The sequence below is a fragment of the Lytechinus pictus genome, chromosome 1 (genome assembly GCF_037042905.1).
Source record: "Lytechinus pictus isolate F3 Inbred chromosome 1, Lp3.0, whole genome shotgun sequence".
NCBI classification, from domain to species: domain Eukaryota; kingdom Metazoa; phylum Echinodermata; class Echinoidea; order Temnopleuroida; family Toxopneustidae; genus Lytechinus; species Lytechinus pictus.
In genome coordinates, this window is record NC_087245.1 from 3,420,292 (window position 1) to 3,564,470 (window position 144,179).

General features: G+C 35.2%; 3 protein-coding genes across 10 annotated transcripts; 2 read left to right on the forward strand and 1 right to left on the reverse strand.

The window, feature by feature from the left end:
• Positions 1-48,924: 48,924 nt before the first annotated feature.
• Positions 48,925-80,269, forward strand: LOC129254241 (dual specificity calcium/calmodulin-dependent 3',5'-cyclic nucleotide phosphodiesterase 1A-like). Its single transcript, XM_064106848.1, has 11 exons — positions 48,925-48,937; positions 52,695-52,846; positions 60,904-61,044; positions 64,790-64,890; positions 71,816-71,941; positions 75,964-76,065; positions 76,559-76,679; positions 76,877-76,958; positions 78,506-78,714; positions 79,115-79,247; positions 79,535-80,269. Exons 1-11 carry the CDS (start codon positions 48,925-48,927, stop codon positions 79,765-79,767), a joined length of 1,413 nt encoding a protein of 470 aa, XP_063962918.1. The 3' UTR covers positions 79,768-80,269.
• A 3,694-nt stretch (positions 80,270-83,963) lies between these two features.
• Positions 83,964-106,933, reverse strand: LOC129255864 (protein CASC3-like). Its single transcript, XM_054894192.2, has 13 exons — positions 106,787-106,933; positions 100,991-101,095; positions 99,064-99,445; positions 98,390-98,799; positions 97,652-97,779; positions 97,186-97,464; positions 95,288-96,546; positions 93,368-93,420; positions 91,808-91,904; positions 90,359-90,559; positions 88,287-88,561; positions 87,340-87,630; positions 83,964-86,938 (listed from the first exon to the last, which is right to left on the reverse strand). The coding sequence occupies exons 1-13, from the start codon at positions 106,871-106,873 to the stop codon at positions 86,906-86,908; spliced, it is 3,600 nt and encodes a 1,199-aa protein (XP_054750167.2). The 5' UTR covers positions 106,874-106,933; the 3' UTR covers positions 83,964-86,905.
• A 13,337-nt stretch (positions 106,934-120,270) lies between these two features.
• Positions 120,271-142,241, forward strand: LOC129255875 (transmembrane protein 163a-like). 8 transcript variants are annotated; one of them, XR_010295129.1, is made up of 12 exons: positions 120,292-120,462; positions 124,453-124,601; positions 125,781-126,002; positions 127,104-127,226; positions 127,575-127,618; positions 127,947-128,041; positions 135,903-135,999; positions 136,514-136,625; positions 137,487-137,628; positions 138,086-139,647; positions 139,712-140,078; positions 142,080-142,241. XR_010295129.1 is itself a non-coding variant. In XM_054894205.2 (10 exons), exons 3-10 carry the CDS (start codon positions 125,825-125,827, stop codon positions 138,156-138,158), a joined length of 864 nt encoding a protein of 287 aa, XP_054750180.2. In that variant the 5' UTR covers positions 120,271-120,462; positions 124,453-124,601; positions 125,781-125,824; the 3' UTR covers positions 138,159-141,907. The 8 variants fall into 8 exon arrangements, 3 of the variants coding, with proteins under 3 accessions (XP_054750180.2, XP_063962734.1, XP_063962629.1); XR_010295141.1 differs by lacking the exon at positions 120,292-120,462 and adding an exon at positions 123,324-123,439; XR_010295115.1 differs by lacking the exon at positions 142,080-142,241 and having other exon boundaries at positions 139,712-141,907.
• Positions 142,242-144,179: the final 1,938 nt, after the last annotated feature.

Consider the following 144,179-nt stretch of genomic DNA (forward strand, 5'->3'; position numbering starts at 1 on the left):
ACTGCTATCGTCGATGTAGGAAGCTGACGCGAGTTTATATCGAAATGCAAATCCTCATTGACATTTTCCCCGTATAATGCCCTTTTATTGTAAACCTAGGTTCTATGAAACAGCGATATAAAACAGACCTTTTCATATCATTTCTACAATCATCCCAGTTTATACCAGATTTCAGATTAAGCGTGGGTGTATGAACCACTTCATACAGTTGATAATATAAATATATATATTGTTTTCATGTTAAAGAAACCTTGATCACTGTGTATCGATCGATGGCAATGAAAGTTGTTTTGCAGGTAAACTAGAAGTAGGAAGATATAAACTGATTGGTGGATAACTGTGCAAGCATCAGTGTATTGGGACTGCTTTTACGTTCAGTAAGGCAGTGTCAAAAGGTTTTAGAAATGGTATCCCTGAAAGGAATCATTGAAAGTAGAACTCTAAAGGTACGAATGGTAATGTAACATGGAATTCCCAAATTGACAGTGTCAGAAATAAGTACAGACATTTGGTTCTTTAAAACTCAGTAGATTATCTGTACCAAGGTTCAATTCAACCAATATTTGACTAGAAATGTAGAAATACACTCCAACTAAATAATATTGTGGATTATAGAACACTGAAGTCTATTTTGGTGGTAGAGCCTTCTTAGAGCCTTTATATAAGGTAAGCTAAATGCTGTAAAATCAACAAAAGGTGAAATAAGCATCTTAGTTAACTTATAATCAAATTGGTTAACAATCTAGCCCCACCCCTGCTTTCCACGTAAATTGCGGGAATATTTATTACGAAACATAGATTGTCAAATTTAACTACCAAACGCTTATTCAAATTTCCACAGAAGCAAACAGCTTTGCTATGCTCCAAAACTCTTACCTGGATATCAAAAGCATTGTATTTGAGTGGAAAATCTCTTTGAAAGCAATGAATCTGCCTTTGAGAATAACGAGTTATCGCCGTTTCTTTTCGTACAAATCAGCTGTTTTAACATTGGTTTTGTGATAAGAGGCTAAGAACCCTTAAAACACAATGTGAGTCTACATTTACTTAAGTACACAAAATTTGCTTATATTTCAAACAAATAGACAACACAGCGCTGAACTAAAATACTAGCCATCTTAGAGCAATGTTCACATTGTTGCAAATACTATCTGTAGGTACGACGGAAGGTTAATATGGGTATATTATATGGATTTGTTCCTGTCCGAATTACGTCTACCCTTGCCATATACAACTTATAATTTTGGGGATCCCCTGCAGCTGCAGTTTGAGTTGATGAATTGTCACCGAAAGGAACGAATACCCATCCACCCACCACCCACCAACACTCACACACGCACATACTCTCCCTTCATATGCCATTGGTTACATTCGTCAGCCCAGCTTATTAAGATTGCGAAAAGACGGAGAAGTATTACGGGGGATGGTGGCAATTGAATCCCTAGGCCTTGCAGCCTAATGTTATCATTCGTGGAGCGTCAGAAGACCTCGATGGATACCCTTACAAATGCAACATTTAAAATGCTCCTGAATGTATGGCATACACCTCACAATGCTTTCCAGATAAGATGTCATCAAAGGTTCAGCGAGTAAATGCAGTCGCGATTGCAATTATTTTGTTACATCTTCCATCCTATTTTTCATTCTTCATTTTGTTTTATTATTATTTCTGTCTTAACATGCTTAATACTTCATGGATTTCATAGAGGATGAGGAGAATGAACGCACTTCACATTTAAAATCAAGCTCACTATTTCATGATGTATTTTTAGTGATTTGGCATGTCAATAAATTCACTAAGTTTATAATAGACGTAACTATTTATTCATCCATGATATTATGATATCATAAAGATATTGAAAAAGGAAGAAGAATGAAGAAGATAAACGTTCATTTGCACAACTAAAAATTATTGTAATGGCTAATTTTCATTGCCGGTATAGCCGCAAGGATATATTTTGATTTCTTCAGTCTTCAGGGAAGGAATATAAACTATATTGTAGGAATTATATGGTTAAAAATAAAACCGCTTTATATGGCTATGTTTAAGATGGGGATTGGTGAAGCGTCAATAGAAAGCTTGAGCTTAAAGCAGTATAGACTGATGGATGGTACCTATGGGAGTATTACGGCAAACCATCCATGATAGAATGTTTTATTAATTGCGAAGGAATGTTACCCAAAGGAAGATAAGAGGTTTGGTGATCTTGCACAATCGTATTACACTCCAGTCTGTGCCCCTTTAGCTTTACATTGACTCCTTGTCTGCCCATGCACGTTTTACCTTTCCTTCCCCTTCTTTGTGCTGGTAATTTATTGTAAACAAGTGTGTAACCCTACTCAGCCTCGATATCACTGAAATCATCTTCACTCCTCCCTCCTCTATTTCATTCCCTCTTTCTCTATTTCACACTTTTTCTCACACCGCGTTTACGTCATCACATAACTCAGCACTTTCGGTAAGCTCGTCCCTTTGAATTGATCTCAATTATGTCTTCGAATATTTGGTTCTGTGTAATAGGAAATATTCCTACATCCTGTACCTGTCAGTTTTAACGCTGAACGAAGTGAGGAAGAAGTAGTAGCAGCGCTAGTAGTATGTAGTAGTAGTAGTAGTCGTCGTCGTCGTAGTAGTAGTAGTAGTAATAGTAGTAGTAGTAGTAGTAGTAGTAGTAGTAGTAGTAGTAGTAGTAGTAGTGGAAGTAGTAGCAGCAGCAGTAGTAGTAGTAGTAGTAGTAGTAGTAGTGGAAGTAGTAATAGTAGTAGTAGTAGTGGAAGTAGTAATAGTAGTAGTCGGAGTAGTAGTAGTAGAAGTAGTAGTAGTAGTAGTAGTGGAAGTAGTAGTAGTAGTAGTAGTAGTAGTAGTAGTAGTAGTAGTAGTAGTAGTAGAAGTAGTAGTAGTAGTAGTAGTAGTAGTAGTAGTAGTAGTAGTAGTAGTAGTAGTAGTAGTAGTGGAAGTAGTAATGGTAGTAGTAGTAGGAGTAGTAGTAGTAGTAGTGGAAGTAGTAATGGTAGTAGTAGTAGTAGCAGCAGCAGCAGCAGCAGCAGTAGTAGTAGTTGTCGTAGTAGTAGTAGTAGTAGTAGTAGTAGTAGTAGTAGTAGTAGTAGTAGTAGTAGAAGTAGTAGTAGTAGTATAGCATTTAGTGGTGGCGGTGGTTGAAGAAGTAAGATTGATAAGAAAAGTACTGGTGGTATGGTTCTAAAGATATCCACGTGACTTAACTTAAAAAATGCGGGTGCTCGTTTCGTATTTTATCATTTCAAATACATCATACTATATTCACATTGGGAGAAATCGAAGAGACATTCAAAACTGAGTAAGGATATGCAGTCGTGTAATGTTACGCCGATGAGATATATAACATCGGTGCCTCGCCCTTTGTTATTGAATAATATACTGATATATTGAACAGTGAATCCATTTGGATGATGAGGGCAAAATAGTTCGTAAGTATTAATACATCCAATGGGGTTTTCAAGTGATAAACTTGCCATGGGAAGTCATGTTAGGGGAGCAGCATTTAGGAAAGGCTAATTCATGTTATCACTTGATCTGATGTTAAGAGTAACCACTATTTCATGAGGGTTATCCAGTAGTGAATTGAATTTTTGTTAATCAATTTATATTGATGCCCGTGGTTTGAATCATTACTCTGACGCAGTGTACAGATGCTAGGTCAGTCGTATTCTTAATTTATCGTACATTCTCCACTTAATTATTAACAATAATGAGCAAGACACCCTGTTATTTGGTCAGATGAATTTAGCGCTTAATTGTATCACTTATGTTAGAAAAAGAAGTGATTCCTTTTATGAATCTCTAGCAAACTACATGTTTACATCTGGAGTGATGCATTTAGACACATTAATGCTTTTTAGAGGGAAGCAAGGTATCATCCGACCAGCTGATTGATGAAAACATACAAGTTGTAAGCGCCCATGAATAATCAATGCGTTCATTATCTTACCTTACCTTACCCCAACGCACACTTTATATAGTACATGACCTTAGCCGTGTTCTCCAACCTCCATTGCCCTAGATTTCGAACCCAAACGTCTCGTTTTATTCGGTTTGCCCTCATTTATCCCTGGTGATAGCTCGAGAAACATGTATTATTCACATGTTGCCATCAAAGCGTATTGTACCCTTACAGAATGGAGCTTACAATGGAATGATTTTTTTCTTTCTTTTGGGACATGGATGTAACCTCATTCTCACATCAATTACTTTCATTGTATTTTCATTTTTATAAGTCATTCTTTGTTTCCTGATGTTCAGGCAGAATTTTCGATCGTAAGTAGTGGAATTCTCAAAAATATCCTCAAACGTAGCTCCTGTATTGTTGAGAACATGTCCTTTACCATTTGATTAATTATATGCATGTACCTGTATCATTCTTATAAAGGGTGCAGATGAACATATCGTGTTAGGTCGAATTTCTATCCTCCATCTCTACCCCTAACATGATTTACTTCGCGTAATTGAAAGTGGCAAATGTTTCTCTAGGTAATTGGAAAGTCATAACATAGCCTTAAGTTTAATTAGTACATAAAACTGAAGACTTGAAATACATTTGCTCTTTTTTTTTAACACGATAAATATTCATAGGATGACCAAATATGGTTGAATTGTTTTGTCCTCTTAGATTGTAGTATGATTACAGCAAGATCATATCCAACGACAGTTTAATGCACGGTGGCACCCCGTCGTTAATATTTTTTTATTTATTTATTAACTGGTATATAATGCCCAAAAGATAACCTTGATAATATAGTTATATATTCCAAATTTTATACATCTCTATGAAATCGTCTGAATCTTGTAACCTAACACAAACCTCAAAATTCGTTGATGTGCTAAATCGAGCCTTTAACAATTTATCAGTTCCCTTTAATGGCCTATAATTTTAATCATTCATTATCATCTCCATCGGAGTAACTGTATGGACATACTGCTCTATTACAATAATCATTCTGGAAATATATTCACATCTACCCAAGATTTAGGTAATGCTTCAGGGATACTATAGTGATAAAAGCAATACCTACCCACGCCAATATTAACATCCAAAATGCCTATTTCGATACTTATCCTAACTACTGTGAAAGTTCTTTTACAGATTGGTTAGTTGCCATGGTAATGAATGACCATACTGTAGTGTGCATCGGCGACAGACATATCAATCTCTCCATTAAGGTTCAATCTCCATATTCACTCTTCAATCTCTTTAATTGGTTGTATCTGGTATGTCAGGTGTGATGTCTCCATCTTATTTCCGATTGAATAAAGAGTGCAGTAGACCAGTACATCTATCTCATGGATCGCACACATTTGACATCGAGACAGGGCTTAATATGGCTTAATGTTCATTTCCTAATTCATTTTTTTTTTTGTAAACATGGTAAAGTTTTGTAAAATTGGGATCAGGTTGTATGAAGTAGTTTCGTCTCATGTAATAAACAACGAAAGACAAATCACACGACTCGTTAAGTATTATTACAGTATTATTGTTTATTATTAAACCTATTAACATGTGATATTAAAATTCTTCTTTGGCATACTCACATTAATGACGGGGTTTGAGATATTTTTGTGTTACATGCTTATTACATGGGCCCTAAGATCATCGAATTTTGACCTTCTATATGTTACACTTTCTAGGAGATCATGGGGGAATGAGATGTGGCCTTGCAACCCAATCCTGTAGAATTTGCTTTCACATGGTATAGGCAAAAATGCAATATCTGTAACTTTCTTTTTGAGCAACTTCTCCTGCATTTTTGTACTTGTGCTAGATGATCTGAGACACCTTCTCTCATTTCTCTAATTATGAAAGCTCTTTTTCCCCGGTGGCCTGAAAACGATGGTCAATGTTGATATATAGACTTTGTGACGTGATACCTTATTGCACAATTTCTAATTCATGCTGAAAAATCAAAGTAATGAAAAATGTTTATCGTTATAATATGATATGCTGATATCATTAAATGCTATAAAAGCTACATATATTTTATTAAGATTAAATGTATATGAAAACATGTTAGAAGAAACACTAATACATCTAGTGTTGAAGACCAAAGTATACATTTATAATAATTTACTATTTCTACAATGTTTGGAAAAGGCCTGATTTCATTTTCTTCCAAAGTATTGTATGGGCTTCTTTTAGTGGAGTGCGTGTATATCTAATTTAAAGGGAAGAACTATCGATCCTAAATATGTCATATTTATCACCATCGTCATCATCGTAGCCATATAACCCTTTTCCTCTTCCCTTCCTTCCCCTTATCCTTATTGAGAGATTTTTACATCTCATATCCGTTATTATTTCATATTTTTAAACAAAAAATACCAAACTATGAAATGGGTAAGCAGAATCTGTAAAGTACTTGTGATGGGTGTGTGAATAGGATACTAGTGCTAGAAGTGACTATCATAAATTGATCATTCACATGATGCTTCTTGGAATTTCTAGATTGGAGGATTTATTATTTGATCCCATGGTTCTGCTTGGTTGAACAGAAACCTCAAACATTAAAAATTGCGAGACTGTGAAAAATACTAATGATATTCGTTTGGTATTCGACGGTTACTATATAAAACTTCCCTTTCATCATGATCCAAGACTCTGATTTTGATTTGATAAATTCAATGTGGAAATTATGTGAAATAAATGATTCTCCTTCTTTAACTGAAACCAACAAAATAATGCCATTACCATTATTCCATTTCAGTTAGCATAGCGTCGATAATATAGTGCTGTTACAAATCATTATTCTAAGTCTTGATAGAATTCATGTAATGATCAAATTTTAGTATCAAGTTGATGGTGAATAACTGATGAGGTCTAATTTTCAGATGTCAGTCGACTTGTGTCCAAGATTTGCAAAGGAATGAAATTCAGTAATGGATTTGTTTTCCTTCATCTACCAGTGAAGTACGAGGGTTTCTGCGTGCTAATCCTGCCAAAAGAACCTCAATTAAATGAGGAGAACAAGTCTGTTTTATGATGAGGACGGAGCGACAAACAAAACACACTCTCCCCTCTGGAGAGACTCATGTTTTCAAATTGTGATTAATTTCCTGGTTATATCTCTACGGTCGATACCTGATATACAACTACAAATAAAGTCAGGCTTTGAAAGAAAATTCAACCTCAAAGTGAGAGGCAATTTTAAAATTACAAGAAAGAAATAAGCTGAAGTAGGAGTACCGTGCCAATATGTACTCTGGAATTAATTCAATGCCTTCTTTGTGACGTAAACTAAAACGAAGATAGAGGATTGGTTTGTATTTCAACTTTGCAGCATACGGCAGGGCAGAATCTATGAAATATTTCACAAGATGAATGTAAATGTTTCCACACTAACGATAGATGGTCAGGTTTTACTATTGGTTCCCATTTCAAGAGATAGAGTTTCTTTGATTATGAGTAGAAAGAACAGGTGCACAATACGATCTTAGACTGTCTATAAGGGAAGCGCATCTATCATGAAAATTTCTTTGAGCGGCTCATAATTTCCGGATGGTGCTGTCTTTGAGAAATAGTGACGGAAAAGTCTAGACTTGGCAGCCCTAAGGTTAGTTTGAAAAAAAAAGTCCTACGTAAAGGTCTGCACTAATCTGTAAGAGAATATTCACTAATATATATATATTTATATATATATATATATATATATATATATATATAAATATATAATTATAGTATCACTTGAATTAGGATCATGATAATATTATGATGAAATGTTATGTTTTATAAAGATCTTAATTACTATACATTATTTAGTTAATTAGGTTCTTTATGAAAAACTGATAACATCTGGAACATCGCAGACTACTTAATATCAGCAAATTGCGTAATACGATTGTGAAGGCCATATAAATTCTTGCTTTTTGCAGAAATATCGATTTTCAAATGACAAAGGTTTTTGTAAATACACCGAATGAAATAATATTCCGAATTTGATCGAAATTTAAGTATCGTATTTATTGGAGGGGATGTATTTTTTTATTCAACCTACTATGCATGAGATAGCATGAATGTAGAGGCAATATATCAGTACACTCTTTTCATTTTTTTTCATCTGCTAAGAATATATTCAATAATTAAGTAGAAATATGATAATCTAAAGCTAATGGCAAATATTTTCAAAAAATATGTAAAACTGTAAAACTTTTTTTGTTTAGAACTGTTTTAAAATATCGTACAAAAAACCATAATACTGTGAGCATTTAATGGATCATCCAAAGAAGAATATATCAATGATATGTAATATGTTAACCAGTCAGTAACGTAATGAGTCCAAAAGTGTTGAGGTTGTCAGACATGTCATATGAAGCAAAATCGCTACAAAGTTGCCAGCGAGTGAACCGAGCGAGCAAACAATTTGAATACTTTAATACAAATATCAAATTTAGAGATAAATTTTGACATATATTCCAGAGAATGACATTTTATTTCTTATTTTTTCATTTTCATTTCTTTTCTCCTTTTTCTCTTGGTCGAGAAATGTTTTGGATTCATGGCCCTCATGCCCCCTGGTCCATCTGCACACCGGTGCAACCAGTTGGTTGAGTGCACCACGAAATACAATCATTATTGCCATTGAATCAAGGTTTTAATCCTTAAGAAATTATAATTCTGTTTGAAAAAAAATTGTGAATTGGTGTATATATATATATGATGTAAACTTATTAACTTCTTATTTGGTGTGTTTACTGTATGATGCTGCTTTCGATTTCAGATGTTCCCGATCCAATTCATTACGCTCTTTATAGTTTGACTTTAAACTACTTTGAGTTGACCCTGTCACGTGGTGTGGCTAAGCGATGCCTTACAAACAGAAAGTGAATGTTCACTGTAGATCAGGTTGATAGGCCTAGGGCGTATAAACATTATATCACACCTGTTAATCAAGGATAAAAGCATAATAAAGCAATATATTGCACACAATCACCTCCAAGCAACTTCAGCCTTGACGAATATCCACTCACACATCACCATGCTGTTTGTTTATATTACATCTCTCTTATTTCTCTTTTCCAATTACTTTTTTGGCATCCCCTACGTACTGCCTTTTAAAAATATTTTTCCTAATCTATATGTCTTATCTAGAAAACACTAGTTATTGTCGCTTAAATGAACAGCTTCAGACTACTCCTAAGGTTGGTAAAAGTAGTAAATGTCCTTAACCCATAAAAACCTCTTAATCCTTATTTAATGGTTAATTTATCTATCATTTTTGTTATGCACGTTATTATACAAACTCAAATCTTCTATTAGATAGTATTAGCCAATTTGTTTGAATCATGAAAAAAAAAGAAATAAAGTGTATGTTGGAAAAACGAATCCGTCGTTCCAAATACAACTATTCTAAGGTACTTATTTTAGGTAGAAATACCCCGTAATCTCGCTAGAAAGTTACATTGCCTTTATGACTATATCTACATCTACCTTTGATAATCAGGAGTGCGCGAGTAAATAAAGCAAAAGGTTACGTTGAATCCGTGTCTGTAAATGAAACTTTAGGAAAATGTTAAAGTCTAATCATCCCAGTCGTTAAAACAATACATTATTTGATATGACTGTATAGTCTTGAAACATTTATACATATCAAATGCCGGTCAATTGAAACCCAATGTACTGTGGATTCCATCATGTGAATAATTCTTTCTTTCCCTATATATAGATATAAATATTAATTAACGTGATTAACTCACTAAAATTCACTCGATCTAATTAGATGGATAGCGGAATGAAAAACAGTATTCATGAATCTAAATATCAAAGGGAAGCGATCTCACTACCTTTGATTGTCTTACGAAATATCAAGTTATGGGGAATGGGCATAAGATGAGGAGCATGCAACATTCTTAATTTAAGTATTTCACTAACATAATATATTGATTTTCTTATCATTCTATGAAAACTTACAAATATATGATATACAAAGTACACGAAAATGACTTCAGAGTCAATATATGACAATGATGTTTTCGATGTGCTTGAAGCTACAATGTCCCAATGGATTAGAAATGATTCAAAACTTAGGTGAATACATGTCACTCTGGCCTGCCTCTCCAACCCACACACACCTGCCAAGGCAAGCACCACTTGAACTGCTCACGTCTTGGATCATGTTAGCTCTTCATGGCATGTCAACTTAAGACTCACGCCACCTGATTGAAATGACGTTCTTGTTCAGCTTCATTGTCAGTCACGCTAGCTCGCTAAGTGTGGATTCTTTTTTATAATAATGCGTGTTGGCTCTTGTGTCAATCCCCCAGTCATCAAGCAGTGATATATAAGGCATGGCCTGTAACCGTTTTGACTTAACAACTATGGAAGAATCCTTCAGTAATATAAATTATTATCACATCGCAAGGGGGGTATGTCTATTGTGTAAGCTTTCAGTCTTTCAAAGACAAATGTTTCTTATCATTATACGAATTTCAATTATTTCTCTGTTCTATGTAAAATATTATTTTCTAACAGATCCCAGTCAGGCAAACGAGTACAACTTTATATCATAGTTGTAGGTGAAGGATGATTAATCTTTAACAGACATTAATCAAGCCTGATCCGCAAGGAACATTGTATAGCTAAGAATTGTAACTGACATTGATTCATATTACTCAGCTCAATCCCAGAAGACATAATTCCTTCATTCCAAGGTACTTTCTAAAACAAAAATTAAAAAACGAATAAATAAATAGTAGCTGTGTCCCTGTTTTCGTGATTCCTCATTCTAATCATCGAGCTATTACATTCATGCTTTCATGATCATACTGTTTCAAGGGTTCATTATTTGTGCCTTGAATTACTTGGCCTAGATATTCTTTCACTTAGGTCTGATTAGCATAGGCTAGAATTATTGTTACCAAGGGGTATTCATAATACATGATTGAGCTAGGTCTTTTTAAATTCCTTCTCACACACCCAAAGCAAAAAGTCATGACTATAAGCATTATTTCAATTCTGTACATTCCGTGGCGAGGGGATTTTATTACATAAAATCAGTAACCTATTTTTTGTTCTATTTGTATGTTTGTTAAACAAATGAAAATAAACTTATTTTCTTTGCAGAACTACTTCAGTTTAACGTTCGTGTTACAATGTGACATGCGAATCAGCGTAACTAAGTTCCTGCAAATTTTTTTTGTTTTAAGGAATTTTAGAACCAATTATTGCCCTTTAATCTCTATCATTTACCTATCGAATGTTTTCCTTATTTCACTAAAACTATTTTTTCTAAGTCGACAAACTTCGTCTTTAAGAACATTTGTTGTAAAGCTTACCGATGTGTTCGAATTGAGAACAAGGGGGTATTACATTCACCATCCCAAAGTAGATACCGGTCACGCCCAGTATCCTAGCTACTTTCTCGATTGCATCAAGTGTGTAAAACCGCTCTTAACTTCACGATCGCATGCACGTTTCGAGTTCTGTACGTGAGAAAGTGGAGGTTCAATCAACTATTAAGGGTGAAAGATCGAAAGCGGGTCTGACCAGAATATCAAAGGACTTCCTTTGTCAAGATCAAAACCACTCATCCATCCAGTTTATGTAGAGTGTTTTCGAGTCGAATCTTTGTGACATGGAAAGATAAGTATTAGAAGTATTTGAGGAAAAATTGTTAACCAAAGCCGAAAAAAAAGATTTAATTAAAAAGAAGGGGAACCATACTAATAGTCTTAATATGTTGTAGAATGTAAAAAAACTCTTAATATCTTAATAGAATGAATATAATGCTAATTTCGTTCTGTAACTATTCAATAGAAATGTAAAATTACATGTTAACACACAGATGCAATCTTGAAGAAAAATCATTCCATATATATATATATATATATATATATATATATCGGTAATAGAAGTCTGGAAGATTGGGCAAATATCACTATAGTCTTAGAATGAACATGGATTATTTATATATAAACTTGAAAATAAACTTTGAAAAAAAGCGTATAATTTATTAGCCATAATATTTGCTAAAATTAGTATCTTTGAAGAAGGGCGAATTATTTCCCCTTATTGTATGTGTTTAGTTTATTTCAATACCGACCACTTAAAACTAATCGCCTTTCGGAGCAGGTGTTGAAAAGTATCCAGTGTTTTGAAAACCCTGTCCCAGATAATTTCATATTACCTTATCTTTATTTTTTGTAACCCATTGGTACCTCACTCGCAGGAATCTATGGGTCTCTAAAGAGTATAACTGTATCTCGTTTCGACATTCTATATAAAAGTATATACCCCTATGTAAACATGATCGTACGATGTAGGCCTAACGGACTACCGTTAATCAAGATTTGTGTACTTATCATATTAAAGCGTAATCAGAATAATCTTGGTAGGACAAGTACAACAGCTGTTACCTTTTATCTTAAAAGGTTACCTTACTTTACGTAATTAAGAAATATATTGGCCATGTGCTGATTTGCTGGCAATGACAAACATGTCTCATATCAGATAGATTCTAGAAGAAGGACTACCCTCGATATTTCATGGGGAACACAAAAGAGCTTGACTCTCTTACACTATTCAATGTCAAGCTTTCCCCATGTCTGATTATCAGACGATTTGCCGTGTAAATCATGGGTTGCTATTTTCATCTCTATGCGTGCTTCGGCAAGCTTCACTAAGCATTAGTGTTCTACGCTACATGTCGACATTACTCTTTTCTTAACACCGTATTTTTTCTACTTATGTATTAGGTCCACTGTATGCTTAATCTTCTCGTGTTTTTCATCACCTAGTTAATCAGCGAAATCTAAAACGATTTACGTGTGTTCCACCGCGGCACATGCCTGTGAGGTACTGCGAGGTCACGTGATGCCATTTCGATTGAAACATAAAGGCCAACAGGATGGCCTTTTTATTTCTCTGTAATTCGGCGTGCAAAAAACTTTTGAACAATCTTGGAGTGCATTTCAATTCATTATTTTGAAACATAGTATACTGTGTATCGGTGAAATGATTTTTTAGAGAATAATAGTGCGTAATTCATATCATATACAGCGCGTCCCCAAAAAATGTCCCTCTTATATGGGGCTAAATTACTTCAACAAATAAAAATTATTCTCAATGAAATGTATTTAACTAGGAAGCTATTCTCATGTTCTAACTTCTATAGAAATGTCATTGATCTCGCCTCAGTGGTTTTGAATACACAGTCTATTATGTAAAAGTGGTGCTTTTCAGCCCATTCCAAGTTTGCATGCATGCAGCATTACTGTGTGTTCTGCACTTTCTAGCATATCAACCCCCTTTGACCATTCTGACCAAGGAATTCCCTGATCTGACCCTTGAAATCTCCATGATATAACCAGACTCATCAAATCACAACCTTGAGATATTTGACAGCTCAGTTCATGTTTGAAAATGGGAGATGCACAATAATTAAGACAACGGGTCATGTCTGTTTCATGTCTAATACTGCATTTTTGTTTTTATTAATGTTTTTTTTAGTTAATAAGCTACTGTGGTCAAGTTAATTCAATGTAACTTTTTAAGAGAAAAAAGTCAATTTTTTCTCTGGTAAAGTTCCTTTTTCGCAAAGGGTGTTTAACTTGCGGATTCCCCTTTATTATTGAGCTTATTTTACTCATCCATCATTCACATTTTCTTTCAATTTGGTGCACTGATTCCCCTTATCAATCATCAAAAGACTTGATTTTTTATATTTCTTGCCCTTCTGAACATGCCCAAGTTTATAATTTGATGAGCCTGGATATGATTAGGGAAATGTCCCTGCTCAGATCCTGGATGTAAAAATTGGGGTTAACATGCCATAGACAATGCAGATATGCATCAATGCTGTAAACTTGGAATGGGCTAAAATGCACCACTGTTACGTAACAGGGTGTGTATTCAAAACTGCTGAAGCGAGACCAATGAAATTTTCATAGAAGTTAGATCATGAAATGAGCTTTCTACTCATGAACATTTATTTGAGAATACTACCACATTTTAGAATTAATTCAGTCCTATGTCAGAGGGACATTTTTGGGGGGACGCGCTGTATAAGAATTGTCAAATCTGTTGTACATGTATAATTCATCATACACACACACATATATAAACTCCTAAAAAAAAGGTTTGGAAATCTGACTTTGATCGATTATCCCTTATCAGTTTTAGTGAACATTAATGTGTGATTGATACTAATGAAAAGATCATTTAATTTTTTAAAATGATACCCTACATTACATGATTATGGTTCAAGTGGAGGTGCAGTGCCTTGAAATATGGGGCAAGGTCATAAATTCAAAAGTTGCAGAATGACACAATATTGAAAGTCACTGTTCTTTTCTTTCTGTGGTGATGAGTGAGTTTCTCAGCGGTTTCTTTTGTTTTCATGCACCTTAACATTAACATGGAATCAAACACACCTCGATCTGCACAAGCAAACACATAACAAACAAACATGCATGGGTATTCCAAACCAAGACTCAAACCATGTTATCTCATAGAACCATCACTACATAAACCACAACAAAACATAAAAAATGAAGAAGCAAGGGCTTGATTTGAATGGATTTTCATCTCTATTGACACAGACAAAAGACTCATGTTCTTTATTGACCCTTCGTGACTATTTGTCCTCGTTTTGCAGCTTTTCAATTCAGACCTCATCCAGCTTTTTGAATCCTGCTCTTTTCGTGATGGCATGATCGTAACAAGCATGGTATCATTTTAAAGAGAATTAAATGATCTCTTGAATGATATCAAGTATGCATTGTGTAAAATTGGAGGTTGGGAGATATTAATGGCCAAACTCAGATTTCCAAACTTTTTCGAGAGGTTAATATATATGTACATGTTTCCACACTTTTTACTTTACATATCATTGCCTATTGAATGTTTGATACCACGAAAACCGATGAAGCCTATTAAACAGAAAAGACTTTTACCGCTTTCCAGCATAGAGCTTACTCGAATTAACACTTCCAATTTGTCGGCGCTACCATCAGTAATGGTTTGAGAAGAAACCTGTTGCAATAGCAATTTGCGGTTGTTCCACTCCTTTTCATCCCGGTGTGTATACAGTCAGATCTGTGCAGAATTTATGACATTGCCGTCATGTTAATAAGATAGCCACACAATTCTACTCACGCACAGTAACAAGCTATTCTGATCACATACAAACCAAGGCAATGTCATGGTGAGCCTTATTTTTATTTTATCTTTTATAAGAGGAATTTTATGTAATCATGATCAGTTATGCTTAATGGAATATTTATCAAAACCCCGTCAATTTTTTTTCGCATTTTTTCCTATGGATTTCTTTGGGGGTCGGGGGTATTATATGCTCCACATGTCTTCTATTTAATGATGAAGATTCATACAACTACAACTCTACGTTATATTCTGAACAATATAATAGGCTCACAGGCTGAGTCAGAATCTCTTGTCGTGCCATATCTATTGGTAGATTTGTGTTGGACAAACGTGGGTATGTCCCTTCCTCTTTGACACTGAAATATTTTGTTGTTGTTGATGTACGTATTGTCTGTTGGATTCATTAGATATCAATGATAGAATTTTGATAAAAACCTAATTTGTAGTCCTCACAAATGCTCATCACGTTCCATACAATTGGAAAATTGGGACGAGAATGTCTGACGTCATGTCTTTATATCAACCCCTGCAGTAAAAGGTAGACAATATAAAGTTGGATAAAAGTGTTTTGTTCGTGTATATCGTTTGCGTAATATTTTGTCACACTGGAACTTCATTGTATTATGAAAGATTAACAAAAAACCTCATTACGGTTTCTGAAATTAGTTGCATGAAAAAAATGTTTTGAATAGCGTATAATCTATAAAAGAAAAGGGGGAGGTTAAGCAACAACTCACTATTTTTTTTTTTCGAAAGGGAGATGTATGTTTATTTTTCAAGTATCGGTTAAAAAATATGTTTCATGGGTTTGCACAAAACGTCGCATGGACTTCATCCAACATTTATTGTCATTTTACTAATAGACTAGTAAGCCATGGGCCAAATAAAGGTAAAAACATTTCCAAATGTTTAATTAATCATAATCTCACCATTAAGTCTATGAAGCCCCTATTCTATATGATGTGCTAATAATGCCCATAAAGTGTTACATTCACTTCAAATTTATAATTAATAATCAATAGTAAGTATTGTGCAAGGATATACCAAGCTCTTAGTCTATGTTTCTAGAATTACACTTCATTTTTAGATTTATATTCATATGCCCTTGCAGAAACAGCATTCTGAAAGAAGAGAGTTATTTTATATTCATTTTTTTTCGTTATGTATCAGAGAGTACCAGTCCACTATTACTATTCATTAATGTTGATTTGCCTCAAAAGCCATTGAAAATACCAGAAGATGAAGGGGGTCAGAAGGATGTGCAATTCACATGTCGCCGCGTGCCGTAAATAACATATTCAGTCGTCGATGGTACTTGCGAAAGCGCGGCCGCCTCGCGATGGAGTTTAAGTGTTTACATGAATTAGCATCAAACACACAATTTGGTGCTCCCACTTCAAAATGGGCAACCAAAGCGAGTGTACAGAAGTGATGACCTATACCTGCGGCTTGAGCTACTTTAAATCCTCTTTCATCCATTCCACTAGGGCATAGACTAGAATCTATTCAGAGCTAGTGATGATTTTGCATGGAATATGAATGCACAATAAACTCCGTATCTCCTGCTCTCAGGCGACGGTGGAAGCGGCGAACGTCCTAAGGAGAGGGTGATGCAGGAATCACTTTAAGGCGTAAAGCATAAAAACCAAATCTGATCTAGAAAAATCATCATAATTATGCATGTATTAAGGGAAAATATTTTAGCTTATATACATTTCTTGATATATTTAAATCGATATTGAGTGTAGTTTAAATGACTACTTTTGAAATCGATATTAAGTGTAGTTTAAATGACTACTTTTTTAGCTCACTTGTATTATCAGAGGAATCATTTATGTACCCCTATAATATATTTTTTAATTCCAACCAACCTTTAGTGTATGAGTTCCACATTCTCTCTGAAAATTAAGATAACCGTTACAAGTGAATAAAAGAACTTCACCAAAAAAATGATTAAAATGCATAATGTGTATGGTCTATGACATGTGTGTCCATGTTTTTTCCCAAAAATAACAAGTACATTGATTAATGAAAATTAAAATTTAAGTTAATGTTTTACAGATATGAAGCACAAATATTTCATTATTAAGAAAGATCATTTACATCAAACCGTCCTATATAATATGTCAAATTCCGGTTCACCGTAAACCCATAGTAGCAATTTTAAACGGAAATGCCATGGACTTATTTGCGAATAGTTTACCCTTTCTCGGTGAACCAGCAGTGATCCATCATGAACATGTCACTCTTTCCTCGTGTTTATGGGTTCATTTCTAAAAACAAGACTCATCATGGATGATGCATTCCAAATGCATTGAAATGCTATTCAATTTTCTCAAATACCTGGATTTAATAAACCGCGTCTTTTAGTCTCCCAAACCGCAGAAGTTGATTGAATTTTGACGGAGGGTAAATTGGCTAGTTTAATAATTATAGCCATATTGACACTGTATGTATTCCCTCTTTCATAGGTACGATAGGTTTTGACAAGAAATTATGAGTTGCATTGAGCGTTGAGCCCCTATCAAAGTCACATTTTAATATTTTCAGAAGCTTCAAAAGTAATATTATTTCATATTTATCTGCAGTATCAACCGCTTTGAATAATTAGGCATGATTATGTTTCAAAGACTTTACATTAGACACTCGACAATACATATTTATTTCGTATTTATTTGATGTACACCATCAAAATGTTTTTATTTTGAACCCGTTTTCAGTACCAACATCGGAAGATACCTTCAATGAGAAATATACTTTATTCTTAAAACCAGACCTTCGACACATCAGAAATGTATTAAACTATTCTCGTTCCCGTTTACTGTATCTATTCTCCTTCACCCCACCCCCCCTCTCTCTCTCTCTCTCTATATATATATATATTTATAAATAAATATATATATATATATATATATATATATACATGTATATATACATATATATAAATATACATATAAATCCCTCTAAATCTACATCCATGTAATATCCGTATTTGTTTATCATATTTCTTTTACACTTATTTCACATTTTATTGTCATTGATTTTGTTCACTTTGACATTGATAACCTGTTTTCATCTAATAAAGATTTTCATGTAACCTTTTCTTCAATGTACCCTTCTCTACCCCCCCCCCCCCCACACTTTTTGAAGCCGGTTGATGATCCCTTTCTGCTCTCTCCTTTAGATTCATTATTGAGATTTCGCTATATTTTCCCAACGTCTATCTTTATCTAACTCAACCGGCATCAACTCCTTAGAATTTTATGTTAGGCTCTGGGATTGAATACCCTTACGCTGTAATCCAACTTAATACACGCAAAATTGGATTTCAAAATTGAATACTAGGGTAATATAAACCGCTGAAAAGCCATCCAACCGAGTCCATTTATCATGGACGATATACACAAACTCTTGATAAAAGGCAAACATGAATGAATCCGTCGTTTTATTTTACGTGTGTGTGTGATAATGGGTTTGCTGGCGTGTGGGTTGATGGGGCCTGGAAGCATGTTCAAATGCTCCTTATGTTAAGCCATTTCCATTCCTTGATCTACCACGTATCTTGTGCAATTTCCCACGTCGAGTGATGTATTTCTTTAAAAGCAGATAAGTTATGAGAGAAAAAAGGGTATTTTCATATGCATGGATAATAATGAATCAAGCTATGCATAACAACGCTGTTTATGTCAAACAAGAGATGCACCCTCTTTGGCTACAATGCAACACACAAATTGTTTTACAGGGGCCTATTTGTATTTTTTGAAAATGTATCATCCTCAAAATTTCCATCCCTTCGCACTTTCCTTATATTGATAAAAAAGACAATTTTCTGAGACGCTAAAGGCGACAGTTATTGTGACGTTGACTTATGACAATTTACCCATCTAGGAATTAAAAACGCAAAATACAACCCACTTTCATTGCTATTTGGATCAAAGACAGAAAACAGAAAGTCCAAGCTATGACATAAAATTGATTTGAAGAAAAACCCCAGAGATGAATTTAAAAAAAGTTTTTTTCCCCCTTTAAGAATAGGGTAGGATCTGGTGTTTGGCATTGATCTGCCATGCTGTGTTGATTGTGTATGGTTCCTAGGGTGTACCGCGTTCAACTCGGGATTAATCTCGCTCTATCCGTGCTCGCGCATGTGTAATCGACCCACTCGTAGACAAACACGAGCAGCAGAGTAAATGGGTAAGAGGTGTGAGGAAATAGATAAAAGAGGAGGATATGAAGAACCCTTTGGGTCTCTATGGGGCCTTCATTTCCATTATATTATCCGAATGTTAGGAGATCTTAAAGGGTTCAAGTAGGTAACATATGGTATGACAAAAATCGTAAGTATATATTTTTAGACATTATACTGTACAGAGATCCCGTACTCCTCATGGTACTCAGATAATTTGATTTGTAAAGGATGGAGGAATTATTGAATCAATGTCATAAAATGGAGATGTACATGTAAAATGGTAAACAGAACGAAATAGGCAAAATCTAGACACAGAATGCGCATTTCAATTTTTGTTATCTTTAGTCAATTTTCACTTCATAGCAGGCGGGGTGACGAAACTTGTGTCAAATAAACATGTTACTTAAAATTGTACTGATGACATTGAAGGAGAGAGAATTAAACCCTCGGATCAAGTAACTTTGTATGAAAGTGAAAATTCAAAGAATGAAATCAATGAAATTTGAGAACAATCGGACAAACAATAAAAAAGTTGTGAGCATTTTAATGTCGAAACCAGTAATGCTATGGAGATCCTCCATTTGGCAATGCGGCCAAAATTTGTGATGTCACAGAAGTTCAACTCTCCCCGTTGTACACTGAAAAAATACCCCGAAACATATATTTTTATCAATCTTATGATAGTACAAACTCTTTGTTCATGATATATTTTATGGAACCCCTAATGAACGTCCGCCCATGGAAAAACAATTTTGATCTAGCTGTCGATAGATTCGATAAGAGTGGCATTGTATTAAAGTATGTCTTAAGTTAATTTGGGAGTTGTACAACACACACATGTTGGCCGTAATACCAATAAAAGGATACCCACATTATCAGTGATTTCAACTTCAAATGCCCATAAATATATTATTCGTCTGTTATTCGTCTATTTTTTCTCAAATTTTGATTAGTTCGTTTCTTGAATGTTCTTTTTTACACACAAGCTAACTTGTTCCTAGGTTTTTATTCTCTTTTGATAACATTTGAAATGAGCAATTTCTCATGAATATGAAATATGACGAAATAATTCATGCACAATAATTCAATTGCAACAGTTTGAATTTTACAACTCAACATACACTATATAAATTGTTAAAAACATACTGCGGGAAACATGTGTTTCACGTGTTGATACTCCATTTCCTATTCCATGTAAAATTCATGATAACTTGATAACTTATGAATCATACTATCTAGAGTAGATATGAACAGCGCGGTGATTCATAGGTTGAGAAGACATAGGATTATAATGTTCTGCTCTAGATGCAGAGGATAGAGTAAAGGTTATATACACATTCACTTTCCAAAGGCTATACCCTTAGGGCACAAGTGTCGGGGATATGGTTAAGCAGCCAAGGAGATTGAAAAAAATGAGGTCTGTTCTGGAGCAGACGTCGCTTTCTCTTCACTACGTCTCCAAGAACGCAAATGTGATTTACTGACAAATGGTCAATATCTGGTGCCCAATGCACTCTACTCGCAGTACACTTTGATGCTAAAATTATGTGTTCTATGTAAGGAGAAAAATTAAAAATTCTGTAACTCTTCTTTTAATTAAACGACCTTTAACTGAAATATGTATTAAATTATATGTGAATAGTAAAAAGAGTCACCTTGAGAGTCAACATTGACAAAAAAATATATATGGGAAGATTAGAAATTGTACAGCTTGTGCCGCAAATAATAACTGAAGTTTTACCAATTTTGTTACTTCTAGGGTTAGCAAAAATCATCCAGTAGCTGCGGCAGGTTTGTATTCCTATTCACAGATGTTTGCACCATGGGGTTGAATACATGCTTGAGAGAGAGGTCAGCATTTACTAACCCCGTAGGACTCTATGATATTATCCTAGTCATAAAATATACAACAGAATTTCAATGCTCGATAACGTTGTTTCCAACAGCATATCTTTGACTCAGTATGCCTAATTTACCCAAGGGTCAGCTCAGATTAACTTTACCACTGATGCCTTAGGCTTGTTGACCATGGTGGCTGTATGGAGCGACATTCACACTGTCACTCTCACACATATTGATAGCACGCACACAATTAGAACCATCTCAAAATTATGTTCGCATATACTTTATCTGGGAAAGAAATCGTATAGTTTTCCACACACGCTCTTAGCTGCCAAACTTTCAAAATTCCAGATTGCTAATGCATTTGAAGATAAAATGCAATCTGGAGGAGATTGGAAAGGCAATTATTGGATTCTTTTCATAGTCAAAGGGGAAACGCGTATACAAGGAAAATCAGTTGAAAACTGCAGTTAATAACTTTACTTCATTTTGTCAATATCCCCGTAATATCACGTATCATATAGGTCAATCGAAATTATTTTCTTTTGGTTTCTACAACGTCTTCTCGCTTTGGCAAGGATGAGAAAAAGCTATAATATTTAGAATAGACAAAGGAAAAGTATGTAATCCTGCATGTTTTTAAGATCATACTCATTGTTCTTTTAAAGTGAACGGAATTAATCTTATGTAATTAATCTATGTATGTAATACATGTATAAAACTATTTTTTGCCATTCTATGTGTGATAGTTATTCAAAGGGATTTGTATCATATTCATATTTCCGGGCAAATCGATTCATGAATAACGGGTCAAAATGAATTATGGTCTTTTCAATCCTTGTTCGATGCAGTGTATGTTCCAATGGGAAATCAAGCATAAAATCGCTCCATTTTAGATCATCTACGGTTATCAATAATGATCTATTAGGCAACTGTTTGAGAATCAAATATTCACTTTTACAAAAGTCATGTTTCTAAAATTATTTTGTTCATTCAAAATTACCCCCCCCCCCCCCACCGTAGCTTGTGGTTTTTTGCTTTACATACTCCTTTCATTTTACTATATTTTTGTAGTTCTCTGCAAAGTTTGTTGAGCGTATGCTGTTACCCTCATTCTGTACAGAAGACAATAGTTTCGTTTGTCATACCAGAGTATCACCTTATTATCTTATATCGGAAATATAATATGATTGCAATCCAAAGTGCAACAACAACATTACTTTGTTAAAAAGGTGGGATGGGGCATGGACGAAGCAATCGCAGAAGTATCCGTTGAGCGACCATCTGTGATATTATCTCGTTTGAAGAGCGTTAAAAGGAGACAAGAACCATTTCCTTCCGATCGAGTCAACAGCTCTCTCCAATTTCATCACATGAGCTGTTCTATGCTTCACGGTTGTCTTCGTCTTCTTCCAAGCTGAGTAGAGTTGGGATTATCAACTCATTCTAGCAAAAAATCCTTCATGATTACCCGATGATTACTCTTGTCATCAACTCGCACTCATCGCAGAGACTTGAGCACTCATTAAAGGGAGCAATCCCATCTATCTTTCACAACCCATATGCGACATGCCCACTCCAACTCTCCTTCCATACATGATTAATTCTTCATGAAGTACCAATGTTGATGTAATGACAAGCATATTTTGTATAATTATATCAAATGTTTTCAGTTTCATCTTTATCCATATAATATCATTTGCAATATGTTCTTTTTTAATTTCTTGCTATTTAGAATTAAAGATGCATTTACCATTGTATTTTCTAATTATGATTTATTTATAATAATCAGTGTTAATTATTTGTCTTAGCAGTAGTTTTAGTGAAATATATTGAACCGCTTTCTTCTAATCTTCAATGTGTTCTACACTTACATTTTCAATTCGAATGGTTAATTTCATTAAAATAAACACAGTAATAATTAACTCGATTCTTAATGTCTAAAATAAATCACAATTATCATCTTTTGTATGTATATCTTCATATTATCAGAGGAATAAAATGCAACTTTTTTAGCTTGAAGTTCTTATTGGTAGGGTTTGTTTACAAGCTCTTGTATTTTTATACCACACCAGCATTGTGTTCATATTGAGCAAATACTTGGGAAAGGTTTATTAATGTAAACTACCTGGTGAATTTAGGATTATAATTGTTGGCAATTATTGTTAGATCACTTTCTTATTAGCGCCCGTAGCATTCGGGCCATTTATGGTGTTCAAATTTTCAAAATCTTATTTTTATCTGAGAATTTAGTAATAAAATTAGATTTCGCCTATTGATAAATCCGTGTTTTAGCGGAAAAGCACCCGCTTATTTATTGATGTACAACATTCCCACATGATTACAAAAGGAAAAGAAAAATCCATATATACCTGAGGTAACACTTCTGTAGTTAGTATGATGATCATTGTATACATGGAAGGTCCAACTTCATCGTCTGTTATGTCATCAGGATTTGCACACACATATGTAAGCCAGATATCTGTAGAACGATCATTGTTTTTTCCAAGAACCATAATAATACTTTCAATCCCTGGAAGGATAAGAAAAAAAAGTCGTACCGAATAACCCGCGTATATATCATAATAAATGCGCCAAGAAACGAAACACGTGACAGACTGACGTCATTGACGTATACGCACAGGCCTCCGGGCTATTTGGCGGGGGCACATGGAGGGAGAGAAGATGCAGTTGCTGCAAGATTGAAATAATATGGCTCCTGGTATGTATTTTATCCAAAGATCGTAACACCGCTTGCGTCGGATATAAATCTACCGATATTCGCTATGCACAGTCTAAATCTTTCAAGCACGGTGTCTCACAAAGATTTTTCCACGCTTATAAGCTCGTAGAATTCCGAACCACACAGTTGAATACCATTGGAATATCATTCCATTGCGAGATATAAGTAACAGTGACTTTGTGTAAAGAGGCAATTCCAAGTGCCCTAAATGGCACATCAGTCCGAATAAGCTAGAAAAACGAAGCACGTATTCATAATGCCAGAGGCATAGATATCCAAAGCAGCATCGCCTATGTTGAGAAACTTTTTGTTATGGATTTTAATTTTTTGTATTATCATTTCCGATAATATCATAATGATGCTGTTACATTATTGTCTGTAAGCAAGACCTCTCTATACTTGTTATTCCCATGCAGGGAATATCTCAATAATCTCTATTCCAATGAAATAGCATCAGTCCACGTTACTACTGGTACAGAATGGGCGATGTTGTGCAAAACACATTTTACCGAAAACGGATAAATTTGTCACATATGATTTTGTAAAATGTAACGGAAATACTAAAATTCTGTTTACATCTGATATCTGCATTCTCATTATGCTAATGAGTATTGTTATAAACTTTTTAACAAACTTTTTCAATTGTGTCTTGTAAAAAGAACTTCATTATTCAATAATCACATAATCATATTAGAAAGAATAGAAAAAAACATTTCTTCTTCTCTCTCTTTCTCTTTGCCCTATTTATTTGCCTCTCTCGTCCCCAGACTCGTATGCCCCGGAGAGACTCATCAGTGACAAATACAAGCCAAATGGATCAATATGTGATATCTCTCCATGTCTTATACTGGCGGTGCGCGGTATCTTCGAACAGGTGTTTTTTTCGGGATACCTCCATTGTGGTTGCCGCGCTAAAATCAATGACACTAATGCGAGAAACACATACACAACTTATACACCAATACAAGTTGGCTATGACGCCGATTGTCCATCACTGGCAATCTATTCATTTATTTATTTACTTTTATACCGAATGCACGAGTTTAAGGCGTATGTCGAATTCTGGTACTGGTATTGAAAGAGGAGAGATAATCGAGAGGATCGTCTAATCACTTACTTTTCATTAAATTAATTTTCATGTAGACATTATTAATTTAAAGGAAGATATTCAGCATAATAATCTTAATGATGATTATATTAATAAAGATAATAATTATTATTCGTTTAATTATTAAAAATATCGGTAGTAGTAGCATTATTGTTCTTGTTGTTATAACTATTATTACTATAACGATGATAATAATCCATTTTTTCAAACGGAACGACGTCTCTAACCGCTTTATAGAATACCCAGACGTCAGAATCCTCGCTTGCCTGATCACAATGCATTCCCTTCTCAACTCCCTTGAGAGTATTCCAACCACAGTTTTCAAAATCAAACATCCGACCAGGTGCCGAATTTACGCCTGATGATGGTTCGGAAAATATGGGAATGACGCCTTGCCAAAGGACTCTTGACCGATAAGGGGATCGAACACTTGACCCTCTGATTACAAGCCCAGAGTCAGAATCAGTACACCACGACTCAGTAATCAATCATTATTGGTTATTTTTCCTTACCTATCTCTTATTAGGCTTTATATTGTAATTAAACAATGAATAAACATTTATTTATATATATAGGTGTGTGAGTCTTATTGCCGGTACTGGTCTTGTATTAATGGATTTCATTTTCTTTTGCATTATCTATAATCTCACTTAGCATTTTGGTAATGAATTGGCATTAGCCAATTTTTTTTATATTTAACGTTATTTTAAACTATTATTCTGTCTAACATTTATCATTAATTAATTGTTATATTGTGATTTATCACAATTTTATCTTCCTACTATTATGCACATTTAAACTGCCGGCTCTAATTCTCATGTTATTCTATGTTGCACATGAACTTTGATATGATTCGCCACTACAATAGTTTATCATTGCATTAACAGATTGTCACCCAAATCTCAGCATGATATACAATTATCATTGGCTGTATATTAGTGATTGCCATGTGAGGCAATTTGCCAACATCAAACACGAATTGTGATCATCGTCTTACAATTTTGTTTATTTTTTCCTCTTGCTCCCCACAGTTGCCAATCCACCGAACAATGCGAATAAAGAAAGCCCGGCCAGTCCCAGAGGAAGAGTAGATGGAAAAAGTGAGTATATTAGTTATAGTAATACGGCAGTATCGTAGTGGTAGTAGTAGTAGCAGCAGCAGCAGCAGAAGTAGTTGCAGCAGCAGCAGTAGTAGTAGTAGTAGTAGTAGTAGTAGTAGTAGTAGTAGTAGTAGTAGTAGTAGTAGTAGTAATGTTGGTGGTGCTAGTAAATTGATTTAATGCGCGGCGGTTTCCAGAGATTTCTGGCCCCTTTTAGGGGGCGAGACCACTCTCCCCCATAGGCTGATTTACATACAGAATTTAGAGGGGGACACCCCCTCACCTTCCCTCGGGTTTGCCGCCCAAACTAGGAATTAGTTACGAGTTGGTGTTACCGCCTGTTAGTGTTAGTTTATTTTGTCATTGATGTTTTTGTTAATCATTGCTTTCGAGATATTACAGACAGCAGGTTTCCACCCCTAGATATATTGTTAATTAATCTCTGGTTATATTCCCTTCTTTATGGGTATATATTTGAATCTTGTTTCCGAATAAGCTTTGTCACTCGCTATTTAAGCTCTTATTAATGCTTCTTTCTATACGGTTTCTGGATTCCTTACTCTGTCTTTCCAAATGTAGAAATGGAGTATAGGATAATAAAAAAGACAGACGGAAAACGGAGATTGAGGCGGCAGGATTCACAATCGATGGACGAAGAGTCCCTGGCTAGCATTGATCTTGAAGTCAGCGAGACCATGCCCCCTGCCACCTCGCCACAAGGGGCCGTCCTAGCTGCATTACGCCTGCGTAGTCTGGTATTACGGTTAGAAAGGGAAGAGGTATCGAAGAAGTACCTCAAAGAAAACTTGGAGTATGCTGCCTCAGTACTAGATACCCTTAAGCAGGATGAAACAAGGTAAGCAACTTTTGAAAACTAATAAAAGACTTTTCGGTTGTAAGCTAGACATTATGTTTAATGAAGGTCAACAGATAAATGCAGAAATATGTTTTTCTCAAGTTGTGATTATGATGTTTTATATCAGTTAAGCTATAAACCTGCCTAAGAGGCGTCTAACATTCATAGCTATTTTTATGGCACATTTTTATTAAAATGTAGTAAAGCATAATGACAAAGATTTATCTCATTCCAATGAACTCAATTTCTCTCCATGTCATAACCCTTCTCATTTACAGCTCCACTTGCTGCCAGATTATTTCTATTACTCATTTTCCACCCCTAATCTCGACGTCGATCGCCTCCCCATAGTCCATTTTATTCAAAATTAAAATCTTCCCGTCACTCCTATACACTGAAAAAACAAAACTTTTATCACATTATCCTCCCAAAATATTTTCATTACCCCCTCCTCCCTTCCATGACCTCTTCACATTATCCTCTACTTACAACCTACCTCTTCCCATTACACATCTACTCACCATCAACCTCTTCCCATTATACATCTACTCACTACCAAACTCTTCCCATTAAACATCAACTCACCAACCTATTCCCATTACCCCTCTACTCACTACCAAACACTTCCCATTACACATCAACTCACTACCGACCTGTTCCCGTTACCCTACTACTCACCACCGTCCTATTCCCATTAACGCTTTACACACCGTCGTCCTCTTTCCATATACCTACTATTCACTACCGTCCTATTTCCATTACCACTCTACTCACCAACAACCTCTTCGCATTACCCCCTCTACTCACCACCGACCTCTTCCCATTACCCCTCTACTCACCACCGACCTCTTCGCATTACCCCTCTACTCACCACCGACCTCTTCCCATTACCCCTAATCTCAACACTGACATCCTCCCATTACTCCTCTACTCACCACCGACATCTTCCCATTACCCCTCTACTCACCACCGACCTCTTCCCATTACCCCTCTACTCACCACCAACCTCTTCCCATTACCCCTCTACTCACCACCAACCTCTTCCCATTACCCCTCTACTCACCACCGTCCCCTTCCCATTATCCCTCTACTCACCACCGTTCCCTTCCCGTTACACATTCTACTCACTACCAAACATTTTCCAATATCCTCACTACCAAACTCTCCCCATTACACATTTACTCACTACCAAACTCTTCCCATTACACATGTACTCACTACCGACCTGTTCCCGTTACCTTACTACTCACCACCGTCCTATTCCCATTAACGCTTTACACACCACCGACCTCTTTCCATATACCTCCTATTCACTACCGTCCTATTTCCATTACCTCTCTACTCACCACCGACCTCTTCCCATTACACATCTACTCACCAACAACCTCTTCGCATTACCCCTCTACTCACCACCGACCTCTTCCCATTACACATATACTCACCAACCTATTCCCATTACCCCTCTACTCACTACCAAACACTTCCCATTACACATCAACTCACCAACCTATTCCCATTACCCCTCTACTCACTACCAAACACTTCCCATTACACATCGACTCACTACCGACCTGTTCCCGTTGACCTACTACTCACCACCGTCCTATTCCCATTAACGCTTTACACACCGTCGTCCTCTTTCCATATACCTACTATTCACTACCGTCCTATTTCCATTACCACTCTACTCACCACCGACCTCTTCCCATTACCGCTCTACTCACCAACAACCTCTTCGCATTACCCCCTCTACTCACCACCGACCTCTTCCCATTACCCCTCTACTCACCACCGACCTCTTCGCATTACCCCTCTACTCACCACCGACCTCTTCCCATTACCCCTAATCTCAACACTGACATCCTCCCATTACTCCTCTACTCACCACCGACATCTTCCCATTACCCCTCTACTCACCACCGACCTCTTCCCATTACCCCTCTACTCACCACCAACCTCTTCCCATTACCCCTCTACTCACCACCGTCCCCTTCCCATTACCCATCTACTCACCACCGTTCCCTTCCCGTTACACATTCTACTCACTTCCAAACTTTTTCCAATATCCTCACTACCAAACTCTCCCCATTACACATTTACTCACTACCAAACTCTTCCCATTACACATGTACTCACTACCGACCTGTTCCCGTTACCTTACTACTCACCACCGTCCTATTCCCATTAACGCTTTACACAACACCGACCTCTTTCCATATACCTCCTATTCACTACCGTCCTATTTCCATTACCTCTCTACTCACCACCGACCTCTTCCCATAACACATCTACTCACCAACAACCTCTTCGCATTACCCCTCTACTCACCACCGACCTCTTCCCATTACACATCTAATCACTACCAAACTTTTTCCAATATCCTCACTACCAAACTCTCCCAATTACACATCTACTCACGACCAAACTCTTCCCATTACACATGTACTCACTACCGACCTGTTCCCGTTACCTTACTACTCACCACCGTCCTATTCCCATTACCGCTTTATACACAACCAACCTCTTCCCATTGCACATCTACTCACCACCGACCTCTTCCCATTGCACATCTACTCACCACGAACCTCTTCCCATTACACCTCTACTCACCACCAACCTCTCCCCATTGCACATCTACTCACCACCGACCTCTTCCCATTGCACATCTACTCACCACCAACCTCTCCCCATTGCACATCTACTCACCACCGACATCTTCCCATTACACCTCTACTCACCACCAACCTCTCCCCATTGCACCTCTACTCACCACCGACCTTTTCCCATTGCACAGCTACTCACCACCGACCTCTTCCCATTGCACATCTACTCACCACCGACCTCTTCCCATTGCATATCTACTCACCACCAACCTCTTCTCATTATCCCTCTACTCAGCAACGACCTTTTTCCAATTACCCCTCTACTCACCACCAACCTCTTCTCATTACCCCTCTACTCACCACCAACCTCTTCCCATTACCCCTCTACTCACCACCAACCTCTTCTCATTACCCCTCTACTCACCACCAACCTCTTCCCATTACCCCTCTACTCACCACCAACCTCTTCCCATTACCCCTCTATTCACCACCAACCTCTTCCCATTACACCTCTACTCACCACCAACCTTCTCCCCATTGCACATCTACTCACCACCGACCTTTTCCCATTGCACATCTACTCACCACCGACCTCTTCCCATTGCACATCTACTCACCACCAACCTCTTCTCATTATCCCTCTACTCAGCAGCGACCTTTTTCCAATTACCCCTCTACTCACCACCAACCTCTTCTCATTATCCCTCTACTCAGCAGCGACCTTTTTCCAATTACCCCTCTACTCACCACCAACCTCTTCCCATTACCCCTCTACTCACCACCGACCTTTTCCCATTACCCCTCTTCTCACCACCAATCTCTTCCCATTACCCCTCTACTCACACCAACCTCTTCCCATTACCCCTCTACTCAGCACAAACCTCTTCGCATTACCCCTCTACTCACCACCGACATCTTCCCATTACCACTCTACTCACCACCAACCTCTTCCCATTACCGCTCTACTCACCACCAACCTCTTCCCATTACCCCTCTACTCACCACCAACATCTTCCCATTACCTTTCTACTGTAACCTGTAACTCACTATTAGCCTCTCTATTATTATATCTCTGCTCATCAGTGACCCGTTCTCATTACTCCTCTATTACAATACCAACCTCTTCCAATTACCAGCTTTGTACTAAATATATAATTAGCTAAAATCCATACATCTACATTATCAAATATATTCACTTTAACCTGCCCAATATAAACATATTCTGATTACCATGTTTTACTCCTTTACCTTACTTAGATTGCCCCCATTAACTTCTGATTACCCCAGTATCATTATCCTCCACCACTTGTCTGTATGATGCTCCCTGTTTAAGCTTCAAATTTCACCCCTCTCCTTTCCTCTGCCTTCCATAGCAACACACTCACAGTCGTCTTGGTTCACGTTACAGAAGCAATCATGGAAGGTGCCAACATATCCCTAATGAAAGATGGCGGTGATAATTTCAGATTTGTTGAAAAAACAAGTGTTCACAGCAATCTTCTCTTTGGCAGGCCAATCAGCGTAAAATTTATTTTTGCAAAAGAAAAGATAAAAGAACATTTACAAAAAAAGCATGGATAATATATTGTCATCGTCCGTTCAAAACCCATTAGATTGGATTTATGGGTAAACACATAAATTTCCCCTTGGAATTTGCTTTAGGGACGTGGATTGTTTGTTTTAGCCAAGCCAGACAAATTTGAAATGTATACTATACGATGTATAAATTGGGAAAAGGAGCTTACGTCATGGAAATGACACACCTGGTTAAATGTTCCCTTTCTGAGTGATAGAATATAAACACCATTCATCATTTTGCTCATGTAACAGCTTCAAATCTTCAAACATGTGTGATTGGGAAGCTCTTGATTATCTACATCTAAGTAATGTTTACTGTAATCAAAATGAACATGTATCTCGTAAATCTTGATCAAACTTTCATTAAATTATTCTTTTTATATTTCGTTGAGAACTAATGTGATCATAATTCGGGTTAAAAACTAAGTAACTAACATTATCAATATAAAGTAGTGTAAAGACATTCATGAAAAATAATAATATTTAATGATAATATAATAATATTCATAGAAGGCAAAAATTATTTCGATCTTAACATATTTTCCTGCGCTATATGCGACTCTTAATATGCTTTTTACTATTAAGTGTTTTGAGTTTTGAAAATGTGATACACATTCGTAATTTTCATTGCCAACAACCTTAACGAGGAAGTTTGTATATCAAATACTAAAATTATAATTCCATAAAAATAAAATCCGTTTTCATTTTTTGCTCGGGAGGAGAGCTTAAAACAAAAGGAAATTAATTTTCAAAGTCATTAAATTTGGCAGCAATTGATTGGAATGCTGAAATAGCGGGGTTTGTAGCAATCCCTTCCAAAATTACGTTTGTGTAAATACTTTACTTCACGTGAACCAGGGAGGTCCTCTTTACCTCCATTCTGAAATTGACAATTTTGTCCAATAGTTAGGTAATAATCCATTATTAGATTGTGTTCATTTAAAAAGTTACTAAATATTATATGCTGTGTAAAATTTGAGCGGCCAAGAACAGACATTTTGCTCAGCCATTTTCGTCTCGAATTCACCCAGCTGTGATGAATTATTCAGTAGCATCTTAAACGACGCAATTGTTAGCATAGCCCTCGGCAAGGCCTACTTATGGAAGGTTCTACACTTGGGACTGTGGGGGTGAACAAATAGGCATAGGCTAGGCGTGTATTCAATGCAAGCTGCTCAATTATTGAAAGGTGCACACACTAGAAGTTGGATACATGATTCCAATGATGCAGAATACAGAGTCGATTAAATATTCCAAGGGAGATCTGTTTCCTGGGATCTGTTGGTAAATATCACATTTTCATTGGGCGTAAATGAAAGCTAAATGATAATTCTAAACAAAATAAAATTCAAAAATTGTATTTTAACAATGTGACATTTTGAAAGTGATGCTGCAAACTTTTCAAACTCCTGAAAACGAGCTCGAGTATGAGCCTCTGTGTCTAACAAATGCAAAATCCTTGAATTTGATTGCCTTAACTGGATCAGTAAGGCTCTTGGTTTTAAAAGCATATGGAGGTAGTAGGCTAACATGATGAATAGAACCACCCCCACACACACACACACACACACACACACGCGCGCGCGCGCGCGCGCAAGCAGTTGTGTTTCCTCAGGGAAACTCCCTGGTTTCCTTTTGTGCTAATACTCCCGTCATATGGATGAGGTTCTTAACAATACTGTACTTTGGTATTCTTTATTGTATTATTCACCATATATATCGAAAATGCTTATGGAGAGATTTGAAAGACAGTAATGTAGCTCAACCTTTTTCCTTTCCTAAAACGAATCGACTGAACATGGTCGTCTGTACTTATTTTATCAGAATATGATACAACTCAAAAATGTAAAATTGTAATGAAATAAACAGGATGATAAAATATGTTTTTAAATAGCATTTTTAATAGTCATCATTATAATAAGTACTCCATTCCCTTAAGATGAGTACGTGGGTCCATGGTGCAATAGTGTAATGTTTTTAACGTGCATCGGTTGCGACCCTCCTATACAGGGGACCAACATTTGTATCCTTTCCGATGGACGGGACGTTTTTTAACTACATTCACACCTGCACTGAATACAATGATGAGGCACGCTATCACAAAACGCTATAACATCTTTTATTTTATTTGGGTATGTTTTCGATGTAGATGCCATGATTTCATTTTTAAAAGCTGCTGCTTTCTTATCTTACTCTATAACTTGAATAGGTTGGGTATTTCTTTATATTCTGAACTTTAATGTTATATATTTATCTCGTGAATCATATTTTGTGAAGTTTACGTGCATTGGATAATATGGAACGTTTGATAGGATTTTACGGGTTTACACTTGTTTTTTTATAACTCATCCTCTGAATTTTTTAATGATAGCTTTAAAATAAATAATAAATAAATGATATACAGCATTGAAAGGAACTCGAATGCGAAAAATCGCCAGATATAACGTGACTTCTATCTCAATACTGACATGTGCCATTAAAGTGTTTTTACAAATAAACGTTCAGGCGAAAAATTGTAAAGACGGTCCTTAAACGACCAGATTGAAGAACGGTCGTATTCTGTAGGAAATATAGTCTTTTATCACTAAAGTAAAACTTCTAGACCTTATTCTCTATAGACCTTCAATTGTGGACAACACGGGGTTCTATATTTCTTCCTGTATTAAACCGTCAATATTTCTTCAGGCTATGTCATGTCATCATCGCTCATTGAATGAGAAACAAAAGGTCGATGTGTACTTCTAATCCTATCAAAAACCCATCCGTTATCTTGATGACGTCACCAACATGCTTTCCAGCACAGAAATTGGATTATCGGATGTTGCAAGGTTTGTTGGTATTGGCGTAGGGGATGATGATTAGTAAACTGTACAGAGTTGGAAGGGATATCGGAGCAGCCAAGGACCTAACATTTCTGAATTCACAGGGATTTAAAGGGATTTTTTTTTCCATAGATGAATCTGACCTTTATAACAGTTTTTACCGTAGATAAATATTTGTTCGTCTTTTACCAATGATAGTCTGTAGAATGATACTTACTATATCAACCAATACATAGCAATCGCCTACGACGATGATCCAATCAGCCATAAGAATTTACACCAGCGTCATTGATTAATTGTTATTTAGGGACCATTATTGCACAAAAATTGCATAGTTACCTTTATAATTACCAATACGTTATAAAACAAACCAATAGACCCGAAGAACTGAACTGCACCATAAGATATATAATAATCAGAAAAGGAGTATTGAAACCCAAGACCCAACAAATAAGAGCTCTCATCTTACCTACTTTGTGTATCATAAATGTTATCTGACAATAACAGGAGTTGAAGTATACAGTTGAGGCCAATAGTTTACCTACACCCATGGAATTCAGTGAAATTTGTTCGCTTGCCAAACATCGTAAAATTTACTATATCTTCAAAAATATAAATACTACCATGCCGAATTTGGTATCAAATGAAAGAGTGTATTCAGCTCTTTTACAATCACGATTAGGATGCTGTTGGGATTGATTTCTTTGAAGAAAAAAAGTAATATTCGTGCCAAATATATTCTATTGTTTGTTAGTATATTTTCGAACATCATTTTATAGTAGACCGGCCAAACGTCAAAAAGGGCTTCTAGATAAGGATTCCACGGCAAAATTTGTTAATGCTTGGCATCCCAGCTAAAATTCTTGCAAAAATACCCAGGAATAGCGTACGGCCGGATGCCAAGCGCACTTTTGCGTGAAAGTGTCATTTTAGCGTAAAATGTGAAAGGATGTCAAAAATCACGCATTTTGGTATTTTTGACGGAATATGTAAACATTTTTGATTATCTTTGATATGCGATCCTTTTTATTTGGAGTTTCAAATTATAATACTCATAAATATACATTTCAAATTTTAATATTAAACACACATATATGGCACAGTAAAATATACAATCGCGATTTCCTCAAAATAAAAGTTTTTGAAAACTATCAATAGTTTGAAGTTTTTTACGCAAATTAAAATTCTTCGATTTAAATTCGTTATCCATCGAATGTATAGTAAATGTCCCAATGCCACAAATATTAAAAGAATTGAAGAACGGAAGAGCCGTGGTGTAGTGGTTCTGATTCTCGCCTTGTAAACAGAGGGTCGTGTGTTCGAATCTCACCGCGGTCTAGCGTCCTTTGGCAAGGCGTTAATCCACACTTTGCCACTCTCGACCCAGGTGCTAAATGGGTACCCGGTAGGATGCGAAAGATATTGTATGTTTGATTTTGCCAGCGCCATAATGAGGCTGCGATGAATGCAAGGAATGCTCCCCAGGGAGTGGAAATTGTGCACTTTTCGTGCGGGATTGAAATGAATCCAATGACCGGGGTAATAATATGCTGTTACGCGCTTTGAGCCGTTATCCGAAATGAAACAATGTGTATCTAACCATGTGCGCATTTTGAAAGAAAAATTGAAAATACCGTACATTATGTACATTATGTACATAATTACATGCATAAGTACATACAAATACGAGCAAAAATTGTCAATTCTTAGCATCCCAGCTTAAAATCTTGCGGAAATACTGAGGAATAACGTACGGGCGGCTGTCAAGTGCACTTTTGCGTGAAAGTATCAGTTTTAGCGTAAAATCTGAAAGAATGTCGAAAATAACGCATTTTGATATTTTGACGGAATTTGTATAAGATTTGATTTCCTTTGATACGCAATCCTTTTTATTTGGAGTTTTAAATTATAAGCCTTCTAAATATACATTTCAATTTGGAATATTACACAAACATATATGGCACTATGAAACATAAAACCGTGATTTACTCGAAATAAAAGTTTGTGAATACTATCAATATTTATACGTTTTCTAAATGGGTTTATCTATTGAATATCAATCGTTCTAATGTCACAAAATATTTAAAGAATTTTCAAGTAAGATGACAGGTATATTATCCGAAAGGGGACATGCATAATTTATCGGGGGGAATTTTCACAAACTTTTATTTTGAGGAAATCGCGATTTTATGTTTCACTGTGCCATATTTGTGTGTGTAATATTCAAATTTGAAATGCATATTTATGAGACTTATAATTTGAAACTTCAAATAAAAAGAATTGCATATCAAAGATAATCACAAACTTTAAAATAATCCGTCAAAAAAACAAAATGCGTGATTTTCGACATTCTTTCATATTTTACGCTAAAAATGACACTTTCACGTGCGCTTGGCATCCGGCCGTACGCTATTCCTGGGTATTTTTGCAAGACTTTTAGTTGGGATGCCAAGCATTAGCAAGCATTAACAAATTTTGCCGTCCAAAGTATAAAAAACGTTTTGGCCGGTCTACTATTATAGAAATTGCATAAAAAGTAACAAGCAAAAATATGAAATGTTTTTGTCAATTTTTTTTTTTTTTTGTCTAAAATATGAACATTTTAGGGGGAAATGACACCTAAATATTTTCAGCTCCTGATGACAAAGCAATGTGATGAAGAGGCATGACATACTCATTTGTTTGATATCAAATTCGTCATGATAGCACAAATATTTTACAAAATACAGTAAATTTTATGATGTTTGGCAAGTGTCAACTTTTCTTTGAATTTCCTTGGTGTATGTAAACTTCTGGCCTCAACTGTATTATGTACAATTTTATTACAGCCACTTTGAAGAGTAAGGTTGGAAAAAAATTGTTTTAATCTTTTCACCAAGTAATATCGCGATACATATTGTAGTAAATGAAAACTTGTCTTTTGGAGATTTAAAAAAAAAGTGAATTTCCAGCCCCTTTTCTTAGTCTTCAGATGGAAGTCGCGATTAGAAATGCATTGCTTCATTGTCATGCCTTATTGAGACCTCAATGATTCTTCCTAAGAATATTTTTGTTTACCTGTATTCTTTTTAGTCCTAATTCAGATGTCATTTTGCCTTCACCTAAGCTCATGAAGCACTAGTAATAATGTGCCCAAAATAAGATAAGGCGCAATGTGAAAACTATAAGGAGAATAAAAACCGTCCAATACCAATAAAGAAAAGTGGGAATTGAATATATAAATTCAAATAGCTCATGATGAATTGTGAGTAATTGTTTTGTTAATGGTAGAGGTAGTAGTGGTATTGATGATGATGATGATGATGTTGGTGGTGTTGGTGGTGGTGGTGGTAGTGGTGATGCTAGTAACTGACGTCATCGTGGTGGTAATTATATTTCTTCAGATTTATTTCTAATTACTTCATACACAATGATGTACAGAAATGGAAAACAGCAATCGAGTATTCTCTTAACAAAGGTCCGAAAATGCGATTTGTTGAGTGCATGTATGTCGTTTGATTCACGGGATGAAATGTGTGTGTGTGTGTGTGTGTGTATGTATATATATATATATATATATATATCTATATATATATATCTATATATATATATATATATATATATATATATAATATATATTATTTCTCTGTCTTTAGGTATCATTATCACGAAGAAGAGGATGACCTATCGGAGGTTACTTCAGATGAAGTACCAGAACAGGTTCGACATTGGTTAACATCGACGTTCAGTCGGCAATCAACCAAGTCAAGACTAGGGGATGAAAAACCTCGGTTTAGGAGTATCGTCCAGGCCTTAAGAACGGGACTATTCATAGATCGGTAAGATATCCAAAAACATAACCGGAATATGGTTATTTAATGTGTCCATTGTTACATTTCAGGACTACTGTACATGCAATAAGATCGGAACTAAACGATCAGATATCATATATTTAGTGTTACCTTAATGGTTAACAGTACATACAGTCAGTCATTTTGTTGAAGATTAGGATCCCGTTGTATAAAGTGCTATTATCATGGTAACTTTGGTATCCAATGGTGACTAATATGCAAACAATGCTCATCAGTCAATCACAATGAAGGACTCCATGGGAATTACAATAAAATAGGAAAGTTACCGTAATGATAATGTTTATGCAACTGGTCCCTGTGCTCTAGTATAGGGCTTAAGAGTAGAACTTTTCGTACACTGTATAACCTGAATGACGGTAGTACGAGGACATATGTATCAACTTTCATCTTATCGGATTTTCTTCTGCTCTTTTTTGCATAATAGTCAATAAAAGTACTCTCATAGGTACATATTCAAAGCACTTTAAATCACTAGAACAGCATTGTTTGAAATTATATTGTACTTTGTCGCCGAACTAAGAACCTAGTAAGATGACTCCGATGTCCTAATGAACATACATCCAGCACTTCTATTTTCCCCCCATTTCTTGACGATGCTAACGATGGATTAATTAGCTCTGTAAATTTCTTAAACTGAAAAATAGGGATAGGTACATATTCCTTAGTGTGTTTATGTACAGGCATGACAATGGCAGTACCAACAAACCTGAAACGACGTGTTTTCTAAAGGAATCATTACAAATTTACTAATGCACATGGCCATGATTCCTTAACGCCAAGATTATCTCTGACATTGTCTCTCAAACAAAGATAAGTCCGGAAGGCTTGGTAATTTAGTTTTTTCCGTAAAACTATCATTTTGACAATTCTTGCATATTGTTTTTCAATCAACCTCTGACATTCAAAACCTAATTCGGCATCGACCATTTTCTTCTGATTGCAGAATGTTCCGGAGAACATCTGCAACAGCAGGAACAGTCTTACCGGCAAAGGTCATTCAAATATTCAAGGTAGGTGTCAACTTTCCTCCTAACTTTGACTAACGGCATACCGGATATCTTGTGTAACCCTGAGATTCATCAAGCTGCCCTCAGCTCTTTTTTTTTCACATGTCCTACTTTTGCTTTCTCTTTCTTCCTGCTGACTTTTTTTTAAATACACCCTCTGTTATTCGCTGTCTCGCTGTCTATTTTGCCCACAGTCGATTTATCATTCCCCCCACCCCCCCCCTCATTTCTACCCGACTGTCCCTTGCACATACAATGAAATAAAAGTTCTACTCTCTCGCCTGGATTTTCATGCTTGTCATCAGTAGATCTGATCTCGATCTCTATCTCTCTTTCTCTCCCTCTCTTTGCATATCATTAAACTTCATTTTTCATCAAAATCATGCTCTCTTCACAGCATTATCTTGTGTTGATTACAAAATGATATCCATTATTATTTTATTCGAGCCTTTTTTTACGTTGTTGCTCACTCTAGTCTCCTGTAATCACTTTCTCCCCGAAAGACCATAATATTTCCAAGTTTCTTGATCATCAATTCCCATTTGATCTTCTGTGTGTGTGTATATTCACAATTCGCTTTCGCGACAGCGTCGTTATTATGTACCAGCGTGCATTATGCATTTCCATTCCAAACTATACACCCCTACAGCATTTGTTACCAAAATTAGCCACTAGTTTAACCACTCAGACCTTTTATAATGGATTCTTTGATCAACAAGCCACTTGTTCTTGAATTCATTTGCACATTTAAAGTATCGGGATCCGTCTTGTGATACGTTCGTATATCTGTCAGTTCTATTCATCACCTACGAATGATCACAAACGTAATTACAACTACTAGTATTACAACAATTATTGAAATTAAAAAAGTTATAGGTGATTTTTCCCTTGACAAACGTTACGGATTTTTATTCAAGTGAGAAGTAATCTGTTTGATAGACATTTATCATAAACAGGTATGTGATATTGAATATTTTGGTCTCGCAGTAGAAGATAATATATACTTATATATAGCTTGATTGGTGATGTGATCTTAAAGTTGCAAAACCTTACTGTTGCATCACTTCTCCATAATCTTTTGTGACCTAGAACAACGACCTGTTGAAAACAGTAAGGGTGTTAAGTACATGCACTAACACCGCTTTGGTTCTTGATAAACTGGTCATGAGTACCATTCCCTCTGAAACTGATTTGTGTTCATGTAAATTGACAGAAATGTCTGAAGATGAAGTCTAATGTCTCAACATGTTGCGAACGACCATCCCATGGAGATTACGCCATTGTAACGCAAGAGCATACTGCCATACTGAACATGTGGTGTGACGATCTAATAAAATTTCCATAACGATAGCCTAGCTGCTAAAATAGGGCTGATATTGAAAAGAACAATCGCTAACTCCCCTAGGATTGGACAGTGATTTATGTAATATTGGTATTCATAGGTTGCTGTAAGTAGGCCATTTTCTTCTGAACAAGCTGAGTTATGGGTCCTTAGTTAAAACCTTAATATCAGGAGGGTAATGAAAGGTACCAAACTAAAAAGAAAAGGGACTAGTGGATCACGATGTTGAAAGATCAAATCAAGCCTCTAGAAAACGAGAACATTATCTCTGAGATCTGAATTTTTGTCTCGTCCGTCACAAACATTATGACACATAACTCCGCAACCGTTTTTCACGCAAACTTGGGTTGTAGATGTAATTAGGAAACCTGCATGTCATGGTGCAGGCAGGGGTCACATGGTAAGGTCAAAGGTCATTTTCAGGTCAACGATAAAGTTTACGTGCAAGACTCTCTTATGACACATAACTCCGCAACAGTAATTCATTTTTCACCCGAACTTGGGTTGTAGATGTACTTAGGAGACCTCCATATCATGGTGCAGTCAGAGGTCACATGGTAAGCTCAAAGGTCATTTTCAGGCCATTGTTATGACATAAATCCGCGACCATTAGTCACTTTTCGCCCAATCTTGGGTTGGAGATGTACTTAGGAAACCTGTATGTCATGGTGCAGCCAGAGGTCACTAAGGTCCAGAATTCCAGAATTGAGCAATATCGTAAACAAGTACTTCTAGCGTTCTTACCCCCCCCCCCACACACACACACACACACCCATATGCTGACGTAGATTTGACCCATGAATCCTTTGACCGGTGTGTTAGTTCAGTTGGTAGATCGTCCGTCTGACAACTGGGTGGTCGGGTGTTCAAACCCCGGCCGCGTCAGACCAAAAGACGTTAAACGATGGGAGTTGTTGCTACCATATTTGGCGTTCAACGATTCCAGGGATAGAGCTACGTAGACCTGGTGTTGCACTGTGGCTGCCGGGCCCACGATTAATTGGGCAAAACTAATTTTCAGAGGATTTCTGTTTACGATGTCTGTTTCGAACAATGAAACGTGGATTTAAATTTTCGATTTCGATATTCGAATTACAGTCCATGAGCAGCACTGTAACCATTCTACATTAATACAGCTCCAATGGGGCCACAAAGATTAGGCTCAGTCCTACTGGTGAAACTGACTCAAGACCGATCGAAGTAACAACCTTATTTCAAATGACATATAATCGGTCTTTTTAGAATCGGTTTCGTTGGTAGGACTGTTACACTAGTACGTAGTACCAGGTTGATGCGATCTCGGGTCACCCAGTGGCTCTTCTGGTGAATGCTATAAGAGCCTTTCTTTAGTTTTGGTTCCCCGCCCCCCCCCCCTCCCCCCAAAAAAATGACTGTTAATGTTTCATTTCATCAGATCATTATGATCAAACTTGTCCAACTACTTCTGGTGTCGATAATGTTTGCCTTTTGGCGAATGCGTTTGGCGGTGTTCCAAGAAAATGTATATTTGTCGAGAAACTGATCGAAATAAAATGAAAGGTGTTGGATTTTTTTTATATAAAAAGAACACTTTTCAAGCACAAAAAGGATTATGAAAAATCAGGATCTTATACTTAAAGTTTACTGATATGCAATTACTTAATTGTAAGATAATAGAGTGATCAAACTTTAAACGTCCTTAAAAACATTACTGAGACAGGCCTCGAGATATTTCAAAAGGTAAAATGCAAATTTTAAGAAAGAATTTATAAAAACAGATTCAGCAGTCACTACATTTTTGTAAAAATTTAAACGGTCAAATTCACATTCTCAAACATTTACCAAAGCTAGGTTTTTATGATAACCATTTCCATTTATCTCGTTGACATAGTTAACATTTTGTAATATTTAAAATTCAGATGTTATCTCTCTCTTTACTTTCTTATTTAACGGATCGAATATTCTCTTTCTCTCTCTCTCTCTCTCTCTCTCCCTCTCTCTCTCTCTCTCTTCCTCCAAAATCATATTTGGCGAGGTGTCCACTTGACCGTGCCACAAGACCTACGATCACCAATGCTGGCCACGCGTAAAACAAGTGCTTGAATAAGCACGTGACTTGGAAGATAACCCATACATCATATGTGTCTTTTTGTGCGTTTTGTTGATTAGAGGGGAGAAGAAGGCGCGAAAAGCTGGAATTTAATCGGATGTTCCCAAGTACCCTTTTCCTTGAGGACGTCGGTCTGGGCCTACTTTTCTCTTGTCATTTATCAGTTTAAACACTTGAGTGTGTTATTGTCCTCCGATAGTGGATTTGCTCAAAAAAATTTATTTTGCTGTAATAGTGATCGGGACACATTTACGAAAAAAAAAATCCTGTGCCTAAACAATTCAAATGTTGGGCAACAGACTGTCCACTGTGTTGGGTAATGTATGTTGGTAAAAAATATATATTTTCTTGGCAATCATTATCCCCAATTATTAGTTATTATTACCCAATTTGGGGAGATTTTAACCATTAGTTGTGTGGACAGTATGATGCCCAGGGTTGGTTAAAAGTTGGGCATTTTTTGCCCAACTATTTTAAGAGTGTAGTCCATATCCATGACAAATAACTTAACAGGATTCATATTTTTGCCAGAAAGTTATTAATTTTGCATCATTTTAGAAGTTTAATTCTTTTGTTATAAAAAAGATGATACCTAGACTTATCTCAATACATTGTGATATCAAATAGGGTTCATAAAAACGGGTTCTTGATGTGTTGTTGGATAGCCGATGGCCTTGTTCGAAAGATATTTGTTCCTATATTTTCCGCCCTAAAAAATTATATTTGGGTTCAACCAAAATTGAGTATTTTACGAAATTTTACGAAATTCCCCCACCAATAATGCGAAAAATATTTGGTTGAATAAACAGGTAGGAGAAATGCAATACTTACAATTGTGTCAAATTTGAAATTCAATCTAAGTGTGACTTCCGTTATTATTTTAATCAGAGTATTAAAGTTTTATGCGATAAGGGTTGTCTCTCGCCTTCCCTTGGGGGTACCAACCATATTTATTTCGACACTTCCTTTGAACCTAAAAATAGTACTGCTAAATTGGCTTACTTAGGGGACGAGGAAGTCTTCGTTCAGAAAGATTTTGAGAGTTAATGATTCGAATTACCCATAGTCTAACGTCACAACTTCACAGCCCATATGATATTATAAGAAACTCTCGTGAAATTAAACGACCTTCTCTCAGTACATCTTTGAATCATTGCCGGTCGAAAAGAACCAAACGGTACTTTACATTTGTACTATTTTTCTAAGAAATCATATAGGATTGTTTTAGTATGTACTACAAACAAATTTCCGCATTTCATGCCCCGGAATTTATCAAACCCTTATTACAAGTATTAATTCATTGATATAACTGACAAGACAATGTTGAGAAGAAAAACTGCTAGATGCAAATGTATCTTACTTTTTTGGAACTTTGAAAAAAGAAGTTTTGTACACTTCCTAGTCTGATATTTCACCGTAATGTATACGCAACAACAAAAAATGATCCCCCCCCCTTTAAACAAACATCCATTATTTTTTAACCAGGGTGTGTTTTAAAAATATCTTAACATGAGCGTGTAGGTAATTTTATTAGCTACCCTCTGAGTGAATATTACGTTTTATGTCATGCTCCAGTGAGCACAGCTAAAAGAAAAATTGCCAATTTTTTATAAAAGAAAAAAATACGATTTTCAAATATCCTAGGCAAGTATTGTTTGATTTGGGGAACTGAAATCATCTCATCAACTGTTTTGTTTTCGTAATGCTCATGTCCAATCAACATGCTTTAATAATTCTAAGGCGTTATGAAGCATTCACACATGAATGAACATGATAGTGGAATGTGAATAGCTTTTTTTACGTTATTGCAAAAAATGCAATTGCTTACTATGGATATCTGTCACAAACCTTCTTGCATAGTTCAATTGATTTAATTTTTTATGAAAACTTTTATGTCTAATGCTTCAGTGAGCACACAATATTCGAAAACTATGCAAATGAGAAGAAAATTGAAGGCCTTGGCCCAACTTTGTGCCGTATCGAATGATTAATGTCACTCTAAAGCCATGTGCGAAGTTTCGTGACAAATGAAGGCAGAAGTTACAAAAGTCGTTCATGAAACAAACCCTCATTTCACTACTGTTTAAAGTTTGATTTCCTCTCAGACATTGCGTACAGTATATGGATGCATTGGCCCGTATTCTGATAGCAGGTTTAATTTAATCCTAGTCTAAAGTTATCCCTGGCTTAACTAAACCTCACTTGTGGTCGAGGTGTAGTTAAATCATTTTGGTATTCTGATAGTCAGGTTTAACTAAACCTGGGTTAAACCCGGGTTTGAAATTCTTTTTGGAAATAATTACCCTCATTTGACCAAGACTAGCACCTTTTTGGTAAATTATTGCCACAGGAGTGACTGCAACAAAATTGAAAAAATGTCACTAAAAATGTTTTTCTTAACAGTTTGGATTTTATGGAAACAAATAACAACTATTGTAGTAAAAGAAGAGCATTCATCACCCATATTTGCTAAGAATTTTTTATTCAGATTATCTATATTTTTGTTATTAACAAAACATTTCAATCCCAAACCGAGTGACCAAAAAAAAAATGATCAATCAACCATGAACATACGTTATCAATGATTAATAATAATAATAATACAGGTATATTTACCCAGGGAAGCCGCTTCAGTTCCGAAAACTGTTCTCCCAGCGGGCCCTGCTATTATTATTATTATTATTGTGAGGAGTGGATAGTAAAACAGCATAAGCACCATAAAATTCACACAAAAAAAACAAAAAAACAACCTTCTCCCAACTCTGTACATACATAATCTGAAAAACGACTCTTGGGACTTTCAAAAATTGTCATTTTTTATTTTATATTTGATTACTCATGCATGACCCAACCGATAAATCTCATGTTTTCACAGGTTTTAATGAGTGTAAAATTATTCCGCTCAAAAGTTACAGCATATTTATTTAGGGGGAACTAACTTATTTGTTGAGTATATACAGTATGTGATTGTTGCTTATGTATTCATTGTACTCATGTTTTAAACAATTATTTTAGTAAAAAAACTTTTTTTCTTCCAGATAGGGAAAATGGACGACTCCTGCGTTTACCATATCATATTTCGAATAGATAATATTCACTAAAAGGACTATCCCATTATACTACCAACTCATGTTTTCTGTTGAGGGTCAGAGCTGCCTATGATAGATCTCCGCTACCTGCCGACTGGTGGTAGATGAAATATCACAATTTTAATCAAACTTTCATTTAAAGTGATTGGTTAACATTGGTTTGACTTTAAAAAAATCTGAGCTAGAAGGTCACACTTGTCACCTGTGTCTGTGATATGTTACAAAAAATGAAGCCCAGAAAAAATTGCGTTCGAAAATAATTATTTAGTGCTTCAAAAATTGAAATATAAAGTGACCGAAAACACCATCTTAATTTCATCCCATACACTTATGTGTACTATTTAGGCGTCTATAAGACGCCTATTTACAAAATCGGGGTTTGCCTTGTAGTTTTAGCTTTTCATTCTCAATAATGGTTGTTTTCAGGGTTTATTAGTTCTTATACATGCACTTGTACACATGTTTCATCTTGGTTTGAGAATTGTTTTAATCGGCTGCTCACAAAGTTAAACAATACCTTTAATAGCTTTATTGTCTTTTTATTTCTTCAGTCTTAAAATACTTTGAAGGGATATTCAGTTAAAATTGTAACTTTAATAAAACAAGATCTCATATCTCTGTTCTTTGAATTTTTGATATTTTTCATGAAGTTAAAGAATTTCAGGAAGTGAATCACTTGTCAACTAATCTTATCTGTATAATACGGTGGCGTTGGATTGTCTTAAATTTTAAAAGAAGTCCGTTTTTCCAGAGGAAGTTGGCGATATCTAAAAACCAGGTGTTTAAATTGTTTGTATAGTGTTATCTGCGTAAATCATCACATTTACCTTTTTGTTTCAATATCCTACTACGCGGTCTATCAAACCCTAGTATGACAATATGCACCATCAAACATTCATTAGAGAGCCGACAAAGTGAGATTTATATACATGTACTTTCAAAACACTTTTATACCGCTCTCTATGAAAGAAAGCTACCATATATGATATAAGGAGTGGGAAAACAGGCGGCATAAAAAATGATAGTGTGATGTCGCTATGGCAACCAGAAATGCTACTACATTTTAACCAGCGAAACACCTGTATCTGGTAATACATCATCAAAGCTTCTGTCAGCTATTCAGGAAATGTGCATCTTTTGACAAATGAACTGATCGGAAAACCTCACACGCTGTTGCAATCTTTACACGTTTTTAATATGATATCACACGTTAGCCAAACAAGAGACGGTATCACAGAGGATTATAACGGTGGTATTCAAATTTAACATTGGTGTTAGGTAAGATGTCGTATTATAAATGTGACGAAATTCCATCATCTCCGGTAGATATTAACTCACTTCATCTTTTGAATCATCTAATTTACCACCTTATTTTCATGAAACAAACGATTAAAATTCCATGTTCAGAAGACTATTTGATAGCACAGTTTACGAGGGAGAAAGTTTTAAATGTTTATTCCTTGCGCGTGACTTTCGAACAGCTGAATTTAGAATGGTTTCCGAAGAACACCAAGGCATTCTAAGATACATATATTCGTTTGAAGAAACTTGGTAGTGTACTTCAATTTTTTTAAATACTGAATTATACTAAATAAGTATACATATATTATGGCTACCGTACAAAATGTTTTTTTTACGTCTTTAAGTAAGATTTTAAATGTCTAGGTAAACGGAGATAAAACCATGTGATAATTTCAAATAGTTTGAATTTAATGGATATTGATAAACGACCTTACACCATGACGAAGAAAATACTTTTAGAATATGAGATGTGCAATGCTGAACGTAGATTTCTCTTGTCCAATATCAAATAACCCCCAATGATATTTGCAATAAAGGAATTTATTTACGATATCATTTAAATGAAACCTTATCCAGAGTCGAGAAAAAAAATGGCATGCGCTATTATAATAATAACGAACCATGATGATATTTTTAATGAGATCATTTGATTTGCATTTATATATTTTGAATAACCAGATTCAAATTATATATCACAATCCTTCTTTAATCTCTTTTTTTAATATTATGTATAATCATGCAGGATATCAGGTAGTCACTATTACCCATGACGTTAAATATACTTCTAAAATCATTTTCAATAATACTTACCTGTGAAGCGTCCGTTTCGACCCAAACTCAAATCCGGGTCAGAAAATAATCTGAAAAAATGAAATATATGACAGAAACAACTCATTACCCGGAGCGGAGTATAGTGATACAGACACTTGTCACCCGAAGGTCTGACAATCCGTAGTGAATGAAGTAATGATAAGATTATACATATCGTCATACTGAAAAATACTTAATGCCGAAGAATATAGTTAATGGTGTGATTATTGGCACACAGATAAAGGTATCTGGTAATCATACTCCATCAAATTTGAAATCTTTTGATAAATAATATTATCAAAATTATATTGGAGAATTACATCGGATAGATCTGACTATTTTGGGTAGAATTAGAATGACAAAGGACGTCACTAACGAAAATTCTCATTTTCAAATTTTTCATTTGGAGAAATCTGAAGAAACGAAATGAAGGAGAGAAGTATAACCAATAAGAAATGCACAGAAGGCTAAATTTACATGATATTGAGAAAATTCAGTTGAATCTGCACGCCACTAATGTAGCTTGGTTCGATATGATGAGTGAATAGACCCCCTTGGTAGACTAGAGAACGAGCCTATAAACAGCTCGACGATCGATAATGAAGAAGACGATCGATATCTTGCACCAGGAGCAAAGTTTCTCTTTCTCGTACCATCGTGTCTATATAAGAGGGGTGAGCTAGGATAGGGTTGTTTGATTTTTGTAGCTCGTTCATCATTCCATAAGTCAATGTCTGGCTCAACATGTGTTTAAAACAGTATAAATTGTTTACTGTTTCGTTGTGTAACCGTTACAGACTTGTATTTTTCTCTGATAAGAAATTTCAAATGATTTATTTAAAGCTTTGTGGGGGTGTATAAAACTCAAACGGTCATTTTAGGAGAAGGTATATATTTTGTGAAAGAAATGGTTTTCTTGAAAGAAATGGATGAAGAGAACCATTTCTTTCACAAAATGTTTAAATAAAAGAGTTGCCAAAGCTGTTGTACATGTATAATTTATTACATATATATATATATATATACATATATATATATATATATATATATAATCCACACATGAAAAGTGCAAAACACCATGTTAAGAGGGCTCTACTATATAGGAGCAATAAACAAACAAGTAAAAATACTTGTTTATACATATATAATGAATATGTACATAAATATATATATATATGTATGTATGTATGTATGTATGTACATACACTCACCCATATATGCATGTATTATAATAGAAAGAAATTGTGTTTTTTTTTACATAATAACCTCTATGCAAATATTCTGTTTAGTATTTGATAATTAAATATTCACCGTATTATTCTTAAGACAACATTATGAATACACAAAAGAAAGAAAACACAAATTTCTGAAAGGAAATGTGTTTACAGAGCGTTGACGTAATCACTGTTTCATTATACATTTTGATTCAACATGTTTAATGCCAGAGTTTAATGAAAGGCTGAAAGACATGATTGCAAGAGGTAATTCATTGGGTCATGGACCGAGCTTATAACCTTGCCGTCTCGTTTTAAAGTAATTGCCTCCAGTCGCAGACAAAATTAATAATTGGGATCTCAGACGGTTCAATCAGGAAAACTATGAGCTTAGAATAAAAAATCGCAATTAATAGACTGCAAGTGATAATATTCATTTTGATAATACGATATGGAGGTGCGCCCTCTCCATTGCACAGTGGTATTCTGTAGGGTAATTAAAAATTATGTGGCTCATACACTGCTCGTATATTTTCCCCTATTTTCTTTTCATTATTTCTTGAATAGGATATCAAACGACAGTGCTTAAAAATGTTTTAAGCACCAAGGTTAAAGACTCTGCATGGTCTAAAAGTCATCTTGTTTTTCTCAGTCATTTATATCATTTAAATAACACGAATCTAAGCAAAAATCGGTTTGATTGACACAATTTTAATATCTGGATACCTATTCTCTCTCTCGCTCCCACACAGGGCCGGCGATCATGGGGGTGGGGGCACAGTACCCCCCCCCCTCCACACACACACACACACATTTTGAAGCACTGAAAAAGTGTCCTTTTTACACAAGAAAAATACCACCGTGTACTGTGTCCCTTTCACCTAAGGAGGGCCCGTTTTAGGTATTGCCTAGTGCCCTTTCTCTTATCAGTGTCATTTTTAACATAAAATACCCCCTATCGAAGGTGCTCTGTGCTCCTTTCACCTGAGAAAGAACTTTTTTGTGTTAACAGGTGCCCCTTTGCCTTTACTAAGGTGCCTGGTCTTTATATCAGATAAGTTTTCCTTCAAAACCGCTCTTTCCGTGCCCGATGAGCGTCCGTTTTCTTTATTTAGCGTTCTGCTTCATTCTGCAAGTGCATCCTTTAATTTCATAATCCCTTTTAAATTATGGTTTGCCCCTTTGTCTACTTTTTTTCTTTTGATAATGAAATTCATCCTTTTGACCTCTAATTAAATGCCCTATTTTCAAATGCCTTACTTTCTTCTGATTAATGCCCCTTCTCTTTCCCATTTTGTTCAAAATGTTCAGTCTGTTAATATTCTGATGGCGTCCCTTTTCTTTTGAAACAACTGATCCTGTCATATGATTCTGGATTCAGAGATACAACAACCTTCTAATCATGCATGTACACGAACTGAGTGTTGATGCCCTGGACTTCACTGTGGACAGGAACAGCCAGCAATTTCAATGCTTTGACAAATTCCTACAAAGAAACACCACCATTGATAAGAAACAAGAAAACAATATCATTTTATATGTTACTACTTATGAAGGAAAAAAAACTAGAATGATAATGTTGCATGCGTTTTATGAGTCATTCAAGTTTGGTATATGTGACATTTTTTCTTTGTTTTAAGAGAATGCCCTTTTCGAAAGAAAAGGTGCCATTTTCCCCCGTGCCCCCCCCCCCCCCACTTTCAAATTCGCTCCGCCACCCCTGCTCTCACATAAACTCTTTATTAGTCTGTTGTTTCTCTTTCTGTCTCTCTCCGTCATTTCTTGCATCCCTCCTAGTTTTATCACATACACACATGACAAATAAACTTAAACCCAATCTTAATGTCCTTCCCATTCAACCATTTCTAAGGGTCTTTCATTTTAATTCCCTGTCGGTTCTCTCCCTTTCGCTGTCTTTCTTCTTTCATTCTTTGTCTTTTCCCTCATCATTTCTCACCCTCGCCCACTCGGAAGCACTGCGCTTGCCGAGCACTTATGTTTTAGCAATTCGGCACAAGTGGCTATCGATAGATATCCTCAATATTTATCACATCTTTCCCGATTGCACCTGGTGCTGCTGTACTTGTATATCTCCCCCAACTACCCCATATTCTACCATTCACCCTTTATTCCCTTTTCTTTCCTCAAATATGTCTACTCCCCTACCTACAAACTCACATGAACCTGGCCTTCATTATTCACACACCCTCTGTCCGCTAACCAAGACTCTCACTATACGTCCTTCCCGACACTTATGTCCCTTCCAAGTACCTTCAATATCTCCGTAAATAACTTGAAATTAATGTTCTGGTTGATCATGTCATGTATGTTTTAATCAAATGTCCCCTCCCTAATCAAACACCCTTATCAATTATCGAACACACCCCGTACCCCTACTTTTCTCAACCGTTCAGCATTTAATTTTAATAAAAAATCTGCATAAGAAAATTCACACTTGTTATTATTCAAATGATATTTCTTGTTTCTGAATAATATAGGGAATATGGGGTCAAAAGGGTTTGCTGGAAGTAGAAGCCAAGTAGAAGACGCTTCATTCAATTCATTCATCTGACTATACATTTATATAATGTTCCCTCTCCAATAAATGTCCGTTGTGATTTTCACTATGGAAGCATTTGTTAAGATGCTTAGTTATATTCTTAAATGCCATCATTACACACATATTTCTCTTCAAGCTTGCAGCTTCTTAACAGGTTGTATAGTACACTCCAAAAGGAGTGAAACCTTCGGTAGATCATTTACAAAGTATATCTTCAGATATATCCTCATTTGTATGCAATATATTTTATCTTTATGAAGACAACATAAGAAACAAAGGATATTGTATCGATATTAGGGAGACCTATTAAATACAAGTTCAGTCACTACTCTAAATATTACATCCATTGTAGATCCTTTCTTCTAAATTGTTAAAGATCTGATCAGGGATGACCACCTGCGTCTGTGGCATACGTGTCAGACTATGCATCTCTAACAAGGCTTGTTTCCATTGCCTTTATCTTACATTTGCTATCCATATTAACCATCCATAGTAAAAATAAAAAAAAGAGACTGATCCAATGTCAAGCAGCATTTACAAAAGAAGTGCCACTTTGGACTTTTCAAAAATTGACTTCATGTGCGAACTTATAGGCTAGTGTGCGCAGGGCGTTTTGCTCGAGATGTGTTCATTAATTTTGAAGCATTTCTATTTCTTATCCGTTTCATGTTTTCTGATGGCTAGGAGTTTATATGTTTATGTAGCTGATAGGTAATTAGTCATTTCAACTATGCTTGGCTTACTCTTAAACATTTCATTAGGAAATGAATTATGAAACTGACATCATACTCGCACAATAAAGGAAATGTCAATATGACCTTCTATTACTCAAGAGAGATAAGATATACTAACACCAAATAGACTAACCTTGCAAATGATAGAGAGAAAACGTGTTCCAACCGGTAGGCCCGTATTGATGGAAAGTTCATGAACTATAATGAAATACTTACCGAATAGCCATAAAATATTTAATGTCTTGATCACCCACGATCCTGGAACAACGTACATGAAGGGAAATATAAGAACAATGTGCCCTATAGATAGCTTTAATAATTTATTGAATTGGGATCATATACAGACTGCACTGGAGACTAACTGCTCGTCATTACAATGAACTTTGTCTATCATGTCTCTGTAGCATTTATACAGATGTGATCGGATAACGATATTCATTCTTTGAAATGTATCTGTTTCTTTATTTCTAATATCAGAAATAGTTTTCTTTCTCATAAAACCAAAGAGAATCTATTTATAGTTCATATTATCAGACTTCATATTTAATTCTAACGTACTTTTGAAATGAATTTTTCATAGCAGATCTGGAACTCATTTTATTCATATTTATATTGTGTTTTTCGGTAAAGAGTATCATTTACATTTAAAGTATTGAAATGAACTGAGAATTTAAAAACCTTAGGTTCAGTGATTTGTCCTGTCCAGTAGCTTAGACATTGATCTAACCAGCGTTTATTGTGTTTACTTTCTTTTCTGAATTACAGACGATTGATGATTGGTCATTCGACATATTTTCCTTGGATACAGAGAGTGACGGCCACGCCCTCAAATGCCTAGCAACGGAGGTCTTATCACGCTACGATCTCCAAACAAAATTCAAGGTCGGTAAAACATTTAATTTACTTATTGGTGATATATGAAAGGAACGTGGGCAATAGTTACTACGTGTTTGTAGATTTTTTTAAGACTTCATTATATTCCATTCCAAACGAAAATGTTGCAATCACAATGAGCGCTGATATTGTTTTATCTAAATAATGATAATGATAATAATGCAAATTATATAGCAACTTTGCAATTTGGACTTCACAAACTCGATACCGAACTAGTTCAGGTGGCCCCAGTAACAGTGAAGCCAATCCCACGCGCTCAACTCGCACAATGATCTTGACCTGACACACTCAACAACAATAATTTTCCAAACCCCCACAAACATATCCTAGCACCTAATCTCACACACTCAACTAACACAATGATCCCAACCCAACGCACTCACGCAGCACATTGATCCCAATTCCACACTCTCACCTACCACAATTAACCTAAACCCAACACACCTACAGCTTAATGTTTTCGAAGCCCACACATTCAACTACCACTATGATCCCGACCCCACTCACACAACTAGAACAACTATCCTGACCCCACCCACTCACTTAGCACAACGATCCCGACCCCACCAACTCACCTCGCACAGTGATTCCAACCCCACGCATTCACCTAGCACAACGATTCCGACCCCACCCACTCACCTAGCTCGACGATCCGGACCCCACACACTCACCTCGCACAGTGATTCCAATCCCACACATTCACCTAGCATAGCAATCCCTATCCCACACACGCCCACCGACCATAATTATCCCGAGCCCCATACACTCTCCAAGAACAACGATCCGGACCCCACCCACTCACCTATCACAACGATCCCGACCCCACCCACTCAACTACTACAATGATCTTGACCCCAAAAAATCACCTACCACAATGATCCTGACCCCAAACACTCACCCATTACAACGATCTCGACCCCACACACACACACCTAGCACAACGATTCCAACCCCGTAACTTACCTAGAATAATGATCCTAACAGCACACACTCTCCCTTAACACGATGGTCCCAACCCCTTCATTTTATCGTTTTGGCAATACATTTGTTGAAAATGGATATTGTCATTTTCATACCTAGATTACATTTAGTTTTTTGTAAAGATGAAATACCTTAGATTTGCAACTTTTCCGCCACAAATGATCCTTAAAAATACGTCCAGGATTTTGGTTTCTGTTTTACGATCCCGTTGGAAGTTTCGTAACTCAATTTCCACCTTCTCCACCCCAAGCTCCTAACACATGATGATCCATAACCCATCACATCAAGTTCGATGATCCTCGACCCAACTTGCTGTATTGGTTGGTTTCTTTATTGTTTATTCTTCATCTTCATGGGATCTGTGACAGTTTTTAGAATCCGGGTATTAGCTTCGATGAGTCTGCCATCGGCTTCCCATGTGTGCAAATATTGATAGAAAAATACTGCGCACGCCGTTTGTCTTGCTCCGTCTTAGCCAAAAAGTCTGCGGCGATGTGTAATTTTAAACAAAGTTCAGACGTGATGTCTACTTTCTATTGGAGAAAGCTTATAACGCTTCTCCTGGGCAAAGAATCGATTGAGAATTTAATCGAAATAAACATTAAAAAATTGACCAATTGAGAAGAATATTCGTCCAAGGTTTTGGCTTACTGATTCAAATTGATTCAAGCCACGCATGAAAATGAGCACAGATTAACGAAGAACCCTTTTGGAAGTTAGAAATAGAAATTTAAATGATACAATAACAATGATTTGAGCATTTCTTGCCGTAAATTTCAAGGCGTATTCGCTCAACCATGATATTGAAATTAACGGCAAGAAATGCTCAAATTATTGTTATTGTATCATTCAAATTTCTATTTCAAACTTCCAAAAAGTGTTTTCGTTAATGAGTGCTCATTCACGCGTGGCTGGAATCAATTTTTCTTCGATCTATTGTACATAAAAAAGGCACTGCCCTTTGTGATAGCCAAAACATTTTTGTTAATAATGTGGGTGGATTTATCAATTGCAAATAGTGGAAGGTTCAACACAAGAAATATCCCCCAAATTGTGTTTGTTCATCGATGTGTGCAAGACATAATATGACTTTACGTGCGACTGAGTTTGACACTTTATTGTAAATATAGGGTATCATTTTAAAGAACATTAAATGATCTATTGGTATCAATTACATGTTAATATTCACTAAAACTAAGGAGTGATTATCGATCAAAGTCAGGTTTCCAAACTTTTTTTGAGGAGTTTATATATATATATATATATATATATATACAGTGCGTCCCACAAAAAACGAAACCGAGATTTATCGATGATTTATCATAACTTAATCACAAATACAATAGACAAATGACCTACCATTGTAAAGCTTAGAATCTCCTCTTTCATCTAAAATTACTTAGATTATTTCTCATTCACGCATGAGTGAGCAAAAACAATTTGAAGAGGGGATACCAAAAAGTCATTTGGCGGGCTGTATCTGGGTTTCAAATAGAAAACCCCATTTTTGAAAAGTTCAATATCTGCTCTTTAATTTGATACCTCAATTACAGAAAATGGTCAAGAAATAATAAAGTTCTGGTTATTTGAAATAAGGCTTGAATTTCAATAATTTCATAAAATTAAGAGGTTCTACAGGCTAGCGTTCAAACTCACTTGACGATCAGCCATGCATTAAGTATTTTGTTAACCATGCGATAGCTTCTGTGGGAAACCGGTGAAAACACGTTTATTTAATGAAATTATGGAAATACAAGCATTGTTTCGAGGGACCATAACTTTTTTACTTCTTGACCATTTTTTGTGATTAAGATATCAAAAAAAGAGCAGATATTGAACTTTTTAGGCATGTGATTTTCTTTTTTTAATTCAGATACCCCCCGCCAAATTAGTTTTTGGTATCCTTTATTCAAATTGCTTTTGCTCACTCATGCGTGAATGGGGAATAATCTAAGTAATATCGGATGAAAGAGGAGATTTTAAGCTTTACATTGGTAGGTCATTTGTCTATTGTATTTGTGATTAAATTATGATAAATCATCGCTTAATCTCGGTTTCGTTTTTTCTGGGACGCACTGTATATTGTGATGCCAAGAATACATGTAGGCACCCTACTGCCATAATAGTCTGTATTTACAGACCGCTTCTGGCGAAGTCTTGATAGACGAAAGCTAAAGCTAAGAATGGTTTCCTGACGTCATCTTTTGAGTCGTCCCTCATCTCATTATAAATATATATATACATGTATTTATCTGCATTGCATGCGTGACGTGCCAGAGAAGAAATTCTGTAATTTTAGATCACACGGTTTTTCTCCTCGCACGATCACGTTTGAAGTAAGATTCATTCTGTCTACAATGTATCCGAGATGGTCCTCATGTGCTCTTCTTGAAGGAGGCCAGATAATGGAAAGGAAATGGATTCGCACGGAGAATCTGTCAAAATGGCGAGTAAAAAAGTCAAAAACATGAAATACCACGTGACATTTTCTCCTAAAAAAAGAATAGATCTCATGTTCAACATTCTTTAGCGAGATGTCACATGATATATTCTGCTTCTGTTCCAGAACACACTCAATACTTGAGTCACATCACTTTTCCGAAGTTATTCATAACATCATTGTCTTCGTTTGCTCCTCTTTATCTGGGAATAATAGCAGGCTTAATTTTGTCACCTATTTCTCATCCTTCTCTTAAAGCCTGTCAGTTCTAATTTAACACAAGGTTGTCATATTTCAGACGATCTCACGTCGTGTTATTCGCACTAGCGCGATAAACATTAGCGGACGTCATCACTGCCAAATGTTCTCATCATAAAGCAATTTACCATTAAAAAATCCCTTCGGAACAAACTGCTTTGTGTCTTTTGCAATTAAGAATTATATTGATGTTATACATTTAAATTTTATGACACACTTTCGCAGAAATCGCACGTAAAAATGATTAGGATGGTAATATGGTGTTGACTTACCTGATGATTACTTGAACGGACTTTAAAAGTTCTATTGAAGTTGGTGGCAGTGTGAAGAGATCTCGTGAAATGTTGTGTATTCTTGTGTGATTGGTGGTGGCAGGCAGCACAGAGCGATATGACCCGGTTGTCAGGTTGATTTACTGTGCAAACGGCTGTTCAAACATCGTCTCTCCCCCAAACCAATCCCTCCAAGTACAGTTCATCCAACTATCACCATCCTTCAACCTTTCGAGGATTATATAGGCTGTTGTTTTCAAAATCATGCTTAAATATCCCTTTTTATCCTAATGCAAATATTCATAGGTTTGCTCATAACGCATCACCTCCGGGCAGAACTACCGTGAACATTTGCATTAAATCTTAAACTGTCAATCATCAGTCAAAATCGGTGTTGCATGTGCAATTAGTTCAGAAGTCTTGCATATAACCAATAAGGATTACTAGTTTAACTTTGCCACCAATTGCAGAACTTTTCATTGCAGTTTCACAATTTAGGGACAATTCAAGTGATTTTAATTTCGTATTTAGTGATGATGAAGTATGCAACAGTGTTTAATCATTTGAAATCAGTCAAGGATAAATTCTATTATCAGTTACACGAGAAATTGATCATTTTGTCTTTGACCCTCTTTCAATGTTATCGTCTTTCCTTGGATTTGATTACTCCACTCGAATACTTAATGATTTTTTTTTCCATTTTTTTTATTTGTAGTATGTTCAGATCTACTATAGATAGTTTGTTTTCATCTTGAAATGTTTCCCCTCCCTCTCTCCCCCTCTCTTCTTCTCTCGCTCTCTCTCTTTCTCTCTCTCTCTTTCTCCCTCACACATATAATCTCTCTCTCTCTCTCTCTCTCATGTTTCAGCAATCTGCCTATCATGCTGTCTATATAGTAACCTGTCTTCCTATTTGTATTTTAATCTATCCGTCTCTAAATCCCTCTTTTTTCATTTCATTCCCTCACTTACCCTAATTTTGGCCATCCCTTCCATGTATTTTTAAAGGTTCACAATGTAACAGTAGGCCATACTTCTGTGACACAATTATATGTCAAACGTATCGCTGTGTACTTGTCCAAAACAGTTACAGAGTTTCGAATTTAGTTACGAGATGTCCTTTTATAACTCTTATTTTGGTCCCTTGTATAACATTTATAAATGAATTGTACAGTCATATCGCAAGATTGTCTTCCGTCTTAAGTGTTTGCTCACTGTACTCTTTTTAGATTTGTCAATCTCTATTCATTGTAATTTTCTTACATTCTTCATTCAGTCTATGTCTCCATTTCTCATCCTCCTCACGTTCTCCACGTTCTTCCCATCTTCCTTTTCGTATCCCTTCATCAATCACCCTGCCATTGTCCTCACCTGAAGATTCAATTTCTCCCCCCGACAACTCTTCTAAACCAGCTACACAGGTAATAATCCAGATAGAGTTTCTTCATCATTGTCACTCGGGGCATATAACTGCTTTCTCGCTTACCTATAGGTCGTATCATGGGCTAATCATATACTCCGTGCCCCTTATTTGTCTCACGCATGCAAGGCTAAAAAGGGAAGTCATCATCAAAGAGGCACATCGGGGTTTCCAGTGCAGAACCTTGTTTTTGGTGTCGTACCATGGTTCAAGTATTATTACTCCTGCGAATGGATTAAAAAGATACTGTCATTATGTTATCTTGATCGTCGTGACTTTCAAAAAAGTGCATTCTTCTGGATTTCATGTTTGGTGTTGATTAATGATATTGCTGCTTAGTAGACAATGTAAATTACTCCAGCAGAATTAAGACGTGTACCCCTGTTATTGTATGAAGCCCTGAAAGATGATTATGTTATTTATAGAAAACAGAATAGATATCACGTCACAAATAGCACCTGTTAAAGCGAAATTTGTTTCCGTCTTTTCGTCCAGTGCGTCAATGGGAAGTAGTTTGTCGGTGCATGAAAGTACTCCCTGCTATTGAGGTGCACATTGTTTAATACATCAACTAACAGAGATTTTTAAATTGCCATCATGATCCACCAAAAAGTGTATAGGTCGAGGCATTGACGAAATGTTTAGCAGCATATAGGAGTTTCTGTCAAACCATATTTATTTATATTGTCGATTACTTATTTTAAACAAACTTTTATTTTTTATGATTATTGACATGAACAACATTGTCATTTATATTTTTTTGCATATTGAGCTCCTGACAAATATCACCATCACCGGTAATACTGTTACACACAAAGCGTTTTAATAACCCTTTCCCACCTTACCGAGATTTTCAGTGTTTTGTCATGGTTAAATATTGTACCTTCTAGTCGTTTTCCCCGAAGTCATCCACCAGGAAGTGTTACTCGGGGCATGCGATAGTGGTAGTATTATTTATGGTTTGGGGTTTTGAGAGGGCCTTTGTAGCTTGATTTTTACGGTTTCAGAGCTTTTCTTTTGTGAGATTGTTCCAATGCGTGATTGTTTCGGGGAAGAAGGGGTTCGCTAAGTGTGTCGTTGATATGAAGGTAGACTTTACGTTGAATTGTCCATCGTGAGGGCGTCTCAATCGTGTTTCTTTCTTTGAGGCGTATCTTTGTAGATCTAGGTAGAGTTTTCCACGTATCATCTTAAAAAAGCTAATGAGGCGTAGATTTTCCTTCTATCCTCTAAGGAGTTCCAGCCCAGTGTCTCCAACGTATCTGTAAAGCTGCATTCTCTACTGTTCTTCTCCATCACAAATAGAGCAGCCCGTAATGCAAGCATATTTGAGATGGGGTCTCACCAAGGTGTGATACTGACGCTCTTTTATCTCTTTGGAGCAATAATTGAACTTTCTTCTGATGAATTTTAAGACTTTTTACTCTTATATATTGCATATTGTGTCTGTATATCCCATTTCAGCTTATTTTCTATATAGATCCCCAAGTATTTGTGACTGTTGATCTCCCGAAGCTGATCGCCTAGAAGAGTGTACTTTGTATAGCCTGGATCTTTCTTCCAAGATATCCTAAAAATCGAGCACTTAGATGCATTAAATTTTGTCATCTTGTCGCGAATCATAGAGAAATCGTGGTGAAAATATGTTTAAAAAAAAAAATATCGATCATGGTGACTTTGAAATTTATTGAACAATCGTAGAACCTTTGGTTTGAGTTGCCTGTTGAGCCATGTGACGAAGGTACCATAATGCCCAAATTAACAAAGCTGTAAGTTCTATATAAAAAAGGACGTCAGATCTTTTATGATTAACATTAAGAGTATAATTTAACAAAATACACGCTTCAAACATTTTCAAAATAAAACAAAATAGTTGCCAGTCTTAATTATTGGCATCACGTAGTATCAAAGCTCACTTTATTTATTAAAATCTTGTTTATCGGGATATTCATTTTAAGAGACCAACTCATTTGGGTCTCTGTAATGGATAGAAGATAATATCCTTTGACATCCCACGATCTGTAACAATATGGGAATTATGAGGTAACTGTAGGCAAGAAGGAAAAGGGAAATGCATCCCTAGATAGGAAAAGTTCTGCGGTCAGCTGCGAATGGCTCAACTGTGGCGGGGTACTTGTCAAATCGCACATTTTGTGGGGAAACGATCATACCGTCATTTCCTTCATGTAGGTAAATAAATGTAAATTGTTACCATCAGCAGACTCATTTACCAATTCAAAAATAAAACTACATAGGCCTACATTGCGCAAACTTGATGTGATGAAAATAGTGACAATGTGGCCACTCATGGCAGCTGACAGTTTCTCAGAATTCTCTTTGAGGATTTTATTTTCATGCATGAAATCTGCAGATTTTGTACAATTAGCAAGTCTTGATACCTTCTTTGTTGTTGGGACTTTAGTGGTAGAAGTCCACTCATGTTCTTTACTAATCAATTGATTTCGATATTTCTACGTCAGCATACCTTCGATGGCAGAAGAGAATTTACTATTGACTTCTCGAGCTTTCGAGTAGATGCCTGCCACGATGTGTAAACCTGGTAAAAGACAATGTCTGCTGTCTTGTGTCGTCAAACGATGCTCTGTGTTACTGCTCCACATATCATTTGTGTTCCTTATTTTATAATTTTTTATTTCTCCTCTTGGTTCCGTAGATTCCTCATTCTGTACTCGGTGCTTTCTTGGACGCTATGGAACTTGGTTATAGCAAGTATGGCAATCCTTACCATAATCTGCTTCATGCGGCTGACGTCACACAGACAGTACATCACATGTTAGCACGAATGGGACTAGTGGTAAGTGAACGAAATCATTCCAGTAGGGATGAATATTAAAGCTGTCGTAGCCGCTTCTCAAATAACTCTAAATCATATGATTTGAAATTAATCCAAATCGGCAGATGTCTCCAGCTAAATAGGCCTAGTGGATTTAAGTACAATCTGTTGGGATTTTAATTTGAAGCCTAAAGATTTGAATTTAAATTCTTTGACTTTTAAATTAAATCTGTATGATTCGAACTGAATCCAGAATTATAATCGTCGTTATTCACACCTGATATAGAATCATATCAAATCCATGGAATTTAGAGTTTACTTCATAATTGCGCCACTTATCGAAACACGATACACATAAGGGGCCCTTTGCAGAAAGAGTATCGTTCAAACACAACTCTAAAATAACCGCTAATCCTGAATACATGGCTTTTATGTTAGAGTTGGGTTTTATTATAAATCTTTCTGTAACCGGGTTAGTTTTATGGAATTTGCTTGTGATACATTCAAAATTCCAAAGATTTCATAAAAATCTTGATAGGCTGTAAATATTGTCCAGCCGAATGTTAAATTTAAAATTAAACCTTGTGGATTAAAATATAGAGCATTCAGATTTGATCTAAAATCTTTTGAGATTTAAAAGTTAATCATTAAGATTGAAAATTAATGGTCACTAATCACAGCCGATCTGGATTGATTTTAAATCCTTGAAATGTAGATTGTACGAGCGTAATGTGATGTTTTATTTTTACATTACCTGCTATGGGGTAAGACGTTACCGCGTAAAATGACCAAACATTTTTTTTAGGTCATAGTTTGTTTTCAAGTGCTTCATTTTTGTTTATATCGCGCTGTCCGAATTATCTTTACTGGTAATTTTTTCATCCATTTTTTAACGCTAACTGTAAAATGTTCTCACCACTTTCCTAAAAAGGAAATTATTTTGAACCCCTGTCTTGAATTTAGATGACATCGATATACATCGATTCTGTTCCTCTAATAAGATTTAAGCACAATGCCATGTCTTCATGGCACATGAAATATTACTTTTGCACTGTGAAATAACGGAGTTAGCAGCATTGTTTTTATATGAGGTGTGGAATTTAAAATTGGATTTGGCACCCATTTGACCTCGAGGTGCGTGAACGGGGTATAGTTGCATCACATGATGTAACATGACGAAATTACATGGCACTTTCAAACCAATATGCTACGTATTTAGGATACCAAGATCGAAGTTTGATTTCAAAATATTTTCAAGTAATGATTAAGCTAGATGGGTTTTTGTGTCATTTCTTTGAATAAATATTTCCATTCTACGATCTAAGTACACTCTTAAAAATGTTGGGCAACATACGGTCCACACAACAATTGGTTAAAACTTTATCCAATTCTGGGTAGTTTTACACCAATAATATGTGCTTTGGGTGAAAACTACACAGTATTGGTTGAAAACTACCCAGAGTTGGATAAATTTTTTAACCAATTGTTGTGTGGACCGTATGTTGCCCAACATTTTTAAGAGTGTATTGTGCGTGGCTGTGTAGTTGTCCCATTGGCTTATACTTGACCCCAAAGAGCTTATATTTTCTTTGATTTATAATCTGGATATTAAATAATGTTGTAAGTGGTCTATAAGATACGACTGTATTACCTGTAAGACTGTATCAATTCGGTACACAGTCACAACCAGTCATGTAATATGGTTTACATTCACATTGATATAGATGAAACGCTTCGGTCGAATTTCACCATCCTTTCTTTTGAAGTGGGATGCGACTTTTGTAATGATGCTATTAAGTGTTGTGATGTAGAAGTGTCATATTACTAACTTTAATCGCGATTCTAACACGAACATTCATGTACTCCCTTCCAAAGCTTGGAAACTAATTGACAGAGATTTTGTAAAGTGATCAAATGTAATAAAACCATATTAGGATAGCTTCTCGTTTTAAGTTAGCGTCATGTTTAAAAAAGGGGGAAATGAGAACATGAATGGATTCATCATGTTTGGCTCCACATTTAATGTTTAGAATCTGACATTAAATGAATGACATGATCTCATGGAGACCTCATTTGGCAGGAAATCAGTGCAAATGATATCGATTGTATGCTATTTAGACGGATACATAATAAAAGAACCAACGTAAAACACGATGTCCTGGTTAGTAGATAGACACAAAAATTAGTGAACCGCTTGGGGCTCGAGTGAAGAAAAAAACATCTCTATAAAATGATCGACTAAAAAGAACAATAAAAGGAGCTTTGGGAATAAAGGGCAGAAAGTAGCGTTAAATTTATCATCCCCAATCAATTACTGCATTGATTACATTTAGTGCATATTGTTTCGCGTGTGCTGCTATGGCAACATCTTCTTTGGTTGCTTAGTGACGTATGCGTAAAGAAGTGTAATCTGAGGAGGTTCGTATGTGTGAATCGCAGATGATATACATGCGTGCGAGGGTATAGATGGAGTACTACTGTTGTGACACCAAACAGGGCTAGAAATTAGAAAATTGTTGTACCGACCATTTAAATATTATGCTATATAACTTATGAATGACTCACAAGTACAACAGGAACAAAGTCTGCCATTTGTCTTTGATATATCAAACAGTTATGTCAAACAATATCAAACCTTTGTCATTCTAGTCCAAATTTATTGTTTGCAATTGGTACGTGTTTTATCTTTCTCTCCTTTTTTCAGTACATGAGTTCATGTTTTTTTTTCTCAAATTTTATATATTTTGGTGTGAAATTCAATTTGGTTATCCAAAAATGATTGATTTCAAACCATGAATAATAGGTACCTGCTCTAACGTGCCTTTTGTGTTTTTCCCCTGGTGATCCACCTTGTCGCTTATTTCCGTGCACATGTTTTTGAAAGTGTGTCACTTGTTCACTTCGTAAAGACTTTTTATTAAGTTAGAAATAAACATTCACGAAACACATTGTGTGTTACTTTTAGATAAAATTCGATTTATCATACGAATGAAGACTTATTCGAAAAAAGGTGGTACGTGGATATATATATTTATATATGTATATACATATGAGTGCTGGGGCTGGATTCTGGAGACCTTTAATCTCTCTTTTTCTTATTTCCTTTTCTATTTTAATTTCCCCTATTTCCTTTTAATTTAACTGGTTCATGCTCTAGTTGTTATTTTGATTTTTATATGTTATGCAACTACAAGAATATTTATTAGGAGGCTGCACTCTACAAGCTCCGCTTTTTAGCAGCCTCCTCCATTTCCAACCTGATATGTAATAATCTTGAATATAATTTTTGTACAGAAATACTTGAAATATGTTTTGTTATTTATATGTTAAAATGTACAAAATAAACTGTAATTGTTGAAAATGGAAATAAACGAAATGAAATGAAATGAAATGAATATATATATATATAGAATAAACTAATCAAAGAAAAGTCGAATGAAATTTCAATTTTTCACGTTTTTTCACTTTTACTTTTACTAGTTTCAATTTATTCTCCAGATTTCATTATTTTATGTGTGTATAATATTTCATTTATATTTTTTTCTTTTATCCAAGAGCCAAGTAAAATAATTTAAATTAACATGATAAATACATCGCTATTTTGATAAATTTTGAAAAAGAATTATTGTATATCTTCATGTTCTTCCTCTCTATCTAATGTTTCTCTATAGTTATCATTCCTCTTCAACAATTATGAAGACTCTACACTCCTCCTTTTCTAAGATGTTTTTCTGTCTAATACCTAAGTTGTGTTATTGTTTTACAGCACTGGTTGTCTGACTTAGAGATCTTCGCTTCACTTCTAGCAGCAATAATTCACGACTTTGAACACACGGGTACTACAAATGCGTTCCATGTTAATACAAAGTAAGTAACATGAATTGACTTCATAGTGGCTTAAAGGGGTGTGGGGTAGTGCAAGAGAGATGGATGGATGGATAAATATTTTTTTTTAAGATATTGATGTAAAAAGCGACAGGAAAAATCGACTGATAAAAATACCTTCATAAACCAAGATGGATTAAATGTAGACATAAGTAGATTTAGATTTTAAAAAATTATGTGTACATTACATAGAACTTCATGCACGCATTCAACCATGTGTTTTATTCAGATGAGTAGAGAACCCAAATCTTTAATCTTCAAATTGACCATAAAAATGGAATTGAGATAAAAACAACAAGTTTAAAAGACAGATTAACAAACAAAATAACAAACGTTTGGATTCATAGACCGGGGGTCACGTTTTCAAAATGCAGGGGGGCTGAAAATTGTTCAATTTTGAGGGACTTTGTGGGGACAAGCTTATAGATCGATCACAATTTTTGTTCTCACAAATCAAAAAGTGTTTTTCACTCCAAAGAGGGATCTCTTAATCATTCCTTCCAAATAGGGGCACATGGTCGTACATACCGCAATGTACCGTTTTGGTAGAAAATCATATTTCATTACCCGTACTACCATCTCCGTAAAGCATCATCAGCGACAACAACATCATCATTATCATCGCGATATATTTGTTACCTTTGTAGCCGTTTAAATTACAAACGCCATCTTTATAAACTTAGTTTATTATTATGACCGTCTTTATCCCGTCAATGCAGTCAACAAAATGAACACCATCGCATAATGTCGGAATCATTACAACTGTCATTTCTAAGTTGCACAAATCAGTAAACAATGATCGCATGATTTGAAAATGCCCATAGAATTCCTAATCCATTAGCTAGCTCCGCAAATAGAGTGTAACGGAGTGAATATTCGACGCCGCCAAAATATCCGCACATTTGCGATTTAAAAATAGAAGAAGCTCAATTGAAATGGCCATGAAAATATACGGTCGCTTTGTGATCCAGTATGTTACCTCATGATACTAATTCTGTTTGATTCATAGAGGTAAAGAGATGATGGAGAACGGGTACAGAGAAAAGATACAAAGGATTAAAAAGAGCGAGTGAAATAGAGATGAGAGATTCCGATTGATTCTGATTAATTGATGTTTGTTTGTTTTTTTCATTTAAAAGTTGATAAATAAAGATTAAATGAGAGAGATTGAATGCTCTTCCTAGATCTTGATGGTGTTGAAAAGCTTATGAATGGTTTTTGATTTTGGTGGATTTTGGCTGAACGGTCATCTTGTGGAGGATCCGTGGTGTAGTAGTTCTAACTCTCGCCTTCTAATCAGAGGGTCGTGTGTTCGAATACCACCGCGGCCTAGCGTCTTTTGGCAAGGCATTATCACACTGTCATCACTCCACCCTGGTACTGAAAGGGTACCCGGTAGGATGTGACATAAAAGTAATTATAGCTTGCCCAGCACTGTGTGCACCTCAGAAGCGACTGACTAGAATACTTCCCAGGGAGTGGTGGATGTGCATACGTTGTTTGCGAGAATAACTGATTGAATCCAAAGACCGGGGTAATAATAAATCAGGAAGCGCTTAAATACGTACAATATATATGTCTTAAGCGCATTATAAATAACCATATAGTAGTATAGTAGTAGTAGTAGTAGTAGTAGAAGCAGCAGCAATAGTAGTAGTAGTAGTAGTAGTAGTAGTAGTAGTAGTAGTAGTAGTAGTAGTAGTAGTAGTAGTAGAAGAAGTAGTAGTAGTAGTAGTAGTAGTAGTAGTGGTAGAAGTAGTATAATTATTATTATTATTGTTATTATTATTATTGTTCATTATCTTGATCCATCAAAAATTTAGCCAGCCAAAATCTACCCGAAGTCTCACACAAAGCTTATATTCCGGTCGACCATCTATTAGCACCGCCGTAAAGACATCGATAGCAAAGGAAAATATTTTAGTCTACTCTAATGTGTCACATTATATGTGAATTTGAAGTTTTAAAACCCACCTTGTAAACGACGGATGGTTTGCGTTTTAATGATTTAAAACGAATTTTGCCCCCAAGTACCTGATAGAGTATTTTCCTCTATTAATACGAAACATTAATAATAGTATGCTTTAAGTTTTGTCCACCATGTCCACAGTCCACATCTTCATCATGTTCATAAGGCATTATAATCATGAACTAAATTGATATTTTGATAAAAATCAAGTGTATGATTTGTATGTGTGACGTTTCCTTAAATAAAACACATAATAATGTTCATGGCTTATTTCCTTTTTATATTTCTTTTACATGATCTATGTGAAGTCTTCCTATTATATCTTATTTCAGTAATGCGTACTTAGTGTTTCGTTTCTCATTAGATTCACCTATTATGTTACAGTGATAATGTATGATTGGACAAAGTAGACTCATGCCTTCTCATCTGAAGGAGACCGAGAAAATCCCCTGTCACCTTTCCCAATATCATCGTCTCCACCCCCTATTCATTAAGGACATGCACCCCCCCCCCTCCTCTTGTGTGTCCCGTTTCTATCATCAATATATTATGTGTGCTCATTGGGAATACTATTCATCCCTTGAACAAACTCAAACACTCTATCCCTTATCTACAGCAAATGATGTTCTCTATAAATAAACATAGTTTTATGTGTTTGAAGGAAGCAAATGGAAAATCACTTTATACCTTTACAAAAAACGAACAATTGGACGAGAGAATGTGCTGGGTGGAAAAGAGTAATGTAATTATCTTGAGTAAATGTATGCACATGGGTCATCTGATAGTATTGTCTTTTAGATAGGAACAGCTTACACGCGCGCATCAGTTGGATAGCATCGGGAACACTAAAAAAAAACATGACCAAGGAAAGCCAGTCTTGGTACTATAGAAAGTGATATTTCAGGACTTATATTAATGTGGAGACTCTCCTTTCATCATTAAGGAGTGACCATTTCCACTTATGTGCATGCTATAGACACATATCTTACTGTATCGCAATCCAGATTACATGTAAATAAGAAGGGCAATTAATTGGATATTCCCTTTAAGGGGTTTCAATAATAACTATATGATGTACAGGTTACTCTGCTGATTTTGTCTAATTGGTTCATTTCAAATGCGTTTGTTTCAATAAAATGTTATTATTCAATAAAATTATACATTATTTGGCTTGCTAGTACTACAGAACTAATGTCATTTTGTCCGGTGGATTTACATGTATTACAGAAAATGACTTGAGAAGCAGGTCAACGTTTATCAATATTTCGGTATACACTGGCGTTGTATCAGGTTTAATTTATCTTTTATGTCTCAGATCAGTCATTTATAATGAGACAGGCTTGGATTTGTACCATAAATGAATCTTATACCCAAACATGCAATCCCGTTTGTTTCATCTCAAACAGAATGACTCCCAAGCGGATATATAAAGCTCATTGCATTGAATGATGACCGTCGCCCCGGAAGCAAACGCATATAAATCTTTTCCCCCTTTTCAAGCCATAGTATGACGGACAACCGTTACACTGTCATCACCTGGGACATTCCGATAAATAACCCAGTCTCTTTTCCTCTACCGGCTAAGTTCATATCTACCGCTGATGACGTAGATAGTCATGTGATACATGAACCCAATTAGAGGCGGAATAAAAAGTTGCCTCTCTTATGATAGGCTAATGCAATTCCCTCGTTTGTGTATCTTTAGTCAGGGTGGTAAACCGAAGCTTCTCTAATTGAAAATGCTGCCAATTTGCGGCGTACATCCTTGGCCCCGTGTAATCCTCACGAGGGTCAAGACCTTGGCTACATTTTTTATGACAAAGTATTCTATTCAGTTCGCATTTGGGAGTAGGCCTACATTTTTGGATCGTCAAAATTATGTTTATGATTTTAATATTAGTTTCACGTATTAAACTGTATCATTAAACAATAATAGCCAATCATAACTCGATATTTTGTCTCAATTCTTCTTGCACATCGTGTTGTTCGGCTATGTGTCATAGTCTTTCGGGTGCATATTTCAAAGCCGCTATGCTATTGTGTTTCGTCTTGGATTGAAATATGTATAATCGAATGGTTGTTCACACTCTGTTTTAGCATCATTGTTATTAATATGATTATTATCACGTGTATTAATCGTCGGGTGGCAGAGAAGTCCTCACGGTGATTTTCAGGCTGAATAATAGGATACAATATTTGTGATCAGAGAGAGCCTAGGGTGTTCAAAAATATCATTTGGTCTCATCTTAATAAATATGTGCCTACAAGCAAAAAAAAATTCCTATCATTTTTTTTCCAACATAGTTGTTCTTGTTCACTGCTTTTTCTGCACGCTCGGTGGAAAGTGACTTGCACAACACCCTCTTAGTCATGTTCTATGTCGCACGAACCCCAAGGCGTTAGAGGAATCATTGAGACGGGAGGATTTTGATGAATTTTGTGAGAAAACAACTATTCGTGATTGTCTTTTGGCGTTATAGGTCCCCATATACTGTCGCAATGAGAGTGGCGATAAGCTAAATCATCGTCCCCAAACAGCTGGACCAACGAACCAGCACAAATCTGCTGGAATTCCAGATCCCAGGTTGGGGAAAGACTGGAGATGGATTCGTGAGACTCTCACCAAACCTTGAGGCCAGGATGAGGATGGAGGACAGATGACAGAGGGGATGGATGGATATGGATTGGGTGTAGAAGTAGCATGACAGATTACAAAGGGGTAGAATAAAAGAGAAAATGGCATGAAGGGGGTTAAACAGATGGCGTAATGGGTAAAAATGATATAATATGGGACTCGGAACTTGATTAACAGACATCGAATGTGCATGATGAAACGTGGTATCCCACACAATATATATTCTAGAAAAGCTATGTGATTAGTGATGGTGGTGATGTTTTACCTGATTGCTAAGAAAGCATGAATGCTTGTAAGCAAGCAACCAGAGGACCGATGGCTTAAGGTTCTCTCCGAGGTACCTGGTAACGAGGATTAATGCCTTAACAAAAGGCACTAGCGCCCAAGTAGGAATCGAACCCGGGTCACTTGAATCCGAAGCCCTCGCTCTAATGTACCGACTGAGCTATCGTTCATCATGGAGATATTCAGTATAAGAGTCGGCATTTTCATGTCACAGAATGATAACTAAAGAGATAATGAATAATTTCTGATTTATGGTGAGAATAAACAGAATGTTCAATAGACAATGTTGCTTGAAGATATCTGTCTGAAGGTCAATAGCACATGGTGAGGGGGAAGGAAGGAGGTTCAAGAGGAAGGAAAATAACGTGAAGTCAGTAGTTAGTGGATGGAAAGGTGAAGAGAAAGATGAGAGGAAGAAGAATAAATCCCTGAACTCCTTGGACCATGTCTACACGCTAATATGAAACGGATATGCTCGTAAAAGAACGAAATGAAGAAGCAAAACGAGAGTAGAAAGGGAGCGGTAATGAGGGATGGTGAGCATGGAATTCAGCTTGCATTCCAATTCGGGAATTTATTTGTCAAGATTAAGGTCAATCCAAAAAGACTCCAAGAGAATCTTGTTTCGAGTGCTGGTGAAGAACATGTCATCCACGGACTTAAGTTCAATGTTTACGTCGCTGGGCTCAACGATTGTCAAAACATACGTGACTATAGTTGGGTTGTAGAACATTAGAGTTAGAGCAAGCTCTTCTTTTATTTCCCATCCTTGGGTTTCTCTCCTATTTCATGTTGTAGAGTGACTTACTATTTCTTGTTAGGTTTATATTAGATTTAGAGAAGATAGTTTTTTCACACTTGAGAACAAAACATCACCAGCCTCTCATCAACTATCTTATTCCTCTGACTAACGAGACTCCTCCTATATGTTATGAAGGATTTGAATAGATCAACTTTCAATTTGCAATTGTGACGGTGTAATTATCATTCATGTCGACTAGTAGGGATAAACCTGCTTGTAACTTGTCACTTTAAAAATCTTCATCGTCATGGTTTCTATAGAAACGCTGACCCCATACAATCTCCTAGGGTAGTTTGTATTTCGTGTGCATTATCATGGTGATCTTGGTTACTATTGGATTTTGGAGAGAGTCAATCGGACCATATCCCTCGCTTCGCCACAAATCTTCATTTTTAGAATGTATTACTTAAATAACAATAAATTCTGCAGCAAAATTATTTTTTTCGAATCAATGTGCCTCCCTTTTATTTCAAATTTGCCCCACCATCATCCCTTCGAACCGCCATAATCTACTTTCAATCTTCTTTGCAAGAATCAGCAGAAGATATATATTCATAATTCTAAACAAAAGTATTTATTTATTCATTCATTTTGTTTTATTTACCCAGTGTGGTCTCTTCAGTACAAAACTGCTTTACAAGAGAGCCCTGTTAAAGAGAGTAAAACATTACATACAACATACAGAGAAAATGCAGTCAACCATGAAACAACAACAAATAACACCAGCATAAAAAATAGAAATACTTAAAAATAGGGTAATACATTAAAATCAGTGAAGGATGAAGACAAATCATACAAACAACTGCCAGTTAACGTCATTAAAAACATGATTATGAAGGTGTTATCCTTTATTTTTTTTAATTAAAACTTTTAAAATTATTTGCTAGCGTATTGAATTACGAATGATTTTCGTTGCATATCCGACAGAATTATGTTGATGAATCAAAATGTTTTATCGCAAGAGAACTTCTGCACTTGGTAAACGAAGAGGTATTAAAATATTCGTGAAAGAGATATTACTATATTTTTTTTCAAAAAACGGGACAAGTAGAGATTTACTATCTTTCTTCGTTTTTTTAATATAATCAATAATATATATATTTTTTTATAATCAATAATCAATGTATAGCAATCGAAAATAAAATGAAAAAGAGAAACTAATTTTTTAACAAATAATTATGCTCTCTTCTTTTCTTGACTTTTCTTAACCTTTCAGATCTGACATGGCAATGTTTTACAATGATAGGGCGGTATTGGAGAATCATCACATAAGCAGCTCATTTCGTCTCATGAGAGATGATGAAAGAAATATTCTTGCTAATCTCTCAAAAGAAGAATACACGTAAGTATATTCATTTATATCACTTTACGGGTGGTAATTTGTTTATTCTTCTACTTCCTGATAAATTGATTCTTTACAATATAGTCGGCTGAACCACCAAAATTACCAGAAAAAATCTTCACATCTGTTTTTATCCGGGTTTTTTCAATTGTTTGACTGTGATATTATTATTTACAGAAACATTTCGTAATTCACCAGCCTATCAAATAAAAACTATGAATAACCCACGTTCTAAATTGCTGCTCGGTTCCTGTAGGGTGTTACGTTCTGCGAAACTAGAATAGCTTTTGTTCACATATAACTTGAAAGAATCATTCTTACAGTCGTCGAAGGTGCTGTGCCAATTATATTTTTTGCCTTGGAGTATGGAGGAGAGACTAACAAGATATCTTGAAGTCTCAGTGGTACCCGTCTTTGAGTTTAACCGAGTTTTTTTTTTATCATATAAAGCTAAAACCTCTTTTTGTAAACAAATTAGAATGAGTGGTCGATTTAAACGTCAGTTACCAAATGCCCTAATGCTAATTTGAAAAATATTATGTCAAATTTGTGTGTCCTTAGTACATTAGTCTACTTCATAGGTGTATATTGTATCATCTAACATGAGCTTTTAAGGAACGCTTTATACTATACCCAACGGGCATCGTTCACCAATGCGAAAAGAATGCGAATGGTTACTTGTCCAGAAAAATACGAAACCCAAAATGATCATTTTTTTATTATAAGGCAATCATAATTACATTTGGCAATTTACACCTCACATGCCTCCAGCTAGATCTTCCTCTTTCTTTTGAATTGATATGTTCATGATCCATACTTCATGCATGAGTGAGTGGGTGAGTATCAAAAAGTAATATAGTGGTCAACGTGTTTTCATTACAAGGATGCCTGCCATAAATGAACAAACAAATTCAGAGACTTCATTTTGATCACACATTTATCTAGTACTTAATTAACTACGTTTATTGCAGGTAGTCAATGAAAATGACCCCCCCCCCCCTGAAATTGTAAGTCCTTGCACACATTTACACAAACAGAAATTCGTTATCCGTTTATTCTTTATGTATTGAGATGTCAGAATTATTTTTTCTTCAAAATGAAGATATCGCCCGCCAAACGACTTTTGGGTGAACTTTTTTTCAAATTACTTTGATAATTGGGCCCGAAGTTTGTCATAAGTTTTATCGAGAGAAAGAATATGAACCGAACCATGCAATCATTCATAAATTACTACTCAGATTCTGTTATGATAAAGCATTAATTTTATCCCTTTTCTGAGACATTATATCAGTACATGTCAACTCGACAGAAAGGTTAAGTTCTGAATAGAAATCACATATATACATATATATGTATAAACCACAATTGTCTTTAAAATAGAAAAGTGAGGTGCGAAAGTGTAACATGAAAGATGGATTAGAATCTACCACTGCGATTTCATTAATCGTCATTCCTGACAGAAATAAGTGACACCTCCACCACCACCACCAAACATCCTACCATACATAATGACCAGTTGTTGTCCCAATCAATCAGATATTCTCATCTTAAATCCGATAGCTAATTGAAATGAATACCATGTGTTTTCCCAATTAGTCTGCAATTGTGTTTGACTCATTTAATGATGAGGGTCGCCCCTTCGACGGAGCGGACCTCTGCAGAATAGTGCGAAAAGGAGTGGATTTATTATTTTTTAAGTGATTCATTAATCACGTTAATTTTGTGTCCTATTAGGAAAATATATATAAAAATAAGGTCTATTTCATTAGATTTTTTATGTTTTATTTTATTCATATCTTTTTTTTTCATTCTTATTTACATTATCAATTTACTTCAGAACCAAAACTCTATATGACTCAATTTAAACCACGTAGAACTAATGAAGTCAGACTTTAGGACATCATTTTTTTTCCTGATAGGCTTATTATTATTCTTTATGCAATCAAAGCATATTAGTACAAAAATGGTGACAATGAATTTAAAATTTAACCAATAATGAAAAGTATTACCCAATATAGGATTGTATAGTAGTTATATTCATATTTAAGCTTTAAGTTTTATTCATAAATTACGTATTTCAAGGATATGTACAAAACAAAATGCCTTTTGTTTGAAACGCCCTGTAGGCCTATACTTTGTTCAGAATTATATAATGTGTGTATGATATGATTTGTATTATGTCATTTATATCATTGTTAAAATGTTTATGCAAATATATGCCCTATCGGAGGGTAATAAAAAAATCATGAAAAAAAAATATGTACAAAAGAATGCTCATTGGAGTACTTGTCTACCTCGAGCCCTGCAAAGTGTGAACACAGTGTGCTCATGCCTTATTTAGGGGGTCAAGGGGGCTCGTGCCCCATGTTTCACTTTCATGGAGCGCAAAGAAAATACAATTAAAGGGAAACTGGGAGAATGGTAGAGAAAATTGGATGAAAGAGGAAGACAAAGGGAAAGGGAAATCCCTGAAAGTTTAATCCACTGAACATTCGAGAAAGCTTCCTCATCAAGATTTAAAATGGGTGGGGTTTTAACGCTTACCCCCATTCTGGAAGAGGTGCGATTTCGGCAATTGTCCCTGGTTACAAATAATGGAAGGGCCCCCAGACCGTGACACAGGCTCCCGGGCGCTATAAATACGCGACTGAACGTAATAGTTTAATCTGTGTAACAGTATGTCTTTGACAACATTTTTCTTCCACTCGAAAGTTCGTTTGTAGACCCCCTCCCCTCTACTTGAGCCCCCATTCCATCTTCATAGCTCATCTGGTGTTAACGACCGTGACATGAATTAAAGCAGACTCTCATTAGTAATGTGTGCATGTCATGTGGGGTAATTTCACAGTCGAATGCATGGACAGGTTTGTCTTGCTACGAAACATTCGCTCTTATAGAGTCGATCTGTTTCTGGTACATTTGGGTTGGGGTCACATCACTATTATCGAACGAAAGAACACGAACTTTTACTTATACACATGGAATACAATCCATGTTTACCATCATAATATCTTGTTTTGAATACGATTTGATTTTTATTTTATAATAATTTATTACTTTTGACTGAATAGTATGAACTTCAAGTTAAAAATCATCCTGAATTTAATTCACGACAGAGCAATACACTCTTTAGATTTAAACCATTTCATGCATGCATAATAGTCAGATCGTACGCATGAATATACGACAAAAGAACATTATTATGTCATACATGATGTATTTCGAAATTAGATTCAGTAATTCACGCATAACACATTAAATAAAAGGCATTTGAAGTTTAATATTAACCCCACATCATTTTGGGGGTCGTATTAATCACGTTTTTTTTTTAAGTAAAGGTATATCATCTATGTTCGTCATTAGCTGATTAATGATTATTGTGAAATGATGCCCACCAGTGGTTTATTCTTCTACTCATATCATGCATAGTGCAGGATGGGTTATGCACCTATATATTTTCATCTGTGTGCATTATTTCATATAGAATGTTATGGTGTAACATATGAGAGGAAGAGTTCAATTGTTAAAGTTCATATGAATTAATTTTAAAAAGGAAGAAAAAGACCAAAAAAATATCGCAAATGGAATTGTGATTCGATGGAATTTGTTTTCATATGTCATTAGTAACTTAACAAACATGCAACCTTAAACTATTAGGGACGTTCTGTTTTCAAACTAATTATTTAATATAGAGATAGCAATCCAGATAATTTTACTTCCCAAAACTATGGCGTGTTGGCGAAATGTCAAAAAGGTAAATCTGAGGTGAAAATATATCGTCTTTGTTTGTTACTTTCATGCTGTATTTGACATTAATCATTTTGTTTATTTCTTTCAATGTAACCAAAAGAATGCAAACTCGAGACGAAATATGTACTTCGTCTATGTTTCATGAGTACAGCCCATCACTTAAGTAATGAAAATCGCTTCGCATATTGTACTCCTTTTGATACGAAACAGGGCATCCGCTTGAATAACTACTTGATTATTCCTATTTTTATCGTTTTTTTTCTTTTCCCCAGGGAGCTTCGGAACCTGGTAATTGACATGGTACTAGCTACAGACATGTCCTTTCATTTCCAACAGATCAAGCAGATGAAAGCGATGATCTCCACCACAGAGGCGTAAGTCAGGAGATTATTGGGCTTTGTTTATCGTCAAACAATAATTTGTTTTATGCGTATACTCTATAGTGTCTTATTCTAAGAATGAATACCTGAATAATAATTAAGATGAATAATCACAGACAAAAATAAAAGAAACAACAGACAGAAATATAAATTATTACCTTCTAAAATATAATTTGACATGGCTTGTCTATATCCGCCCCCGTCGCCTAATGGAAAAATAAGAAAAATAGAAACTCCCTGAATCCATTTGCCATATTTTTTCAGTATCTAGCTAATTGAAAATCAATTGTTTGTATTCATTCTGCTGAATCCCTATTTCCAAACGAACTTTATTTCTTCATCGACTGGATCTGTTTTATCCAGACCCGTGCGGTATGCGTAATGCTGTTTTGACAAACAGGTTATATTACATGACTTTTTTGTGAAATTGCTGAGATCAAACATGATTAAATATTTGCACTCATCTTGTATTTATTTTGTTAATTAGATTGGACAAACCTAAAGTCATGGCTCTCACACTTCACTGTGCAGACATCAGCCATCCTAGTAAGGAATGGAAGTTCCATTATAAATGGACCACATTACTTATACGGGAATTCTTTAGGCAGGTGAGTAGAACCCTTTGATCTTCCCTATCGGTGAAGATCACCTGGACACCAGGTTGTCGTTGACACCACGAAAAATAGAAAGAAACGAACAGAGATACTGGAAAGTCGGGATTCGAGTAACAATAATTTTGGACTCGTTATATGAAAAATAAAACACGTAAAAACAACTAAACTAAACTTGTTGTCTTTGTGAACAGGGCGACAGAGAAAGAGAAATGGGCTTGCCAATATCACCTCTATGCGACAGGAATTCAACACTCCTAGCTGAGTCACAAATAGGTGAGGAACTTTACTTTGATCTCATCTTTTAAGCAACTGATGTTCAATATTCAAGCTAGAACAAGTGACAGTCGCAGAACTGTTATCACGTCAAAAGTTGGCAGATAGGTGTTTTCTTCTGAAGGAGTTACGAAATCATTATTCATACTTTAGTGCATCTTACCATGGACCTATTACGAATGGACATTCAACGAATCCCCTCCTTTGACACAGAGACCGTCGCCGCTAATCCTTTTATAAACAGAGCGCTGGCAGCTGACACCCATCAAGCCGGTCGTAAAACATGCTCTCACTGATTGACAGCGGAAATCAATTGTACGCTGCTCCTACCCATTGCGATGTTGTTCGTTCACTTTATCAAAAGCAACGCACAGCAGCGAACGTTAGCGCTATGAAAATGATAGCAGAAACAAGAAAACAGGCGTGCATAAACGTATTTTTTACGTACATCGCTAACAACCGGAAATGAAATGCATTGACATCACCTTGCAGATCCGTATATCTACGGCAAAAGAGCAGTTGAAATTCGACGAAAAAATCTGCGGAAAAACGTTAAAATCTCAGCTTTTTCGGACAGTATCGATGTCGATAGTAGCGCTTACCTTCGGTCAGAAGTTGATTTTCATTTGGGCATAAAATTCCACAGGATTGATGAAATTTAACGGGATTTTTTTTTATGGACAGACGACAATCGCACATTATAGAGAGCCTAAAATAATGTACTGAAAAACCGGATATGAATTGCGCATTGCATGCATTCTAGGTAATGTAAGGACTTTCCCTATTGGCAATCGGGGCTACAACATGACCGTCTTTGGTCGAAAGAGGGCCAGTGATCGATCGGTGACGATCATCGGGCGAAAGGAGCTTGTGTAAACAATCACCCCGGGCGGTCGTTGTAAAAACCGCGTAAAGAGAAAGTTAAGGGTTAGACAGCAATTTTGACAGCTGGAAACAGGTGGTGGTCATAAAATGCTCTCGTTGAATGTCCATTCGTAATAGGTCCATGGTATAAGTAAGGAAAGAAGGCTCCGACAAAGATAATCAGTGGTGCAAGTACAATGATTTAGAGGAGCGAACTGATTCAACCTGCAATCGTTTGAGAGTGTGTCTGATCAGGGGTCACGAAATGAGTTTTCTTTGTTTTATTCAGCAAAGTCTGTTAGATCCGACAGTGTGAATAGCAATAGTCCGACACCAGTGCTTCTCGACCTGTTTTAACCAAGGAAAGTTGTCAGATCCGACCACTTGTCAAGCGAAATTGTTGATTAAGTGCTCTCAAGAATGTTTCAGCACCTGTGGAGATGATAGAACGATAGGGACAAATAACATTATTGAAATATGAAACTAAATATTGATAGATAACAAAATATCCATTTCAAGATGCATTTGATAAATGCCTAACAAATGTCCCACCCTCGGTCTCCCCATTTCCCCATTTAATAAATCTGCGGAATATAGAAAAAAATAATGCATAGGCTTCTGAAAGTCTCTTATAGAGATAATTCTTTATTTACAATTATCTTTTCTCTTCTTTCCCCATCAAGGTTTCATCGATTTCATCGTTGATCCAAGCATGAATGTATGTGGGGATATGATAGATCGGATACTAAGAGAAGAGCTTCAATCGGCCTCCAATTCTCCATCTGCAGATAGTGTAGTACGGAATAAGAGGAACTCTATTCCCATGGCACGCCCATGCTCTGCACCCAGATCAGCTAGTGTTCCAGCACCAGCAAACAACAATTCAATGAACGTGAGGGCTCTTTCAAAAAATATTTTACTTTTCCGAGATGCATGGACAGGTGCCCCCCCCCCCCCGAAAAAAAAAAGAGAAAAGGAAGGCTCAATAATGATAAACTTTACCTTTAGGTCATCTTACTTGCCTTCTATCAGGGTACCCTGGTGATGTTTAATGGATGCATGTTATATGTCAAACTAGTATTCGCCATCAGTATTCCTTAGGAGTACAAAATGGAACACCTGTCTTGTCAACATCTTCATGTCCGAAATTTGATTTATTTGTTTTAATCGCATGGCACTTGAAATTAATGAACTAGCAATAAATTAATTGATACTTAACTCTTCAGCAATATTTCATTCTTGTAATGATATCAGATTTAAAAGTTAATCTTTTGTGTTGTTTTCTTTTTTAGGATCGTGATAGACCTAGTAGTCCAGGAAGGGTGAGTCTAGGTCGACGGAATTCAATCCCGGTAAGGTGTCTTCGTAGTTGGCATGAACACCTTCATAAAAACAAGGCCAAGTGGAGAGATCTTGGGCAACAAGGTGGGTACTGCCAGATATTTGAAAGTTTCTATTCACATGGTTTATGTTTCTTTCATCATGTGTATAAAGTTCCTGTATCGTTTTACAAGCTTATTTACTAAAAAATTCAGCAAAATTAATTTTTAAGACTTTTGGAATACAGTATAAACAAGGTCTTCTCAAGAGAGTTTTCTACAAGACCTTGTCCAAGAACTTTTCCAATAAATTACCATTGTTTGACTGAATCCTTGTTTAAAGTGAAATACGAAACAGTTGCACTTTCTCCGTTTCATCTCTCTCAAACACAGAGGTAAACACTGGAGTCAAGGTACTGGACATTGACGAGGACCCGACCGACCAGAAATCAAACAAAGATGTCTTCCATAAAAATGACTCCAATGACAACAACACAACCCGGAAAACCAGCAATGGCATCGAGGAAGAAGAAGTGTTGCATGATCAGGCTACTACTTCATCAGGGGCAGCCGAGTCATCAGGGTCTGCACAGACACCAGGTAGACAAGGATCCGGAGAAAGATGAGAGGGTCTTTGTCAGGTGAAGATCATACAAGCTATAAAGGTCAAAGAATGCATAGACATTGATAGAGAAATATCCATGCCGACCATGCAAGCAGTCAAGTGATGTGATCATGAGTTGAAAAGACGTCATCAACTATTGAGATTTAAACTGATGCAATTCTGATGCTGTGATATATATTCGGACGTGTTCTCCTGATGAAGGGAATAAGGTGAAAGTGTAACAAGGGTACATGCAATTCTAAATGATTATAAATTATGAGATCATTGCAACAAAGATAATTGACATTAAAATTTCATAAACAGCTCTCGTTGTGTTGTTTAATTGCATCTATATTATTATCTTTGCTTTAATCTTGGACAGAAATTAATATCAAATTTATTTAATATATTGTTTGCATTAAAGATCTTTCAGATATTTATTTATCTCATGGTCCGTTTCATGAACCATTTTGTTCTTTCTTTAGCCTTGAAAGGGCAAACAGACACAAAAATCACCCCCCCCCAAAAAAAAAAAAAAATATATATATATATATATGATTAACCAAAAACTTCAAATTGCTTTACAGCTTTTTGTTAAATATTGAGATGTGGATGATGAGTTATCAGGACGTCAATAATGACCTGCCATTGCAATGATATCTCTACAGAAATAAAGAACAGAAACACTCGCGATTAAAGATCAGCACAAAAGACAATGTGATAACATTACGTCACCAACAAACAGAGTTATTGCACACCATTATTGAATATGCTTCAAAGCCAATAAAAGTTTCTGATAAAAAAAGCAAAACCCCAAACAATCTATAGAAAGTGAACATTTACAGAGATACCTTTCAAAAACTCTCCCTTTTTGTTAATAAGATAAAACGTTTCAATGTTTTAGGTTTTGAAAAATGACTTGTGGGTTTTCATGATATGTACAGTGTAAATATGACATACCATAACCTCGATTTTATACTCACCTGTCAACGGGAAAATGTTTGAAGATTTAAACATGTTTCCCCGGTAAATAGAGGGGTATGTTGTTCCATTTTATAACCGTGTGTGCATTTTACCCTACTATATCATGATTATGATTATTTTTGTGAGGATATTTGCCATCTTGTTGTGTGCCTGTTTTCCAATGGCTCATTTTGTGAAGACAAAATGAACTTCATTGTTATGGGCGTCAAATATTTAAATTTTAATGAATTATAGACACACTGTTGTTTAGAAATTCATAAATATATTTAAATATTTTTGAAGAAATATTACCAAAGTAGTATGTAATATAAAAGAGAATGCATTTGTAAAAGGTCTTAGTCGATTCAAGCAAGCTATATTGGTTGGTTTGAGCCATATTATACTATAAATTGAATTATTTATTTGACTGTTTTATCTCAAGATACAGACTGAGTGATAGCAGCAATACATTCTGCAGCTTTGCTAAAAGATTTTGTCAAGTGATTGCAATTATATTCAAGTTTAATATCTAGATGAGAAGTTTTTAAACGCTGTGTGAAAATATATTTTATGGAATACATCAGTTTATCTTGTTAGATGGTTTACAGAATTTTGCAGTAATGGTTATATTGCAAGTTTAAAATAATTTGAAAGCTAGGTGATGTAGAAGCAAAAGGACAATCAGCTAACTTCAAATGGATACTACTTCATTTTAGAAGACAAAGAGGCTCATACAGCAGAAATAGAGAGAGAGAGAGAAAAGAAAGACTGCGTTTTGTTATTCCTATGCCCAGTTGTAATATACCTATAATAGTCAAGAAAACAGAATTCTCCAAAAACAGAGGATGAAATAATGAATAGATTAAAACATACTTTCTATGTTCCTATCATTATACCTCATTGATATGCGTTAGATAATTTTGTCAGTGGATTGATGTCCCAAAGATTCTTGTTATTTTGAATGGAATATCATATTCAGATTGAATGTAACCTTTCAATGTAACTGTATTGTAATGTTCTATCATTTTGATATTCCATTTTTACTTCCTACATTTTCAGAAATTAGATAGAAGATTGGGAAAATGAGTAATACATTTTATAACCCTCTGTGAAAAAAGTATCTACTAAAACACAAGTTATTACGCTTGTTTTTGTCACAATGAAGATGAAGTTATGTAGTGGTGGCACCATGGTATCAACATGAAGACACAAATTTACAAAAATGAAAAAGTATGGGCATTATGTAGTATAGAGACATAGCTTACCCAATTCATTTTTCACCTTCTTTGTCACATGGAAAATGATAGGACAGGCACCCTAGCTATACATGTATGTCGCTTCTTCCAATAATAATAATAATATAGGATTTGTATAGCGCACGTATCCACCTTACTAGGTGCTCAAGGCGCTCCTATAATACCCTGGCTAAGCTAGTCTACCGATTCTGGTGCGCACAGCTTTTTGAGGAATTACTTCCTGCCGGTACCCATTTACCTCACCTGGGTCAAGTGCAGCACAGTGTGGATAAATTTCTTGAAGGAAAACATGCCATGGCTAGGATTCGAACCCACGATCGTCTGTTTGAAAGGCGAGAGTCAGAACCACTAGACCACGGCGCACCCAGTATACAGTATATCTCAACATGAAAGATGAAATACAGCTGTAGCCTGTAAAAAGATGATGTCCTGTTATTCATATTACAGAATGGCTGGTGACATACCTTTATCACGTCATAAAAAACCAAGATCATTACTTTTCTTGTAATCTGCTTTCAATTTAATTTATTCAACTTTTTTATGTAGACTGTAACAATGTTGCCAAGTATTTGATAAGACCTTATAGTTTGAAACTATCATATGAGATATTTAATTCTTTTTCATTCAATAGATTTTAAATTTATTCAGCACTTAGTAATTATGCAAATTAAATCAAAAATGTAATCTATTTCATGTTACCATATAATTCATATTGGTATCCATAATAGATGTGTATATGACCTACATTTAAAAACTACTTAAACAACAAGGATAACTGTAAAATCATACAGAGGTCAGTTGATTTCTTTTCATTAAGCTAAATTAAAAAGTATGAATCCATGAATCATTATTTATAATGGAAATGAAAATGAGTTAAGTTTTATAAACAAAAGCAAAGACATGGATCATTTTGTGATGAATACTTACAAGAAATATTTTTAAAATGAAGATTAAAACAAATAAAAATTGCTTATGAATCATCAGATGAGCACTTATTCCAAATTTGTATTATTATCACTACCCTTTATACCTTTCATTACCTGTTTGTACTACATCAAAATTCATACAAACTATTCCAAATATTATATGAGATCACCATAGCAAAGACAATACCAATGCATGCACTATAACACATTGCCCGATATATCATCTGAATAGGTAATGATAACTTTATAAGTTGTTATGCGTTACTTGTGTTCATTTAAATATTCTATATTTATGCATATTATATTCAAATTTGCGTATTTAAGAGATGTGCCACATGAAATTGATGTGTATTACTCTGTCATACCATTTTCCCAGCTTTTACTCAGCAAAATACAGCCAAGACGTGTCTCTAGTATAGGTACAGATGTCATTTCATAGCATTATTAGCACATGTACTCTTGCTGACATAAAGGAGTATTTTGGTACCAGACAGTGACAGAGATATAGAAAGAGTTAAGAATAGAGAATGAGTCGTTCTTTCATCAACATTTGTCTAATTACCAACCTGTTTTTAATTGGGGAATAGTTTGCTAGGTGAGCGAATTAGACTTCTTTTGCATTCTCTGAAACACATCCCATTCAATGGCTACATCCTTGTCACCAGATATCACCAAATGTTGCTAGGACTTGTGTGTGGACAGTTATGAACTTTTGTGAGATTTTTTAAAATGTTGGACGAAATCTATATCATATTACTTCAAAAGTTTTAGAATTCACTTATATTACTGAAACATGCCTCTCTTCTTCAGATAATGTGCTCATTTCCTCTCCACTTTATCTCCTTCATTTTTTTCTCTGTCTCTCTCAAAGTGCCCTTTTCTTTTTCTTTCTTTCTTCCTTCCTTTTCTTTCTTGTTCTCACTCCTCCCAATTTGTGTTCATACCCTTCATCCTAATATACCATATTGTTTCTCTCATGTGTTTATACTCCACCTTAAATTCATCACAGCCATGATCATCAAGCTGTCACAATAATAAAAAAAAAAGACAAAACAAGACATGAATCAATAAGATTATGGTATAAATGATTCATATTCTTTTAACCTTTGAAATCATGTTGACTTCTAACATATTTCAAGATTTACAAAAAAGGTAACATTTTCAAAATTATGCACAGAATTATGTTAAGATTTAATGTTAAACAAATACCTTAAACATGGATGAATTAATGAGAGGGAAAAGAAAAAAATGTAAAATGATTTGGTATAAAAGTAAGCACACAACTATAATAACTAATATAAGACACAATAAAATACTTGAAAAAGATATTTCTTGCTATCTGTTTTATATCTTCTCTCATAGGCTGAAGATCACCATGTTAATATGACTGAATATACACTTCCTTTCTAATAATCTATTCTGAAACTCTGAACACTTAATAAGAAACATTTTTTTTAAAGAAATGTTTTGAACTATTCAAAAACTTCTTTTTTACACTATTGATAACACCTTCAAAATAATTATATCACTATTTTATTAGGTACTTCAGACCTTGCTATTGTTGATTTCTTAGGTATCATTGTCAATCTGAAATCCCTTAAATTAAATGTCATTTCCAAATGCTCATTACCTACCTTCTTTCCCTTTTAAAACAACTTTTCAGAATCCGTCCTAATAAATCTTGCTTGGGAAAAAACAGACCCACCAACAGAAAGGTAATTTCTTTCTATTTTTATTGTATTTGCCTTTCAGTTAGCAACTGTTTTCAAAGAAAACTACAAATCTCAGATATTAAAGATTTATCATAAAAACAAGTTTTTCTCTTGAAAACTATACTATCAAACATCAAACATGTTCTTCTTTTAACATCGGCCATTTTTTTTCTGGCACAAACTTTACTAGTATTTCCAATGTGATTGATTTAATGCAATGATATAACAATAACACAGTTTAACTACAGAATGTTCAACTATTAATATTCAGCATAAATACATTCTTATCATGGGAGATAATCATCATATAACAAGTTATGTCTAAAAAAATATTACTGGATTTTTTCACTTGCCAACAATATTTAACAGTTTGTACGTTTCATATTTCATTAATTTCTAACAGTAACAATTTACATGTCAAATATAAATGCATCCTTCAAACAATAGTTGTAAACAATTATTGTCCTAAAATTGTATACAGTCCTATCAATTTTCATAAGGACTGTATACAGTTAAGTGCATGCAGTCCTTAACCTTATCCTAAGATTGTATACAGTTTAGTGTATGCAGTCTTAATCAATTTCCTAAGGTTGTATACAGTTTAGTGTATGCAGTCTTAATCAATTTCCTAAGGTTGTATACAGTTCTGTGCTTCCATATCTCCTTATATATCATTATCCTGTATTGTGTCATGTGTACCCTCAATTTTGCATGATTCATGCAAAGCGTATGCATACTATCAGGCTGTGTTCCCATCGCTGTCTATAATGGTCATGCAATATGTGAACAGATAGACTCAGCACTGTGGATAATTGTTCATAGTGAATATTAATGGACCATTTGTAAGCAATGGGAACAGAGCTTATATTGTTCTTGAAATACTCTTGATATATATTCTAATCAGATACTTTGACAAGCTGTCTGTGTGTACATATACTTGTAAAATAGAAAGTGTATGAAGAGAAAAATGTGACATGGGTTGCATTTGGACCCAATAAAACGTGTTATAAATAAAGACTGGTTTTGTTTTCATTGTGCCTTCTTTTGTAGTATAAAAGAAACTGAAGTATCTGTCTTATGAATTGAAAAATTAGGGTGATTCAAGACTTTCGCTTCTCACATTTATTCCAAGCTGCAGTATCTTTTAGTGACAAACTAAAATACATCTCTAATTAGTCAACCATCCAAAATAAAAAATAAAAAAACATAATTTCCAAATTACAAATATATCTTACATAATAATTTGATTTAATATCCATGTTTCTTCTACAAATGAATGTGAGCTAGATTATAAGTGATGCTCACCCAGAAATTATTTTGACTCAAATTAAGGCTATGGAAATAAGTTCAATACACAGACCTTAGCTAATAAAGGTATTTTTTCTCTGAAGAATGATTTTAAAACTCATTGCCTCTGACACCTTTCATGGCAGAGTTCAATACAACACATTCAAGAACAACCTACAAAATTTTCAGGTTATATTTTCAAGCTTCTTAATTTCTAAGATTAACCACCAAGAAAATATCATTTCAGACTGTAACACTCTGGAATTAGCTATACCCTTTCATTATATTCATTATTTCCTTATGAACAATAACAGCAAAACATTAAATAAACTAAACTGAAGTATCAAGGAACATAAAAATAGCAAAAGAAGAATTTAATTTCAGTTTTACACATCACAAGAACATATAAAACAGTCGGGAATTAGATTATTTATTGCTCAAAAGTATATTTGTATGAAATTTTCAATAACTTTGTTTCAACGTATTGAATACGTCTACTAATTTTACCATAGTTCTTTAATAGTGCAAGATGATTATGCGTTTCTAACAAAAAATTACTTCACTCTACAACATACAGAGTATTCAGAAACAAATTATGATAAAGAGATGTGCCTATCACGATCCAACAATTTTTATTGCAGGCTTTTTTTTTAAACTGTGGATGTCTTCCAAGAGCGTTTATTTGTTGCTACTTAACAGAACTACCTCTGCGATCAAGAACTACGCATAAATATAAATCTTGTTGCAGAGCCCACACATACATGTCAACCTTTCCATCTTGTGCACGAACCACAGATAGCAAGCCAGTATGTAGATTGCCAAAAAGGTTATTAACTACTCATAGACTGCAATGTCAAAATGTACTAACCACTTTACAAATTATCAAAATTTGAAGGTGACTCCATACATAAGTTTACCATCTGATCATTAAATGTAGAACAGCAAAACAAGACTGTCATTCGATCACCCAGGAGGATCATCAAAAAGAACAATTGAAACTAAGCTCTTCTTCATAATCAACTACGGTCATCAGATCTTCGTCTGCTGCCCTGTAATAATAAATTTTAAAAAACATCAATTTACTTAAGACTTACATATATATTCCATTGGATTTATTACAAGCAATGATAATAATTTGATACATAATACATGTAATACATGATATACCAAAACAGTTATTACAGTTATTTTTCAACAAAGTAAACTCAGCTAAAAGAGGGGCAATAGGGTTTTGGGGTAAAAAAAAAGCATAATATTGTATGATTAGAACACATGCTTTACTTGAAGTAAATGGAAACAAACATCCCAAGAGTGACTAATGATTGCAAACAGAACATAGTCAATAAAACAATGAAAACCTTGCTAGAATACAAAGTTGCAGAACCCCAGAAATAAAGTGTCATGCAGATAGATGTATTAAATATGACAATATTAAAATATTTTCACTTACTCTATCTGGTGGCACTTCAATAGGAAGTGGGTTGGCCTGTCTTCTTGCGGGCGGTGCTCTCTTCATGCTCTGCTGTAACTCAGGTGAGTAGTAGGTGATTCCCCCTACCATCTGAGCCCCTGGGAGGGGTGGTCCCCCTTGAAGGTTAGGGGCATCATCTCCTCCCATCAGGGGTGGTGGACCTGGGCGTGATGAAGATGGCTGGCGTGGTGGTGGCTGGGATGGTGGAGGTGGTCCTTGGGGAAGAGGGGGACGTCGTTGGTTGTGTTGACGGTTTGGAGGAGGACCACCCTATCATCGAAGAGGGGGGAAAAAAGACTTTCAATACACCTTTGTCAAATTATTTATCAAAACATTTGAACAAAACGTAGTAACATATAATAAGTCTCCCTGTTTCCATTCCCTCGCCTTACACTTGCAAAATCCACTGCCAATGTCTTCAACAAACTTCCTTCCAGTCTTCCACACCTCTGATTACCAGATAGCTTTTCACTTGATTGGAAAGCTTAATGTACTATTTGGTAATTAACAAAAAGATACTCACTTGGCATATGACCTGCATTTGAGAAAACATCTCTGTATTAACACATGAAGGATGGGTATATGGAATTCATTTTAATTTACCCTGATGGTATGTGAATACATTATGAATTTGCATCTGTCCATCTTCTTTTCTATGTTACAGTTTAATAGATAAACTTGCTCTTCAAAGAACACTGTTCTGAATTTACAAAGCATACATATTTATTAGTTTGAATAATGCAACTCAAAAGAGAGAAAATCATACATTGCAAACACTTTTATATCAATATACCAATATCCTTTCTAGATTTTTTTCCCCTTTCCTACAGATGTATATTTTTTCTCAGCTTAGTAGTGGCACCCCTTACAAAATTAGGAAAAAAAAATTTATCCCAAACATCAACTCTAGGAAGCAAAGATCCTACCTGTGGAGGTACGGTTGAGTAATGCTGAACTGGGACCTGTTGAGGAGGCGGGACCGGTTGCTGGGGAGGCGGGACCTGCTGGGGAGGAGGAGGAGGCACCTGCTGTGATCCCATGACAGGGTAATGGTGTCCAACAAACATGACAGGTCCGCCTACAAACTGAGGAGGAGGTAGCTGGTTGGGATGGGGAGGTTGGGCCATCTGGGGTGGAGGGTGGTTAGGACTGAAGAAGGCTGCACTGGGGAGGTGACCGCCTGGTGCTGGAGGCCTCATACCTGGTTGACAGACAAAATACGAGTATTATCATTGCCATTCACCACAATATATGTGTATAATTTGTATTCAATTATACAAAGGTTGACTAGTACATGATTTCTAAACATTTCTGATTGCATTACTGCCAAATTGAAATACATTTATAAACTGTAAACCCTTTATCAGAAATAAATTCACTTCAAGCAAATAGCTAATCAAATACAATTCTTACCAATGCATATGCATTCAAATTAAACACAAAAGGCATTTGACCTTGACTGTGTGACCAAAGACTTGTGCAAGACAAGCAGTGATACTTGATTACCCTTATGTCCACATTTCATGAACTAGATCCATAAACTTTCTAAGTTATGATGGTAATTTAACAAATACCCCCAACACGGCAAAAGTTCATTGATCTTGGTCATGTGACCTGAAACTCATGCATGATGTTCGCTGATGCTTAATTACTCTTATGTCCAAGTTTCATGAACTAGATCCATATACTTTCAGTTGTGAAATTTAAAAAACTTATTCTTGGTTAAAATTTTGTTTGGATTTCCCCCAACATAATCAATTTCATTATGATGATGATGATGGGTTCTTGTATAGCGCCGATATCCGCCTCAGCTGGGCGCTCATTGCGCTTGCTCAAAAATAGGAAATATCTCACAAATTTCAATGTCTTCAAACAGTGCTTAGGATCACCATTCAGTTCAAGTACTGTCCTAGTAATGCTACAATTGAGTTATTCTTGCAATAATGTTGGAGTGGGGAACAGAAAAGTCTTCAGGTAAGACTCAAAAGTTTATTAGGGTCTCTGCTCTCCTGATGAATTGGGGAAGGCTATTCCACAGCTTTGGTCCAGAGATGTAGAAGGCTCTGTCACCCCAAGTTGTGTGGCTGAGAGATTCTGTCAGCAATGCTTGATCTGCTGATCTGAGACTGCGTGTTGGTCTATGCTGAGATAAGAGCTCTGATATGTAGGGTGGAGATTTATCGTTAAGCGCTTTAAATACGAGGACCCCAAGTTTATAGGCTATTCTCTGGTTGACAGGCAGCCAATGTAGGTCACGCAGAATTGGAGTAATGTGGACTCTCTTTCTTTGAAGGGACAAAAGACGTGCGGCCATGTTCTGAAGACGCTGAAGTCTGTGCAGTTGATGTTGAGTCAAACCAGTCAAAATCGAGTTGTAAATGTCCAGTTGAGTTGTAACAAAGGCATGAACAAGGAGTTCAGCAACTTTCTTAGTTACATGCTTGCAGATCCTTCCAAGATTACGGATAGAGATACATTGACCCTAAATGAACTTTGACCTTGGTCATGTGACCTGAAACTCTCAATGGATGTTCAGGGAAACTTGATTACTCTTATGTCGAAGTTTCATGAACCAGATCCATAAACTTTTAAAGTTATGATGGAAATCAACAAATACCCCCAACATGGCCAAAGTTCATTGATCTTCAATGATCTTTGACCTTAGTCATGTGACCTCAATCTCTGGCAGAATGTTCAGTAATACTTGGTAACCATTATGCCCAAGTTTCATGAACAAGGCCCATATATTTTCTATGTTGTGATGACATTTCAAAAAATTATCCTCCGTTAAGATTTAATGTTGACGACGACGCCGCCGCCGTCGGAAAGCAGTGCCTATAGCCTCACTCTGCTTTGCAGGCGAGACAAAAATACAATAAAGAAAATGAATGGAGAAAAAAAAAAGAATAAAACAAGACAGTACAAATATAGATAAATAAGAAATAGAGAAAGAGAGTAAATAAAATAGCAAGATGCAAAGAGAAAGTGTCTTTCTTACCAGCATGCATGTCAGGTGGTGGCATCATGACATCATGAGGGGGAGGGTGAGGGGGTGGAACCATCCTTGACTCTGGACTACCTGCTAATACATGGGGGTCTGCTCCACTCACTGGGGTGGGGTGGTGGACATGAGGTGATGTCATCGGTGGGGGCTGTGGGGGAGGGGTATGGGCGAGGTAGTCCCCTCTGCTCTGGTAGCCTGCTCAAGATTAGAAGGAAAGACAATAATGCAAAATATATTCGACAGGTACAACAATTCTAGAGTCTGATTAGCTTCACAAATACCACTTAACAAGAAAGATAGCACAAAATTGTGGCATAACTTAAACATAAAATGGGTAAATGGAGTTTTGACAGCCACAGTACTTATTCTTACAGGATGAAAAACTGTAAGATATTTCTTTTGAAAAATAAAGAGCTAAGAACCTGTACTGCAAACAACTAATCATTATTCAAAATAGTTCAAGTGGAACACCTGTAGCAGTCTCACCTGCATAACACAATTCAATAAAGCAGTAGAGCTGACTTTGAAAACAACTCTTGTATAATTATTCACAAAATACACAATTCATATGATAATAAAATACTATGTTCACCTAAATGACTTTTGACCTCAATCCTGCAAATCTACAACTCGTGCAAGACAATCACTGATACTTGATTAACCTGATGTCCATGTTTCATGAACTAGATCTATAAACTTTCAAAGTTAGGATGGCAATTCAACAAATACCCTAAAAATAGCCAAAGTTCATTGACCTTAAATGACCTTTGACCATGGTCATATGACCTGAAACTCACACAGAAAATTAACTGTTACTTGATTACTCTTATGTCCAAGTTTCATAAACAAATACCCCCAACCTGATCAAATTTCACAAAATTTGAATGACCTTTCACCTTATTTATGTGACCTCAAACTCACACAGGATGTTCAGTGATACTTGATTACCCGTATGTCCAAGTTGTAATAACATTTCCAAACTTTGACCTTGGTAAAGATTTTAATGTTGATTCCCCCAACATGGTCCAAATTAATTGACCCTAAACGACCTTTGACCTTGGTCATGTGACCTGAAACTCGGGCAGGATATTCAGTAATACTTCATTAACCTTATGTCAAAGTTTCATGAACTAGGTCCATATATAGATAAGTTACGACATTTCAAAAACTTAACCTTGTTTAGATTTCAATGTTGACAATGCCACCATTGCCGCCGTCGGAAAAGCGGCGCCTCTAGCCTCGCTCTGCTACGCAGGCAAGACAAAAATTCATCTCTTTGATATATTTTGATACTTTGATTTTTCTGTTCATTCACCACTTAATTTTCATTGATTCTAACCTTTTCTGTAAACAAAACTGCAGCAAATTGATGCAGCATCTCTGACAAAGTTGGCAAATTAACTTTAAATGGCAGCAAACAGCATTTTATCAATATTTTCCTACCTCTATCTCTTCCTCCTCTAGATGGCTGTTCAGCTGGACCAACTGGTCCATCTTGACTTCTCTGTCGCTGAGATGAATACCTTTTGGGGCGCCCTCTCTGTCAAGATCATGAAAGTAGACAAATTAAAAAAAGATTAATGCTGATTTATAAGAAAGGGCATACATGCAATTTCTAACTTAAATTTGGTCATAGAATTTATATATTTTCATGCCCAAATGGAAAAAAAAAACAATCATATTTTATTAATTATTTATTCAAGACCTTCCTAAATAGAATTACACACTTTTTTTTCCTGAAGGAACATAAAGTCCTAATTTTAGTTTTACATTTTACATGACGTGACATATGATTTTGAGATAATAATTATGTTCCTTTATTCTTGTTTAATGTATATGCATCACCTTGAGTGACAATTTATAATTAAAAAAAATAAGAGCAGGTATTCATTAATTATTATATAACAAGTTCAAGGATGTAGCCAATAGTGAGTACTTATGCAAGTCATATGTTCATTCTTTAATTCAGACCTGCCGACCTCTGGGAATGAAAAACTGTATTCTGTGATTAAAAAAACTGTATTTTCCCCCAAAAAAGTGTATTTCATAATAAAATGCGTGGTGCACTCGCTCATCACGGCGCTCAAGCTGCATGCAAGCTAAAATGCGCACTGCTCTTGCAGATGAAAAAAAAAACATTAAAACATGTGTATATCTCACCCTGGTTTTAACAAAATGATTGGAAAAAAAAACAAGTTACCTGAAATTACATTGATCTAATAACCATATTTGTGTAAGTTGTATGAAATAGAGACATATAGAGATGATTTTTCTCAATAAATTACGATTTTGTAAAAAAAAGAAGAAAAAAAAGAAATTTTTTGCAAAAACGTACTAAATACGGCTAAAACGTACTGGTTGGCAGGTCTGCTAATTCCACCCAACCTCCCAGCCATCCATTTTTTGTGCATTTTTAGTGCATCGTTTTACCCATAGCGCATAAAAATTGAGAAGCCATCTGAAATATCTGTTCTTTCAAAGGAAAATCCATTGGAACCGGCACTTACCTTGACACGCATACTAAATACGTATGTGATGTCATAATAGAAAGCAGGAACGGGTGTGACCTCTTCATCTTTTCGATCCCTCGACAATTTGGAGGGATTTGAACCTTTACACTACAAATTTATACTGCTGACCCGTTTTATAAAACAAACAATGCACATTTTTAAATTTGTGATGTTATTGAAGATGCAGGCATCTCGCATATTTGTAATATCAAGCAAAAGTATTCAGCACAAGTGCCTCATGCTTGTTGCATATTGCAAAACCCTTGAATAGGCTGCATTGCCACAACACACTCATAAATGTGCATATTTGTACATTACTTTTATCACAGTATTTCATCTGATACAAACACACACTAAAATAGAATGAAAATTATAACACAGTTTTTTGTATGCACATATCAAGTAATAATTTGTTCTATACACTTATTCAACCATACACACAGTTGCAATAATCAATTTGGTTTAGTTTAATAAATATGTATTACGATCTTACCTCTCTCCTGTCATATCTCTCCTGTCGTGATTCTTCTTGTCCATCAACCGCAACTAAGAATAACGACAATAAAATAAAGAGCAATTGAAAATTTGACCAATCAAGCAAATACAATCAATGAAATTACTACTGGCCTAATAAAATCTGTAAGATCAGTTGGAATTTCATGTAATGATCTACTGAGTTTTTAATATTTTATGTCTAGCTATCTCACACTTCTTAAGAACTAAGTTTTAGTAAATCCAACAAAAGTACATGTCACCATCCTCATTCATTACTAATTTATAACAAGTGGAATGCCTCTGGCAGTCTCACCTGCATTACGCAATCTGATATAGCAGCAGTGCAGCCTTTGAAAACAGCTAATGAATAATTATTCACAGAAGAAAACACTAATATGATAATAAAATATTATGTCCATTGACCCAAAATCTTGGCCATGTGCCTGAAACGCGCACAGGGTATTCAGGGATACATTGCTGCTCTTATGTCAAAGTTTATGAACTAGATCCATAAAATGTTGAAGTTACATGTATGATGACAATTCCACAAATACCCCCAACATTACCAAAGTTTGTTGACTCTAAATGACCTTTGACCTTAGTCATGTGACCTGAAACTCGCACAGGATGTTCAAGGATACTTGATTGCTCTTATGTCCACAATTCATGAACTAAATCCATAACATTTCAAAGTTATGATGACAATTCCTCAAATAACCCCAACATGGCCAAAGTTTGTTGACCGTAAGTGACCTTTGACCTTAATCCTGTGACCTGAAACTCAGGCAGGATCTTTTCCACTATTTCCCTTATGTCAAAGTTTTATGAACTAGGTCCATATACTTTCTAAGTTATGATGACATTTCAAAAACTTAACCTTATTAATTTAAGATTTCAATGTTGATGCCGTCGCTGTCAGAAAAGCGACGCCTATAGCATCGCTCTGCTATGCAGGCAAGACAAAAATAGCAATGTGTTAACAGAGATCATGAAATAAGAAGTTGATTTACTTATGATCGGGTGACTGATCCAAATAAAAAAGCAACATTTATTTTTTTCTTAATATATAACCACTTATCAAGCATGGAAAGAACAAATATAAAATCACATTATAATCATATTATAATGCAGTTTTCTTATATCAAATTACTAAGTTTACTTTTAAAGAAAAATCAAAACAAAGGGTGCTACACATTTTGAAAATCAAATTTCAAATTTTCAAAAGAATTGAAGGCTGAATAAATTGAAATCCATAATCCTTTTGTAAGATTGGAATGTAAGATGATAATGGAGTATAATTTGTATTATTGACCGTTTACCAAAACTTTAAACAGATTATGATGGTATACAACATTCATCTTGATTCCAAAGACATTCTCTCAAAATTATTCATTAACTGTAACTTACTCAATATAGTATTGAAATGATTCAACACTGACAAATTACAGCCAAGAGTGAAAAATATGAATAGTATGGCTGGGGAGTTCGGTGGATTCACAATACGGTGCGCTATCTATCGGTTGTAGCGGAAAGGACGAAATTCGCAATGCCTCATGGGAAAAAGTCGGGATCTGTTGAGCTCACTAAAACTAAAGTGCATGTATGCATGCGATTATTCAGCGCTGGCCGATACAGCTCGACCGGATATGCTATTTAATGGGGTCCGGGAGGTGGAACAGAAATTAGCCCGCATATTTCTTTGGGAAATTTAGACCATTAATAATAGTGCATTCATGCCATATGGTTTTCATTTTTGAAGCATCACAGTCTACTAGTACTGTGTGCTGCCTGCACCTGTGCGCAATGTTGACCCCGAAGTTAGATATTTGGCCTGTTCGCTGCAACCAATAGATGGTGCACCATATTGTGAATCCACCAAATTAGACATCCATGCAGACCAACTAAAAGACTACATTACCTTCTACTCCCACAGGTTCAATAATAGGCATTGTTTCTAGTTTGGACTGCACATCTTGATCACCATGACTCCAGGCAGTGTTATCTTGAATGGAAACCTTAAGTTCTTTCACTAGATTTCTCAGCCCTTCCATCTCCTGTTCTTCAATCTGCTCTATAGGGGCTTCCTTGCTCTCCTGCCTTGTACTTCTTTGACGACGATCCCTTGAATAAGCTTTGCTTTCTCGCTGCCTGCGTGGTTGGCTCTCTTCCCTTTCTACTTCTCTCACAGGTTCTCCACTTCGGCTTTCTTCAACATCCTCTGAGGATGGGGCCCGTCCACCTGCTCTATGTGATGTTTCATGCCGGCGGTTATCTCTATAGTCAGTACCTTGCCTCCTTTTATCTGAATATGTTTCCTGTGTATCATATCTGGCATCCTGACTTTCATATCTTCTGTCCCTATGATCATTTCGAGTATTCCGTTGTTCATACCTAGTCTCATATCTCTCATCCTGTTGATTATAATTATGTCTATAGCGTCCACCAGAACTTGCTGGTTCTGATCTATAATTGCTATTAACCCATTGTTGCTTGTGTCCTTTGTTGATATCTTGTTCTCTCCTGTCATAAAAATTATCTCTCCGAACATCATCCTGCTGATGGTCTCTCCTCTCAGACCCATAGTCCGGTTCACGCTTACTTTGTCGACCAGTGCGTTCATAATCATCACGATTAAATTCTGTTGTTGAAGTATCGTTTCTGTGGCGTTCGTTTCTACGATTCTGTCTCTCAAGGTAAGCATCATGTGCCCGCTCTTCGGCACTTCTGCTGTCTCCCCGACCACTGATTCTACCAGTTCTTCTGGATCCTTCCGGACCCTTGAATCCCCATTGTCTCTCGTAATCGTTGCTATCCCCTTCACCCCTATCTACACTCCGCTGCTCTTGTTGTTCATTACGCTCCTCTTGGTACCCTCGACGATTTCCACGGTAACCGCGTCCTCTACCTATCCTCCTATCACTCCGTCCCCTATCATCAGCATATCTTTCCTTTGAGTAGCTTTCATCATATCCTTGTTCCTCTTCCCTGTAAGATTCTCTAGAGTTTTGCCTGGCTTCTTCCTGCTCTGCTTCCATAGCCCAGGAACTGTTTTGTGTCTGAGAACGAATAGTCTTCTTTGGCACTGTTTTATTTTCTTCCTGTGGTAGACTTGGCCACTCCTCTTCTTTTTGCAGGTTATCTCTAGATGGAGGCTCCGGTTCTCTGTTGTAGACAGGCCTAAACATAAGGAAATAAAGTTCATTAAAACTACATAAAAAATGCAGTGGTGATATGTTCATGTAGCTTTACACAAGTCTATTAACACAACATTAAAATGGTTACTGAAAGGATTTATGGGATTACCAGTAGCACCCTTCCTACCAAAAATAAGTGCAACATCTCATCCAAAACAAACCATTATACCTGCTTCAGTTACCGATTTGCACCACATGATTCTATTAATTTTTCCATCTTTTCAACTCAATTTTCTCCTTCAGGCCTATCTTGACCCTAATAAGGCTGGGGGAGGGGCCTCCCAGGCCCCCTCCCCCTCCTCACGATGTCTCACTAAGTCCAAATCTCCACATTGTTCGAGACAAGTTTATTTTACCAAATTTTTTCTTTGTATCCATGATTCGACTGAGAGAAAGAATGCTTTGTTTGAAACATTGGGTGCATTGTAGTTCACATATTAAAAATTATAATGCTGCTTTCTATGACCTTGCTGTCTGTGACCATGTTCGTGTTTTGGGGCTAAAAATCCAGGAGAAAATATCTGACATTGCATAAATTTTACCATTATACTGGAAAAGTTGTCTTTTAAAGATTACTGGAATCTTCAATCTTGTCTGTAACACAAGTACAAAAGATTTCTACCTTCTAGGCCTTGACTCGGTCCACCCCTCACTATCCTCATCTTCCTCATCTCTCCTCCTAAATCCCCTTCCTCTCCCTCTACCCCGTCCTCTTCCTCTGCCGCGCCCCCTACCACGCCCCCTGGTAGGTATTGGTACATCTTCTAGCTTCTTCCTCCTTATGTCCATCCCATAAATGTCACGTAGCTCTTGACTGGACTTGGGGGCTTGATCTTCTTCAACAAATCGATCGTGTCTCCAGCGATCCTCATTCTGCCATAGCTTTTTCTTCTCCTTTGGCCTGAGGATTCAAAAGAAAGAAACAAAAAAAGACTAACCCTCCTTATCAACAATTCATTACATAACAGAATCTGAAGTACTCTTATCTGTTGACTAAAAAACAAGTTAAAGTGAGCTGCACATAAATGAATAGAAATTAGAATTAAATAATTTAATTTTGAATAGTCTTTATCAATATGCTCCCTTACTTGGTTTCTTGTTCCTTCTCTTCATCATCACTCATTGTCCTGCTATCATGCATATAATAGGGTCCTTTCCTTGGTACAAACTGAGGATTCTTTCTATCTTCATCATCATCCAGATCCTGAGGTGCTTCCTAGAAAATGAAATTAGTTTTCAAGGTAAATCATGATGATCTATAGTTCAACAAAGATAGTAAGTGAATATCTCATAGATATACCACTTCACCAAGTTAACATTTTCAACACTGTCATTTTCAAACAATGTTATTTAAATTTGCATGCAACAGCATTACTAGTATGTGCATTACATTATGATAATGCATGGTTGTTCACAGGCAAGACAGTGTAAGAGAAAGATATTAAAAGTAAATTGATACCCATGTTAACCACTCCTACCAGTCCTAGCCAAGTATACCACAGGGTCCTACCAATCATTATGAATTAAATACAGTAGCTCAGTGATGATCAAGTTGCATGTACATTTATGCCCCAAATACAAAATAAAATTGCTGAAAGCTAACCCCATCCCCTCAGACAGGATAAAGACATTTATAAATCAATATATTCAACATATATGTACATCAATTATCATTGAACAGGGCTCTCTCAAAAAGCAGATTTTATGTACTGAAGAGACCACCCTGTCTGAAGAAAAAAATAATAATTAATCACTCATAAATTTATGTGCTTTTCAAGTGTTCCTACCCTACTTTTCTTTAAGCTATGTATTCATTATCTGCATACCTCTCCATCTCCACTCTGTCTTTCTTCATCCGGAGCATCTTCCGCATCTTCATCCTCATCGCGAATCTCTCCCTCTTCAAGATCTTCTTCTTCTATCTCTCCTTCTTCCAGCTCTTCTTCCTTTTCTATCTCTCCTTCCTCCAATTTGTCTTCATTCTCATTTAATTCTCTACTGTCTTCCCCAGCTGATATCCTTTCGTTGCCAACATCACTCTCTTGTATCTCTGCCTCCTCTTCAGGTAAACGTTGATCCACCTCTACGTTTTCATCCTGGATGACGTCTTTGTTGCTTGGATAAGCCTCTTCTACTTTTTCTTCTAATTGTTCTACACCTTCATCTTTCTCTGGTTCTAATCTATTTTCTGAAATAGTGTTTTCCAACTGCTCTCCTTTATCTGGTTCTTGTTGTACTGTGAATAAAATGGTATACATACACATTCAGACACTTAACACAGTGATTCATAAATATACACAAATAAAGGCATACATGAAATTTCAAAATTTGACAACTATCAACTGTATTTTAAGACTTAGGTTGGGAAATTTAATAATAAAATTTACTTTGACAAAAAAAAAATCTAACTTCATAAAACACATGCATGTGAACTCAGCACCTCCTCTATTCTTGTACCTACAGGTATATCTCCTACTGAATAAACAAAGCTATAACTGACCATTTATGGAGGCATCATGACTAGTATCTTCCTGGGTTCCTTCAACTGCAGGAGTAGTAATAGATTCTCCAACAACTTCCGTTTGTAAGACTTCATTAGCCCCAGGTGCTTCTGGTTCTTCCGGCACTTGCTTTCCTAGGGTGGTTTCATGAAGAGCATCAGGTGTCGTCTTCGCAGGTTGTGGTTCAGGCACATCTTGAGCCTCCACAGTATCTGAAGGAGTATTGGTAGGAGCAGATGCAAGATTATCCTCCAAATTAGAAGAAATGGGAGGAGATTCTGTTTCATCTTTAGTGGAAGGATTCAGTGTGTCCCCTTTTCCTCCAGGCTGGTCTTCTGTCCTTGCTATATCATCAGGAGATATTGGCTCTGCCGCTACCTCCTAGTCAAGACGAAATAAAATAGAATAGGAACATATGAATTATCCTTAATTAAATGACAAATAATTTGTCTTACAAAAATAAAGTGTTACATGAAAGTATTAGCAAATGAATTCCAATCGTACTAATTACTCAGAAGTCGAATACAGGTGTATATTTCTTCATTCCAAATTATATCAATAGCAGGAATCATATCAAGTATACATACATGTACCTAATTACAAGTACAAGTACATGTAGTTGTTTGTCAAAGAATAGTAAAAACTACATGTAGGTGCTCATGTTTATTTCGAAAATGTTTAAACACTATTAATAAACAGGCATTTACATTTAACCGGCGGGGGTAGCAAAAACAAAAGAACAAAAAAAAAACATAAAAAACGCTTGGCTTCACCTTTGGTGTCCTTTTTCTTGACTTGAAAAAAAAAAAATTATCACTTAAACAAGTGGAGCGCCTCTGGCAGTCTCACGTGCATTACGCTATTCAATATAGCAGCAGTGTTGACTTTGAAAACTTACTATAAAATAATTATTCACAAAAAACACCATTCATATACATTGTAATGATACAATACTACCTCAACTGACTCTTAATGACATTTGACCTTGATCATGTGATCTAAGACTTGTCAGTGATAGTTGATTACCCCTATGTCCACAATTCATAAACTATATCCACAATTTTTGAAAGTTATGACAACAATTTAATTACCTCCAACATGGCCAAAGTTCATTGACCTTTAATGACCTTTGACCTTGTTCATGTGACCTGAAACTTGCACAGGATGTTAAGTCATACTTGATAACTCTTATGTCCAAGTTTTATGGACTAGACCTATACAATTTCAAAGTTATGAGGGTAATTCAACAAATACCCTTAACTTGGCCGAAGTTCATTGACCCTAAATGACCTTTGACCTTAATCATATAACTTGAAACTCAGGCAGGATCTTCAGTAATATTTGATTAACCTTATGACCAACTTTCATGAACTAGGTCCTTATACTTTTTAAGTTATGCTGTCATTTCAAAAACTTAATCTTTGGTTAAGATTTGAAGTTGACGCTGCCGCTGTCAGAAAAGTGGCGCCTATAGTCAAGATGGAAACACAATATGAGGCAAGTCAATAAACTTTTGCTTTTCAAGACAATGACTCCAAAGGCATAAATATGTTCGATATCAATGATTCAATGACTTATTCACTACATCATTCCTTCTTACACCCCCAACTTTTGGTCAAGGGCTCAAGCCTGAATAACAGCTGTAACATCTTGACCGGACTGAAGTTTATTTAGACTATTTGTTTCTTATGCTTGCTTAATTCTTTAATCATGCTATTTTGAAGAAAGTTTTATTAGTTACATGTATACTTCCAGAAAACATATCAAATGAGCTGATTAATTCAACTTGTACTATTTGTGTGTTACATGTACGTAGTTATCTACAACTTTGAACCAAAGTTTGAATTACTCTCCATGTCAGAATAAGGGCCATTATCTGCTATTAATTTGGACTTGTTTCTTCTGCCTTGAGATATGTCTACCTACCTTATCATTATCGTCTAATTGTTGATTAGTACTTAATGGAGCTTCCACTTCATCTGCACTGGCATAATCAGATTCCTCATCTTCATCCAAGATTGTATCACTCTCCTGTAGACAGTGTGACAAATGAAAACAAAACCCAGAGAAGAATAAAAATTAAGGCATCAAGATTCCATTATTACCAACCTTAATAATCATCATAAGGATGTACATTCGCCTAAGCCCCCATCCCACTTACACGTATTCTGAATCAAGTAGTATCGGCTGGAATGAAATGACCTATGTAGGACCACCAGCTGGTCAAGTTTTTATTCCCCGATATACATGTACAACTCTCTCATTGCGTTCAATATGTTTTGAATGCTCTGCTCGTCTGCTGGTATGTTTTAAGAATGCAGAGAGAATGGACTACAAACCCTGTTTGACATTCTTTCTTCTAGTTTGTTACAGAATTAATATATAAAGAATCTTATGGAATAAACAAAGACAATATTTAGGCCTACTTGGCAAATCAAATAATGCGAGCGCACAGCGAAAAAAGCTGCAAATGGTATTCACACCATAAAACGGACATTTTACAGAGCACTTAGAAAAACATTGGATATGAGAAAAAATGTATACAGTATTTCACTCTTTTGAACGTGTATTGTAAGCCATGCCTGTTTTGTTTCTCAGTTAGGTCTGAGTGTGCATTTAAGTCCTATTGTAGGCCCCTAATGCAAGGCTCGACATTAGCGGTGGCCCGGTGGCCCAGGGCCACCAAAAATTCACCTCGGGCAACCATTATTGATAAAATGTTAAGTTTTGGTGGCCCGAATCGGGCAACCAATAATTTTCAAAGTAGCGCAATTTTCCTCCCAATTTTGCACACATTTATCAACTTTCTACAGCTCAAATTGCAAGCCAGTTTGTCATGCGCCCTTTTTGTTGATTTACACACAAATACACACACACAAAGTTTGCATATTAGGCCTACAGCTATAGCATACAGCAGCTATTATCCAGCCAACCGCGCCGGCCGGCTGGCGTGAGCTTTGCATGAAGCCACTGCATACAGCTGTGCTCTAGATCTAGCTCAGCCTATTCAGACTCGGGGAGCTGCGATAAAAAATGTTGCTGCTGAGAAATCTTCCACAGAACTTTGAAAATCTAAGTCAAAGTCACCTTTTACACCAATGAAATGCCCTTCTACAGTCTATATTACGAAAATCTGGTGTACCCTGATTATTTGCAAGTATTAAGAAGAGGAATTATGACCTCTCTTTTGACTCAAAAAGACCGATTTCCACATGAATTAATACACATAAAAACACATAGGCAAGTACATCACAGTCCCACGTGTGCATTTGTATGTATGTTGATACTTGGTTTCTTTCGAAGCTGTGTATTTTCTAGCCTTAAACAAACAGACAGTTTCTTTCTTTCTTGTTTATAAATTACTTCTTAAACCACTCTTGAGAAAGTAAATACTTTGGGAAGGCATTTCATTGATATGAAATGTGATTTTTTTTTCCAACATTTTGGCAAATATAGGGAAGGACTTTTCTCACACTTTTTTTCCAGATATATTTTTTGCCGTTTTCTTTTTTTTTTCTTTCATTTTTTTTTGACAGTGGTTAAACCATTTATACCCCTTCCCATTGAATATGCCTGATTAAAAAATATGTTTCTACTGAAAATAAAATAATACAAACTAAAGGATATAAAAAATAGAAAGGTGAAAATTATTTGCTTGGCTTTTAATTATATTCCAGTCAGAATAGACTGTTGCCACAGCTGTTAAAAAATAATGTAATGGCTTCTTAATTTTCCCCTTTTCCCCAGTTTTACATTAACTTTGTTTTATTAATTTTTCTTTCATTTTCTTTTCTTTTTTCTCTCTAATTTTTTTCTTTTCTTTTTTCCCCTGTTCTTTGTTTTTTTCTTTTTTTAATTTTGTTTCTTTTGTTTTATTTCACTAATTTCTTTTATCATTTTTGTTTTCTTTTTGTTATATACTTTTTGAAAATTATTTTCGTTTATTTCCCCCTTTTATGCATTGTTCTAATTTTGCGGCATATTTTTCTGTGATTTTCTCCTTCTATACTATGCTGCAAAAGAGAAAACAGAAATAAACTGGATTTGGGGCATGCATAATCTAGGTTTTAGGATTCAAAGAGGAAGGAAGGAAAAACCATTGTTTTGTACATCTATCTGAGTTTGCTATGCACTATTTATTTACTTTACCATTATCTCTATACAGAGATTTAAAAAAAAGTCCACACAACCTGCGAACAATACAATTCATTTATTCACTTTCAATCATTTCATTTTTACAATGATAGAAACAATTATCAATTAGCAAAGTAAAATAACAGCAAACAAGGTTTACATACAAGATGTATAAAGTGAAAGTAACTTAGTGGTAGTGGCTGCAGAATTAATATTTCAGAAGTTTGTTTTATTGATTTTTAATGTTTTTTTAAAATATTTTTCGGGCCACCAAACTTTAATATTGGGCCACCAAAAAAAATAATTTGATGGTTTTGGTGGCCCAAACAGGCCACCACCAAAAAAAGTTAATGTGGAGCCTTGCCTAATGCAATATTAGCCCTTATCAAACTAGGGGGGGGGGTCAATTTGAGCCACCCCCCTCGACAAATTTTGTCACTACGCCATTGCACGAAATTTTTTTACCACACCGTTCGCTGAATTTTTACTTTCAAGTCTTGCGCATCATTTGAGACCAATTTGCGATGCCCGGGTGTGCGGTTTCAATATTCCGCAACATTTTGTAAATGCATGTCGGACCCAAAAAAAGTGATTCCATGTACAATGTCAATGCAAATTGTGTTTCAACCAAAAATCATAAATGTATGATTATTTTTACTTTTGTCGGTTCAAATAGATTTATTTTATGCTATTTATGATCGCAAAAGGGTCCCTGACAAAGTTCATTGGAAAAAACAATAAAAAACAGAAATACAAATTTAAGAAACAAAAAATACATAAGAAATTATATTTTTGCAATTTTTTCGTTGATATTTGTTATAAATGTAAAAATGGATACTCTCACAAAAATTAGTATTCCACTACCTAAATAAATAGAGTTAAAGGCAAAAACATACAAAAAACAAATTTAGGGCAAATTTCATATGCTTATTTGCATAATTACGGTACTTAATTAAAAAATATAAACAATTTATTTTTGTCATGTAAATTTGATGCAGTTACATGAAATTGCTGATACACTTAACTGCATGTAAAATCAAAAGCACACAAATACGCGGAATTCTACTACACAGTCGGCTTGCATGAGTGGCTGTATTTGTATAATAGAAAAAATAAAGTTCAACAAATCAGAATACACACCTTTAATATTTTCAACTTGAAAAAAATAAAGCAAATAGGCTAAAAACCATGTAATATAACAGTTGTAAGTAGTTTTGATATAATTCTTAATTGACAATTGTTCCAACTTACCCCATAGCCATACCATGCATGTTCAACTTACCCCGTTATGGGGTAAGTTGGAACGCTTGCGATGGTCTTGTTCAAGGTGGATTTTTTTTCAGTAACCATCAGAGTTAAAATATTTATGGGGTACATTTGAAGCCCTTAGATATATGCTTTAAGCTGATAATGATATATTGTTTCTCGAATAAAATCTATTTGGATTTTACAGCCATTTTTATCAAAAATGTTCCAACTAACCCCAATAAAGTGACATGAAATATATTTTTAAATCATTTTCCAAGTCTTCCCCTGACCTTATTTCATTCACTCATCTCCCTCCTCTTATTTTTCCTTTCCTGTTTCCCTCCTTTCTGTCCCCTTCTTTAATTTTATTTTTTACTTTCTTCCCCCTTTTTTCTTTTTTTTTTGCTCTGCCAATAGTACTAGGGTGTCTGGAGAAAAAATTTATTTTTCTTATTTCAAGAAAACATCACATTTTCTTTGTGAATTTGAAGAGAAATGACCTTCAGACTGACAGAAATGTAAAATTTTTGAAAAAAATCCAATTATTGGCTGCAAAAAAGAAGAATGAAATCGGGTAAATTTTCAGCATTTCTCTGCCATAGACTGTGTAGTTAAGAAATGGACACACACAAATCCAAATTTTTAGCTTCCGAGAGCTGTTATAAATTTATTATTAATGCCAAAAACTTGTCCATAAAGAGTCCAATAGGATTTTTTATGCTCTATCTGATGGTATGATTTTTATAAAGATTTGGAAACCAGATCACAATGAAAAATTGCGACAAAGTGAAAAATATTGTGCAAAACAGAAATTTCATTTTCCCATAGAAAACGCATGGAGAAATGGCAATTTCAACACACACAAAAATAAGGATTTGCAATTTATCTCTAAATCCTTATTTAAAATGATCATATAAACTTGTCCTTACTGTCAGAAGAAGCCCCTGAATTTTCTATTTCCATACTAGACCAAAAGCTTCAGTCTCTGTATTTTGGTTGTTCCGCTGAACTACGTTGGCTCCACTCACCATACATAGACTGAAGGGGATGGGGCCCCGTACCTACAGCCAACGTATAGTGAACTAGCGTTTTATAGATCGTGATTTAAAACTGTTTTTTAAGCAAAATTGAAAGTTTCATGGTTTCCATTATCATGGAAATATAAATAAATTAAGTAATTGCATACCTTGGGCCGGAGTTATTGAAAAAAATCCTCTGGATGATTGAGAAATCTGTCATCTAAGACATTTTCACCTGACCTGACGGTTTTTCTTGCAAGTTGCCATCTTGAATGACGTCATTATCGTATTAACTTAATGTCTCGAATCGATATATCGCGATTATAACTAGTACTCGTACTAGTATAACTAGTATCGTTTATCTTCGGTTTCGTTCGCATATGGAGCAGATCGTATAATATCGAAAGCAATATCGATATCACATTCGTGATTGTTGACGTTCGTTTGTAAATATTTTATAGTTTGGCTGCCATTTTGACCATTTTTATCGTGTTCAACCCAATTAAACATCGGTAAAGTATATTTTTCATGCCTTTTTCATCTATATCGTTTGAAGTATTTAAATGTTGGAATATCATCAATTAAAAGTTTGTTGTTTATACATCCTTAGATTGTAAATTCGATGTGTAAAATTACATCAAACTTTGGACTGTGAATTGACAAAAGGGAGGGAATGAGAACACATGCGAGCCCACACGTACACCCTACCGTCGGTAAATGGGGATTACAGTAAAATGTCAGAAATTGTTGAATAAATCCCCAGAAACGACGGTTATTCCTGTCTATTTCCATACATGCCAAACACAAGTTAATAATCAGTTCAGATCACATTTTTCTAGTAGCCTGAACTTCCCCGAAAAAATGTGCCATATTTCCCCTAAATTAGCCTGTTTTATGCTGACACTTTTCAGTGTGGCTTCAGACACCCTAATAGTACTAGCCCCCCCCCCCCCCCCCCCCCCCCCTGGATCCGCCTATGAAGTAGCTCACTGCACTATCTCCCGATCATGCCAGTTTACTTTGGTAAAGAAGTTAGACTTATTAATATGTCTTATGACGGTGTTGAGAAACGGACCCCTGCAATTTATATTTACCATATATGCAAAAAGGCAAGTCAATGGCATTGGCAATGCAATGGCTGCATGCACGCACCCTATCGGTGAGGCAACACTCCACATTCACTTCGTACGGATACACTGTCTGTAGCGATCGAACATACCGGCGCCGGAATCGTAGTCCGGACATGTCATGTACCAAAATGTGAAATTGACAACCAATTACTGACAAAAATAAATTCTTCAAGCGTTGCAACCACACTTACATCTCCTGAGCTATTTGCAATGTCATCCCCTTCCTTGGTTTCACTGTCATCAAGCCGAACTCTCCTCCGACGTCGTCTGTCCGCCATTTCACAACTAATCCCCGAGCTACAATTCTAGGGTCAAAGGTCAACAATCACCGCACCGGCACCACGTGCGCCGCGCCCGAAAAGTTTCTGTGGCAAACATTTTCCTATTCATTTATTTCAAATCTTTATCCTGAGTTGCGGCCTTGCTCAGCTTTATACAAACAAATATCTGAAATTACACCATGTATACAATTAAGAAGTTCATTAAAAAAATCACTGGTCTTCCACGTACAGGCTCTACATTATTATCTAAAAACACATAATTCATAACATAAAGAAAACTAAAACAAGTTCATTATAAGAGTCTTCACATCAAAACAAAAGAAAAGAAGAAATGCACGCACATCAAAATAAGACTCAGAACATAGAGATGTATAGTAAACATCTCTATGACTCAGAATGAGAAAGTAAAAGGAAATGTTAAGAGAGGGAGAGAAAGAGGGAGTGATAGATAGAGGCAGACAGAGGGGGGGGGGGTGGAGAGGCAGAGAGAGAGAAAAAACAAATGTGAGAGAATAAGGGGGGGAGTTCAGGAGCAAAGAAAATTATGTAATTATGTAATATTAACGATGCTTAATTTGACTACAGGAGGATCCAGCCTTCGCCAATAGAGGGGGGCGGATTTTTTTCAACCATATTTTCCCGATCGGCCGCTCGAAGTTGATTTTTGTTTGTTTCTTTGAAGGGGTAGTCCTAATTGTCAAGGCTTTGCTTTATTCTTATGAATCAACATCAATAGGTCCTAAGAGGCTAATCTCATTTATAAGCCTTATTTAAATATTGCGAGCACAAAGCGCGAGCTAATTTTTTTTACTTCATGTAGTTTGTTCTAAAAATTTAACATTCTGGGCAATGTGTGTGATCCTGAACAAGATGTGCATAACTGCGAGCGCGAAGCGCCAGCAGAAAATTTATATATATATATATATATATATATATATATATATATTGTAAAGAAATTTCTTTTAGTTCTTTACAATATTTAAAATAAAAAGATTTGCCAAAGCTGTTGTACATGTATAACTTCACACATTTTATATATATATATATATATATATATATATATATATATATATATATATATATATAATCTGTATTTTGTATACTGTTCTGTCATATTCATATGTGAATCTTTTTCCGTGTACAAACATTTGTAATTCAGCCATTGGCTGCCAAGAATGTTTTGATGCCTAATAAAGACAATTATTATTGTGTACTGACTTTACTTTACAGGCAATTCGAGCATTTTGCCCGGCCCTTTTCTTTTCATATCTTTCCTTCCTCTTTTAACGCCCCCTTTTTGCATACGGGGGGGGGCTGAGGGGCGGGCCACCCCCAGAGTACGCGAAGGATCATAATTATATTACAGAGGATGATAAAGGTATATTATCAATTAAATATTAGAAGAAAAGGAAAAGGAAATATAAAGAGCAAATGATTATTAAACAGTCCATATTAATTTAATTCGTTCAATGAAAACTCATTTGCTCACTGGTTAAAGATGAAATGAGAATGAAAATAAATGGGATCATGATTATCGGGAATAAGGATTCTTTTTATAGGCCATCACAGGCCACAATATATACTTCCAAAACTTGGAAATAGCATATCATGTAAATTAAATGGAAATAATATAGAGAAAGGAAATATTTTGAATAATCTTTAAGATTATACTGGGAGATGATGCAACGTTCAAAATTTTGAAGAAAAAAAAATGTATTTGACTAATTATCAGATTGTTATGGAATTAATAAAAGTCTCCTATAAACGGATGTTATTATTGTATGTGTGTGTGGGAAATGTTTAAGTGTGTGTGAAATGTCGCTGTGATAACCAGCCCCTGTGATTTGGCCAATGTCATCAGTAACTCATTTAATTATAGCAGTGGCGTAACTACGGGGGGGGGGATTGGGGGGGCACGTGCCCCCCCCCCCCCCAATCGGCTGGCCAAAAAAAAAAAAACGGGGAAAAGGAGAAAAAGAGGGAGAAAGGGAAAGAAACGTAGTGGGGAAAGAGGAAATTATTGTTAATTATAATGTTACATTATGTTATAATTATGTTATGTTATATGAAACATAATTTGCGCAGGGCCTATGTCTTCATTGTTCCTGGTGCTCGCAGTGTATGTTTAACAATATATATAATCCTGTTGTACTAAAACCTCCTGTTTTCAAGTCAATTTACACCCAATATATTTCCTCGCACTTTGAATTATTATTGTTTATGTAGTGACATATGCTTCTATTTCATGACTACTTAAAGTGATTGCCCCATTTTAAGGTCTTAATATAAACCATTTCCTGTCTGTGCTTACGTTCGCATTCGTGGATTGGTGAGATATGTCTGTTCTTCATGAATTCCCAAAATCAGTCGTTAAAATGTCCCTTTTTCTGATCTGAATATCAAAAATTTTCAGCTTGCGCTTCGCGCTCGCATCATTTGGTTAGTGAGATGCGTATATGATAATGACTACAAAAAGTGCTTCATGTGTCTTTTACATGTAATTCTAACAAGATCAGCATGCGTTTGGCACTCGCATTAGATGACTATGGTGAGATATGTACTCTTAATGGATTCCTTTAAAAAATAGTCCTTATATCCCTGTTTTGGGTCAATGATATGCAAAAATTTAAGCTTGCGCTTCGCGCTCACATATTTTTGTTAGTGAAATACGTATGATCTTCGTGAATTCCTACAAACAAGCATTAAAATGTCCCTCTTCAGGTCTGAATTTCCTAAATTTTCAGCTCGCGCTTCGCGCTCGCAATATTTGATTAGTGAGATGCGTATGTTAACCATGATTACAATGATTACAAAAAGTGCTTCATGTGTTTAGATGTATATTATTCTAACAAAATCAGCAAGAGATTGGCACTCACAATAGATGACTATGGTGAGATATGTATACCCTTAATGGATTCCTAAAATATAGTCCTTAAAATGTCCCTGTTTGGGTCAATATATACAAAAATTTCAGCTCGCGCTTCGCGCTCGCATGGTTTGTTTAGCGAGACAGGTATGTATTATTATTACAAGAATTTGCTTATAATGTCCTTTTTAGGTCTGAATTTCAAAAAAATTCAGCTCGCGCTTCGCGCTCGCATTATGTGATCAGTGAGATACATATCCGTTTAATGACACTGTCCTAAAAATGTCTCTATTATGTCAGTATACCTGGCAACTGAGCGCACTTCGCGCGCTCTTTAAGTGACTCAAAATTTTTGCTGGTGCCCCCCCCCCCCATGCCGTGACCCACGGTACGCCACTGAATTATAGGGTATATATATTTTGTGGACATTATCCCCCACTTCAACAAAGATGCTAGGATAATCATGACCCCCCCCCCCCCATAGCGCCAGTGTATATAGTCAATTGATGTTTTGCTTGGCTTATGATCAAAGTTATAACTATATTTAAAAGTCCTGGTATCATCTATTTCATAAATGGACGTATTCTTACCATAGTCTCATGATGCAGGGATATGTAACATGTGCAATAAGCTAAACATGCATGGGGATTTGTTATGGCTAAAATCTTTTAAGTTTAATTAAAGCGCAGGAGGATCGGAGCAACCGCGCGAGAAATTTTGCATATATTTAGAATGCAAAATTGGGCAAATTTAAGCATTTTGACCGCATTTAAAGATGAATCCACGCATAAACAATAGTAGATATAATTTGACTATTAAAAAAATAAAATATCGTTTCTTTCTTGAAAAGTTGGGGATAATTGTACAATGCAATCTCCCCCCCCCCCCTTCTTCTCCGGCGCCCCTGTTTTAGAAAGCATCCAAATTCAACATTCATAATTATGATTCAATAAGAGAGAGAGAAAAATAATGAAATATAAGATTTCTCTTCGTTGTTCCTACTTATACAGCAAGACGTCTTCTATAGAAATAAGATCCCCGAATGTGATATTTCATGGCGGGAGATCTTTGACAATCCTTGAATTTCAAACAAAGACCCTGGTGTAAATCCGATCCGAGCAGTGGGGGGGGGGGGGATGAAAGCAATACATTGACCTGAAAATTAAGAATTTTGGGAACACCCCCATACCTAAGGCTATGTATACAGGGGTATATATCCGTGTACATAATATTTTACCTTTTAGTTAAAGGCCTCTAAGGATTTGTTTTTCAATGGCTATAATAATGAATTTGTTGTGTTATAAATTACACTCTTAAAAACGTTGGGCAACATACGGTCCACACAACAATTGGTTAAAACTTTATCAAATTCTGAGTAGCTTTAAACCAATAATGTGTGCTTTTGGTGAAAACTACACAGTATTGGTTGAAAACTACCCAGAGTTGGATATGTTTTAACCAATTGTTGTGTGGACCGTATGTTGCCCAACGTTTTTAAGAGTGTACTGAACTACAGTTAATATCCAAATGCGAGCGAGCGAGCAAATTTCAGTAGTTGGAAGACATGATAACCTAAATCGTCTTTCATGAGGTATATGAATTTTGGGTAATGTGGCGAATGACCATAGCGAAAAACAAATCCTTAGAGCGAGCAAATTTTCAGTAGGTGGAAGAAAGAGTGTTGCCCCAAAACCTCTTCCAAGTGGTGTGTAATTATCATATCACTGGCTATTAATATGTACCATAATGTACAGGGGTATATAACTGCGTGCATAACACTACCACCTTGCACTTGTCGGACTATCACAATGATGGTTACATTGTAATGAATTTGTTGTGACGTAAACTACTTGATTACAGTATCCAAATGCGAGAAAGCGAAGCGAGTAAGCAAATTTTCAATAGTTGGAAGAAACAGAAACAGAATGATTATCAAATCGTCTTTCAAGGGAGTGTAATAAGAAAAATTGCGGCGGTGATCGTAGTTAGCAAGCCGTTTAAAATAATATGCATTAAATACAGAGGATGATAAGGGTATACTAAACGTAAACTTTATAATGATATGAATAAGAAATATATAAAAAGAGCAAACAGGAATTTAAATAGTCGAGTTTTGTTCAATGAAGACTCATTTGCTCACTGGTCAAAGGTGAAATGAGAATGAAAACAAATATAGCATCATGATTATCGGGAAAAAGGTGCCATATGAAATGATCATATAGGCCTTCATAGGCCACAATATAAACTTCCAAAAACGTGGAAATATCACAATGATGAATATGAAAATGAAAGATTTTGAATAATCTTTAAAATTATCCTCGGAGATGATGCAACATTCAAAATTTTGAGAAAAATCATTTATGAAACATTTATTACATTGTTGTGATACTTAATATGATTAAATGGATAATGGCAAAGATGAATGTTTCATTAACGGCATCGATTTGATTAATGTCATCAGTAACTCATCGCATATACTTTTGAAGAATATGGTAGGCCAAATATTTTTTGTACGAAATCCCCGCTCCCACAAAGAGATGACCTCCTCCCATATTCACGAAAGTGTATTTAAAGGATGTTTTAATTCGTTTGTGACAAAAGTTATAATCATATTTGAAAGTCATTGGAATCACATATTCATAAGTGGACTTATTATAACTAAACTCCCATGAAACCAGTGGACATCCTTTGCAAGCTAAACGAAGGGATTTGTCACGGCCAAATTCTTCTAAGAATAGCGACCGCGCGAGAAATTATATGCATTATTAGAATGCAAAATTGGGCCAATTTAACACTTTGACTGCATTTTAAAGATAAATCCACACATTAACAGGAGTTTTAACCATTTGATGATCTAACAAATATTTGTTCTATTTTGGAATGTGGGGGATGATTGTACATGCCATCCCCAGGGGCGGATCCAGCCTTCGCCAATAGGGGGGGGGGGGCGGCGGATTTTTTTTCTTCAGCCAGCCATATTTCCCCGATCGGGCGCTCGATGATGATTGTTTGGTTTCTTTGAAGGGGTAGTCCTAATAGTCACTTCTTAGCTTTATTATTATGAATTAACATGAATATATAATATCATAATTCTTATTTATATTATGCGAGCGCGAAGCGCGAGCTAATTTTTTTGATATATCGTGCATTTTTTCCTGAAATTTGAACATTCTGGGCAACGTTTGTTATCCTGAAAAAGATGTGTATGCAACTAAATAATTACTACGAACGCGAACAGCAGTGAACTGAGTGGAAAAGGTTCCTGTTATGCATGCAGTTAGCCATGAAGACGTTATATATTAAATCAAATAATGCAAGCGCGAAGCGCGAGCTGATTTTTTTTACATTTTTACCTTAAGAATGGAAATTCTAAGCACTTTTTGTAACTTAAACAAAATAGGTATATAACAAAACAATTGATGCGAGCGAGAAGCGCGAGCGAAAGATTTCGAGATTTAGACCTACTGAACGAGACACTATTCATGTTTTGTAAATCATGAAAAGGATGAGTAATTGGGGATCTTCCTTACATTAATAATGTGAGCGCAAAGCGCGAGCAGAAAATTTTGATATACGTTTTGAACTGATCGAAAACTAAAAGATACCTGTTAAGGACTGCTTGCACTTAGCCATGAAGACGTTACATATTTCAACAATCAAATAATGCGAGCGCGAAGCGCGAGCTTAAAAATTTTGATATTTCTACATATAAAATGGAAAATTTGATCAATTTTTATAATCGTGAACAGGATAGCTATATAACTAAGCAATTGATGCGAGTGCGAAGCGCGAGCGAAAAAATAATGATTTAGACCTAAAAACGATACACTTTATTCATGTTTTGTAAATCACGAAAAGAATGAGTAATACCCCTTTCATAAACCCAATACAACATATCCTCCAATTAGCCGCCTAAGAGTAATGCGGATAATTCAATAAAAATTGCGTTCATAAACTCCGAAAATTATTTTTACGAGCGCCCGTCCTGAAAAAGGCGGATAATCGTCATGACAACTGGACACGCCCCCTCCGATGCGGTTGTGTTGGAAAAGGGTGACCTTGTGACCGCACCAAAGACCTTATAATATATTACTAGACCGAAAGCTGCGTGCGCGTTCAGCACAAAACGAATGAGATTAGGCTCCGCCTACCGCGATCATTTGAAGACAAAAATAAGCCCTCATTGACATTCATGAGCATACAAATATTCATAATCCGGCCTTTTCATTGGCTAAGAGCGTCATTAATACGCGATTTTCCCGATTCTTTGTCATCGATACTAGTGGTATCGTGTTACAGAATTAATTATTCATTTGACCTCACTACGTCATCTAATTTATTCATTCTGAAACTTTTCTTTCCACACACAAAATGGACCTACGAACACTCCGGTGAGTACGTATGAATTGATATAACCACATGAATTCAGTGGACTATTTACACATTTCACACTGTATTTTGTGATCTTAGGTTATTTCTTTAACAAATTAGAGAGTTTGCTATCTTTCTTTTGAAAAGGAAAGCAGAATTTGGTCTTTGAAATTGAAGTAAGATTGTCATCGTCGCCCAGTGCAGCCTGTATGTTGCTTGCAGTGTTGTGGTTATGCCGTTATCCCGCTGTGTTAACCACATGTATTTTGTACGGATTCCTAGCCGGCTGGGAATCGAGAGATAATCGGGCTGGTTTGGTTCACCTCCAACAAGGACCAACCCACGATTGATTAAAACAAGAAGAATGAGGCTTCTTTTTGTACACTGTAACGTTAAGTTAGATCTAGAGGGAGATCTGCATCTATCTTCAGTAGATCGAGACTCAGTCAGGAATAAACTGCGGAGTGTGGATGAAGATACGCCTGTCATTGTGTCAATCCTCAGTCCTTACTTTGTTTCAGTCAGATATCAAATTTATTTTGCATAACTTCAGGCTTCTGCATTTAGCCCCACCCATTTTAACTCTTATTGTTATTTATAAATAAAGTTAGACTCGGTCTTAGAAATAACATGCTGCTCTGCATGTTTGTCTTATATCAATAGATCTAGGACCTAGATCTTCTTAATTCTAGGCCCAACTTACTTTATACTTAGAATTAGATCTAGGCTAGGCTACTTTACTTTAAGTTTTATTTATTCATCGATGCTATCAACAGCTAGGCCTACCTAATTCTAATCGACACTTACTGCCCCAGGGCTTATGATCTAGGCTACTCTAGGTCTGTAATTTAGGCCTAGATCTAGGTCTGGGCCGAAACGACTCCATTTACATGTACGAGTATGTCTGTCAGTGGACCAAGGACTAGATCTAGATCTAGTCTCGGTCAAATTAATGGCAATGAAGTCTTAGCCAGGAATACAAGTCAGAGTCAGACATCAAAAATTTCTAAACCGATATAGGGTCTTAGAGAACCGAAGCTTTACTTTCTAGGTCTAGATAGATCGAGAGTCCATCGTTAGTCTAGATCTAGACCTAATTTAGATAGGGCCTACATGAATGCTGTCGCACAGCACTGAGTCTCGTTGGACTAGATCTATACTTTCTTACAAATAGATCTAGACCTAGTGCATGAGATTATGGAATTATGTTAAAATCAAATGAAATAAGATTCGGAAATAAAAAGATCCAGATTTTTTTTTTTTTTTGGGGGGGGGGGGACGGCAGACATGTGAAAAAATTTAGAGAAACCTAAAATTCAGAAAGCGAGGGACAGATGCGACCAATATTACCTAGGGCCGTTTTGTGCATTCTCTAAAGTAAAACTGAAGGATGTCATGCAATTCTCTTTTTGATGAAGGTTTCACATTTCAGCTCTTACCCAAACCCCTCCCCCTATACATACGGCCATGAAAAATATCACTTCTTATTATTGTTCTCTCTTTTCTTTCACAAACAGGTTGAGTTTGAATAACAAGAAAAACAGTAGAGGTCTACCTATAATGGTTCAAGATGATGATCATAAGTGCATGCATCATTTTGCAGATTCTCATCCAGGTATAAAACTTAAACTAACCCATACAAAATTACAGATACATTACATGCATTGAATGTTAACCATGTTTACATTAAATAAAAATAATCCGAGCCACAAAGAGGTAGGATCTGTAATGAATATACACTTCTTAAATATACAGGCTCTCGAGTCTAAAATAGAACCAATGCCAAAAGTTATGTACCTTGGGCAAATTTATAAAATACCGGTAAGGTCATGTCCTTGATCTACTAGTAATTAAATGGCCTTTTTATTTCCTATTTGTCTATAAACAAAGCAATATTTATTTTTCATATTTTACAAAATTCATTTTATTTATTCAGTAGTGTGATATTCATATTTCTAGATTTACGATTTTTTTATAATCTTGTTATTTTACATTTTGTCCAATAGGATGATGCAGTTTTACAATTTCCATGGAGGTGATTGATGATGATAAATAATTGGTGAAGTAGGCCTAATAGAACAGCGACTAGACCACAAAGAGAAATACAACCTACATCAGTTATATGAGTGAGTTAATTAGTGAATATTTTTAATAATGGAGGTTGTTCACATTTTTTTTGGCAACAAATAAATCTGCCTTTGAAAAACCCATTTCAATTTTGTTTTTAGATTATAGTTGGTGTCGTTTTTAATCACAGATCAAAATATTCTGTGCAACAAAACATATCAACTTTAATTCTGACTATTTATATAATTTACATATATGTTGATTCACATATTAATATTCATGAGAAATCTCTGACATTTTTTCATAGAGTACATGTATTTATAATGGAGAGTGGTATGTAAACTGCATAGAACAGGTTTAAGTGATATGCTTTATAGAAGTACAAGTTTATAATTAGTAGAAGTAAGATTTCCTGTTATGTGTTGAAGAAACATATATATGTATAGTCTCACTTTTCTTAAAACATTTATGTTTTATAAATCACGACAATTTTAATTTAAATTCATTGATTTTCTTTCTCTATTTTTTCAATCTGCAGGACTGGTGTAACAGATGTTTTCATTCAAGAAATCCAACAAATCAAGAGTCTGACTTAGGAACCACTTGATGAAGATGGAAAAGTTTTTTTTTTTTCCAAGTCCAATTAAAAAAAAAAAAGTTTTCTTGTTGATTTTCATTAAAACTGGTTGCAAAAGGAGAAGCTATAAACATACAAATAGGAGCGGCGGAGTGAAGTTGAAAGTTGGGGGGGGGGGCATAGGGAAAATGCTGTATTACGTGAAATTTTTAAGAAGTTGCAAAATTTTGACATTTTTAAAAAGAAAATCTAAAATATTCAGAATGATATATTTCACTTTTTTTTTTTTTTTTTTTGGGGGGGGGGGGCAAGAGTCCTTCAAGCCCCCCCCCCCTCCATCTGTACGAAACTGCTTATATACCCCCACTCATGAATTATTAAACTTAATGCACAAAGGATTTCCTTCATAAGTATATTATCGAAATGAGAATATTGTTTTCTTGTTTCAAAGGGCAATCGTCATGGTGACCATAAAACGGGTCCTCAGGTGAAAGGGGCACAGAACAAGTTCTTTAGGAGCACTTTTCTTGGGTAAAAGGGGGCAGTGATTCGAGAAAGGGCACTTACAAGAAGGCGAGGGGGCACTCTTTAACATATGAAACGGGCCCTCGGATGAAAGGGCACAGAACACATTCCGGGGGGGGGGGGGCATTTTTGGGTAAAAAAAAATTGCATACAAGGAAGAGCACTTGGTAACACCTAAAACAGGTTCTCGTCAGGTGAAAGGGACACAGTACACGTTCGTGAGGGGGGATTTTTCTTGCATAAAAAGGCACTTTTCAGTGCTTCAAGAAGTAGGGGGAACTGTGTCCCCCTCCCCAGGATCGCTGCCCCAGCATACAAAAAATTCTTTTGGTTCAAAGTATTAACATATATGCTTAAGAAAAAGGTAAAGCGTAATCCTCTGATAATGTGATATTTTTTATGGCTAATTAATAAAATTCATCCCTAACCAGAGAGTTCCTTTATGTCTTTCATTTGTGTTCATATAGTATTTGTACAGAGCTAAAATGAAAGGGATTTGGAATTGGCAATTCAAAATTCAAAATGAGATGAAGATCGAGAGAGGGAAAGAGTGATGAGAAGTGGGTTGAAAAGAGATGAGAAAGAAATGGGAGGGGCACATATGAAGAGATAATTTAGAGGGGGGTGGTAAGAGAGCTAGAATGTGGGAAGTAGGAACAAAAGGGGTGGAAGAGAAATAAGACGAGATTTATGGAAACCAGGAGACAGATAACAAGTGGGAAAAGAAGAAGGAAATATATGAAGAGTTTAGTTGCAAAAGGGGTTAGGGCCACTTTGGACCATTCCGAGAAAAACCATGTTTTTATTCTCACTTATTGCAATATTCTTATGAGAAACTTAATTGTCATGATGTACTACTCTATCATGTGAACATAAAATTGGGTATAAAAGAAATCTACCTGTCTTCAATTTTGTTCTATATAGTATATATTACTTTAAAAAATATCATTGTGTACCTAAGCCCTTTTGCAAGTAAATTGAAGTGAATCCAATCGCTTTTGATTAAAAAAGTGATTTTTTTTTGCCACTTCCATTCACGTTTTCATTTGAATGTCAAATTTTCTTTGGTATCATCAGAGTGACTGAAAATTTAGAGGTTTAGAGACAGAAAACAATAAAATATATGAAAAATGGACCTAACCCCTTTTGACAAATGAGTTCTTCAGAAAAGTTTAGTTGCAAAATTCTCCCATATTGCAATATTCTTATGCGAAACTGAATTTTCATGGTACACTACCATGAGAACATAAAATTGGGTATAAAAGATATTTACTTGTCTTCATATTTGTTAAGATATTATTAAAAAAAAAAAAAACCCAACTAAACTGAAATGGACCTAACCCCTTTTGAAAAAAAAGGTGATTTTTCTTTGCCGTATTAGTTCACTTTTTAATAGGAATTTCAACTTTTCTATGGTATCATCTTATATAGCTACTAAAAATCTATACATTAAGACATAAAAATCAAGTTTGATGAAAAATGGACCTAACCCCTTTTGAAAATGAGCTCTACATGTGTAGGAGAAAGGCGGCACAAAAGAATTTTGAGTGGGAAAATGATTAAATGGGGAAAAAAAACAGAGTAAGAAATGCTGGAGAATAAAGGGGACAAGAAACGTATTAAACATGATAAATTGGGGCCCGTTTCATCATGAGTTACAAGTATGTTAACTACGATTTAGGGATGGCAAAAGCTGTAGAGACCTCTTTACCTAATCACGACTTGATCTACTCTTCACCTTCCCTTTTGGAATTAGCAAAGGCCTATAACACGCAATACAAACAATGCTTTGTTTTTAAGTAATATCGCTTGTGATATCGATACTTTATAGAGCGCAACGTATCGTCTCAGATTTGCGCTTGCTTGATTCGCTGAATCCTTCGCGTCACGAGCGCGTAACAAAATGAATACATTAACGAATTTGCCAAGTTGACCTTTGTCATTGCGCTGATGTGCGTATTGTCTAATACACGTACAAAACCACAGTTGACGAGGGAGCATCGTACGAAATTAATATTAATGAGGGCTTATTTTAGCTTCTAATGGATTAAACAAAATGGCGGTAGCTTCGGGGGCTTGGACCGCACCATGGCAATTATCCGCATTATTTGGAAATACGTTCATAAACTCAAAATCTTGTCCCGATGCCGCTATTATGCGGATAATAGCAGCATCAGAATAATGCGGATAACTCTTGTCCTCCTCTGATTTTACGACCAAATTATGCTGCTATTAGCCGCATAATTGGGTTTTATTGGGTTTATAAAAGGGGTATCATATGGGATCTTCCTACATTAATAATGTGAGCACAGAGCGCGAGCAGAACATATTTTATATTGTGATCTGAAACTGGATAATGATTTAATTAGAGAACAAGTTGAGTATCTGAATAAACATGCGCGCGCGTGTTTCATATTTAGACATAGAATCTATATAGGCATTCTAAATACATCTTTTATCATAAAAATCAAAGCGAGCGCGAAGTGCGAGCCAAAACTATTTGATATTCTGATCTGAGAAAAGAGTCAGTATATTTTAAGCACTTTGTAGGAAAATTGTGAGGTGGATATGGATCTTAATAAAGAGCTGATATTTTTCATTATGATTACTTTGAGTTTTGATATATAGGACCGGGACAAGACCTTAAGACATGTCATCATATGAAAATGATGACTGTCTTCCTATTCCTCTTGCTAAGCGCGAGATGAAACAAAAGGGACAATTTAATTATTAAATCAATATCTTAATGAGGGCGCAAAATCTGATAATATTGAGGCCTGAAAACTGGACATTTCAATCACTTTTGTAATTATAAATATGATGCATCAGTTAATATATTTTTAACCATTAATGCGAGCGCAAATTGCGAGCCTGTCGTAGCTCAAGCCAAAGGCAAGGGGATTTCCCCCATATGCATCCATTTATTTGGACCACAGGGACCACGCCCATGGCATGCAAGACTCAGAGCGCGCCAGCTGAGCGCTCGCTACGTACGCCTATATCAGGCCTATACTAGATCTAAGGCCAGCGAGGTTGTAAAATTAAAACTAAAAGTAGGGTGCCGTGCCGTGGTTATGCTGCATCGCCATATCGAAGATTAGGCCCGGCCTAAAGCCAAATGCTTGAAAAGTTGGTTTGAGAGCTGAGCTTAAGATTTGTATTCGATTGAAGCCCCATCAAGTAAGTAAACGGCCTAAGAAAGTAAGATAAATTTGTAAGGCCCAGACACTCGATCTACCAACTAGTGACGGTAGTGTTAAGTTAGGTCTCTTCTTCTTCCGTTGAGTACCGGTATTATATATAGTCGTACTTGACTGAGTAGGCCTACACAATCACAAAAACACATGACAGTAGGTCTAACGTTAGACCTACTCCTAGTTCCTAAGTCACAAGAAACTTGTGCTGGTGGACTTGACTTTATATATTAGACTCCAGGGGCCCGTTTCTCAACACCTGGACAAGTTAGTCATATCTTTATCCACCAACCACGGAGTTAGTTCCAATCTTACTAAACCCGTTTCACGAAGGGCTTCCTAACTAGAATCCCTTGATATCGATACTATCGGTAGAAAGAGCAGACGAGACGTAGCCTTAGTCACAAAATAGCATAATTTTTTAAAAGCAAAAATGTGATAAAACTGCAATTATTGTGATTAATTTGGAAATACATCTAATAAAAATAATAGCAGAGGCAAAATATGAACCATGCATACTTAAACCATGAAAACTTGAGCATCTAATTGCTGAGAAAATCAAATTATGAATATATCATTTCATGACTAAAAAATCACATGGGGACAATGAGATGGGTATCCCCGGGATAGTAAATTTTGATAGTTTACGAAAGTAAACCACAATTGTTATCTTTGTAAAATAAGATAATTATACGTTTATTTATGGTTCCAAACATCATCAAAATATAGTTTAAATTAATTTTTTTTTTTTTTTTTTACATACCGAAACACACGATTTGACAAATTCTTTGCATAAATTAGAGATAGAATTTATCAAAAATGTTGATAAGTGTTTGAAAACGACGAATACGAGTCCAGTTATGGATGACCTGCCGTGGTAGAATCTTTATCGATTCAATTACTTTACTATTTTAAAATGAGTGGTTTTGTTGCGTTTTACCAACAGTTTTGATAGTTTCTGTGCATAACAATTATTATTGAATGATCTATCACACCTGTTTTGCAATGTAATTTCAACTTCTATGAATGATTACGTAAGATTACAATTGTCAAATTTCGAGGCAATTTTGCATGTCATAGTCTACCCACGTGATGCCACTACGTCATTAAGAAAGAAGTTATGACAGGTTCGGAGGTGTCATAAATATTTAGTGAGGTTGTTGTACCCGATCTTGGTAAAGAGGGCTTCGTGAAACGGTTAGCGGACAAGTAGCTCACTATCTCCGATTTAGTCAAGAAGTTAGACTTATGACGGTGTTGAGAAACGGGCCCCTGGTCCACAACTTTTTGTGTAAATCTTGTTATTGTTATCTTGTTAGGCTAGCTTGATTCAATCATAGGATGGAGGGGTGGGAGGATCACTTTGACTGACACCTTTGTTTCGGAAGCAAACACCCGGGGGGAGTCAAATATATTGCTGTACACACGCGTGACCAAAAAAACATGTTTAACGGGGTGTTTTTCAGTTTTGGACGCGGGCCGCGCGTGCACTAAAAACACCAATTTTCAACAACAAAAAAATGATAGTTTTGCAAAACTGGTCAATGGTCAATCGCAGGGTCAAACGTATTTAGGGTATGTTTTTTTCCAAAGCTTTTGTTTTAAGACTAGCCAAACGTGTTTAGGGTTTTTTCCCCCAAGCTTTTTCCCTGGGTTCATAATCTGGCGACAACTTGTTTAGGGGCCAAAATGTGTGAATAAAGCCTGCGAAAAACTTCTTTAGGGGGTTATTTTATAGACAGAGAAAAACTCATTTGTATTTATGCTATCAAATATTAAGATCTATGTGAAATGTTTCTTAAATTGCTATTTCATCATTGATGTACATTTGTATGGCCTAGATTCTAGACCCAAATATTTTTATTTGTCAGATTTTTTTTCTTATTTTTTATAATACGATTAACAATTCATTTCTTGCAATTATTTGGAAAAAGGGGAATACGATCTAATGTTTCATCTGTAAATTGACCATTTGGTTTGTGTTAATTAGAATTAGGCCTAGTGAATGAAGCATTTTAGATTAATGAAAGGAAGAATGCCAGACAAGCTCCCGGGGGGGGGGGGGAGCACTTCCATTGACGAGTGGATGCCATGCGCGACCATGGGGTCTCGAAAAAGCACCCCAAACAAGTATTTTCCATATTCTGAAAATGCAACCCTTATCAAGTATTGGCATGCGAAACCCTACCCTTAAGCTGTATTGGAAACAAAACAATACTCTTGGCAAGTATTCCCTAAATTGAACCCCTATACAAGAACAGCGATATTTCAATTGTTATGTCATGGACGTCAGCCGTCGGTTTATCATCAATGGAAGTGCCCCTCCCCCCGGGCATTTATGTATCAATGTAGACTTCAATATGTGCCACAGGAAATTGCACTGGACCTGAATCAAATACAAATTACTACTCACAGTCACATTAATACAATTCTTTCATTTAATCATTCCTGGAGAAAGTAATGATTTTAGTGAACACTAAAGTGAGATCTACATTATCATTACATATTAATGCAAAATGAGCAATTGAAATTGAATACAAATATTATCTTTTAAGTCTGTTACTTAACAATAGCCTAGTCATAATCCCAACCTTATACAACATTCCTAATATTGAACCCTGAGTGTAAATGAATTGGCTATTAACTTGCCCTCCAGCCCAAATCAATTGGTTTTAAAGCCTGATATTTACCTGTGGGAGAAAGGAACATAAAATCTATAAATGGTACAATAGTGTAACATCTTGCCAAGCCTCTATTGAAGGATATCAATTGAGTGGGGGGCTAAAGAACAATGGGGTGTGGTCAGTATTGGTCTTCCTGGGTTCTCACGCACAGGGGTACCTGAATACACCCCTCCAGGTGACCTAGGGAGGAGGGGGTTCTGATATCAATCCCTTCGTAATGAAATGGAAGTGTGGTGATATTAATCTTTGTAGCTCTTTTAATTGGTCATCAGGTGACTGGTAAGTAAACAACATGTGATAGCTGATAAGAGAGAGAGAGAGAGATAGAAGAAAAAGGATGGAGAGAGAATGAATAGAGAATATTTGGCTAGACTTATGTAAAATGTTTATGATATGTAGTAATCATTGATTTTTGGACATCATATGTAAATAAATTCATCCGTTATTATTATTCAATCTAGGTAAATACTTTGATCGCATTTCCAAAATGTGATGCAAGCATTTATAAATATTATTTACATTTGAAGACAAGTTTTTTATCTGCATTTAAACCTAATAAGCCCCTCATTAACTTCATGTGAACATAGTATGTTGGTTAATATAATCTAAGTGATAAATCCTGCAACATTTTTATAAAAATAAGGTTGACAGATAGTTTGTAGACAGAATTATAAAATAAGTTTCAAATCCCCAGAACTTAAACCTTTTTTTGTGAATGTTTGATTGCCTCAAGGTTTGTAGTTTGTTTTATTATTGTCTTAGATAACTTAAGAATTACATATACCAGTAAAGGTTTTAAACAAGGGTGATAATAGTCAGTTTCAGTCAAAACTAAAAGAGAAGTAAGTACATGTAGTGCTTTGTCCCAAAATGTTATATTTACCTTAGTCATTGTGGACATTTTTTAAGGGTACCTGCTGATATTAGTTATTTCATTAAGCCTTAGATAATCATGTTGTGCTTATACCAGCAAATTAATGTGTAGTGCCATTTTAGGAAATTACATCATCAGTCTTCTATGCCCTTGAAAGTGCTGCATGATTGCAATTCTCCACAGTGAATAATTGACCTTTCTCTAAATGTTTTCTGGATCATTCAAACTTTACCCTTTTACTGTTGAGTAGTGCTTGAGACTTGGAAAGCATTTTGAATCTACTGTTTGGTTAAGCCTATCTCTTATAAACATGGATTTACTAATATTGGGTTATAATTCTGCATGAAAATATTTTTGGAACAACCGAGCCTATTTCAGATGGAAGAGTGATTTTCCTGTCTCTTTGTTACAATTGCAGAAGTTATTTCATCATTCTTGAATGGATACAGAAGTGTACACTATTCCTAGATGTATTGAAAGCTAATATCAGGATCATTCCTTCCATATTTCCTCTGAGAAACTGCACAGAATATTCAAATTGAGAGCATTGATGGCACACTTCCAATGGTAAGCTAAAGCTTTGTACATTACAGTTGTCATGGTAACTTATTAATATTAAAGAACTGACATTTTAGATTACATTATAATCAAGACCATTATAGAATGCTTGACTATTGATCTGGTAAAGTGGAAAGAAAGTCAGAAGAGAAGCAGGAAAGCTACATAAAAATAATCTTATAATTTTTCTCTAATTTTTTTTTTTTACTTGTTTCAAGAACCTTTTTAAAGCTATCATAAAGTTTTCTTTTTCGAAACAACCAAATCTTTAGGTAATGTAGTCATGTATCAAATATCATATTACAATTGTGAAATGCATTGATGCTGTGTCTCATAATGCATGTACTAGTAAATCTATACATTCAAAATTAATATCTTGTTTGAAAAGAGGATGTGTTTATTTCTTTATTAACACCTTTTTTTTTTTGGGGGGGGGTGTTTAGGTATTTGGTAGATTACTATCTGGTAAACAAAAATAATTTTCTTATATGTTTTTCTTGCAACTTGTAGGCCTATATACAAATCAATTGTATATTATATGGCATAGTATTAGACCGGTACATGATAATGGTATTGGTAATGAAAGTGATGGTGCTAATGATAATGATTTTAATAGTTACCGTAATTCAGTAGCAATACCAACTCATAATTGAAAAATTTATATGATAATATTGATATTAATGATAACAGTAGTGATAATTATGATTATGATAATAGTGATGACATTAAACTGTTCTTTCATTTAGGAGTTTCATCATCCTTATTCATCATAATTAATTCATATTCTGCCTCTCTGCAATTTTGTTTTCACTGATTTTAGATCTACAGTGTATTTATTTATATTTTTTATAAAAGTGCATTATGTATAATTCACCCTAGAAGCTGTGAAGGCATAGCTGTTGAATCAATGATTAATTTTGTGATATTTCCCACTTCAACCAAAACATCTGGTCATGCTTTGCTTTTGTTTGTATTTGCTACAGCTGTACTTCATTTTGTTTCCCTGTTTTGTCACAGCGAGCCCAGGACTGTCTTTATATTCTGTTCTGTATACTCATACTGCATATATTTTAGAAGTTGAGCAGCAAATATCTGCTAGTACATTTATCTGTTGGGATTACTTACATGGGAAGTAATATTTCTATATTGACTTAATTAAGTTTGAAGTTGTATTTGCTGTTTCCACAGATTCTGCCTACTTTCTGCTTTCCTAAAGGGACTTGATAAGCAAGATGGATAACAATGACATTGAGAAGTCAATATCACCAGAGACATTGCATCTAGAGCAGATGCCCTTTAATTCCAATAAATCAGCACAAAATTATACAGCATGTGAATGGGAAGGAGAAGGACAGAGAGATGGAGATGGAGAGAAGGATCAAGGTAGAAGGAAGACAACTATGAAGGAAAGTAAGTCCAAAATGAAATTACTTTTATAAATACTGTTTTTAACTAATGTTTATTTTTGTCTCACCTGCATATAGCATATTGAGACTAGAGGCATCGCCTTTTCTGACTGCTACAGCGGTGTCATCATGAAATCTTAACCAAGGTTAAGTTTTTGAAATGTTTTCAGAACATAGAAAAGTGAAGAAAAAAAATTGACAAAATTTCATGAAACTGGGACGCATCACACAAGGATACTCAGTAGGTTACATGATCAAGGTCAAAGGTCATTTAGGGTCAGTGAATTTATTATTTTATTATCATATGATTATGAATGATGTTTTTGTGAATAATAATTCATCTACCTTGTTTTTCAAGTCAGCACAGCTGGTATAATCACGTAATGCAGGGAAGACTACCAGAGGCATTCTATTTAAAGCACTTTGGACAAAATCTTTCTGATCAACTATCATTATAATGGCTGATTTTATTCAACATTTCACAGACCATATGCCTAATTATATTTTCAAAATGTTTTGTATCTCTAGCAAATATATTATGGGGTAGAGCCACTTTCTCTTTTAGAATGTTTACAAGCCACACACGGATGTATTTTGAGAATAATCTCAGAGAGCAGTGTTGTCTGCATATCTACAGCATCGAGTTCATGATGCAAGGGTTGAAATCATGTTAATACTTAGATTGAGTAAATATGCAAAGCCTGTACGTAATCAATGACTTGTCAATAGATGAGTCTCTGAAAGAATATTTATTGGCTGAATTATAAGTCTCTTGCTCTCAATGGGAAAAAAAATGAATCTCTTTGGTTTAAACTATGCAGGTACTAATTCTTAAAATACTTACTTGTTTTAATATTATATAATTTGTTGTCATTTTTTTTTATTTGGTGTGCAAATATCTGTCTTTTTTCCTCTTTCTCCATCTTGCTCTCTTCCTCTTTTTCTCTTCTTGTATGTATGCTCTACAGCTTTAGTCTCTCTGTAATTATGTCCTCTCTCTCACCCCTTCGTGCACCCTCTCTCTCTCTTTCTCTCCCTCTCTGTCTTTCTTTACATTTTATTTGTAGAATATTTGACAAAAAATCTTTCCTTTATCATCCTTTAGATCTGCTTGAGGAGGATAAAGAATCCATGTCAATGAAAGACACCTCTAGATGGCGCTCTGCAGCATTGGCCGTTTCTTGGGCTTCTGTAGTTGGTCTTCTCATTGTTGGTATTCTAAGCTTTGGTAAGCTACAAACTCTGACTTCCTTGGTCAACAAGGTTAAATTTTACTCACATGTATAAAAGAAAAAGAGTCTCCACTACTTTTTTTGTTATAACTTTATGTGTCCTTTATTTGTACGTCAGTTTCTATCTATGTTATGAATGTTACTGTCATTCAAGGCAAATATTATCACATGAGAACTTGAAAATATTGTATAATACTTTTACTCAATGAATGATCTTTGAAATCAAGAAAAGAAATGGATGGAATCCTAAAATTTTATTTAGATAATGCATTGTTTAAGTGATATGATTATGAAATAAGCATCTTTGTGATATCAAATTAATTTCCTGTCTCTTTTTCCAACAGTTGTAGCTGAAACAACACAAAGTTCAGCAGCATTTGGATTTGGTGTAAGTAATACCAATATTCTGCTCATAGCACTTAATACATTGGAAGGATGTCTTTCAGCACTTTATAGTATATTATTATTATTATTATTAATTATGTGCATCTATTGTCGATAGCCTAGCTAAGGGTAATATAGGAGCACCTTGGGCACCTAACAATGTGGATATGTGCACAATATAATACCCAATACAGGATTACTATTATACTGTATCACTCGGTGAAAGTCCCATCAGTTACTTTGAAATGGTTACAGAATATGAAGGAAGATGATGATGGGGGTGATGATCGCAATATATCTTTTTAAAGATAATCTGATTATTCTTTTTTCAGTTTGACTGTTTATTGGATGTTGGAACATCAGTAGTTGTTATCTGGAGATTCACTGGCTCTCTTGGATCAGTTTATTCAGAAAAGAAAGAAAGAATGTAAGTACTTCTTCCTAATTAAGCAGCTGTGAAGTGTGTTTGTCCATTTTTTTTAGCTTGTTTACCTAGTGTTTCATCTGTTATATGTTGTTTTATATCTTTGTGTGTATGTTCCAAGTTTTTCTAGCAAAAGTTTACTTAATTGTTTCCCCCCCTGAAGAAAAAAAAACAATAAGCTGGCGAAAATAAATGTTTAGTGTTCAGAGAGCATTGCCTTGCAACTTATTGTGCGTTTAGAACTTGATCACATTTGATAACAGTGTACTAATCCTTATCTTTTTAAAGGTCAAGTCCACCCCAGAAAAATACTGACTTGAATAAATAGAGAAAAATCAAACTACCATAGTGCTGAAAATTTCATCAAAATCGGATGTAAAATAAGAAATTTATTACATTTTAAAATTTCGCTTATTTTTCACAAAACAGTTATATGGACAAGTAGGTGACTCAGTCAATGATGTCCATCACTTACTATTTCTTTTGTTTTGTATTGTTTGAATTATACAATATTATATTTTTTAAAGATTTGACAATAAGGACCAACTTGACTGAACCAAATAGTATTAAACAATTCTAATTCCACATGTTCAGGGAGGAATTAATCCTTGTATCACTTGACAATGAGATGAAAATTAGAATATTTCATATTTCAGATAATAAAATACAAAAGAAATAGTGAGTGGATGACGTCATAGTCTCCTCATTTGCATACCAGCCAGGATATACATATAACTTTTTTGTGAAATTAAGCGAAACTTTAAAATGTCATAATTTTCTTATTTCACATTCGATTTTGATGAAATTTTCAGTGTTATGCTTGTTGGATTTTTCTCTTTTTATTCAAATCAACTTTTTGTTGGGGTGGACTTGTCCTTTAAGACAGCCTATTTGTCAGTTTAAACTAGTAGAAAGGTAATGGATGATTTATCAGGATTATTCTGGCCATTCATAATGACATATGCCAGTCTTTCCCCGCACCTAAAAATAATTTGTTCAAGCAATTCATATCTACTTCTAGGCATATAGCTTACTTCAGTTATAGAGATGTAGCAAGTAAAGAAGTGCAAAAGCCCAAATGGTATTAAAGTGATGGTCTTTCAATCTAGCAACCTTTCTTTGACAGCCGGTTGGCACTTTAGTGACCTATTTAAGGCATTTATCCTCTTTACCAGCCTTCAGAGAGTACCTTTTGTTGTCTCTTCTCATATTGCATAATAACAAGCATTTTTTTGGTAGTGCAAGTACATATACCTGTACAGAATGATATCTACCACTACCACCACTTTAATAATGTTAATAAACATTATCAGGGATTTAGCTGATATTTGTGTTTTCATATCTAATATATTACTGGTATTCATTATTTTATGTTCATTCATCATTTGTATTGATTTGTAAACTTATCCTACTGTTTATATGGGATTAAGATTGTATTTCTGTAAATGTCAGAAAATGAAAGTTTAAAAAGATACATGTATGTCTTTTCTTGGGTTTGTGCAAATTAACCAAAACAATCTTGACACAATGGCTGATGTAAAATAAAGTAACATATTACAAGACCAAATATCCATGAATGATTGAAATATATTTCCAATGGAAACTGCAGTAAAAATGATAAAAATGGAAGAGTCATTTCATATGAAACTATGACACAGGAAAAAAATTGGTAATTTGTCATATTTCAAAGAATTTGTTTAAATTGTCTTTATTTTGTGGTGAATCTCTTCTCATATTATAAAATATTTTGCAGTCTTGAATTAGCATTGCTATATTCAAATTATGAAAGGAACGATCTTTATATTATGTTTTGTTATAGAGAGAAAGACCAGCATATTTTGGGTACATTCTTTTTTAAGAAATTGTCCTTCACACAACATGTACATTTGTTTTCAAGTATAGTTATGATCTAATGTTATGCAATAATGTTAAAAATAAGACACATGATTCTTTTCCCAATATAATGTCAGATATCTTTATGTTTTAGTTTTATGTCTTTAATTGTTATCTTTTAACAGCATAGACCACTTCCTTTTATAGGGATCCATAAGACCCTAAAAGCAATCATAAAAGGGTAGATATTGACCAAGGGTCAAACTTCTCATTTGAATGAGATATAAAGAAATAGGTCCTGTTTAAATGAACATGAAAATAGGTTAAACTTAAAGAGCCTTGTATTAAATATGGTATTTTGCAATCAGTCTCAGTTCAATTCACATCAATCAGTAATCCATTTAATTATTATTGATTGTTAATAATTGATTATTAATATTTGTAGTAATTATTGTAAGGATTATTGTATTTGTAGTAAGAATAATTGATTTTTTGTTAATATTAAGTTGGAAGTTGGCTCTAAGCTGACATGGGAATGGTGGGGAGAGCTTTGTGAAAGACTAAAGCCTTCATAAAGGTCTAATATTATGTTTAAGGGACTATATAAATCTAACATTCCATTCTTACACAAGTATAATTTTCTTTTGAATATCTGTGAAATTTGAAATTGAAAGATGATATTAAAGTAATTTTGATGATTTTCAAAAAAGATTACATGTACCTCAAATGACTAATGGAATTATTGTATATCAGAAAGCAATAATGTATAAAAATTATATACAAAAATGTCATCCCATTCCATCCAGAAAGCTGACAACTGAAATTAACACATTAGAAATGTAAATAGTGCAAGGCAAACAAGTGGGTCATACCAGAAAGTTAAATTAAAAATACTTGTAAGGGAACTATTACAGTGCGTCCCACAAAAAACGAAACCAAGATTTATCGATGATTTATCATAACTTAATCACAAATACAATAGACAAATGACCTACCATTGTAAAGCTTAGAATCTCCTCTTTCATCTGAAATTACTTAGATTATTTTTCATTCACGCATGAGTGAGCAAAAACAATTTGAAGAGGGGATACCAAAAAGTCATTTGGCGGGCTTTATCTGAGTTTAAAAAAGAAAACCACATTTTTAAAAAGTTCAATATCTGCTCTTTAATTTGATACCTCAATTACAAAAATGATCAAGAAATTACAAAGTTCTGGTTATTTGAAATAAGGCTTGAATTTCAATAATTTCATAAAATGAAGAGGTTTTACAGGGTAGTGTTCAAACTCACTTGACACTCCGTTTTGTTGACGATCAGCCATGCATTAAGTCTTTTGTTAACCATGCGATAGCTTCTGTGGGAAACCGGTGAAAACACGTTTATTTAATGAAATTATGGAGATACAAGCATTGTTTTGAGGGAACATAACTTTTTTACTTCTTGACCATTTTTTGTGATTAAGATATCAAATAAATAGAGCAGATATTGAACTTTTTAGGCATGTAATTTCCTATTTGAAATTCAGATACCCCCCCCCCCCCGCCAAATGGGTTTTTGCTCACTCATGCATGAATGAGGAATAATCTAAGTAATATCAGATGAAAGAAGAGATTCTAAGCTTTACATTGGTAGGTCATTTGTCTATTGTATTTGTGATTAAGTTATGATAAATCATCGCTTAATCTCGGTTTTGTTTTTTCTGGGACGCACTGTATAATATCTTTCTGTTTTTTTTTTATTATTTTAATTTTTTCTGAGTATTAGATTTTAGATTACATCTGTCCCAGGAGTTGTGTTTATACTATTGAATTTTATGTGACCATGAAATCAAACTCTCATCTCAAATTTGTATTGCCCTATCCCTACAAGCAGGGTTGGCACGTTTTAAACGGTGTGTTTTAAAACATGTTTTAAAACGCGTTTTAAAACACCCGGTTTTTTTACAAAAAAAACGTGTTTTAAAACGCCTCATAGACTTGTGTGTTATAAATATGCATGGTCATGGATGTGATTTTAGATTAATATATTTTTTTTTTCTTTTATTTCTTAAGTGGTATATTATTTTCTTCTAACTAAATCTCTTTTTCAACACCACTCTTTCCTTCTTAATCCCCCTTTCTCCATCACTTTGTCATGTTCCTTGAAATCCTCTTGTTCAATTGTGCACATCAATCTATAGAATATTCTCATTATAACAAACATCTGAGTGTTGTGCTCACTTTTTAGACAGGGAAAGAAACACTATTTAAAATAAGCTCAAATGTGTAATTGTATTCTTGAGGTACATACAAAAGCAGGTGAAACTTTGCGCTACGTAAAGATGAAGAAAAGTAGTTTAATTCAGTATAAGATTGTAGGCTAGCAAACCTTAAAGGACAGTCCACCCCAAGAAAAATACATGTATATGCTGACATTTTTCTTTAAAATCGGATGTAAAATGATAAAGTTATGACATTTTAAAGTTTTGCTTAATTATGCAAAACAATTAGATATCTTGGTCGGTATGCAAATGAGGGGACTAATGACATCACTCACTCACTATTTATTTTGTATTTCGTTATTTTATCATTGTCATGTGAAATAAAGTTTTATTCCTCCCTGAACATGTGGAACTACCATTGTTTTTAACATTTTTGGGGTCAGTCAAGTAGGTCATTATTATCAAATCTGTAAAAATTGAAATTGTATTGTTCAAACAATAAAAAACAAAATAAATAGTGAGGAACATCATCGACTCTTTCATTTGCATATCACTGAGATGGTTGGTATTACTGTTTTGTGAAAAATAAGCGAAACTTTAAAGTGTCATACATGTAACTTATTTCACATTTGATTTTGATGAAATTTTCAGCATTATGCTTGTTTGAATTTTCTCTACTGATTGAAATCAACATTTTTCTGGGGTGGACCTGACCTTTAACCCTAACAATCCCAGGGGACCGTAATGGCCCCCTAAAAATTTTCTATGATGAATCCATGAGCACGACAGGGCCACGCCATATTGTTCAAGACTATTTTGGGGATGCATGCATCGGTATGTGATTATGATATTACACAAGTGCATGTCAGACCCCGAATTGCTCAATAACGTGATTTCATGTACATGTATAAAGCCAATGTGAATTTTTTGCCAACATTCGTACCTGTACCAATATTTGTACATGATTGGAAAATTATCGCCAATAATTTCCATTTAAAAAAAACCTAACCAAAAAAACTGTTCATAAGAAATATATAAAAAAAAGTTAAAACAAACACTAAAAAACATTTTTATTACAAATCTTCAATTAAAGAAATAAGGGCTTTATTTATAGATTTAAACCCAAACTTGTATTTCATGCACTAAAATTGGTTTAATTTATTAAAATGAAATGAAGAATATTGATTAAATGATATCAAGCTTTGAAAGCCCATAGTCTTTAGATTATGTCATTTTCTTACATTGTGCAAATTCTTCTCACCCCCTAGATTGACAAGACTCAAATGTATGTACATGTATGAGGAATAAACTTATAAAATGTCAATGTACTTTTTTGCATTCAATTTCAATGATTTAGTAATTTTTGGGAAAATATGAACTTTTCTTTTGGAAATTCAGTGAGAAAAATTGTAGTTATCTCTTACTTACTCAAAAAATGTATTTAAAACATCAAGAGCTTAAATAATACAGTATTAAATGTATAGTTTAATTGATTTACAGAAAATTTCATCGTTCGTTGGGGGAAAAAAACGTTTTAAAACGATTTAAAACGTTTTAAAACAATAAAAAACGTTTTATTTGTTTTTTTTAATAAAAAACGTTTTTTATTACAACCCTGCCTACAAGTACCATGACTCTAATGCATGCTCATCTCTTGAAGCATTTAATTATAGGGGCAGAATACGTGCTTTGAAAGGCATTTAGTGTTTTTAAATACTTTTCATATTTCTTTCTTGACCCTTCCTCATTGTCTGATAAATGTTGAACTATGTCCTGTAACAAATGATGTCATAGTCTGTCTTGTCGAATATCACAATAGTTTTTTTTTTGCATTTATTACTTACAAACAGTATACAAATTATAACACTCCTTATTAATCTTGTGTAATTATATGGTATTTATAAAGATTAAATGATCTGAAAGTGACTTTGCACAATTGACTGCTGGTATGTGCTCATTGGTACTACTTGAGACCTTACTGGTAGTGTCAGTTTCATGACACCCTCTCTACCAGCATGGTATGAGGAAAATTAAATAAAAGTAATTACCTAAAAATAATCAAAGGATTATAATTAGTGTTCATATTCCTAAAAGGGCAGCGCTTTTTATATAAAAAATTTGTTTAGTGCTTGCTTTTATTTTTTATTTTATTTATTTTTTGTTTGGTCATTTGAGAAAGTGTGCACACCATAAATGTTAAGGATTTGTTTCTTTAAATACTGAATTAGAACAAGGAGATTCCATAAATACCTTTATGACTCTGACTGCCTTTTGCATTATATTGCCCCCTTTATTTAATGAGATATTCAGTTTTGAGTGTGTCATTCAACTTTTCTTGGTAATTTTATTCTATTTTAAAAGTTATTTTTGTATTATTCAATGCCATTTAATGTTCTCTTTATTCACATAAATATGTTTGAAAGGAAAAGTTTATCTGGTCATCAAAGTGTTATTTCCTTTTTGTTTGTTTTTTGTTTTCTTTCATTCTGATATTGTATTTTGAATATATTATGATTATTTGCAATGAACTGAAATTTACTATTGTTATGAGTGTAATTGTGTTCCTGGAAATGAAATTGAATAAATAAATAAATAAATAAATGAATAAATAAATAAATAAATAAAATAGATAAAGGGCAACCAAGTTTGAATACCCATGTTGCTAAATGTAAATACAAAACCATATTAATGTTTTCCCCATATGATGTTTTAATTTGACTTCATAAACCAATTTAAAGCTAAGATTTAGCTCTAAAAAGTGAAATATGAGAGAAACCTCTAAAATTACTTTACGTTAATTTAATTTTAAGTTAAAATTACTTATGTTTATCATGAACTTATCAAAATTTTATTACTTCAGCTACCAAAACTGTAAAGGAATGTAAATAGTCTCTCTAACAATTAAAGCTCAGAGCCAAAAGTCTCTAAATATTGGTAATCATATTAGTGTTAACATTTCTCAGTAAATTTGGGCTACCAGTAGTTTCATTAATGAACAACACTTTATGTTGATTATTTAAAAGAAAATTGCTTAATCAATAGGAGGTGATATCACCAAACACTTTTCACAATATTACACAAAGTCCATTAACTATCGGCAGTATAAATACTGGTTATTTTTATCTGATCAATAGGGTATTCGTGTCTGAAAATAATCATATATAAATATAAAATTTACAAATTAAAGTGCTGAAAATCTGATAATGACAAAGTTATTCAATATGAAAGTACTGTAACATTTTATAAAAATGATATGTATGCATTCATTAATATGAAATACTAGCAGGTGAGCTGATGATGTCATACCCCCACTCAATAAATCATTATATATATGTGTGTATGATATGTCTCCTTGTTATAGTTGCAACAATTATTATCCTACATAATGAATCAGTATTCTTGAAGGACAAAATTTGTATAAATACAATTTGACATAACAAAATACAAAAAAAATAAGTAGGGATATGACATCATCAGCTTGCGCATTGCATATTCATGGAGATATACAATGAACTGTTCACCAATATCCATTCCCAATTTATAATATCATAACTTTGTTTTTCCTTATCCAGTTTTTGATGAAATATTCCATGTTTTATTTGTCTGATTTCAATTTATCTGTTCAAATAATATTATTTTCTGCCTGGTATACCTCAACCCTCTTTGATACCTGTTAATTCCTGGTTACATGGAGCCTTTATATAATTGCAGTTCTAAAATAAGATGTGCATTATTTTTCCCTTGTGGGTTGAGAACTTTGTATTGACGGATTGAGTTTGACATACAATGTTTGAAAGGCTAAGAATATATTTCTTTTCTTCTTCATACAGATCTCTTCTATTCCTAGGCTCTCTCTTCATTGTAGCAGCCGTTTCTATATTTGCCAGGGCAATTCCAGATCTGATAGCAAATACAGAGACCATAAGTGTGAGTAAATGTGTTTCATACATACTACCCCCAAATGAATAAATAAATTGAAAGTTATCAATGCTTTAAGAATAACCTTAAGTATATAACCTTAAGTATTCATTAATCTATGACACATGCGTGTTTTAGGGTTTTTTTTTAGCTGAGACCCCGCTTTCATCTGATTCAACTTAATATGACATGAATGCTGCACGTATGAGTGAGTAAAAAAGATTGGAGAGAGGGTACCAAAAAGATGTTTAGCGCTTGGTTTCTGTATTTCAAAGGAAAATAAAATTTCTAAAAATGTCATTATGTGCTCTTTGATAATCATATGACACCTTAGTAAAAAAAAATAAGCAAGAAATAACACAGTTCTGGTTTCTTTAGTGTAGGTCTTGCATACGTTCATTCGTTATTTAATGCCATGCTATTTCCAATTTGTCCATGCCATTTTGTTGATGTGTTATCAATCTTATTTGTTGAAAATTGAAGTAGCATTTCAAAATGTCTTCTTTCTTCTTTTTTTTTGCAGGGTATGTGGCTAATGATTCTTGCTGGAGTGAGTGTATTTATTTGTTCAACATTAGCTATTCTAAAATTCATCATTGCTAAGAAATTAGACAGTACAAGTATCCAGTCAGATGGTAAGTACATAATCAAAATTGAAATTTAGCATGCCAGAAGTTGTATACTTCACTTGGTAAAGGAATGACATCTTAGTTTATGAAATTGATGCTCAAGCACCCTATGCCAACATGCCACCCTTTTTTCATGATCTCAAGTTTTTTTTATTTTGTTCAATTATAAAAAAAAAAAGATGGTACAGGTAATCTCATGAAGTGCAAGTACTCAGTGAACAAAGTCCATGATATTGAAGTGTTTCATTTGTTTTACGAACATACTGTCTGTAATGTGCCATAAGGGTTTACTACACTCTCGACATGCAACAGTATCACATAAATACCATGGAGCTTCAACATTTCTGGTATATTATTAGAGTAAAACCTTTGTTTGTATCTACGGGAAATGCAGTGAGGTGACAATCTCTAAAGTAAAAAAGCATTTATCATTTGTTTTGCTTTCCTTTATCATTAGAAGATTCTTGAATAGTGACAGCGTTTCCTTTATCATAAACTTGCTGAACAGATATATCTTCAGCTGTCATTGACCTAAACTCTGAGTTTATCTTGGCCATATAGTCCATTATTAAATTTCTGGGCCCCGTCTTACAAAGAGTTACGATTGATCCGATCAACCCCAACTATATAGAAATCCACCATTGTCATAATTTTTTCTACAGGAAATTTATACCATTTCATTTGTAAACAAAGAGAATCACAATGAATCTTTAAGAGAATGATTAATGTATGAGTATACATCATATCTGGAAAATATTTTGAACAAACATGCAGTTTCGATGTTGACGTTGCTGGCCGTCCATAGTTGTGATTGATATTGGATCAAACGTAACTCTTTGTAAGTGGTCTTTCTTTTCTATCCTTTAGGCTACAGCTCGTTAGCTGGGGGGATCACAGCTCTCTCCATGCTCATCAGTACGACAATCATCCATTTTGATTACCATGTTTGGTATCTAGATGAGATCGTTGGTATCGTGGTTGGTCTTCTTCTTACAGCCTATGGAATCAAGTAAGTGTAGGGATCCATGAATGTTAATTCTACTTCATAGTCATATCGTCAGCCCTAACCCTTACCACTTTAAAACACAATTAAAACTTATTGCATTTGCTTTCTCTGGATCTCACTGTCATGAAGAGGTTAAAAGATGCAATACTTACATATAGGCATGTATAGTCCAAATATTACAAATTGTCTCCAACTTATTAAACCAACATTTCAAATGTGCTTTCATTCAGAATTTGATACAAGTTGTATTTGCTTGATTCATGATTCTATTTTCAATTTTTCCAGTCGGAATTTATTAGGATTGCTTTTACTTTAATTGGTTTGAGTAAATTGATTTTATGTTAGTTTAAAGCGGCTAAATTGGTAATGACGTATATTGTTGCAGATGCAATAGAAATACTAAGTTTTGAGGGGAAAAAAAGCATTTAAAACTTCTTTATGCTTTATATCAATTTTACAGATTACTGGTGGAAGTGACACAGAGCTCAGATTTGAAAATTTCCTTGAAATCTTGTCTTCCGCAACAAAAGTAATCAAGTCATCTAGAATGGAGTTCTCATCCAGTGCAACAGTGGGACAGCTTATATATAGACTACAGTAATGCATTTGAGAAGAGGAAGGCTTAAGAAAAGCACAATAATCCTGAAATGAATATTTTCTACTTCATGCCCTTGCCAAATTAAGAAATCAATTGACAATTGAGTTATTTTGACAACCGTAGTCCATTACTGTGCCTGCATGCAAGCATGGAATTATTTGCTGGAAGCAAATCATCCGAGAAGAAAGGGTTTCCTGAATAAATCCTGTACTGTACTCAGCTACAGAGGGCAGCATTGATGATTGTGATTTTTTTTTTAAACAAAGGTCCTTCCAGGTTTCTGCCATGGGCCTAAAACATTTCCCATAGACTCGTGTGTTAAAGTGGCATTTGAAAAAAAATCATAAAAATAAGGATGAAATATGGGGGTCAAATGTTTACTAACAGTGGATAGGATATATATCTGACAAGAAATATCTGACCAGAAAAGGTTCCCTCCACCGGCACATTTTAAAAAATAAATCAGCATTTATGAAGACATCTCCTGAGGGCTCAAATTCATCACCTGAAACAGTAACATGGCCCTAATCCTTACACCAGTCAAATGTAGTTTCCAAAGTTGGTGATATTTCTTCCCAATTGGAAAAAAGAAGTTCAGAATGGGTTGGCTCGAATAAATATCATTTGCCTTCCGGTTGTTAATAGGCCCGTGTGACCTCCATTCTCCGTGTATGTACAAATTTTTGTTAAAAAGTTTGATGCAGGGAATCATAAATAACACTGTAATGCATATTTCATGCAATACACCCCTGTTTATATTGCAGGGAAGGTTTAAGACGGTTGTGTTGTCACCCACAAAAGACTATTTCACTTTAAGAATACCACCATTCTGTTTCAGTGGTGACCACAATCATTTTTCATATGTGTATTCTGTTACACAGATTACCCTCAAACTCTGATCAATATTTTTTGATCAGGCATTTTCAACGTATTTCATTATGAGTTAAATAATATTGTCAGTACAAATGGGCCAGCATGCCCTCTATGTTAATGTTTATGAAACACAACGCATACTGAAGTCAGATATAATAGTGATGTATTTGACTTTCTGTAGAATTCTCAGATATTTATTTACTTTAACCAGTCAAAGCAATAATTTACCATAATATTTGAAGTGCCATACAATGCTAAAAGTGTGTTATTTTGCAAAATTTTGAATGCTTCCTGTAAAATATATAGAACTAGGTACAAATTAATGTTATAATATATTTAATACTAAGAAGATATTGTCTTAAACTGTTGACTAGTGCATGTATATCACAATTTTACATGAAAAATATGTAAATAGACTAATGTCAAAGGCCATCATACATTATATTGTATAAAAGTAATAGCAATTTCAGATGTGATATATCAGCCTTTGTCTTGCAATCCAGTGACTGGGTTTGATTCCCATTTGGTCATCTCTTGCAGAGGACATTAAGGCATTTGGTCATCTCTTGCAGAGGACATTAAGGCATTTGGTCATCTCTTGCAGAGGACATTAAGGCATTTGGTCATCTCTTGCAGAGGACATTAAGGCATTTGGTCATCTCTTGCAGAGGACATTAAGGCATTTGGTCATCTCTTGCAGAGGACATTAAGGCATTTGGTCATCTCTTGCAGAGGACATTAAGGCATTTGGTCATCTCTTGCATAGGACATTAAGGCATTTGGTCCTCTGGCTACTTGCTTGTAAACATTGATGCGTTTTTAGAAATCTGGTTTAAAAAAATGCCCCTCCCACCACCAGTGTATTTGTATTTCTAGTTTGCCGCTATAATATGTAAATATGTACCTATATTTTTCAAACATGAAATTTTCTCAAGGTAAAAGTTATGCCAAGAAACTCTTTGTGGATGCTTTATGGACTTTTGTAAATTGATAAATATTGATGTATTGAAGCATGGTATCATATCATATTCCCAATTTAATTTCTAATTTTATATAGATGTAGCAAGAAATAATGTTGGGGTCCAATATTTTGTTATTAAGTGATATCATGAATATTTAATACTTAAGCATGTGATTTGTAGAATGAAAGATTCTTGGGTTTAACAACTGGTGAATTGTCATTTGGTGTACAACCACTTTGTTTACTTTCCATTTGGTCTCAACCCATATGGTCTAATCCTTGTTAATCTACAACCAAACTGCTCTAACCATTTTGTCTAATTGTCATTTAACCCATTTACCATTTTGTCTAATATCCACTTTGTCTAACACCACTCAGTCTATATGGTTAGATGCATTGTTTATTAACCAAAATTTCATTTGACAAAATGCAAAATAAGGCAAAGTGGAAGTGGAAATAGAATATGTTGGCATAAGACTAAATGATCGGGGTAATAATAAATCTGTAAAGCGCTTAGGCACGTCGTTCTGATGTATTAAGCGCTATATAAAAGCTGATTATTATTATTACTATTATTGTAGAGTAGGTGATGGTTGAGCCAAACAGTTAAAACTAAATTGACAGTAAACCTAGTGGGTTTAGCCATGATAGTATTTAACGGTCTGAGAATTATCTGTTTACTAACCTAGTAAAAACCAAGTGGATACAAAGCTAGCAATTACATTTGTTGTAACAAAAACACAAATATCTATGATATGATAAATTAAAATTCTAAATTTATGAGTTAAGATATTTTCATTGACTTCCCTATTTTCTATGGATGTTTAATGCAGTAATGGGATTGCTTTACTTGTAGTAGATCCAGGCAGAGTTTCAGGTGTGTTTTCTTTCTATTGTTGTAGAATACAATCTAAAAGAAATTGACCAATGCCCCCCTGTCATTTTAGAATTAAGCTTATACAGTCTGTTTTATTCAAAGTTCTTCCCTTTGGAATGTAATATATATCATTATTCTCAGCAGATATATTTATGATGATGAAATAAAAAATTGTATGATAGTAGTATAGTTCAAATTCATAGATAACAAAATTGCCTTCAAGGTACACGTTTTATATTGTATTTGCAATACACTCTGGATAGACTTCATTAGTCATATTGACTCAAATGTAATTAAGACAAATATTTGTCCAGAATATTGGACAGGATCCCACCAAATTTTGCCTTCAAGTTCAAGAAAACTTAAGATAATAATGCATGAAGGAGTGCTGTATCAATCATTATGTTTGTATACAAACAAACTGTGCCATATTCTTTGAAATATTTTCACATATTTAAAATAATGGATATTTATTTATTACTGCCACGCAAACAAAGTAAGTGGCGATATTAGTTTTGTCTGTATGTTTGCCAGTACGCTAGCATTTGAATTGTTCCAATTTAGTTCACCGGACTTTCAGGGATCCCTCATGTAAATTATTGCAATATAAAGTGTTAAGAAACATAGTTTATTCAGGCAGCGCTATATGAATGTAATTATTATTATTAAGTAAAATACAATTCCGTATTGAATTTCACAGTCACAGATGTATTTGCTTTTTTATATTTAATTATTTTGTATATTTTTCACTTTTGGCGCATGTGCAGTGCCAAAACTCTTCTTGAACAAGACTTTACTATAATGGCTGTTTGCATTGCGCTTTAGCTGCAGCCACTGACAAAAATGTCCACCAAGACGATTGATTAATCAAGAATGGTATGTATTTCATTGTGTGGTGTACAAGTTAACATTCATTTGCTACCTATTAGAAGTTATTTGATAAAATCAAGTTTAAATATCTATATCAAAGTAATTCTCAATCAAGTCTTGGTGTTGTTGTTTGTTGTTTTTGGTCAGTATAGGTCATGGTACAGAAGAGGTTATTGCCATTACTGTCATATACAAATACTGGGTGCACACATCCAAAGGAAGTTGTAACTATCGTACCTAGTCTTTTCTGAATTTAAACACTTCATGAAACATAGATTACTTAATGAATGTCATAATTTCATAGAGAGATATAAATCTGAGGTGAGTGGATGCCATGTATCACGTTAGCAAGGTGGTTTACTGTTGCTAAACAGTAGGCAATCTATCATGTTGTAAATTATAAATCTATGAATAAAAAATGATTTATGAGGAATAGGCCTGATATATTCTATGGATTATTTGATGTGGTTTCTTGTTACCTTCTTCCCATTCCATATCCCTCTTTTTCACTACTTTATTTTCTTTCCCATTCCCTTCCCCTCCTCTATGTTGACTTTCCCCTTCCCTACCCACCCCCCCCCCCTCCATCTCTCCCCTCCCCTCTTGATTATTGATAGCAAAAGAATCCTATTAACATTTTAATCCCAGTTGTTGTTATGATGATGATGAGGATTATTATAAGTAATATTATTGTTAGTTATTTATTGATTTGTTTATGTTATTTTATTATTTTCTTTTTTTTTGGCAGAGTCAATTACAATGATAAAAATAATTGTTCATTAACACAATAATAATACACTGGATATCCACCTGGGTGAGCTGCCAGGCATTGGGCAAAGCTTACCAAATAATTATAGTCTGTCGACCGCCCATTTTCATGTGACGTAAACGTACCATACATTTGCATTTAAAATTACACATCAAAACAAAAAGTTCATTTGCTTAGAATCAAAACATAAAGTCAATGTAAACAAAGATCAATAAATACACAGCATCACACATGCTGCTTTGTCAGATGGGGCTTGATGATTAAATACATTGGTGCATAACTAGGATGAAACATTTTTCTACAAACTATTGTTATTTTGATTGTTATATCTTAAAGGAGAATGAAACCCTTGAAACCAGCTGAATCCATATCAAAGAGAAAAATCAAAGAAACATATTGTTGAAAGTTTGAGGAAGATTGAATGAAAAATAAGAAAGTTATGAGCATTTGAATATTGAGATCACTAATGCCATGTAGATCCTCCCATTGGCAATGCGTCCAAGATCTGTGATGTCACACACGTACAACTCCCTCATTACTAGTCTTTAGTACTTATTTCACTTATATTTTCACTTTTATAGAGTCTATCACAAGGTGAGGTGTTCTCTTTATGAGAGGACAAGTAAAGAGGTTTCACAACATTATATAATTGATGAATCGTTTGTCATATGATTAGAATGAGCAAAAAGAGATATTTTGGGGTATATTTTCAGTGTCCAAAAGGGGAGAGTTGTTCATCTGTGACATCATAGATCTTGGTCGCATTGCCAATGGGAGGATCTCCATAGCATTAGTGATCTCGACATTCAAATGCTCATAACTCTTCTATTGCTAGTCCTATTTTACTCAAACTTTTGTTGATCTTATTCTTTGATTTTTCTGCTTTCACAAAAGCTAACTTGCTCCAAGAGTTTCATTCTCCTTTAATAGCAGAAGTTAGACAATGGAAGGCAATGTATAACAAAATATATTAGTTTGGCAAAATACAGAACATGTTTGCATCAAGAGCATGGGGGAGGGTACATGTTGCAACCTCTTTTGCTAGCTCCATGTAAAAATGAATGATTTTCTTTATGGATTAAATTGACCAAAAAAGTGACTTCTTCAGACTGGGCATGCTTTCATGAAATGCCTGATGACTTATTTTGTAATAATGCTGGAACCAACCACAAATGTGGGCTCTGCTCCATTTTAATAACTGTTTTCATGACATTTCTTTGTAGGTGGTCCCCCACTACCAAATCCACATGGCTGCCATAAACGTGTTTACTGAAAATTTATGAACGAACCAAACTAAACTGATAGGCCTATATCCTAAGACTTTCCCTACAGATGTGTCACCCGTATGAGTCATCTAAAAGCAACATTGTTCCGACGGCTTGTCAACTCTGCTTTGTGATCAATGGTAATATTTTAGGAAGAGCGCCATTTACGGCAGACGATGTAGTCGCACTCTCTGAGCTCAGCGTCTTGGAATGCGAAAGTCTCCATATATCTTCAAAATACTCTCTCTTTCTGGTCCGTTGTAATGTCTTGTTGATGGATACAGTTTGAAATATATTATGATTTCGATCATCCTAGGGTTTCGATTCACTTTGATTTAAGT

What these genes read in the sequence shown, in the direction of transcription:
- LOC129255875 (XM_064106559.1), top strand. An exon ending in TACAAGTATCCAGTCAGATG is followed by an intron (nt 136,626 to 137,486) that starts GTAAGTACATAA and finishes TCTATCCTTTAG; the next exon opens with GCTACAGCTCGTTAGCTGGG. An exon ending in CTTACAGCCTATGGAATCAA is followed by an intron (nt 137,629 to 138,085) that starts GTAAGTGTAGGG and finishes TCAATTTTACAG; the next exon opens with ATTACTGGTGGAAGTGACAC.
- LOC129254241 (XM_064106848.1), top strand. An exon ending in GCGTTCCATGTTAATACAAA is followed by an intron (nt 64,891 to 71,815) that starts GTAAGTAACATG and finishes TTAACCTTTCAG; the next exon opens with ATCTGACATGGCAATGTTTT. An exon ending in CAAACAACAATTCAATGAAC is followed by an intron (nt 78,715 to 79,114) that starts GTGAGGGCTCTT and finishes TTTCTTTTTTAG; the next exon opens with GATCGTGATAGACCTAGTAG.
- LOC129255864 (XM_054894192.2), bottom strand. Translation starts at nt 106,873, where the DNA reads ATGGCGGACAGACGACGTCGGAGGAGAGTTCGGCTTGATGACAGTGAA. An exon ending in AGAGATATGACAGGAGAGAG is followed by an intron (nt 91,905 to 93,367) that starts GTAAGATCGTAA and finishes TGATCTTGACAG; the next exon opens with AGAGGGCGCCCCAAAAGGTA. An exon ending in TAGAGGAGGAAGAGATAGAG is followed by an intron (nt 90,560 to 91,807) that starts GTAGGAAAATAT and finishes AATCTTGAGCAG; the next exon opens with GCTACCAGAGCAGAGGGGAC.